General features: G+C 44.4%; 1 protein-coding gene across 3 annotated transcripts; it reads left to right on the plus strand.

Annotated features, from left to right (window-relative positions):
• The first annotated feature begins 1,155 nt into the window (after window positions 1–1,155).
• PIGG (phosphatidylinositol glycan anchor biosynthesis class G (EMM blood group)) lies at window positions 1,156–73,727 on the plus strand. Of its 3 annotated transcripts, XM_063129112.1 has the most exons (13): window positions 1,156–1,309; window positions 4,787–4,992; window positions 13,955–14,164; window positions 17,729–17,917; window positions 19,206–19,350; window positions 22,522–22,734; window positions 24,185–24,402; window positions 26,403–26,681; window positions 34,567–35,024; window positions 40,819–41,010; window positions 47,405–47,714; window positions 58,006–58,169; window positions 73,273–73,727. In XM_063129112.1, exons 1-13 carry the CDS (start codon window positions 1,156–1,158, stop codon window positions 73,496–73,498), a joined length of 2,964 nt encoding a protein of 987 aa, XP_062985182.1. In that variant the 3' UTR covers window positions 73,499–73,727. The 3 variants fall into 3 exon arrangements, with proteins under 3 accessions (XP_062985182.1, XP_062985181.1, XP_062985180.1); XM_063129110.1 differs by lacking the exons at window positions 1,156–1,309; window positions 4,787–4,992; window positions 13,955–14,164; window positions 17,729–17,917; window positions 19,206–19,350 and having other exon boundaries at window positions 22,682–22,738; XM_063129111.1 differs by lacking the exons at window positions 26,403–26,681; window positions 34,567–35,024; window positions 40,819–41,010; ... (1 more) ...; window positions 58,006–58,169; window positions 73,273–73,727 and having other exon boundaries at window positions 22,522–22,738; window positions 24,185–24,298.
• Window positions 73,728–144,179: the final 70,452 nt, after the last annotated feature.

The following is a 144,179-nucleotide window of genomic DNA, read 5'->3' on the forward strand; positions in this document are numbered from 1 at the left end:
TCCCGACATAAACCTACCCGTACACTGCGCTCAACATCTAAGGTCCTCCTCTGAGTGCCTACTCTGAGGGAAGCTCGGAGGATGGCAACAAGGGAGAGGGCCTTTTCGGTGGTGGCCCCCCAACTGTGGAATGATCTCCCCCGCTGAGGCTCGCCTGGCACCAACATTGTTATCTTTCAGGCGCCAGGTCAAGACTTTCCTCTTCTCCCAGGCATTGAACGCTAAGTTTGTTTTTTAATGGACCCCAGAACTGTTGTTTTAAATGGATGCTGCTGTTTTTATACTGTTGTTTTTATGACTCTGATGGTTTTTAAATTTTGTATATTTTTAATGTTTACTGTTTTTAGCTTTTGTGAACTGCCCAGATAGCTTCAGCTGTGGGTGGCGGTATATAAATGTAATTAAATAAATATTGTAGAAATCCTATGCATCTGGGGTAAGCTGACTTCGATCTTCCATGGTCGACAGAATTTTAAATTGACTCCCTCTGATGCCAAGTGTATAAAATATATACATTTTTTTATTATTGCATTTATATCCCGCCTTTTTTCCTGCAAGGAACCCAAGGCGGCATATATAATCCTCCTCCTCCTCTCCACTTTATCCTCACAACAACAACCTTGTGAGGTAGGCTGGGCTGAGAGTCTGTGACTGGCCCAAAGTCATCCAATGGGTTTCCATGGCTGAGTGGGAACTAGAACCCGGATCTCCGGACTCCCAAGTCCGACACTCTAGCCACTACACCACACTGGCAAGTGTGCATACTCCGGATTTAACAGGTAAGGCCTAAAAACGAAGTGATTCGTGTTAAAGTGATCTTGCTTAGGAACGTGACTCTTGCTTAAAGGAAGCCCCTGGCTTGGGCCAATGGTAAAGGCGCCGCCGCAAAGGCTTCCTGGGAAATGTAGTCCTTCCGCGGTTTTCTCTCCTCGGATTGGATGTACTCGCCTCCGAGGCGGGTGCCACAGCCCAGCTCCCGGGGATTGGTGCGCCGTCGGCCAATCGCCGCACAGGTTTGGCGGTTGGCGCCCATTAATTGGCTGGCCTTTTGTTCTCGCCTGCTTCCTCGCCGCTTTGGCCCGCCGGCGGCTGCGGCGGCTTCCGCGCAGGTGCGCCGTCCCTGCCTCGCTTACCTGCCGGCGCTGCAGCGGGAGGATGCGGCTGCGCTCGGGGGTCTTCGCCTCGTCCTGCCTGCTGGTGCAGGCGCTGGGCGTCGGGCTCTTCCTCCGGGGCTTCTTCCCGGTGCCGGTGAGGTCGCTGCCTCGCAATGGGGCCAGCGCGCATCCTCCGCCGGAGCCACCTCCCGCAGGTACAGGCAGCTCCTCCTCCTCCTCCCAGTGGAGGCTGGTGGCTTCGGGGTCAGCGGGGCTGTGAATCCGCGCTGGGTTCCAGCCAGAACTTTAAAGGAGCTCTCCAAGGTGCCGAACCCAGTTCGTGGATAGGGATCAGCACCTTGGAGAGCTCCTTTAGAGTTCGGGCTGAAACCCAGAGCGGATTCACTGCCCCGCTGACCCCGAAGCCACCAGCCTCCACTGCCGTCTCCTCCTTCCTGGTGCAGATCTGCCCAACTTGGGAAAGCGGCCAGGTGGGCCTGTTTCTTTCCAGCCTGTCTTGTTGATCTCTGCCAGGTGGGGTTTGTAGTTCCAAGGTTAAGCGGGGTCCTCAGCAAGATGTCTCTGCGGGTTCACTACCCTCTTCCTTTTGCATTTATATCCCGCCTTTTTTCCTCCAAGGAACCCAAGGCGGCGTACATAATCCTCCTCCTCTCCACTTTACCCTCACAACAACCACCCTGTGAGGTGGGTTGGGCTTAGAGTCTGTGACTGGCCCAAAGTCACCCAGTGGGTTTCCATGGCTGAGTGGGGACTAGAACCCAGATCTCCCGACTCCCAGTCTGACGCTTCTTTTCCCCCTCCAGTGAGCCCGATCCTCCCTACCATGTTGCACAGAGAGAGGGAGGGAGGGATGAAGTTGGCAGTTTGCATGTTCTCTCTCTCTCTCTGGGTTGTATTCAATGTTAGCCTAACTTAAGCCCCATTCAGTTCAATGTGTCTAATCTAAATAGGACTAACCTTGGAGATCTCTCTTTCTCTGGGAGGCATGGTGTGGCAAGGATTGGGCCCCATGATGCAGTTTAGGGAGAGGACTGCCATCTCTGCCTGCTTGCTTGGCCTCCCTTTTTTTGAGTGGGGCAGCAGGACTCAATCCTCACTACTCTGGAAGCAAGCAAGCAAGCAAACAAGCCCAGGTGTGTGATGAGCTGAGGTGGCTGCTTGTGCAAGGAGTGGCTCCCTATTTTGCCCACTGTCTGGTCACCACAGCAGCGGGGACTGGGCCTCGGGAGCCCAACCGTACCTGCTGTGTCACCCAGAGAGGAGAGGGCAAATGAGGAAGCAGTGGTGCTCGCTGCTTCACATAGCAGCTTGTCTCTTTGGGCGGTGTGGTGAAAGGTTTGGGGCCGGTGGGCTCACCCAGGATGCTTCCTATTATGTCCCTCCCTCGTTCATGGAATTTTACGGTGGGTCCAGACATTGTCTCCCACTTGGAACGCTCCTTGTATTTGCTGTCACCTCTTCCATTTTCTCACCTCAGAAAAGCTGTGAAGGAGAAAAAGGCAGAAGAGCTGCCCTGTGCCTTCTAGTTGGTAGCACTAGGGGCGGGGGGGGGGACGGACCTCCGTCTGGAGGCATTTACAGGATGAGTAAGCGAGCAAGTTGAGCCACGCAGCCACGGAGGAGGATGCAAGTGAGGGAGTGAAGAGGATGAGGCGGCTCTCCTTGCACAAGAGCCGCCTCTGCAGCTGTGCTCACTCCCTCTGGGCAGTGCAGTGGCGGGGATTGTGCACAGCTGGTCTGATCCATTGTGATGCCCAGCCCAAGGAGAGAGAAGAAGTGGGCCTGGGCCCCATCTCCTGCAACACCTGGAGAGTGGCTTCTTCTGCAAGGTCATCGCTGCATCTTGCTTGCATCCTTTCTTTGGGTACCCTTCCCTGCCTCCCAGAGAGAGGGGGCAAGTGCTCAGAGGCTGGATCAGCAGACGTCTCCTCTTCTTTACGGGCTCACCTGAACGTTCTCTCTGGCTGGTGGGGCAGGCACAGCCCTCCCTAGTCAGCAATTCTCAAACCAATTTACCCCACAGGGTTGTTGTGAGGATGAAATGGAGAGGAGAAGGACTATGCACGATGCCTTAGGTTCTTTAACGAGGGGGAAAGGTGGGATATAAATGTAATAATTTTAAAAAATAGTGCTGATGGGGGAGGAGTAATAATAATAATAAGTTATTTCTTACCTGCCTCCATTTTGATCGAGGCAGGGAACAACAGTAAATATAAAACACATAAAACTGAATTAAAACTGCCCAGTGCCTTCTAGTTGATAGCACTAGGGGGGACTAGAGTTGCACAATCCAGACCTCCCAGGGGCTGATGCCTCCTGGGTTGTGTACAGCTGCGTCTGAACCTGGACCTCTGGTTTGTCTCTTCCCTGACATGGTTGCTTGTTCCCAACAGCCCATTTTCTATGTATTTATTTATTATTGTATTTATATCCCGCCCATTTTCCTCCAAGGAACACAAGGCAGCGTACGTAATCCTCATTTTATCCTCACAGCAACAACCCTGTGAGGTGGGTTGGGCTGAGAGTCTGTGACTGGCCCAAAGTCACGCAGTGGATCTCCCGACTCCCAGTCCAACACTTTAGCCGCTACATCACTAAACTCACCTGGATTGCTGTGACATCTGAACTGGGCAGTGGATGAGCCTGCTATTTATTTATTTATTTATTTATTGTACATTTCTTTTCCTAGGTGTTACAATGTATGTTTTAAACTTTGTAAGGCCGCCTTGAGGCCCAGTATTGGGCAAAAGGTGGGATACTACTACTACTACTACTACTAATAATAATAAATACTCCATTATGCCTAGAAGACTTCAGGGTAGCAATTAAGTGAACTGGTTCTAAGTAATAGGGCTCTTCTGCATGTTTACTACCGTATTTCTTCAATTCTAAGACACACTTTTTTCTTAGAATCGTGGGTGTGTCTTAGGGTGTGTTTTTTTCCTGTTGGTGGTACTGAAATTAGTGTGCGTCTTACAATCGATGTCATTTTACAATCGAAGAAATATGGTACTTTGGGTTCATACTTTGTCAGTCACCAGTGCGCCCTTGTGCTGCTGATTTGCACCCTTGATGATGCTTTCTATCCATAAACTCCTCCTCCTGGTTGTGGGATCCATAAATTCTGGCTGTGCTTGGCAGACGACCACTATTTCTGGTAGCCTATAGAAGAGGTTAGAAATGCATTGAGAGCGTGCGCTTCCTTTTTCATTTTGAAAAAGAAACTGCAGCCTGGCTCCTCTCTGCACGCAAGTAAGGAGCAAGTGTTACAGGACGGCTAGGCTGGCTCTCCCACACATGTCTGAGTCCTATTAGAAGTTAAATGCCACCTGTAGGACCCTTGCTAGCATACTCTTTGCAATCATAGAACGCTAATCTTTCTTCCCACCCAAAATCCAATTCTGGTCTTCTCATAGTGTGCTTTAAACTTCTCAGTAGAGAAGATGGCTGTTGAACAACTAAAACAAATTTATGCTGGAGGCTAGAGCCCAAATCTTGAGCATCTGAATTAAATTCATAGTTGCCCTCATTATTATGGTGACTGCCTTTATTCTTACCTATTTCTAAAGGGGTTTGGAAGATGTAAGAGAACGTTGAGGTTAGTATTTTAGTTGAAAACCAACCATTGGCTTAGATTGATGCCTCTTACATTTCTTACATTATTTTTTTAGGATTCTCTTCCAACTGGACCAAGACACCATCTCCTCTCTTTAAAAAAGCTGTCATAGTGTTAATCGATGCCCTGAGGGATGACTTTGTGTTTGGTTTGAAAGGTAAACAGTTCATGCCGTATACAACGCAGATAGTGGAAAGAGGAACATCTCATAGCTTTATAGCAGAAGCAAAGCCACCTACAGTCACTATGCCTCGAATTAAAGTAAGTTCTGACATTTGGCAAATGTAATATGCTGTAACTGATGCTTTTTTTGACATCTTCATCTTCCAGGATGGGTGTATCTTCCTCAATTTCAGGACTTGAAAACCTGTGGCCTTCCAGTTGTTGGTGGACTCCAATTCCCATTAGCCCCAGCCAGTCTGACCAGTGGTGAGGGATGATGGGAGTTGTAGATCACCAACATCTGGAGGGCTACAGCTTCCTCAGCACTGCTCTTTCCTTGAGAGGGCTTTGAAGACCACCATCTCAAGACTGGGTATTTGTGTGCAGGAGAGAGTTTTGGTAGCTGTCTTCCCCTTCCTAGTTTCTGCTGCGGAAGAGACAGCCTGCTTTTGATCAGAAATGAGACTTGCCTCATCTTTAGCAACATTGATTGCTTAGAGGGAAACTAGCAAAGCTCTGTATATCTACATAGCTCTATCTTATGCATTAAAGTTCTTTTTTTTTGGATCCTGGCCATAGGTTTCAGTAATTGTTGACGCCTGTTTTCTAGGACAGGTAGTGAAAATACGTCTTCTGATCTTGCTGAAGCATATTTTATCATGATTTTTGAAAAAGAAATACATCTTGAATAGAGCTCCTGATACCAGCCTTCTGCTGAGTATATCTATGTTCAAGCTCTGGTTCTATGCATGCCCTTTGCCCTTGGAAATAAAATTTAGCAGCGCCTTTTTCTGAGTTTATACCTGCAATTGCCCTCACATTTAGAAACATCCATTTTCTAATTTTTTTTTTGCATCCATGAGGGCTGGAAACTTGTGTTTTCAAAAATCGGCAAAAATTGGAGTTTCTTCTGAAGCTGAATTCTGTGCTCTGGGATGGATCCAGCGGCTTTTCTGCTTTATAGTTCACTGTAGGTCAGCCTTCCCAACCTGATGCTGTCCAGAAATGTTGGCTTTTAGCTCCCATGGCTGTGCTGGCTGGGGATGATGGCAGGTGTAGTCCAATACCTCTGGATGGCACCAGGTTGGGGAAGGCTGCTGTAGATTTTAAGGTGTGTGCTGATCCATTTGGAGTGCTGATCCACTCCTTTTCTCATTAGGCAAATGAGCCTAATGAGAAAAGGAGTGCAGGATGGGTGGGAGTATTTAAAAAAGGAAATTTTAAAGGCACAGTTACAAACAATTCCAACAAGGAGAAAAGATAGAAGACAACAGAGGAAACCAATGTGGCTCCACAAAAAGCTTAGAGATGACCTGAAAACAAAAAGGGATACATATAGGAAGTGGAAGGAAGGCCAGGCTACAAAAGAAGAGTACAGACAAGTGGCGCAGAAGTGCCGAAATGGCGTCAGGAAGGCTAAAGCTCAGAATGAGCTGAGATTAGCCAGGGATGCTAAAAGCAATAAAAAGGCTTTCTTCAGATATGTGAGTAGTAAAAGACAGAGGAAAGAAATGGTGGTTCAACTGCTTAATGAGGATGGCAAATTGATAACAGATGACAAAGAAAAGGCTGAAGTGCTCAATTCCTACTTTGCCTCAGTCTTCTCCCAAAAGCGGGTCTATGACCCCCCTGGAAAAAGTGAAGCAGAAGTTGAGGGGGCAGGATTACAGTTTGAGATTGATAAACAAATGGTCAAAGAACACCTAATTTCCTTGAATGAGTTCAAATCTCCAGGGCCCGATGAACTGCATCCTAGAGTAATGAAGGAGCTAGCGGAAGAACTCTCAGAACCTTTGTCTATTATCTTTGCAAAATCATGGAAGACAGGTGAGGTGCCGGACGACTGGAGGAGGGCTAACGTTGTCCCTATCTTCAAAAAGGGCAAAAAGGAGGAACCTGGGAGCTACAGACCAGTCAGTCTGACATCCATCCCTGGGAAAATTCTGGAGCAGATTATAAAGAAGTCAATCTGTAAACACCTTGAAATCAATGCGGTGATCACTAGAAGCCAACATGGATTTGTCAAGAACAAGTCCTGTCAGACAAATTTGATCTCATTTTTTGATAAGGTAACCTCCCTTGTGGACTGTGGGAATGCTGTGGACGTCATATATCTTGACTTCAGCAAAGCTTTTGACAAAGTACCACATGACATTCTGATTAACGAACTAGCTAAAAGTGGGCTAGATGGAACAACTATTAGGTGGATTCACAGTTGGCTACCGGACTCAAAGAGTACTTATCAATGGAACCTTCTCAAACTGGGGAGAGGCAACGAGTGGGGTACCGCAGGGCTCAGTCCTGGGCCCAGTGCTCTTCAACATTTTTATTAATGATTTGGACGAGGAGGTGCAGGGAACGCTTATCAAATTTGCAGATGACACAAAATTTGGAGGGGGGGGATAGCTAATACCCTGAAAGACAGAAACAAACTTCAAAGTGATCTTGATAGGCTGGAGTGCTGGGCTGAAAACAACAGGATGAAATTTAATAGGGATAAATGCCAAGTTCTACATTTAGGAAATAGAAACCAAATGTACAGTTACAAGATGGGGGATACTTGGCTCAGCAATACTACAAATGAGAAGGATCTTGGAATTGTTGTAGACTGCAAGCTGAATATGAGCCAACAGTGCAATATGGCTGCAAGAAAGGCAAATTCTATTTTGGGCTGCATTAATAGAAGTATAGCTTCCAAATCACGTGAGGTACTGGTTCCTCTCTATTCAGCCCTGGTTAGGCCTCATCCAGAGCATTGCGTCCAGTTCTGGGCTCCACAATTCAAGAAGGACGCAGACAAGCTGGGTTGTTCAGAGGAGGGCAACCAGGATGATCAGGGGTCTGGAAACAAAGCCCTATGAAGAGAGACTGAAGGAACTGGGCATGTTTAGTCAGGAGAAGAGAAGATTGAGGGGAGACATGATAGCACTCTTCAAATACTTAAAAGGTTGTCACACAGAAGAGGGCCAGGATCTCTTCTCGATCCTCCCAGAGTGCAGGACACGGAATAACAGGCTCAAGTTAAAGGAAGCCAGGTTCCAGCTGGACATCAGGAAAAACTTCCTGACTGTTAGAGCAGTACGACAATGGAATCCGTTACCTAGGGAGGTTGTGGGCTCTCCCACACTAGAGGCCTTCAAGAGGCAGCTGGACAAGCATCTGTCAGGAATGCTTTAGGGTGGATTCCTGCACTGAGCAGGGGGTTGGACTCGATGGCCTTGTAGGCCCCTTCCAACTCTGCTATTCTATGATTCTATGATAAGATGCATCATGTTTAATAGCTATTGCAGAAAAATGTATGTTTGTTTGGGAACCACAGGTTCCTAGTAGGAAAGGTGATGGTGAGCCCTGCTTCTATGCTGGTACTGATTGCATATGGAAAGAGTAATGGCTCCATGAGCTTTCTAAGCTAATAAATAAATACTGCCCATATTAAGGATGGAGAATAGGCCTAAATACTGTAAACTATTGGATTAGTTCCATGCTCTAAAGCTGTACTTGCTGCGAGTTGTTGGCCATTTGCTTAAATGGGTCAAATCTTCAAATAATCTACATATATGATTGTGGGGTTCTGAGAGACAGCAGTGATGAAGATAAGATGCTGGATGTAGGTGTGTTTCTCATTCTTCCTTTTCCTACTTACCTGCCATCATTCATACCATTCAGTTTTAGATGTGAGATTGTGACCTATGCCCAAATACAGAAGAACATTTTTTGTCTAGGTGTAATGCAGTGCCATCTATGGTAATGGAGTTCACCTTTAAAGAATACTGCTCATGCAAAGACTTTGACTGGGTTCGGATGATGCAATAACCAATGGTGGGTTAAATAGTCAACGGTTGGTTTATTGTGTAGCCTGTTGGGATTTTTTCACACAATGGTTAGTTATTTGACTGAAACAACCAATGCAAATAACCAACACTGTGCAGAGTTGGTTATTTGAACAACCGTTGGTTATCGTATTGTGTGTCGGGCTGTATTGACTATTTTGTCACACATGGTTGGTTATTTTCGGCCACTACAGAGTCCCTTGGCAAAAGAGACCAAAGCAGTGGCTGTCACTATAGTCCGGCTGGCAGAACTCCCAGTGGCTGATGGGATACCAGCAGGAGGACTGGGGGAGAGAGAGGGTGGGGGATGTCTCAGTCAAACACACCGTGGACTAATAGTCAACTCAATGCTGGCCTTAATCCACACTATGGTTGAATATAAGCATGTTGCATGGGGAGTACCCCTTCGATAATCAACCATGGAGTTGACTATTAACCCACCATTGACTATTGTGCTGTCCGAATGCAGTCTTTGTAAATCAGGTGAAACTGAGTCTCTTATGCATATGCTTTTTTTATTGCAATTTTGATAAGCATGCAAGGGAAGATTTGCTATCTCCTTTAATGAGGACACTTCCTGGGAGATCAGACGGCCCCAACATTGTTATCTTTTTGGTGCCAAATTATTTAGAGAGCTTCGGCTATTGGGCGGTATAGAAATGTAATAAGTAAATAAATAAATAAATAAAACTGCCCTTCTCTATCAGGCATTTGGCAACGTATGTCGAGCATTAATCAGGTCCTGCATCGTCTTTGGCTGATTGTTTTAAAACCTGTTTTTAGATATATGTTGTCTGTTTGGGTGATACCTGTTTGTGGCCTACGGCCATACTACCTTGAACACGCCCGATCTCGTCTGATCTCGGAAGCTAAGCAGGATACCTGTTTGTTTTTATGTAACTGCTTTTTTGTACTTTGTATAATGTATTTTAATGGTTTTTAATTTTTGTGAACTGCCCAGAGAGCTTCAGCTATGGGATGGTATAGAAATATAATAAATGAAATGAATCACCTGCATTTTGTCTTGTCGGGACGAACTGGTCACAACTAGTTTATGTCCCATTTCAATGGATCTACTTCCAAGTATTACTAAATCTGGACTTAACCCATTGTTATTTTGTCATTCTTAAACATTGCTAGACCTTTAATGCTTGACAATTAGAATTGTTTTTTTGATACTGTATGCTCCATATTTTTGTCTGACGTCTCCCTAGTTTGGTACGGATAATGATTGCGTTTTAGATGCAAGAGTTAAGAGTTAATCCATCTACTGATCACTTTTGCTGGAGTGGGTCAGGTGTATGTATTACACTGGACACAGCCGTGTGCAGTGTGTTAAGGATGAAGTGTAGATTTTGCATTCCACCATGTTAAGGCTGTAATATGTATAATAAAGAGGACTGGACTGTGGAGGCTCATGGGAATATCTGAAATAATTGGAGCCATGGAATTTGGTACAAACATAGTACAAAACACCTGGCTACTCAACACACACTTCTTCCCAAAGCAGAGTACTAAAATTATATACCCACATAGTTAAGTTGTTCTCACACTAGCTAGGGAGCTAAAATGCAAATACCAAGACTAGTCTGTAGGAGTCTGTGCATTTGTTCCTTAAAAGGAGAGACTTAATATCCCCACTCAAAATAGCATATTTCCTGCCCCCACAAAAAGCTGAAATTTGGGAAATATTTAGTCCACACACTCTGGGTTGTATCTAAAGTAAGTCCTACTTAGAACAGAACCACTTAAGTTAGACTAGCATTGGATATGACCCATTGGATAACATTTGATACAACCTTCTGAGTATTAGAAACATCTAGAAATAGAATATTCTTATTCCTAACATTCAAAACAATTATTTCTATAAAAAATATGTTGCCTTTTAGCCCCAAAAAGGCCCCCAAGATGACATATAAATTAAAACATATAAAACAACGTCATAATGAACAAATATCAGGATAAACAAATTTAAAACAGGATAAGCATATTTAGAAATGGAGCAGAATTACAGATCATTCAAATACCAGGCAGAGCAAAAGGGTTTTAATGGGTCATCTAAAACTGCACTAAGAAAAGAACCTGTCTGTCCTCCCTGAGGAGGGCATTCAACAAGTGGGTTGCTGCTACAGATAAAGTCTTGTCTTGTCTTATCTCTTGTTGGTGTGACACATAACAAGGCCTCCAAAACAGGTCCTAAACTATGGACAGTTAAATGAAGGAGGAGACGGTCCTTCAGATATCCAAACCATTTTGGGCTTCTATGTAAGCACCAGCACTTAGATTGGTGCCTGGGCATGAAGTGGAAACCAATGCAGTTGGTGTAGGGCCGGTGTATTATGGTTGGCAAAGTGATGCAACACTCTTCACATAGAGCATGTTGCAGTAGTCTAGTGATTAAGGCATGGTTTGCTGTGGCCAGATCAACCTTTTCCAGAAAGTGGTGTGACTGGCACACCAGCCAAAGCTGAGCAAAGGCACTCCTGGCCACAGCAGTTACCTGACCCTCTAGAAGCCCTGCTGGGTCCAGAAGCACTCCCAAGTGGCTTCAGAGGGAAAGCAACACTGTCCAGAACAGGCAGTCCTGGATTAGCTTCTCGACTACACAACAGTACCTCTGCCTTTTCTGGATTGGGCCTCAGTTGAACTGTACTGGCTGCCTATTTGCTACCAGGCCAGGTTTAAGCTTCTTGTACTTGTACATTATTCCGACTCCAGAAGGATACCGTCGTCGATGGCATCAAATGCCACTGAAATTGGAGCCACCAGCCTCCTCTGGTTGGAGATCTAGGAGTTGTGTTCAGTTTGGATTTGCCACTGGCAGCTGGGAACATAGATCTATACTTGTGGAAGGAAAGTTTCAATTACCACTAAAGAAAACTGCATGAGAAAAGATCGTAACAGATGTAAATAGAAGGTTATTGTGGAGCACCGTTCCCCAACCTAGCACCCTCCAGATGTGATGGACTACAAGGCACATCAGCTTCCTGCTGGCTAGAGATGATGGCAGTTGTATTCCAACCCCTCTGGAGGGTGCCAGGTTGGGTAAGGCTGTTGTGGAGTAATTTAGAGGATGTCTGTTTAACCTGATGCAGTGCACAGCCACACCAGGCAAATTATGTTGGCAACCAATTCCACTGTCAAGACAGGCTTCAGAATTGTGGTTGCCATGACGTCAGACTTACTGGGCTGTGAAAAATTTAGAGATGAGAAAAAACACACCCTGCATAACTAAAATATGATCCATTCTAAAAACAAATAAATGCAACCCTTAGGAAGCCTGCAGTGAAGAATATGGAATGCCATTCACTCTTTAGTACTAATGTTAAATGAGTTTCTAATTAAGTACTCCAACATTGAGAAGTGTCTTATTTTAGCACATAATGAGCGGATGCAATTAATTTATCCTTATGCCCTTAAAAGTTACTGCGCACTTCCCAAAATAAGACGTCGCAATCGGCATCCCAAAATAGATGCTGGTGAGGACAGATTTTTATCTGCTTTAGGAAAAGACAGATAGGGCTGACAGACCTACGTATTGAGTTCTTTTATTTTGATGAATGGCTTCTGTAAGGGTTCTCCCAACGCAGTTGGAATTTTGGGGGAGTGTCCTAGGAGTTCTAACAGAATGACTGCCTGGGGAACGGGGAATGAAAATTTCTGCTATAGTCAGTCACAAAACAACCATTTTGCAGAAAGGCACAGTCTTTCCAGAGAAGAATCCACCCTAGGGCGTCAGATTGTTGCCGACACAGTTACAAAAAATTGGAAACCAGAAATCCTTGCCGATCTGTTTGAGAGCCCCCGAATGCTATCAATAGTTCCAGATCTTACTTTTACCCATCCCTGCCCTAAAAGTGAGTTCAGAACAGGCCATATGGTTTAATTAGGAGGAAGGAGGGCAGGCACCCTTTGGAGAGAACTATAGAGCAGGGGATAGTTGATTTAAATGGGGGGGGGTGAACATCTGTAACCCAACAAATAGGGCTGGGGAGCAAGTGCCCCCCATTCCTGCTGTTGCTCTCAGCAGACACAGTGGCTCCCTTCAGAAGACACCTTAAACCATGGCTTTAACCACAGTGGTTAAGCCAGAAAGCCGGGCTATGTTCAGAAGACACCTTAAACCATGGCTTTAACCACGGTGAATAAGACTTTCTGGCTTAACCACCATGGTTAAAGCCAAGGTTTAAGGTGTCTTCTGAACACAGCCCAGCTTTCTGGCTTAACCACCATGGTTAAAGCCGTGGTTTAAGGTGTCTTCTGAATGGGGCCAGTGTGTTATGAAAAAGGTAGATTTATAAAAGGGTATTTTCTTGATTTCATGGAATATTTGGCAGTATTTGACAATGGGCAAATGTTGATGTTATTTGATTTGTCTAGCCAGCAGGGTGATGGGAGTTGTAGCCCAACTTCTGGTTGGCCATAGGGTCCCCAGCCTTGATGTAGGGCTATGGGGGTAGATCAGTAATCACGACTTGCTTGTGCAGTTGTATTCTACAGGGAGCATACGACTTCCCTGTTAAAACAGCTTCACTGTTTCCGGGCACAATTCAAAGTGCTGGTTATCACCTATAAAGCCCTCTACGGCTCGGGTCCAGGTTATCTGAAAGACCGTATTCTCCCATATGAGCCTGCCCTGCTCTGAAATCTTCTGGGGAGGCCTTTCTCTCAGTCCCACCAACATCCCAGGCACGCCTGATGGGTACGCGGGAGAGGGCCTTCTCGGTGGCTGCTCCAAGGCTCTGGAACTCCCTTCCCAGGGAGGCTAGGCTGGCTCCCTCTGTGCAACAGTTCCGAAGGCAGGCAAAAACTTTTTTGTTTCAGCAGGCTTTTGGAACTATACCACACCTGTGTTAATATATTGGATCCCCCCTTTTAACCTGTAAAAGTTTTTTTAATTTTTTAACATGTTTTTAATTTTACTGTAGGTTTAATTCTGTTTTAACTTTTGTAATTTATATTTATATGTTTTAATTGTACATGTTTTAATCTTGTAAACTGCCTTGAGTCCCAGTACTGGGAAAAAGGCGGGATATGAATAATAATAATAATAATAATAATAATAATAATAATAATAGAATCTGTTTCATTAGCATGTCATAGAATGACACATCATCCATGTGCAAATCCATGCCTGCCTGCCTATGTCCTTGTTCCAAGGCAGGCTTCTCCTCCTTTCAAACCTTATGAGACATTTTCCCCCCTCTGCTTTTGGGACACCTATTTTGCAGGCACTGACAACTGGCAGCATCCCAGGCTTCATTGATATCATCATGAACCTCAATTCTCCAGCCTTGCTGGAAGACAACTTGATCTGGCAGGCCAAACAAGCCGGGAAAAGGATCATCTTCTATGGGGATGACACTTGGGTTAGACTCTTTCCCAAACAGTTTGTAGAATATGACGGAACAACGTCTTTTTTTGTCTCGGACTACACTGAGGTGAGACGTTGCTTGTGAGAAGGTGTGTAGTTGGATCAGTGTGCGAATAATTATTGGCATGGAAGTGTACTTTCGTATGTGTCTTGAAAATCAACCTATTGGCTGTTAGTCGAAAGCTGGATTGATCAGCTGCGTTCCTAAGCAATGTCTTCGTCACCACGTCTTTCTAAACCTGGTAATTACACTTTCCTTTTTCATGTCTCGGTTGAGGGTCTTTTGCCATTTCTTTGGCAGTTGGAGGCAGCAATTAATTAGCACCCTGCCATGGTGAACTTCTGAATGTTCCATATGCGATTTTTACAAAACCACAAGCCAATTGAGCCTTACTTCAGGCTGGGCAAAACTCCCCACGGCTTTGGAATGACCATAGAAGAAGCTCCGTTGGTCTCCGTCTGTTCTGACTGGCAGTGATTCCCCGGGGATTCAGGCCGAGGCCTTTCCCAGCCCGCTAATTATTTGTTTACCGCATTTATATGCCATCTTCTTCTGCCAAAGCACTCGAGATGGCTGGGTTCTCCGGAGGGAAAATAAGCGAGTCCAGGTAGCCTCTCTTTCATCTTGTTCCATAATGACCAGGTGGAGAGGTCACTGCAGGAGATTCCCCTGGGAGGGAAGGATCCACGTAGCCCTTAGTCTCCTTGCTTCCTCCCTTGCTGCAGCCAGATGGAAATGGTTTTTAGCTGGAGATGCCAAGGATATAAAACATTTATGGTCCAAAGCATATGCTGTACCAATGGTCACTGGCCCCTTTCCAAGTTTGCAGACTGGACAGTGTGTGGGGTGTGTGAGCGTGCTTTGTCGGGTTTTGTCTGTGGGTCTGTTTTTTAGGCTCCTAATTTTTAACGTTGTTCTAAATGTGGTTTTAAATGTATGTGTATATTGTATGTTTTTGTGTTATTTAATTTTTGTAGATTGTTTTTAAGTGTCTTAATAGTCTGTAAACCGCCCAGTATGCAAATGCAGTATGCAAATACAATAAATAATAATACTTCCAAGCTCCCACTGCTGTTTTGGCACGCAGCAGTATGGAAGTCAGCCCCCTGAGCATACACCGATTGTAATTAGTTGTGCTCCGATTTGGAGAACCTAATTGCTCACGAAATGTGGTGTCTAAATAATACTAATAATAATACTAATAATACAAAATGTATTTCTTACCTGCCTCTCCATTTTGATCGAGGCAGGGAACAACAGTAAATATAAAATACATTCAACTGAATTAAAACATAATATACATTGTTAAAACATCCTAAAAACATCCTAGAGGAGAGATGGAAAACATGTAGCCCTCCAGATATTTCAGCCTGCATCCCCCATCAGCCTTACCTAGCATAGCCTATGGTAATTGTTGGCCAAAACATCTGGAGGGCCATTAGTTGCCCACCCCTGGTCTAGAGGCTTAAACGTACCATTAAGTCCATGTGGCATGTTTATTTCCTTGTGGCTATCCGGTAAAGGATCAGTTTATGCAACCAGCAAAACTATGATTATTTATTCAGGTGGCAGAGTTTTCCCTAGTCTGTGTTACTTATTTCTTATTTATTCATTCATTCATTTATTTACAATATTTTTATACTGCTCCATATCTAAAATAGATTCCAGAGCAGTGCACATAGGAATAAAACAGTAAAAAGAAAGACGATTAAAAACAGAAAATTAGAATTGTTCAATTTAAAACAAAGGAGCAATAAAAAGAGTGGCTTCTCAGTTGAGGAAGGCTTCCTGGAATAGAGTTGTTTTCAGGAGGCACTGGAAGCAGTCTAGTGTTGGTGTTGTGGTGTTTCTCAGAAAACTTTTGCTTTTGATGGGAGGCAAATGACAAGGCTTGTTAAGTAATTGACAAAGCTTTTATTAAGCAACAAGCGTCTCTTCTACTTGAAGAGAGTCTAATCTCTTGGAAACTTCCCCCTAGGCAAAATTATGCAAACTAAGCAAGACAATTGTCTGCTCAACAAGAATAGGAAGCTTCTTCCCAGATGGCCGGTGCGGAGGCAGGTTCTGGTGCAATCCTAGTCAGACTGCCTTTCTCACACCTTCCTTCTGCTCCATGCGTTTGAGCTTCTGGCGGACCCTAGCATCAGCTAGCTTGGCGGGACGCTCTCCTCCGGAAGAAAGCCCACCTCCCACTGTGTGTGTAGGATTTGGCCTTAAGGAGATAAGCTCTGGAGAGGGCTGACTCTCAGCTGGGGAATCTCCCATGAGAGCTTCCTCCCCCACTGGTACAGGCTGGCTGGTGTCTGGCGCCGCCTCCTCTATTTCCGAATCTGATTCTGATTGATTACCTGAAACACCTCCTCCCAAAACAGGGGCAGTAGGGTTAGACATGACAAGTGTCTGCCTGACCTCCAGAGACAGGGAGTTCCAAAGAGAAGGGGCCACCACACTAAAGAGCTTCGGCTATTGGGCGGTATAAAAATGAAATAAATAAATAAATAAATAAATAAATAAATAAATAAATAAAGGCTCTTCTCCTGGTGGACTCCGGTTGGGCCAAAGGTCCATGTGGAAGCACCAAGAGCATGCCCTCCAAAGACCTCAGTGACCGGTCAGGTTGGTAAAGGAGAAAGCTCTCTTTCCGGTATCCTGGTCCCAAGTTCTTTATGGCTTTGTACACTAGTACCAAAACCTTAAACCTGGCCTGGTAGCCAAGAGGTAGCAAGTGCAATTCCCTCAGCAAAGGAGTTACATGTTGAAAAGAGGCAGCTCCTGACAAGAGCTGAGCTGCTGTGTTCTGCATGAGCTCCGGCTTCTGGAGCAGCCTTAAGGGCAGCCCCACAGAGAGCGCATTGCAGTAATCCAATACTTCAGACTGCATTGAGGGGCAGCATATTTGAAAGCTTGGTTGTCCCTGTATGTAGAAAGTTAGCAAGTCTGAGAGACATGTCTGGTCTAGCCTTGTCCCTTAACATATTAGTTTCCTTTTGTATAGGAAGCAATAGTTTCCATAAGGAGCCATTCTGGTGGGTTTTTTAAAATAATGTTTAATTAATTAATTAATTTGATTTCATTTAAATTCCATTCAATACAATTCAACTTAGGGCATTCCCGGGACTAACTCTCCACCTATGTTTTCCATATTTCTAAGTATGCCGGTGGGGGTGTAATCCCACCTTCTTCTTTATTCACATAATTAATAAATTTCCACCCTACCCCCTCAAATTTATCTTCACTTTGTTGTCCTGTTACTTTCCTCATTTGTTGCGCCAGCTTTTCTAAGAGGGAAATCTGCCAAACCCTTTGAAACCAGTTTTCAACCGTAAGCCCTCTGCCGTCCTTCCATTGTTCAGCTATCAACCATCTAGCCGCCAATAATAGATGGTTTATTAATTCCTTATTTAAGAGCGTAATATCTGGTCCCCTATATAAATTTAACGGAGCTAAATGAGGAGATGGGTGGACCCATTGTCCAGTTATCGACCTGATCTCCTGGAACACTTTTTTCCAATAAACACTCGCCAGGAACCCTTCTGTTGAAAAAGCTTTTACTGCTTGATTCTGCGGATTGTGTAAACAGGAAGCTTGGATTGTGTAGGTCAGTACCTTTGCTTTTCCTTTCTCCCTAAGGTGGATGATAATGTCACGCGACACTTGGATAATGTGCTAAAAAGAGAAGACTGGGATTTGCTTATCCTTCACTACTTAGGGCTGGACCACATCGGTCACCTGAGTGGACCAAACAGTCCTTTAGTTGGGCCAAAGCTTTCTGAAATGGATAACATCATCAAGAAGATCCATACTTCTCTCCTGTCCAAGGTGACCTGCTTATTTTCAGACGCGAATCTAACGAAATGGGGGAACTGGAATTGTGTGGGATGTATTGGGCTCCAATCCTTACAGCTGGGGTGTTGAACCTCTTTTAGCCCGAGGGCTGAATTCCCTTTCTCTCGGGGGCTGCATTCCAGCGCTGGGTGGGCCTGAAGGCGAAAGGGGGGTGGGGCCAAACTACCCGAAATACCAGCATGCTTAGTTAAAAACTGTGACTACCAGCAACTAAGCCTTAGGAGAGACACGTCAACCTTTTAGAACGGGAAAAAAATCACAACAGCTGGGAAACCACCAAATGGTCAGGGGGAAGGAAGTGGGGGTCAGGGGGAAGGGGGCATAGTCTCTAGTGAACCTCAGAAGGCCAGATTTTGCCCCCAGGACGACCTGAGGGTCTGTACCCCTGCCTTACAGCCTGACCCAATCCATGTTTACTTGGAAGCAAGCCACACTGTGCTCTGTGAGGATTTTTGCCTGCTAAATGAGATAGGATTGCAGCCGTAGTGAAGTGAGTTGACACTGCCTTTGGGTTTTGGGGAAGCTAGACGGATGCCGTTGAATGAGTTCACCAAGATGTTAAGAATACTTGTCTTTTAGTGTGCATAGCGCATCAGGGCGGAGGGGAACTCAGGTTTGCCACCATGTATACACTCCGCATAGAGCTGCTTCCACTCGTGGCCCTCTTCTGAGTGGGCCTGTATGTCGTGCACGTGCCACTTTTTCCAGTAAAACTGCAATGCGTTGCGTGACCACCGGAGTTCCGTAAGCAAGGTGGACCATGCTGCTGTGTCAAGGAGCCTGCAATGTAAATTTTGAATGGGAGAACTAAAGGGAGACAAGATTAACAAGAGACAAATCAGATCCATGTATATTTGGGTTCCTAGAAAAAAAGCTGAATGCATATCTAAATGTAGAAAGGTAGCATGCTTGAGACATGCATTCTGCCGAGCTTTCTCCCTTGACACGTTACATCAGTCTTCACCAACTTGGAGCCCTCTAGATGTGTTGGACCACAACTCCCATAATTCCCAGTCCAGCACATCTGGGGGCACTGTGATGGGGAAGTCTGCACATGAGGCCCTGTACGTGCATTATGTCAGACTAGTTTGGGTTTGTTGCTGCTCTGGTGTCTTTTGTCAGGTAATTGACTTGGGTGGGTGACAACCGTTCCTGAAAACCTTTGACTTCCAATCTCAAATCTGTGAGGTAAGGGAACAAAATGGCTGACGGAGTGTGTCAAGAGATCCTCCTGAACCCTTGGAACTTTCCTTCCCTTCAGGAAGAGGGAGAACTGGCTTCGTCCCCTTTACTTGTTGTGTGCGGCGACCATGGGATGTCTGAAACGGGGAGTCATGGAGGGTCCTCGGAGGGTGAAGTGCACACGCCCCTCCTTTTGATCAGCTCTGCTTTTGACAGGATGAGTGGTAAGAACTGAATTTCTCTGGCTGGTAATATTCGTTCAGTAAAGAGGTGAAGGGCTTTTTTTTTTTTTTGGTCATGTCTGAACAACTCCTAGCATCCCCCCAGTTAGCAGAACCGTAGGCCTTTTTTCTGCCTAAACATGCATAGGATTACACCCTAAGTTGCTTTGTTAAAGATTGTGATGGAGCCTGGGCTGCACGAATTCAAAATGCATGTGAGGGCTCACATGAGTAAGTGCTCATCAGTAACCCCTCCCCTCAAATTCTTCTCTATGTAGAAATAATAATAATAATAATAATAATAATAATAATAATAATAATTATCATCATCTCTTTCTCGCTCATGTTGGTTTTTCTAGACGGACATGACAGGCATCGCCAAGTCATGCTGTCTTTTACAGATTCAGGAATTTCCTGACTATTATTATTATTATTATTATTATTAATCATCTCTTTCTTGCTCATGGCGGTTTTTCTAGACGGACCTGATGGGCATTGCCAAGTCATGCTGTCTTTTACAGATTCAGGAATTTCCTGACTATTATTATTATTATTATTAATAATAATAATAATATTATCTCTTTCTTGCTCATGGCGATTTTTCTAGACGGACATGATGGGCATTGCCAAGTCATGCTGTCTTTTACAGATTCAGGAATTTCCTGACTATTATTATTATTATTATTATTATTATTATTATTATTATTATTTGTTACATTTATATACCACCCCATAGCTGAAGCTTTCTGGGTGGTTTACAAAGATTAAAAGACTGAACATTAAAAATCAATATACAAAACGTAAAAACATAAAAACAACTAACATTTAAAACAATTTTAAAACTCTCAGCCAGGACAAAGACAGTTTTGGAGACAGTTAAAACTCAACATATGCTGTTAAATGCCTGGGAGAAAAGAAAAGTTTTGACCTGGCACCGAAAAGATAACAATGTTGGCGCCAGGCGAGCCTCATTGGGGAGACCATTCCATAATTGGGGGGCACCTTCTGTAATTGTCAGGGAGAAAGCCAGGTTAGCACCCGTCTCCCCCTGACTTCTAGCTTTCTGTGTGGGGATTTTGTTTTTTTTTAATCATGTGAGTCCCCACCTGCAGTTAAAAGTGGTACAGCCCAGGTATGGGCTTACCACCGCAGTGAGAGTTGTTTTATTTAGAAAAATAAGTCTTAGCCTAATTCCAATGGCCATGTGAGGGTAATGCCTTTATTAAACCAAGTCAAAGGTCACCAAAAATGTGCAAGTTTTCAATGGGCAGTATCCCATTGGGGCCTTCACCATGCACAATGTTACAAAAAGCTGCTTTGGTGGGTGGTGCAGGGGGATAGAATAAGGGAGGGCAGGAAAGGCTGATTTGATATTGAAGTCATGAAGTCCCCGCAGTCACAACCTTCAGATGAAATGGGCAAGGAAGAGGTTGCAGACGTTCAAATTACACTCTACCAGGTGATGTAATGGTTGTAGTTTGCAGCTGGGATTGCCCCTAGGACTGCTTGGGAGAAGAATCAAACAAGCAATAGTTGATTTCCCCCCTTTCCTTTTGAAAATCTAAAATCCAGCTATTCCTCAGAATGATTTCCATCCTTAGGTAGAACACACAGGGCATGTCTAGACGTACAGTGTGTAGAGGGAGGGGAGGGGGTAGGATTTCACCATATGGTGATCACGAGATGTTCCCCTCTGACTACACGTGGTGCGCTACGTCCAGGGAGGAAGAGGATGTTGCGCTCGAATTTTTTTTTTATCGGAAAAGAGCGCATGAGCACTCTTGCGCAAAGGTAGGTTTTTTTAAAATAAAAAAATCTTCCTGCTCCCCCCCACCCCACCCCTGATGGGCACGGAGCTCCTGAGGAGCTCCACACCCCATGCCCGGCTCCTCGCAGTTACTTGCGAGGAGCCGGGACAACCCGCGACGGTTGGCCACACGTCCGTTGTCTCAGGACGAGCCCGAGACCGCAGGAAAAACCATGATTAAAGGGCCTGTTGATATCCCGGGGAAAAGGAGGGATCATTCCTCCCTGCTCCCGGGATCCCTTGTGCGTCATGTGGATGCACAGGGATGATCCCGGGGCGTTCCCTGGGATATCAGCAGGTCTAGACATGCCCACAGATTCCTTGGTAGGTGGGACAGTGGAGTAGCGAGAATCTAGACAGATTTTATATTAACAAAGCTGGAGAGAGGCCCGATGTATCTGATGAAGTAGGCTCTTAACTACAAAACCTTTGCCACAATAGGTGCTAGATTCTTCAGCTGTGCAGGGCTTTGTTTCGACACGTGGAGGCAGAAAGCGATGCTCAGCGAATGGCACCGCATGCCGTGACACTGCAGAACCGAAGCAAGCCCGCTCCTGAATGGGAGGCTGTGCTGAGCTCCCCAAAGGCGTGTAGGACAGAAATATAAACTGGCGCCTTAAAAATGACAACTGCCCAACCAGGTGGGCTTGTGTTTCCCCAACAGCCTCATGCCATGCTTGTGAAATTGAGACAACTTTGGCCCTTTCTACACCTAAGGATTATCCTAGGAAAATGGAGGTGTATGATTCGTCCATGCCTGCTCTTGGGATCCCCTGTGTGTCATTTGCATGCACACAAATGCAAATGATCCCAGGGAAAAAGGCAGGTGTAGAAATGGCCTTTAAGATGGTCATCTTTTTCAAGGAGTCAGATATCTCCCAAGCCATGGCATAATGGCATATTATTATTATTATTATTATTATTATTATTATTATTATTATTATTATTATTATATCCCGCCTTTTTTCCTCCAAGGAACCCAAGGCAGCGTACATAATCCTCCTCCTCTCCATTTTATCCTCACAACAACAACCCTGTGAGGTAGGTTGGGCTGAGAGGCTGTGACTGGCCAAAAGTCACCCAGTGAGCTTCCATGGCCGAGTGGGGACTAGAACCCGGATCTCCCGACTCCCAGTGCAACTCTCTAGCCAGTACACTACACGGGCTCCTTTGATGCCTAAAGTTCTTCATTGTGAACAACTGTAGCCCTTTCCTTCTTTAAAAAAGCAGTAGTGGAGGGCAACTTGAGCTGTTTCACTGAACTGCAGCCCTGAAAGGGGGAAAACAGTTGTGTAACAGATCTCTCTTCGGTAGATCACATTTTTGGGAAGGTGAACGAATCTTTAACACTTACTTCCTCTTCTTAGGTCCCCTGAAGCCTCCAGAACTTGTTCAGCAGACCGACTTGGCCGTCACGTTGGCTCTAGGTCTGGGCTTGCCTATTTCTAGGAACAGCGTTGGGAAGCTTTTGCTGCCTGTTGTACAACAGAAGACGATGAGAGAACAGCTCCGGTACTTGCACTTAAACGGCTTCCAGCTCAGCAGGCTTCTCCAGGAGAACATGGCTACCTATGAAAAAGGCAAGTAAGTGAATGATTGCACTGGTAACCAGCAGACATTCTCAACGCATTTTTTTTTAATAGTAAAAAAACACACTTAATATTTGGATCATTAAGGAATTGAAATAGACTGTTTACAACAGGAACGGAGGGAGACGGAACCAAAACTATGTATTTATTTATTTATTTATTACACTTATATACCACTCCCATAGCCAGGGCTCTCTGGGCGGTTTACAGAAACTAATGATTGGTGTGATAGTATATTAGATTTGGATGTCAAATCTGAATGGAGCAAGATAAACTTTGGGTTATGTTTCTAGCGCAGCGTGCAAGAAAGCTCATTAGAAGTGTGAAGGCATCTCAGTTCATTTCAGATGGTGCAGAACCTACTTAGAGTCTGTGAATGTCAATTTCTGGCTCAGGGCAGATCTAACTCTGACTCACTGCAAATTGGGATCCAACCTTGAGGGTGAATTTCCCTCCCTTCCCTTGTTAGTGTTAACCGTGGCTTGGAGGTGTCTCTACAGACTCGTATCTTGGTTTCTTTGTAAACCAGGCATGGCCCTTTTTTTGGTGACCCCTATTACTGGATTCTCAGTGATTCTGCTGGGGAAAAAGGAGAGTTCTCCCCCGCCCTTTTCCCCCAAGCCAATAGCTGAAATACCACTTTTCTGGTAGCACAGCTGCTTACGGGGGATGGGTGTGGCCTGTGGTGGGTTCAGAAGGGGGTGCAATGTGGCCCTCCCCTGATTGCCCATCCCTGGTTTAAACTGTTTATGTATGTATTTATTTATTTATTTATTTTAGTACATTTATATGCCGCCCCATAGCCGAAGCTCTCTGAGCGGTTTACAACAGTTAAAAACAGTGAACATTAAAAACAGATATACAAAATTTAAAACCACCAAAAGTATAAAAAAAACCAATATCCATTTAAAACAGCTATGACCCTGTTCAGACATGCTTAGCCATGGTGGTTAAGCATTTTGAGCTAAACGTTATGGTTTGGTATGTTGTGTGATCCATTCCTAACCATGGTGCCTATATAACCACGGTTTAAACACGCCCACTAATCGTTTCTGCAAAAGGGTTGGCGGCCTAACCATGGCTCAGTGTGTTGTCTGAACAGGCCCAAATGTGTCAAATTCTGGCTTCCAAATGTGGGTCGGAACCCATAGTTACAAGGGAAACATTACAATTCTACATTGGGCCTGTTCAGAAGACATCTTCAACCCTGCTGGGGAAGGCTTTTGGTTAAGCAGCAGGGTAAGTGGTTCTAACCGTGGCTTAAAGTGTTGCGTGCGACAGCACTGCTTGTGGTTAGTGCTAACCCCAAAGAACCACAGTTTCACTAACCACAGAGCCTGAAGTGTCGTCTGAACAGGCCCATTAAGAAAAAGAAGAAGAATTCTTTCTACAGAAGGCCTTGGATAACTTTCTGATCTGCATTAATGTCTCTTTTTACTAGATCCTGGTTTCGAACTGTTTAAGGTGGCAGAAAAATCTCATGGAAACTGGATCAAGCTTTATTTGGAGGGGAATACCTCGGAGGTTCTCGTAAACCTCGGCAAGAAAGTCCTGAAGCAATATCTGGAGGCTCTCAAGATCCTGAGCGCCTCCTTAAGCAAGCAAGTGGCCCAGTATGACATGTATTCGATGATAGTAGGAACGGTGATTGTTCTGGAGGTAGGGATGGGTATATTGAAGTCATTGTGTGTGTGTGTGTTAGCTCAATTTAATCATGCACTGCATTAGCCCTGCTGCTCTATTTGCATGCACTCTGTTCATGCTCTGAAACTAGCCTACGTAACATCAGGCTTTTGGGTCAGATATAGGTCAGCTCAGAGCACAACATCCAAGCTGCTTTGGGTGGACCTAGAGGCACCGGCGTGCCCCGTGAGACTTTTGATTCCACCCCCCCCCCCATCTTCACCTGGACAACAGATGCTGGATTGCAAACCCTGTCCACAGTTTCAAAGGCTGTTTGCCATGTGGTATTGCATGGAGATGGGGTGGGGTGAGGGTGGAGGTTCTCTTTGAGAAGCACAAGTCCAGAATTCTTGGGGAGAGGTGGAAATACTTGTGCTATTTTTTGGGGGGTCCTGCTCTGTCATGTAGAATCTGGAGCTGAAAATAATGTAAAAAGACAAGCGGTCTTTGCTCTTCAGAAGTTAGCAATAGTTATAATAACAATAGTTGTTGTTGTTACTATTAACTTCTGAGGAGCAAACCCTGCCTGTCCTTTCACATTATTTTCAGCTCCAGATTCTATAAGACCAGAATCCAAAAGAGCAAAGACCTGTACATTAGGGGTGTGCACTCCGCCCCGGAATTATCTGGTAACCATGACCATCCACAGAGCATTCGATCTTCCAGAGTAAAGATTGGGCACTTCCAAACCCATCACTTAATATCAGAGCAGAGACGTGCCCAGCCAGAGCTTCTAAAGTCTACGGAATTATCCTGCTGTGTTTGTGAGTGTCTAAATTGAATATCTCCATGTTTGGAAGACAGAGTGGGGTGAGGGGTAGCTTTGATATTGACAGCTGTGGCTAACCAATTAGGAATAGCCACAGCGCTGTCCTTGACCATGTTCTCCTCCAATCGTAGTGTTTGGGGGAGTGGGAAACACTAACTGACTCCTGATTCTGGCCATGGGGGTGGGGATGGGGGAAGGAGAGACGGAGCATGTTTCTGCTCAGACTCATAGAAGTCAATCATCCACATTTCCACAGTGTGAAAGTGCTGCTGGGCTTGCTGGCTGGCATGGTGAGTGAGAAAGCTTCTGCACCTGAGTCAGGCACAGGCAGGCTATTTCAGTGGCTGGGTGCAGGCGGTGAGGGTGCTTCGCCCAGTAGACCTGGAGGGTATCAGGTTGGAGAAGGCTGGATTGGGGATTTTTTTTAAAAAAAAATCCTTAAAAAATCAAGGCATGAATGGATCTGATTCAAACTTCGCATGGCTAAAGCCCTCCTTAAGAGCTATCACATTGCCACGTTTCATCTCTATCTATACAAATTACGCAGATTTAAGCATTTTTGTTAATTTTCCATTTAAAAATTCCTAGAAAATCAAAGTATGAACTCATCTGATTCAAATCTGATGGGGCTAAAGCCCTTCTTAAGAACTATCATTGTGCCAAGTTTTATCTCTGTCTTTAAAAATGAGGGAACTGGAAGCATTTCTGTTAATACCGGTTACCCGAATACTGAACCGTTTTTCGACGGGTAATTCGATGAGGGGGAGAGAGGGGTGGGGGGCTCTGAAATCCAGGCGGAGAATCACCTCTACGGAGCTCCAGATCGAATTTCGAGGCAGAGAAGACTCACTCTGCACACCCCTACTGTACATGATTACTACTATTTTGTGAACCGCCAAGAGAGCTTCGGCTATTGGGCGATATAAAAATGTAATAAATAAATAATATTACTGCTACTGTTACTACAACAACAGTAGCAGTAATAGTAGTGATAACATACAGCAGCAGTAAATTCAGAAGCATCGCTATTGTACAGCTTTGCTCACCACACTGAATCATCAGAAAACTGACTGACCTGATTTGTGCCGTGTATTATTGCACTCGCCGTGAGATAATGCAAATTCCTAGTGCTCCCTCCTTGCCTGGTTTTGATTCATTGCCGCTCCGTTGTCTCTCTTCCTGTCCCCTCATCTTCTCCTCCCCATAGGTGCTCCTCCTCCTCCTATTGAGCATCCCCAAAGCGCTGAGCGGCAGGGCGGAATTTGAAGTGCCTCTCTCTCCTGTGTGCTCTCTGCTCTTCTACCTGATGTGCCTGACGCTCTGCGCTGTGCACGTCGTGGTGTGCACCTCCACCGAGAGCTTATGCTACTTCTGCAGCATTTCGTGGCCCACGGCAGTTGGAGTGATCATGATGATTTCTGGGCTCCTGTGTGTCCTTCTGTCTGCCGTAGAAAAAGTATTTGTGAATCCAAAGCATCCAGCAAAGGTAAGATGTGCAAGAAATATGACTGACGCTCTTCCTCACCTGTTGTACTATGGTTCGGTTTTGTTTGAAAGCTTGAGCTACACATTAACTCTTTCCTCTTGGGTCCCTCTTGGTCTGAAAAGCGCCACTTTTTCCTCTTGCTGATTTAACCTTTGCAGGGGAAAAGTTACAGGAAACGGTTTCCCTTATGGGGATAAAAGTAGCTGGGTGTGTGTGAGATGTTGAAAAGAAACTGGGGAAAAGTTCCTTCTCTCCCTCCAGACCAGTCTTGTGCTTCAGATTAAATTTGTTGTGGTTATAGTTCCATTGATTTCAGTGGGTCTCCTCTGATGAAGCCTGGATCCAACCCAGTATCTCTGGCCCACCAGTGAACATGTTCAACCAGTTACTGGAGATTGGAAATGCGTGTTGGCGGGAGAGAAGAGAAATTGAAGATATAATATTTATTATGCTTGAACTCAAACAGTTAATCTTTGTTTTATTTAACTAGGGTGACCATATGAAAAGGAGGACAGGGCTCCTGTATCTTTAACAGTTGCATAGAAAAGGGAATTTCAGCAGGTGTCATTTGTATATATGGGGAACCTGGTGAATTTCCCTCTTCATCACAACAGTTAAAGCTGCAAGAGCTATACTAGAGTGACCAGATTTAAAAGAGGGCAGGGCTCCTGCAGCTTTAACTGGTGTGATGAAGAGGGAATTTCCCCAGGTTCTCCATATATACAAATGACAACTGCTGAAATTCCCTTTTCAATACAACTGTTAAAGGTACAGGAGCCCTGTTCTCCTTTTCATATCGTCACCCTAATTTAACAATTTCCGCTACAAATTAAAAGTGCCTCTGGGAGTGGTCAGTCTACCTTGGAGGAGATAAGGTGAAATGGTTTTTGGAGACGTTGGTGTTCAATTAACACTGATTGATACTAAGATTGTGTCATGTCAATTTGTTGATGTGAGGCTCTGAGTGTGCTTGTGCCTAAGCACTTAATGGTACCTAAGTAAAAATTCTCCTGCTCCTGGAGTTCACTTACCTGCCGGTGTTTTGAGTTCTGAAGCACAAACATAACGTGACGTCTTGCATTCCAGTCATTTTTTCTCTTGCTCTCGTCCCAACCTGTTTTGTTTGCTGTATTGGCAACTTGGTGGGCTCTAGTGGTTAGTGAACCAGGAGCCCTCCAGGTCATAATTTGCAGAGCTAAGCAGAGGCATGATGGATCAAACCATGGGGTCATCTACACCAAGCAGGATATTCCACAATGAAAGTGGTATATAACAGGCAGGAGCCACACTACTGCTTTATAGCGGTATTGAAGTGCACTGGAGGATCTACGCTACTGCTTTATAGTGGTACTGTGCACTGACAATTGTTGGGGCCCATGACACATCTACACCAAGCAGGATATAACACTATGGAAGTGGTATGAAAGCAGTACATGGTATATGTCGTGGACCCCACCCCAACAGTTATCAGTGCACTTCAATACCACTATAAAGCAGTAGTGTAGCTCCTGCCTTTTATATACCACTTTCATACCACTTTCATAGTGCAATATCCTGCATGGTGTAGATGAGCCCCAAGTATCTATTCACTGTGGGAAGCAGGAATTGAGTGTCTCCAGGAAGCCCCAAAGCAATAGCCCTTACAACATTGTCTGTCTGTCTTTCACTGCTTCTGAACATGGAGTTTCCATTCAGCCATCATGGCTAATAATAGTTGATACTTATCTTCCACAAATTCATTTAATCCCCTCTTAAAACTATTGAAAGCCGTGGCCGTCACCACATCGTGCCGCTGTGAACTCTGTAAATCGATGATTTGTTCTGTGAAGAAGTCATTTCTTTGGTCTCCTGCCCATCAATTGAACTGAATTGCTACCAACATGCAAACCCAGGTGTGGCAGATTTCAATAAAGGGTTATGTTTCCATTCTTCTCCTATGCAATCGGAGCCCAACTGGAGTAGGCATGACGGCGTCCGTAGGGTTGCCGCTGAACATGGCAGGTCCGTGTCCCTTCTGCCTCTTCTCCTTGTGACCGGTAATTAAGGAAGCATGAGGTGTTGTCATGTTGTGAACTTCCTTGCCCCCATTCTGCATTATTGGCTGCTCCTGGAAGAAGTGGCAGAAGTGGGGACGTATAGGTTGTGACCACAGGCACTTCCTTAATTACGCATTTAGGTTTGGGCACATGCATGCCTTCATCTCCAGCTCTGGCCCCAGTTATGAGGTTGTGTAAGCCTCTGTGATGTTCAGCTGCCTTACATGCTATCAATGTAAACATATATACAAAGTTATTGTTTATATTGTGTATAAGGTTCAGGAAATAAGTAGGCCTCAAAGTGAATGCCTGCGTGTTGATTGGATGGTTGAGGGGTAGTGCAGATTGGCTGACTAAGAGTGGGAGGAGCTGGAGAAATGTATCTCTATATATAGTTGTGAGTGAGATGGTATGAGATGGTATGCGAAGAGAGTGAGAAAGACACTACGTAGGTTAGAATTATGTGAAGTAGAGAGAAGTTGATAATTTTAGGACTCTATAGTAGAACCTTGCAATAAAGAAGTGATGGAAACCAGTACGCTTAGAACCTTGTAACCATACGCATTTACACTGAAGGAACCATTAAGCTTGTACACACATTTACTTAATAAATTCAAATTATATTTACAAACAACTGGCGTGGTCTGTGGAGGAGTGTCTGAGGAGAAAACAATTAATGGTGGCAGTGGAATGGGAAACTGAGGGCTAGGTTGCTGGGCTGTGGAGCTGTGGGGCCTGAAGAATAAAGGCGAGGCAGGAGCAGCAGCAGTAGGCCTAAACCCTCACATGCGTCATTAGCAGGGGGTGGGGGGATTGAAGTAGTCCTGGGTGCTAGTGGCATGGATAGTCCTGTCAGGTAGCTTGTGGGTATCTCAGGTGAAGTTGAGATGGCATAGGGGGACAGGACACATCATAGCCTCTGTGTAGCATCCTGTATGCCAGTAGAGCAAGAGCTTGTGACTGGGGTGGCTGGGTTTCCCCCTCTCCACACCTCTGCACCAAAGCTGTATTTGGACATTAAAAGGCTCCTATTGCGTTGGTTATGCATTTACCTGTCTATATTAAAAAGCAGCCACTACACAAAGCATGTTAGGTTGGTTTGGTTTTGCACCCTGATGCTGTTAGAGATCTGAGCGTGCCAAATTCTGAACATTGATTTTTTACGGTGAGGGTATCGCTGCCTAAAAGGTAAGATGTACTCAGTTATAATGACTAAATTATCAGAGCCTAAGAGCATAGTTCAGGGAGATTAGTGGCAGGGATGCTGCTGGCTGGACCGCTCTGCCAAGCTTCGATAGGCGTCACTCAGTCTTTCAAAAATCCCTGCATGAAAAGCGCTTCTTCCAGTAATCCACATTATCCACTTTTTATAATTTCATAATGGAGCAATAATAGAAATCCCAGTTTTGAAGTGGCATTTACAGATTCAGTTTAACTGGATGAAATGTGCTGCTTTAGCAGGCAAGTTTATTGCACATTGCTTTCAGAATAGTTTCATATGCAGGTGGTATCGGGGGATTTTTGGTTGTTGTTTTTAACTGGAATATAATAAGGGGAAGGAAGAAAAGAAATAAACCTCTTAGCTTAAATTGAATCTGATTTTATCTGTGTAGGCAGAGATATGAAAACGAGCTAGCAGCAACTGTTAACTGGTAGATGAATTAGTCAGGGCCAAAATCAGTGTTTCGGTGAGTTAAGAGCAAATTATTTAAGGCTATTTTGGTTCTGGTGTGTTACTGTATTAGAGAATGAAAAGAAAGCTAATTTTTTTTTTTTGCTCCTAGCAATGTTTGGTAGCTTTTCTTGATTTGTGAGATACCCTTACACTTTCTTCAGTGCCTGATACTGAGCTTTTGATAATACGGACAGTGAAATGACAGCTAAGGAGTTGTCAAAAATTTAACAGGCTGCTTTGTCCTAATGAAAATCTAAACTCCAGGTAGCCTCTCCTGGGTTTCTTCAGGCTTCTTTAGAAATGGCAACCAGGAAACAGGAGCAATTCATGTTTCCTCACCCATCACTCCTCGCTCTTGTGCAAAGGGGAGATGCATGCTCTTCTGATGTGCAGATGGGATGCTTATGAGACATGAAGTGGCAGCAAGGGAAACATGAAACACTCTTGCTTCTGTGTTGCCACTGCTTTGTAATGTCTGCAATTCCCTCTGTCTTATATCATGTCCCCAGTGTTCTGTGCATGAACAAACCCACATTGGGCCCATTCAGAAGACACCTTAAACCATGGCTTTAACCACGGTGGTTAAGCCCGAAAGCCAGGCCGTGTTCAGAAGACACCTTAAACCACAGCTTTAACCACGGTGAATAAGGCCTTTTACCACCATGGTTAAAGCTGTGGTTTAAGGTGTCTTCTGAACACAACCTGGCTTTCTGGCTTAACCACCGTGGTTAAAGCCATGGTTTAAGGTGTCTTCTGAACGGGGCCAACGATGCTATGGAACTAGGACATATGATATTCTGGAGAACTGTACAGAATACACACACACACAAAAATAAATAAATAAATAAATAAATAAATAAATAAAATACAGTTTGTATACACTATTTAGTGTGTGTATGAGTATATCATGTGTGCATGTTTTATTTTTAGGCCTCCAACAATAGTAAATTCCCTCTCCCACCCCCTCACCCCCAACATCTTTCTTTTGAATGTTGTATCCCAGTAAATCCTGCTGCCTAGTAACTGCTTGATTCTAGGGAAACTTAGAAGCTGGGTGTTATAGTGAAAGAGAAATAAAACCCACAAAAGGACATCAGTTCTCCTTTGGGGTCCCAAACTGGCTTTTAAAGGTTAAGACCAGCACTCTGAATTGTACTCAGAAATGGACCGAGTGAAGCTGTTTGAAGAAAGGGCATCAAACGTTCTGTCTGACAAGTGCTTTGCGCCTGTATCTTGTTCTGTATGCTTGCAACCTTTCAGAAGTGATGTAAACATTCAGTATCTGCCGATTTTTTTTGGAGACCCAGAGAAGCTGGAGACTTGCAAAATTATATTTGTTTATCCAACCCCTGTCATAACACAATTGCACAAAATCTCAAATGGCTAGCAGAATAATAATTTATAACTATGTAAGAGTGACTTGAGCTTATTGCCCACGGTGAACAAGATTTTTATATAGAAGCTACACAATTAATTCAAAGATGATCTCATAAAGCTGTCTTGTCTAGTGCTGAGACATTATATAATACAAGTGAGAACAATTTACTCTTCCCAAGATTAAGGTATTTAGCTGCAGTGTAAAAATGATTGTGTTTAATGTTAATTTAATTATGAGCTTTAAGTAAGAGAGAGATATCCAAAAGGGCAGAGTGAAGAATAAAATAGTTCTTACCAACTAGGAAAGACCCGCACTTCCAGACCTTTGTTTGCTGTTTCCCAGGAGGTTTTGAACAGTAACTATCCGATGCAAGCAAGCCCTCTCCCTTTACACAATGGTAGAAGCTGTACAGTTCTCAGAAAGGATATTGCACAGTCTGATTGTTGAAATTCAATGAAGCGTGTGTCAATATTCTTATATTCTGCTTGGGCAGAAAGAGATCTTGGGGTTGTGGTGGACAGCTCGATGAAAATGTCAGGCCAGCGTGCGGCAGCTGTACAGAAGGCAAACTCCATGTTAGGCATTATGAGAAAAGGAATTGAGAATAAAATGGCCAGTATCATACTGCCTTTATACAAATCTATGGTGAGACCACAGAATGCTGTGTACAGTTCTGGTCACTACACCTAAAAAGTTATCCATGTTGTGGAGAATGTGGATAGGGAGACATTTTTTCTCCTTCTCTCAAAATACTAGAACCCGGGGTTATCCCATAAAGCTGATTGGTTGGAGATTCAGGACAAATAAAAGGAAATACTTCTTCACACAGCGCATAGTTAAATTATGGAATTCACTACCACAAGATGGCCACCAATTTGGATGGCTTTAAAAGGGGGTTGGATAAATTCCTGGAGGAGAAGGCTATCAATGGCTGCTAGCCCTGATGGTTATGTGCTACCTCCAGTATCCGAGCCAGTAAGCCTATATGCACCAGTTTCTGGGGATCATGGATGGGAGGGTGCTGCTGCACCATGTCCTGCTTTGTTGGTCCCTGGTCGACAGCTGGTTGGCCACTTTGTGAACAGAGTGCTGGACCAGATGGACCCTCAGTCTGATCCAGCATCAGGGCTCTTCTTATGTTCTTATGTCATACCCACAAAGAATAATGTACGTTGCAGTGTGTTACAAAAAGTCCTTTTCTCTACCGTGTTTCCCCGAAAATAAGACAGTGTCTTATATTAATTTTTGCTCCCAAAGATGCGCTAGGTCTTATTTTCAGGGGATGTCTTATTTTTCCATGAAGAAGAATACGGTACACATTTATTGTTGAACAGAAAAAAAAGGTCTTGTTTTCGGGGGGATGCCTTATATTACAGCGAGAGGCAGAACTGGAAGTAGGTCTTATTTTCAGGGGATGTCTTACTTTCGGGGAAACAGGGTAGCTAGTGCTTTGTATTTGTATACTGGATTTTGAAAGATTTAATTTGTAAGTTCTAGGACAGGGGCTACAGTGTTAACATGGGAAATGGGACTGGACTGGGAATGGCCTCCTTGTTTCCCTCATTCAAAGTATGGGATTGTGCAAAGAGATCAAGTATAGCCTTTGTGTGCCTAGGAACAAAGATTGGAAGTGGAGGGGCAAACAGTCTCCTTGAGTTATTTCCCCTCTTGTCTTAAGACAGGCTAAATATATAATGCCGGAAGCTCAACCGTTCTTTTCAGTATACATCAAGGTCCTTTCAAGCACTGTCAATGCCAGAGGTAGGCAATTTGAGGCCCTCCAGATGGGTTTTGACTACAACCCCAGATCATTGGTCTTTCTGGTTGGAGCCTCTGGGAATTGTAGTCCTAAATATTTGGAGGGCATCAAGTTGCTTCCTCTGGTTTATACTCTTTCTCAGTCTTCATGAAATGGTCTGGTGGGTCTTCAATTGGGTGATGCAGCCTATGATATTTGGATGACTGAACTGCCATTTGTGAATCTTTTGCAGCTGCTTATCCCTCCGCGTCCTATAGTATTATTATGCAGATGTAAACCATGTATCTTTCTTGCTTGTGTTTCCCCCCCGAGTTGCCACATTTTTGTGTGTGTAGCTAAGTATACAACAATTTATTGAAAATGGCATATCAAGGATTTTTGTAGGGTTTCGCTTTCTTTAAATCGGTCAACTCTAGTGCTGTTAGCATATACAATATCTATTTCTGCGGTAACCTTGCACGATGACAACTTATGAAATAAATGCCTCATTTCAGAATGTGCAACATAATAACCAGCAGATCAATATTCTGCTTACGATGGCTCTTAAGCTGAATGAATGAATTGCTGAATGAATAAATGAATGTAGATTATTTTTTTCTTGCATTACAGCATGCTGGAAAGTGGATAGACTGAAGAAGATGAGAAAGTAGCTCTCTCCTTATCCTCTTTTGAATTTTCCAGTTGCGAAAGGATTTCTAATTTTAGTTCCACACAAGCCGCTGCCTACTCTGTCGCAAGCTTAGAGACAATATGAACTTTAAATGTTACACTGGTTATTCAGAGAGAAGCGGCGTGCAGTCCTTGAAGGAGAATGTGCCGCCGTTTCAATGGCACAATTAACGGAGTGTTGACAGTAACTCTGAATTACGCTGAAATTAACCTTGTTTCAGACTAGGAATATAGCAGAATTACATAAAATGCCACCAAAATACAGTTGTCATTGAGGCAGCAACTGTAGGCAATTTTATATGCCGACGATTCTAATGATATGTTGGATTCTTCCAAATTATATCACCAACCCGTTTTTCTCTTTACAGAATCCAGCTGCCTCCACTTCCAGCTGGTCTGAATTAGATGCTCTCATCCTAGCGGGCACCATTGGCCATGTGTCAAGTCTGGCTGCTAGCAGCTTCATTGAAGAAGAGCACCAGACGTGGTACTTCCTCATCAATACCCTTTGCCTTGCCCTGGGCCAGGAGATCTGCAGGCACCATTTCTTGGCCAAAGAGTGCGATCTTCAGCTCCTCTCTGCAGTCAGACGAGGTTCGGGAGAAAGCAAGGGAATTCCTTGCCACCGCGAGGACGACGTTGACGTCTTGCAGGGTGATATGAAAACGGGCAAGTTCACCTCCTCTGCAAACGCAACCGGATCTGAGAAGTGGATGGCCTTAGCGACTCCATGGGTCATCCTTATTTGCTGCCGGTTCCTTCGTTCGCTGAATCAGACTGGAGTCCAGTGGGCTCATAGGCCGGATTTGGGACACTGGTTGACAAGGTGAATATTTGACTTGTTCTGTAATTAGAACACGTGTGGTTTGTAAATAGCTAGTCGCCTGTAGTGAAGTGTAGAGACTTCCAGGTGACCAGGCAGGGAAACATAACAAAAGGTGTTTCTTTGGGGCCTCCTCATTGAAATTGGTGTGTATGGGCAGGAGAACTAGTAACTCTTTCTGGAACTATTTGCACGTATGTCTAATACGTAGTGTTTGAATACTCCTTTGGAATGTTGTTCCATGTTTTCTTAGTTACCCCCAAAACAATTTAAAGTCGGTCAGTTTCATTTATTTATTCAGTCTTTTATTCTGCTTCATCCCTAAAGTCCTGAGCAGGTTACAATTATTATTATTATTATTATTATTATTATTATTATTATTATTATTATTAATCATTAGGTTGTTCTTTTTTTCTGTTCCTTTCCCATCCCTCCATCTGTTGTTTTGGGGGTTACTGGGAACATGAAGAGGGAAGAAATGTTGATGTAAGATGACAATCTCCCCCTGACTGGTGGCTAAGGCTGGAGGAACGTCCTCCAACCTGGTGTCTTCCAGATGTTTTATTTATTTTATTTATTTATTACATTTTTATACCACCCAGTAGCTGAAGCTCTCTGGGCGGTTCACAAAAATTAGACTAAACTCCCATCCTTCCTGACCACTGGCCATGCTACCTGGGGCTTGGGACTGATGGGAGTTGTAGTCTGAAACATGGGGATGGCACCATGCTGGGGAAGGCTGCTCTAGCATTTTTTGGGGAATAATAATATTAATTATTATTATTATTACTTCTTACCCGCCTCTCCATTTTAATTGAGGCGGGGGACAACAGTAAGTATAAAATACATAAAATACTGTTTAAAAACATGGTATACTTTGTTAAAACATCCTTAAAAACATCCTAAAAGCATCCTTTTTTTAATTATTTTTATTTTTTTAATATTTTTTATTTTCTACATTAATTAAACATACATTACAATAATAAAAAAAGAGAAAACATCAAACAACTACTACATACATATTGAATAAATGTTGAGTACATATATGTTGAACAGATATTACCTAAAAATTATCATTGTACAGCATAATCATTCTTAACCTAACAGTGCACCCCCCACCTCGGGATCTATTCCTGATTCCAAAATCTTGTCGTTTCTTCTACTGGCGGTTTCCCACTTCCCTTAGTAAACACAAATGTTAGGAACTGTTTCCAGATTCCTTCAAACTCATTTATTTTAGTTACGCCTTTTCTCCACTTAATATTACAAGTCAGTTTATCATTAATAGCTATATCCCATACTTCTTTATACCATTCTTCAATGAAATATCCCCCTTGAATCTTCCAGTTCCTAGCTACCATTAATCGTGCTGCAATCAGCAAACTCGATATCAACTCTTTAGTTTCTTTTCCACATTTTAAATCTTCAAATAGTGACAGTAATGCAACCTTAGGTGTATGTTCTATTTTCATTCCCACTATTTCTTCAATTTCTATAAGCACCATCTTCCATAATCTTTGTACATATTTGCATTCCCACCACATATGTAAATACGTTCCTTTTCCCCCACAACCTCTCCAACAATTTGCTGAGTGCTGATCATTTATCTTGTTCAATCTTATCGGGGTTAGGTACCACCTCCACAAAATTTTAAAGTAATTCTCCTTTATTCTCACTGAAATACTTCTCAACACTCTTTGTTTCCATAGTCCCTCCCAACTCTGTCGCCCTATTTGTACCTTCAAGTCTGTCTCCCATACCATTTTCTCTGAGTTATCCCTTGTCTCCTTTTCTAACAGTATTTTATATATTTCGCTCATTAACCCTTTTAAAACTTTACTACCTCCTTTACCTTTTTCCTTATTTACTGTTAATTCTTCAAACTTCGTCATCTTTCTGCAAACTCTATTGTCTTTAGGCTCTCAGTAGCTATTATTATTGTTGTTGTTGTTATATTTATTTGTATCCCGCCTTTAGCCCAATGCTGGGCCTCAAGGTGGCGTTACAAAATTAAAAAATAGACCATTAAAACCTATGAATAGAAATATACAAAAGATAAAAATATATTAAATACGTTCCAATATTAAAACATTTAAACATTTTAAATACACGACAGTTTTAAAAGTCCTTAGCGTAGATGGAGGTCCAGATTATTCGCCAAAGGCCTGCTGGAACAAAAAACTTTTTGCCTGCTCCCAAAAGCCCATCAAGGAGGGAGCCAGTCTAGCCTCCCTGGGAAGAGCGTTCCAGAGCACTGGAGCAGTGGAGCAGCCGCCGAGAAGGCCCTGTCCTGCGTTCGCACCAGGCGTGCCTGTGATGGTGGCGGGGCTGTGGGTCTTCTGCCCAGTGGTTGAACCCCTTTGCTGTTCTTATGATCTCCATTTTATCAGTGGGTTAAAGAGAGGCACAGAGAGGCAGTGTCTTACCCAGGGCTAAGTTCATGGGAGAGAGCAGAGTTGAACTTCACTGCAATGCTATTTCAGTACACTAGCTCTAGATTAGGGGTGAGGAAACTTCAGGCCCAAGGGCAGAATCTGGCCTTCCTGGGGCTTCCCAGAGAGCTATGCCCTAACCCCCCTCCCCGTCCTCCAGTCCTTTAGTGGATTCCTAGCTTTTCTGCACCTCCCCCCCATTCTAAAAGGTTGAAATGCCTCCCCTAAGTCTTAGAACTAGCTGTTAAGAGCTCTAAGCTAAAATACTCTAGTATTTTTGGCCCTGCTTCCGTCTTGCCTTTGGTCTCACCGATCACTGGAACTTTGTTGCAGTAACATCGAGTCATCAGGCTGAAAGGGGCTCTAGATCTATGAAAGCTTTTCCCTGGAAGTTGGATCAATCTGAAACTTTTTGAAGATGTGGGTCATCAGCCTCTGCACTTGTTCCTTCAGTTTCCCCTTCCCACCTAGCAAGGCGTTACCCGCCTCGAGCAGCTGAGCAGTCTGTTGTGACGCAGCGTGGCGATTCCGGAAGCGCAGTGTTTCGGCAACAAACCTGTTCGGCTTGCAAAACGGGCTTTCAAGACCGTGCCTGTGCCATTTGTGATCCCCACTGCAAGGAGTGTGCTGTGTGCCAGCTGTGTCTGGCAGCCCACCAAAGGCTTAACGTAACTGCTGTGTGACTTGGCTGCCTGGGATTGCAAAAACAGTGTGTGTTTGTGTGTGTGTGTGTGCACGTGCGTGACAGGCATCCAGCAAAGCATGGTACTCCGAGCTGGGTGTGCTCCGTGCTAAAAATAACCCGAAAACGAAGCACCAAGGCAACCCAAGGGTCTGTGATGCAAAAAGCTCAATTCTGCCGCTTGTACAAATGGTGTAAGCTGTCGAGATCTCTCTTGCCTTGCGTAATTTTATAACTCCGCAGCTTGATGCTATTTTTGTATTGTTTGCTAGTTGCGAGGAGGGAGGCGTTGACGCCCTGAGATTTCGCCAGGTACTAGCTGTGCACTTGCAAGCATGTCTTTGCAACCGGAACGGCTAGAAAGTTGCTCGTCTTGAAAGAAAGAAAGAAAGTTTGGAGATCCTTGGGAAGCTGAGGGAATGCCACTTTTGCAGCTCTTCTGAGCTCCTGATGAACTATGGCAAACACGGAGGCCTGATAAATGCTGGACTGTTCGCTAGGGCGACCATATGAAAAGGAGGACAGGGCTCTTGTATCTTTAACAGTTGTATGGAAAAGGGAATTTCAGCAGGTGTCATTTGTATGCAGGCAGCACCTGGTGAAATTCCCTCTTCATCACAACAGTTAAAGCTGCAGGAGCCCCGCACTCTTTTGAATCTGCTTACTCTAATATAGCTCCTGCAGCTTTAACTGTTGTGATGAAGAGGGAATTTCACCAGGTTCTCCATATATACAAATGACACCTGCTGAAATTCCCTTTTCAATGCAACTGTTAAAGATACAGGAGCCCGGTCCTCCTTTTCATATGGTCACCCTAACACTGTTTGCTGGCTTGCTGGGGCTGGCCTGGTTTAGAGAGTGATTGACTTGTCACGATCAGCTTCTCAGCGGGGAGACGTCTCATTCTTCCAGAGGAAGGACATTGCTGTTGAGGCAGTTGGGTGTATAATGGTAGCTCCTGAATTTCACTAGAGTAAGAGGTGCAAGTTGATTGCAAACAGGATTCTGTGTGTCGGGGTGGGAGACTGATTTCAGCTTCACCAGAAAGGAGGAAAATCCCCTTTCATCCCATTAGCTGTTGATCAAAACTGTTTGGGGGAATGGTTTGCGTGATGCTCTTATGGGATAACATTGTGGCAATCCTATATTGCAAGGGTGCAGAACCTCAGGCCCACGGGCCAAATCTGGCCTCCTGGGATTCTCTGGATGGCCACGCCCCCTTTCACTGGCCACGCCCCTTTCCCTCCAACTGCTGATCATTTGGTGTTTTTTCTTGGCTTTTCCATGTCCCCTCTCCCCTTCTAAAATGTTGAAATGCCCCTCCTAAGGTTTAGTTACTGGTAGTAAGAGCTTTAAGGTAAAATATGTTGATCTTTTTGGTGGGTTTTTCTGCATTTTGGTTCCACCCTTTTCTTCTTCTGCCCCACCCACCACTGGAATGTGGCCCCTGAGCATGGAATTCGGCCCTCGGGTTGAAAGAACTTCAACACTCAAGTGATAATGCAGTGGTGGTGGTGGTGTGTGTGTGTGTGTTCCTCCCTTGCAAGATTATCAGCAACTCCTCAATGAGATCAAGAACGGCAGAGAAGCTTCCCTGAAAGACAGCTTGGCCACTACCACCAACCTTTCCCCGCCACATGGAACTGCAGGGATGTCTTGAAATATGTTCTAAGGGCACTTTCAAGTTATAGTGGATGATGGTAAAGCTCAACAGGCCTGGCCATTGTGCATCCCAGAATATCCCCCAGAATCCTCTGCAACATGCAAGGGTTACATGGTATTTATTTATGTTAAGTCTTCTATACCATTCTTCAATTTAAAAAAACCAGAGATTTTACAAGAGGGTGGATAATAAATAAGGAAACACCATAAACTATAAAATAATACAACTAAAGGCAGCAATAAAACCATCCATCAATGGTTCGGAAGCTCGAATAAATATTTATCTGGCGCCTAAAAGATAGAGATGGAGATGCCAGGTGAATCTTTCTGGAGAGAAACCTCCACATGTGGGCCACCATAACTGAGAGAGCTCTCTCTGGTTGCCCACTTCTTCACCTTTGGTGGGGGAACCTGGAGGAAGGCCTCCAAAGCCCATTGCTGTGCCTGGGCAAGTTGATGCGGGACAAGATGTTCCCTCAGGGTTCTCAAGTCCCATGTCTTGTACAGCATGAAAGGTGAGCGCCAGCCCTTTATAAATTGGTAGGCCTTTGGGGGTTTCCTGACAGACAAGCCATGTGGGAGGTGCTCACCGAAGTTAGGGAGTGTTGAAAGACCCTGCAGTAACGTATTATGTGAGACATGAGATGTTTAAGAAAACGTTTCTTGAAGCAAATACATGCATCCTTTGGGGATTACTTGCAAGGTGGAGATATCATTGCACCATAAAATGAATTTGTTTTTAGTCGTGAAGGTTCTAGAATGGTGGCAGAGACAATGGTTTGGTGGCTTCTTGTGTACAGTGGAAATGATACATTATGAATAGTAATGTACAACTTAAGAGCCTTTAGGAAAGCAGAAACGATGGGTTTGAGGATTGTTCGTTTTCTGGAACTCTTCTTCCTGTTCCTCATTAACCTGCCTTAGAGGTCTTAGCAGGCCATAACTGCAACAAATGAATGGACTTGTGTAGCGGAATCTTGTACAATGGAATTAATTGAAATTATTATTTTGTGTTTTACAGTTCTGAACATAAAGCCGAACTTTCTCTTCTGGCATCTGTGTCCCTAGTTCTGATCTTTATTCTCGTTCAGCGGAGATGTTCTCTGGTTTCGAAAATAGCCATGGCACTGGGACTCTTGGGAGTGTACAGTTACCGGGCAGCCATTGGAAACGTGGAATTTCCATGGCAACAAGAAAGCAAAGATATTTCAAAGTAAGTTCATTAGCAGCTATGTAAATGCACTTAACACTGTGAGATCTAAAAGAAATGCTGTGAGCTAAAAGGCTGTGTTAGTTTAGGCATGTGCTTTCAAGCAGTGGTGGGCATCTACTTTGTGCTTGCAGGATCCACTTAGATTTTTACTAGAACCCCGAGATCTGCTGTTCAGAGCCTGGTGCAAAAGACAGACACTTAGAATGAGAGAACATCTGAATCCACAGATTTGTTCTGAATACCCGAACTGAATGCAATTTGAAGTCTTTCCACACACGTCCACTTCTGGTTACCCCCACGCTTCCTTCATTTCAGGAATATAATTAAGGTGAGGCGGGCAAGTCATTGGGCCGTTCAGACCACACATTAAGCCATGGTTAGGCCGCTACCCCTTTTTGCAGCAAATGGTTAGTGTTTAAACTGTGGCACATTCTTTCTTCCTTCTAGCCAGTGGCAATAGCTTGAAGCCTAGGAGGAAAAGAGAGAGAGAGAGAGAGAGAGAGAGAGGGACATTTCCATAATGTGCAGCATTGCACCCTGTGGCAGTGAAGGTGCACCTAATCACTTGGAGGCCTTTGTTTTTCGTCACAGGCGACCAGCCGAGTGTTAAATGACAATGCTGTGTATAGTTAGGAATCAATTTGGGAACAGGATTCCAGAAATCTCTCAATTTTCCGGTTAACGGCTAACTGCTCCATGACAAACCATTTTGGGGGAACCTCTAAGCTTGAAGTATAATGTGCTGAATTTTCACAGCCATGATTCAGAGTGTGGCTCTTCCTCCCTTGGAACTACTGGCTTAATATTGTCATTACGGTGCGAAGAGCAGTTCACGGATGCAGGCGATTTAGGGCTTCCAAAGTACAGCTTGACAAGGCTCCTTCTGTAAGTCCGTCAGAGCATTCATTTTGATAGCCTGGTTCTGGGACCATTTGTGGCTGCGAGGTAAAAGTCTGTATGCCGCATGACACTTGGTTTATGATGCCAGTTGGGTAAATTTCGGCTCAGACTGGGAGGACCATGTTCCAAAAGAAGGGATGAAATTCAAAGAGCAAATCTAGCTCTTCCTCAACCCCAGTTAAGTAATTTTTCACAACCAGCTGTTGTGATTCCAAGCCCTCCCACTGAGATGTGAGACAATAAAGAGGTCTGCCGTGCAATCTACAAAGCCTTAGGCCCTTGCTAGACGATGGGGTAGCCCAGTGTGAGCCCCGGCCCGACCCCTGTGCTGGCCCCTGTGCGTCCAGATGACGCACAGGGGATCCCGGGCTCAGGCAGGGGTAACCCTCCCTTGGCCCGGGATAACCGGCACCGTTTGTGGCCTGGTATTTCCCACGTTCTCAGGCTAAGCCAGAGACCGTGGGAGTGTAGGCCATTCCACAACTTTTCCCGGATACCACATTTACTCGCGAGTAGCTGGGGAAAGTGGTGCCATCAGGGCAGGGTGAGGAGATGGGTGGGAAAACGGAGCCAGGGGGGATGGGGGGAAACGGAGATCATGGGCGGGCGGGGGGATTGAGATCGCGGGCGGGTGGGGGAGGGATTGGAGATTGCGGGCGGGCGGGGGGGGGAGTCGCGGCCGGGGGGGGGAAATCCGGGGGAGCGGGGAACCCTTTTTTTTAACCTACCTTCATCGTTGGTGTGTTCCTGCGCACTTGGCCCTTTAAGATCCCAAACAAAATGGCCGACGCGATGGGGCTTTCCTTTACCCCGTCGCGTTGACGTGTGGATAGGAGTGACAGCCCGCGCCCCTCCACACGCCAGGATTTTAAGGTAGGTCTAGCAAGGCCCTCTTTCAGTAAATACACGTCTCTTCACACTTGAAGGGAGTATGAATGCTAGGAGCTATCCTCTAAACTTAATTAGCCTAACAAAGCAAGGTGGTTGCTTATCAAGTGACTTGGCAGTTTCCTACAGTGCCCAACAGGCTTTCTTCTGAATCCCTCTTTCAGGGAGGGTCCTTAAGATGAAGCCTCTGCTGAGTGGCCAACCTAGTGGAGCACCTCCCATCTCCTCTCAACTCCACCTACTTGACCCTGCAGCGGATTCCTGGGCCTGTCAACACTGATGTTCCCTCTCCCTCCGACAGAGACTGAGTTCCTGGGAGGAGTGGGAGGGTGACCTAGGTCTCCTGTCTGATAAGCTCCTGGGAAGATTCCTCCTTGACTCCTGAAGAGTCTTTGAGAACTTCCTTCCCCACTTCCTGTCTAGACTAGTGTACGTCTGCTTCTTCCTCTTCAGCCCCTGAGTCCGATTCAGTTTCCGAAACCCAGTCCCCCACACTAGGGAAAACAGGCCTGATCCTGACACTAGCCAATGTATAGCATTCCTGTATACTTCTCTGTTCCCTTTTCCCTTTTTTTTTTTTTTTTGGCATGGCTTTGTGTGTTTCGTTAAGCCAGCATAGTTTTGCTCAGGCAGTTGTGGGCCAGACAGGGCCGGGATAAGAACAACATTAGATTTGCAGTGTATTTGTATAATAGACTTATTCAGCAGTACTGATCATAGAAAGTACAACTCGTTTTCCTGTTTGTAATTTTTTAAATTGATAACTTTTTGTGAACCGCCCAGGGACCTTCGGCTATTGGGTGGTATAAAAAGGCAATCAATAAATAAAATAAATAAATAAATCATCTTCTGCTAGCAGGGGTGGGGGGAGAATTATTTTGGCTTGACACTTCTGGAAATACTATGCTTTGAACAGGGCTGGTTCAGCGGGCATGAGCCGATGAGAAGCCCCCTGGAAATTAACCATTTGGACAGCTGCATACTAAAATATATAGCAACTACATAAACCTGCCTCTGATGGTTCAAATTCAACCAGCGCATGAATTCCAATTAGTCCAGATTTCCCTAACCTGGAGCTTTCCAGAAGTCTTTCTTTCTTTCTTTCTTTCTTTCTTTCTTTCTTTCTTGAACTGCTACAACTCCCAGCATTCCTGACTATTGATATGCTAGCTGGGGCTGATGGGAGTTGAAGTCCAAAACATTTTGAGGGCACCAGGAAGACTGGTGTTGGCTAAAATACACGGCCTTCAAACCATCTCATCTCCCCCTTCTGCAAATAGTGATTCACTTAAATGGCTAGCCTTTGATTATTCCAGGGGTGGGCAACCTGGTGCTCTATAGATAGTTTGGACTGCTACACCCCATAAGCCCCATCCAGCATGCCCAATTCTGGGAGTTATAGTCCAAACATCTGGATGGCACCAGATAACCTTGCTTTGGATATGCAGTGGTTTTCAAGACCTCTTCTGGAAAAGCTGGAGACTTTTGTGATCAACTGGAGTTGGAAGAGCCTTTAAATATAACGTATTTCTTAATACTGGGCAAGATTTGGTGGGTCTAATACTAAAATAGAGCTACAGATGTGAACCCCTGAAAGCGTTGAATTACTCCATCAGCTTCTATGACTCTTTCTGGCAGTTCTTTGACCTCATATACACTAGTTTGTGTTTACCTACAAAATTGAACGTTTTTGTTTATGTTTGAAATGGAAATACTTTAGCAGTTTTCATCCTATATTAATTTATCATTTGTAGTTGGGAATCCACTTTTTTACTGCTAGTCTCGGTTATGCTATATACTATAATCTGGGACACCTGGGCACCCTGAGTGGAGCAACATGGAGACCTATCAGGCCTGGTCATATATAGAGTGTGAGGCGTAGGACATGCTGACACACAGGATCGGGTGTGTGTGGAGTGAGGAGTCGTTCCCACAACAGATTTTCAGACTTCCTGGGATGTTGTGGAAAGGTTTTTTTTTCCTTAAGGTAAAAAGCTTGAAAGCCTTAAGTGTAGCTCTTTAAAGTTCCAGCTCCTGCCATCTTTTCTTGTTCAAATAAACTCTTAGAAAGTGCGATTCATCAAGTCATAGTGTGTTACAGACGAACTGGTCTTTGATTCATCCTTGTTGTATGCGAAGTTCCATTTCCTGCTGGTGCTCAAAAGGCCGGTGAATAGTGGAAATCAGTCCCATCAATATGGTCCCCTTATTTTTAGTCCTCTCATCGCTCTTGAGGTACTTGAAGGAGTTTGGCAGGGGTCTGATTGCCTTTAAATGCCACATCTTCCTTGAAAGTGGTTTCTACAGAGAAGGAGTGAGATGGCCATTGAATAACCTTGACTCTCCTCCTCGGTTCTTTATTAGGAAGGCAGTGCTGGGTATGTCCTCAAATGAAAGGCACCTCTGAAGGTCCTTAGATGTAGGTATGGGATTTGACCTTACGTGCCATAGGGTCAAATATTTTTGCATCTCTTTGAAATTGAAATATTTTGGCATTTATCATTTGTTGTTGGGGATACTCATTCTCCCCCACCCCGGTCTCTTACCCGACATGCGGTACTCTGGGTTTACTTATAGAAGAATTAAGGAGGGAAGGACAACATGGCTCACGGGCTGCAAGACACTTTGGCACAGCTCGTGGTGTCTTGCTAAAATCCTGAGAATACCGTTATTATTAAGAAGAAAAAGGTATGTTTCTAGACCTTCTGGACAGAGATGTGAGGACAGTCTACTAAACCAAATAAGGGAGGAAACATGCCCCAAACGATGACTTGAAACATTTGTGCACTCCAAAATCTTAAAAGCTCAGTCCTAAGTGTTCACTTGGAAATTATTTCTGCTGCACGCAATAGAAATTGTGTTGCAGCGGGAGCAACTTCCCCTTCACAGCTGATGGCCTCAGCTTTCTGTAACTGAATAACCAAGGCAACAACCATCATGAATGTGAACCGCCCAGAGAACTTCGGCTATTGGGTGGTATAAAAATGTAATAATAAATAAATAAATGAAACGGAAAGCCTTGTGTCAGTTAGTATAGGGGTAGTGGCTAAGAATCTGAGCTATGGATCAGGAAGCCCCCAATTCACTTCTGACCGTAGGCAATGCGGGTTTGCCTCCTCTCGACTCACGCTGGGTTTCTTTTATATAATGCAGCCAATGAGTATTTGGGGGGCATATGATGCCTTGCTTACATTGTCTTAAAAGAGTCTTATGTTTTGCTCTTAAAAGCATTTGAATAATTTAGTTATCCTTCTCTCCCAATTTTCCTCAGAGAAACTCAGCGTGAGCTTCCAGACACTGACTAGGCCGAGGCCTATGTCATAGTAATTAGTGTAACAGTACCACATGCCCTTAGACTAGAACATCCAAGGCCCAAAATAGAAATTACTTTAAATCTTTGTGTAGCAGTTTTTTTTTTCATTTTTACTCTAGTGTAGGGGCAGGGGCCACAATCTTATAAGCTCCTTCTAACATCCGTCCTTCCCCATGCTAAGGGTTGTATCCAAATTGGCCCCTGCAGCCACCGTAGATAAAAATGACAAAAGAATGTAGCTGCAAGACACAAATTCAAAGTAATGTCTGTTTTTGGTCCTAGATGCTTTGCCTCTTCCTGTCTCAGGCCCTGCGGCCTTCAGGGAGGATTCAGATTCAGATTGGGAGACTGATTTAGAACCTGCTCATGCTTTGGAATGTAGTGAGGGTGACTGTCCGGCTCTGACTGCCATCTCAGAGGGGAGCAGGCAGGACGGCGATTCTGAATGTGTATCAAGAGAAGTGTGCGGGACTGGACAGAAGGGTACGGGGCACAGGATTTTTTTTTTAATACCTCCTCTGAGATGCACACCAGCGCAGACACGTAGCAGCACAGGCGGGGATAGGTATTTTGTTGAAGATGCTCTCCTGCGCATTGATATGTTTGTGTTTAAATATATATATATATACACACACATGGTCGGTGCCAAAACATGCCAATAACCAGACGTCCACTCCCGCAGACCTCTGAAACTGCAGGACATGGCCTTGGCAGCAGGTTGGCTGTTCTCTGAGCCGGGAGCTCGCACTGAACAGCAACAGCTTCGGGAAGGGGGGACACACCAGCTGCGGACTTCGGGATTGTAGCGAGAGAAACGGAAAAGTTGCTACAAATCCAGTCAGCGATACTCCAGGAAAACTGAGTGGTCACCCCAAGATCACCATGGGAGTAGGGACGACTTTGATATAATCCCTCAATAAACGCCTGTGTAGACATGGCCTAGGTTTTCCATGTAATCTTATGCATGTTAACTCAGAAGGGATTCCCACTGAGTTCAGTGGGATTAACTTTAAAACATTCTACTGCCAGGGGTGGCCCACCTAGTTCTAATGTATTTCAATCATGGCATGATAGTTCTTGATAGAACGCACCTCATGAGTCAACTCTGGCATCAGTAATGGCACCGCTTGCTTTGTGGTAATGCCTTCTCTGGGCTCCTTCTCAGTCCCTTTAGCAATATACATATTCCAGTTGCAAACAAAAGCAAATCTGTCAGATGCTGAATTCATCACATCCTCTCTCTCTCTCTCTCTCTCTCTCTCTCTCTCTCTCTCTCTCCCTCCCTCTCTCCAGGGGCATAATTGAAGGCCGTTTTGTCTATGTCTTCGTTCTTGGCATCATCTTCACTGGCACCAAAGACTTGCTCAAATCTCAGGTTCTCTCAACAGACACCAAGATAAAGTTCAAAGGTTTGTGGGAGATCTACAGTGGGCTGGTCTTGCTGGCAGCACTCCTCCTTAGGCCTCACAACTTGCCGGTTTTGGTCTTCTGTCTGCTCATCCAAGCCATGATGACAAAGTACGTCTGGAAGCCACTGGAGTTTGATGCAGCTCAAGTGACTATCATGCATTACTGGTTTGGTCAAGCCTTCTTCTTTTTTCAGGTAAGCTAAGAACGTGTGTTTAGAAGGAACATGCAGCGAGTTTTTCCTCGTTTCTGGCCTCCATTCAAAGTGCAGATGCTTACTCTTAAGACAGGGGTGGGCAATTTATAGCCCTCCAGATGTTTTGGCTCACCGTCAGCCCAATGGTGAGGCATGATGGGAGTTGTAGGCCAAAAGAGCTGGAGAGGCACAAGTTGCCCAACTTTTCCCTAAGTTTTGGTTAGCAACTAGTGTTGCCAGAGGGCTCCTTTGAGAAGGGTGTCAGGGCAGGGGTTTACAGGTTCTTCATCGTGGTCTCTATGCATCACACATATGGGCTTTGCGCCTGCGCAGAGACCAGACCGGAATCTCCAATAGCTTAGGGAAACGTTTTTTTGGGCGGGAACCCCTCCCCCGCGCTACCGCGCATGACCACGGGGTTCCCGCCCTTCCCTCAGTTCTTCGTCGTCCGCATTGTGCACAGACCTAGAAACCGTATTCTCTCCAGTTATCTTTAAACTTACCACTAAATTTTCCGCGTATTCTTCTTTCCACGTATCCTTCTTCAATTCTTTTTTCCTACTTTGCCTAAAAAAAAAAAAAAAAAAAATCCCAATTATTCTTCTGTTTTCCTTTTCTTTTTCTAGCGATCCTTCGATCGCGTTGGCGCCTCAGGCGCATGGCCGTTAGGGCCCCATTTCGTAAGTGCGTAAAATGTGGCTCTAAATTGCCACCAAAGGACGGTCACTCGCTCTGTGTGCTTTGCCTGGGTGAGGGACACAAGGTTCAGCAGTGCCATCATTGTATGGCGTTCACCAAACAAACGCGGAAGAACAGAGCGGATAGACTTCGGTCTATACTTTGGGAAAAAGCTCTACGAGCTACTGAGCCTACGCCTCAAAAGCGTAAGGAAAAATCCTCCGCAAGGGCAATGGAAGAGACCCATAGCCCTGAAGTTCAATCGATTGTTATCGATGAGGAGATGAGGGCGGATAACAGGGCCATACCCCTGACGCCAGGCCGATCTTTAGCGGTGTCTGCGGCAAGAAAGATTTCAAAGAAAGCCCGGACCCCTAAGTCGGCAGAACACTTAAAAAAGAAGAAGAAAAAGAGGAAGGACGCTGATAAACGTTCCTCTCCTAGGGTCGATACCGTACCCACGGTGCCCGCTAAGCCTAGTTTGCCAGCGGCGACCTCGATACCGACGCAATCGTCGATGCCGACTCCGTTACCAACTGCAAGGAGTTCGATGTCGGAGGGCGAGATTCGTGACTCCACATCGGCTATCTCCGCACCGTACCCTTCGGTACCGTGCGCTACTGCTCCACAAGAACCAACTGGTCTCGCTGTGTCTGCCTCTTATCGACAATTGCATTCTCCTAGACCTGACTTTGACCGCATTTCGCAGTACTCCGGTTTTCAAAGAGACTATTCTTATGACTGGGAATACTATCGTCCCCAAGAATTTTACCCAGCAGAACGGAGGCATTACGATCATTATGCTCATCCTCCTCCAAATGCAAGGGTCATTCAAATCCCTCCTGCTCTTCAATCTCACACTCCTCGCAGTCAGCACAGCAGAGTCGACCCTGCTGAACAGCGTTCTATACCGAGGCTGACAACACAGGTCTCTTCACCTCACCAAACCCAGACCTTGCAGCCAGTGCGTCAAACACTGCAACCACAGGACTCTCCTGATGAGGACTATAGATCTGATTCAGATTCTGTGGTGTCGGTAGCCCCATCTATGCCTTCCCCCGATGACGTTGTAAACACACAAGAGCCCGTTTCCACATCGGAGGACATGGGAAACTTTACCGACCATGTAAGGCGGATGGCATGAACGTTGGGTCTCGATGTCGACCAACCGACAGAGGTCGATGATGACCCAATATATGATGTTATGCAAACGGAAGCTACTTCTACTATCGCTATCCCGTTCCCTCCTACCTTGCGGAGGACAGCACAATCCTCGTGGAAAACTCCTTGTGCAACTCAACCAACGTCTAAAAGACTTGAGTCGATGTACAAAATTAAAGAATCTGATGCAGACTTTCTATTCCAACACCCTAAACCTAATTCAATCGTTGTTGAATCTGCCCAAGGAAGATCCCAAAGAGTACATTCAGCCCCTACTGATAGACAGGGCAGAAAATTGGACTATTTAGGCAGAAGGGTTTATGCGTCTTCTTCTCTAGGGATAAGGACTGCAGCGTATGAGGCTACGATGGCCAGATACCAGATATTCTTATTAGACAAGTTAAATTCCCTCTGCGACCATCTACCCGAGGAGAAAAAGGAGTTGGCAAAAATTTTCCAGACCGAAGCTACATCAATAGCTCGTCTCCAATTGAATTCAGCAAAACACCAGACGGATTCACATTCAAAATCAATGATGGACTCCATAGCCCTACGTCGTCATGCTTGGTTAAGATCAGCCAACCTGACAAACGAAACAAAAACTAGAATTGAAAGTCTTCCATTTGATGGAGAAGGACTATTTAACAATAAAACTGACGAGTCCTTAGATTCAATATATAAGGCTCGCACAACAGCCAAGAAGATGGGCTTCTCGCAACCACAACCGCAATTTAAACAAAGGCGCTGGACTAGACAACCGTACCAACAGATGCAGCAGCGCCCTCAATACGACAAACAACCTGCAAAGCAGCAACAACTTCAAAGAAAGAGGCCGTATCAGGCCCGATACCAGCAAAGCAGACACCAGCCTGATTTCTCTAAAAGACAGCGGCTTTGACTTCTCCGTCCCAGGCCTACTACCATTTACCAACCGTCTAGCACCCAAGTACCATCAATGGGAGTCCATAACATCCGACTCCTGGGTGCTCACTATCATCAAGACGGGATACGCCATCGAATTCGATGCCCTTCCTTTTTCTTCGGGAGTGAAGATAACAGCGCCATCCCCTCCTCTACTGCTCGAGGTACAGACCTTGTTATCGAAGGGAGCCATCTCTCCCGTACCTGCGGAGGAACTCAACCAGGGATTTTTCTCCCGTTACTTCACGGTCCCGAAGAAAGATGGAGGTCTTCGTCCGATTATGGACTTAAGACAACTGAACAGATACATCACTCCAAAGAAGTTTCGTATGATAACAGTTACTTCAATCCTCCAACTGTTGCATACAGGGGTCTGGTTCGCGGTAGTAGACCTGAAGGATGCGTATTTCCACATCTCCATCAGGGAATCGCATCGAACTTACCTACGGTTCGCCATCGGCGTCGAACAGTTCCAATTCAACGTCCTCCCTTTCGGCCTCGCGACGGCGCCGAGGGTCTTCACGAAGGTGATGGCTGTTGTGTGTGCCCACCTGCGAAAAAAGGAAATACATGTTTATCCATACATAGACGACTGGCTCCTGGTAGCGGAGGACAGTCACACGCTCCAGGAGAATATAGCCACGACTCTAGAACTTTTAGAATCCCTTGGTCTGTGGGTCAACCAGGAAAAATCTATACTGACTCCTCAGCGGACGATAGACTTCATAGGAGTGACTCTGTCGTCTCGAGATGGAAGAGTTTACCTCCCGTTAGCGAGGGCAAGGACACTTCGGGATCTAATTCTCGATGTCGAAACCCAAGCAAGACCTTCGGCATGGACAATCCAACGGTTGCTGGGTTTGATGGCGGCGACTACCGCTGTCATCAGATTCGCCAGACTGCGAATGAGGATTCTTCAAGGGTGGTTCTTGAAGACCTTCGATCTTCGACGCAACGCTCGCAGGACTTACCTTTCGATACCGAGTCAGGTTCGGGCGTCGTTGAAATGGTGGCTTTCGATGGAAAACCTCCTGGAAGGGATTCCTTTTCAGCAAGGAGCACCATCGCTTACCATCACGACAGATGCTTCTCTCGATGGATGGGGAGCTCACTGCAATTCGCTTACCGTCCAAGGTCGATGGTCCCCTCGGCAGAAAGGGGATCATATCAATCATCTGGAACTCTTGGCTGTGGAAAATGCTTTGAAAGCGTTTGCCCAGATCATCGAGGGCAAGGACGTTCTGATTGCAACAGACAATACCACTGTTGTCTGCTACATAAACAGGCAAGGGGGAACGAGGTCATACCCCTTAACCCGTTCTGCACTCAGGATCTGGAACTGGTGCATAAAGAGACAGACTTACCTGACTGCGATCCACGTAGCGGGGAAGGAGAACATCGTAGCGGACTCCCTAAGCAGGTCCTTCCATGTCAACCACGAATGGGAGCTCGATACCGAAGTAAGAAACAACCTCTTTCGGTATTGGGGCGATCCGGCCGTCGATGTCTTTGCCACTGCAGAAAACGCAGTCTGTACCAACTTCTGCAGCAGAGCAGGAAGCGGAAGGAACTCGCTAGGAGACGCTTTCGCAAGAACTTGGACGGGGGGACTATTATACATCTTCCCACCTTTCCCACTCCTAACAAAAGTCGTGGCCAAGATAAGAACAGACGGCACAAACTGTATTCTGATCGCGCCGTGGTGGCCTCGACAACCATGGTTCCCCCATGTTCTTCGACTGTCGAGAAGGGACTACATCGAGCTACCATCGATACCGAGCCTTCTGTCTCGACACCAAGGCAGAGTTCGACACCCAGACCTCTTGACACTCAAGATGACGGCATGGAGAATAGTACCATAACCTCCGGTATCGAACAATTGACGGTACACAGTATTTTGACTGCGTCGAGGAAACCTTCGACAAGGAAATCGTATGCTGCTAAATGGCAGAGGTTTTCTAAGTTTGCACTGCAAATGAATCACATCGCTGAGACTTGTCCCGTCTCTGTGATTCTAGAATACCTACTCTCACTGTTCAAAGGAGGCTTAGGACTTTCGTCCATCAGGGTTCATTTAGCTGCCATCACTGCCTTTCATGAGGGTGTAGAAGGGTTCTCCCCCTTCTCCCATCCTACATCCAAGGAATTTTTAAGGGGTTTGAGAAACACCATACCAATCTCTAGAAATATCGTACCATCATGGAGCTTGTCGGTTGTGCTCCATGCATTGACAAGAAAACCCTTTGAGCCTATGGCTACAACGAACTTAAGACTTTTAACTCTCAAGACTGTGTTCTTGGTGGCCATAACTTCAGCAAGGCGTGCAGGTGAGCTTAAAGCTCTAAGGATAGATGCTCCTTATACAATTTTTCACAATGACAAGGTTGTGTTGCGTACAGACCCATCTTTTTTACCAAAGGTTGTGACGCCTTTTCACTTGGCTCAGGACATTATTTTGCCAGCCTTTTTTCCAAACCCCACAACGCCTGCAGACACTGCTCTCCACATGTTGGACGTTAGAAGAGCTCTCTCTTTTTATAGAGCTAGAACTGAAGGATTTAGAAAATCCAAACAATTGTTTGTATGTTATGGTGAGCCTTATAAGGGACTCCCGGTGTCATGCCAGCGATTGTCACGCTGGATAGTAGAGACAATTGAACTTGCCTACTCTATCTCTAAACTAGAGATACATCGACCTGTGACAGCTCATTCAACCAGAGCGATGTCGACGTCGGTGGCCTTCAGCAGGGGTGTTCCACTTCAGGACGTTTGTAAGGCTGCGACTTGGTCCACCCCTTCTACATTTGTCAAGCATTATAGCTTGGACACTCGATCCAGACATGACTGTTCGTTTGGAAGGGCGGTGCTCTCGGAAGTGTTGAAATAGTACACCAACCCACCTCCAAAGGTTTGTGAGCTTGTTACTCGCCCATATGTGTGATGCATAGAGACCACGATGAAGAAATGCAGGTTGCTTACCTGTAACTGTAGTTCTTCGAGTGGTCATCTATGCATTCACACAACCCACCCACCATCCCCTCTTGGTGGTGTGATATTTAATAATGACATTAGTGACTAGGGATTATATTTTATCTTATTTATTGAATTACACTCATGTTTATGGGGGCACAATGCGGACTCCTGTAAACTGAGGGAAGGGCGGGAACCCCGTGGTCATGCGCGGTACCGCGGGGGAGGGGTTCCCGCCCAAAAAAACGTTTCCCTAAGCTATTGGAGATTCCGGTCTGGTCTCTGCGCAGGCGCAAAGCCCATATGTGTGAATGCATAGATGACCACTCGAAGAACTACAGTTACAGGTAAGCAACCTGCATTTCTGTTGCTACAGCTGTCATTACCTCCACACACCTCTCTTGCCTTGATATTCAGGAGGCAGCATTGTAGAAACTGGATATAGCCCAAACACTTCCAGTTGCTGATTTCTGTCCTTGACTGATCTGTAGCCAGGATACCTCAAGGACAGCTTGTTCCCCATCTGTGATCCAGTACATCTGAAGTTGGGGGTAGGGGTCCAAGGTCCTTGATGTTACGAGATTTGCTTGAGGGTGATACAAAGCAGAGCCTTCCTGTGGAACTCTAGCCTATTTGGGCGTCCCCTGGTGCACGAGTGGGGAGAGTGGGAATGTGCAGGTTACTCCCACCCACCCCACGTACTCCCTTTGCTGTGGCCCAACTATCTCCCATGCTTTGTGGCTGAACTTCTGCAGTGGGGAGAGCCTGTGGGACTTGTGTAACCTCCCCGCACAATTTAAAACCTGCACAGTCCATGAAAGTTTAGGGCTTTCTAGGTAAGGATCAGCATCTTAAATTGGGCTTGGAAACCAATTAGAAGCCAGTATGGTTAGTAGAATACCATTGTTATCTGCCATGTGCTTTATAGACCATACAACAGCCTGTTTTGCCCCAGCTGTAGTTTCTGAACAGTCTTCAAGGGCAGCCCCGAAGAGAGTACATCGCAGTAATCTTGAGAGGTGCTTGATCACTGTGGCCGTATCCACCTTCTCCGTGAAGGAGCACAGCTAGTGCACCAGCCAAAGCCATGCAAAGGCGCTACAGGGCACAGCCATAGCAACCACCTGACTCTCCTGGAGCAATGCTGGGTCTAGCAGTATCCCCAAGCTGCAAACCAGATCCAGCGCCATCCAGCACAGGCTGTACCTCCCAATCCCAGCTTGGCTTTGAAAGAAAGTCATGTGGCTGCCAGTTTTCAGGCTTTTCGTCAGGCATTTAAAACCTCCCTCTGTTTCAAAAGGCTTTTCACTGGTTAGATTAAGTGTTTTGCATTACTCTTAGCTACTACCAGATGGTTCCGTGTTTATATGTTTGCCAGGGCCTTGCTATTTATTTTATTTATTTCTTTATTTATTTATTACATTTTTATACCGCCCAATAGCCGAAGCTAGACCTGGTGGAAAATCCAGGGGAGAGGAGGGGAGACCTTGCGTTATAAATAACGCGAGATCTCGCCCTTATTCACACGCGAGCCGCGATGAGCTCTGGAGGAGAGCTGTCACGGCCACCATTTTTTTTATTTTTAAAGCAGCAGCAGCAGCGCAGAAGTCAGGAAAGGTAAGTAGGGGTGTTTTTTTAAAAAAATTCTCCTTCCTCCCCATCTGCGATCTCCCCCCTGGCCCCATTCTCCTTACCCCCGCCCACCCACCCCGGCCCTGTTCTCCTTCCCCCGTCTGCCCCCCGCCCGCGATGTCCGATCCCCCTCCCACCCCCCAGCCCCGTTCTCCTTCCCCCGCCCGATGCCCCCCCTCCCGCGATGTCCGATCTCCCACCCGCACCCCCTGGCCCTGTTCTCCTTTCCCCGCCCAATGTCCCCCCCGCCTCGCGATGTCTGATTCCCCCGCCCGCCCCCCCAGCCCCGTTCTCCTTTCCCCGCCCGATGTCCCCCCAGCTCGCGATGTCCAATCCCCGCCTGCAATTCCCCCCCCCCCCCGATGTCCCCTGGGCCATGATTCCCCCCGATCTCCCTGGCCTCCCTTTCCTGCCCCTCCCCATTTCCCCACCGTGGCCCTGATGGCCCCTCCACTGCTTTTCCCAGCTACTCAGGAGTAAATCTGGTTGCCGGGAAAAGCGGCGGACCTGGCTACACTCCTGTGGTCTCAGGCTGAGCCCGAGACCGCAGGAAATATCGGGCCTCAACGGTGCCAGTTACCCTGGGCCTGGGGAGGGTTCACTCCTGCCTGAGCCCAGAATACCCTGTGCATCATCTGGATGCACAGGGGTGAGCCCGGGGCTCGCACCAGGCTAAAGCCCCATCTAGGAAGGCCCCCAGTTGTATTGATCTGGACTTAACTTTGGTTTTGGTTTTAAACTGGAATTTTCTAGGCCAGAAGGCAACCCATAGAAATATTTCTTTCAATGGTTGATGTAGCGTCATGGGAACCCTGAGCACTTTTCGGGCAAGCTTTATTTTTAGTTAAAGCATGACCCATCACACCCAAAGACTCTTAAAATCTCTTAGATTTCAGCAATGGCAACAGTGGCTAAATCGTACAAGCTTGATTCAATTTACAGAAATTTGGATGGCGTCCTTTTCAAAGCTTAATTGTAGTACTGCTATGAAACCTCCTTATATGCAAGGGAGAGAAGTGGCATAAAGCATTTCTGGTAATTGTACCTTTTGTATTAGGGAAATACATGCTTGTGGAGACTGGTCATTTCTTTTGAGGAACAGAAAAAACCCAAATGCAGAGAATTCCTTTTGTAGTGGAGAACACCCTGATATCTCTGCAGCTTATGAGGAAACACTCTGTGGTGAATTTCCTGCCTGTAATTTTACTGTTTACATTTCTTAAAATAAATTAGAAACTTGTATTCCATACTCATGAAGGCACATGGCACGCCTTCCAAGAAAGCACACATTCAGGCTGGTTTTATAGCATCTGCTACAGTATTAGCAATTCTCACAAGGGAAAAGGAACCTCTTGAGGTTTTATGCTTGCTACTTCTAGTTTAAAACCTGTCAGGGTTCCCATGCGGGTAGGTGTAAAAATCCAAAATCCACAACCGAAATGTCAGAAAAGAGTGTGCAAGCCCCAGAACTGAACATCAGGCTAGAAGATGGTACCAAAAATACACATAGTGTGAGCAGGGACAGAACCAGAAAAATGTCCAAAAATTAGGCCAGGTGTTGGGACAATGAAATCTGCCATTTAGACTTGCTCTCAAGGTGGAGTCTGAATGAATTAGTCACAGGGGGGTATTGCAGGTGTCAGATTACACCTAGCAATGCATTCTGGGACAAAGAAGCAATGACTGACCCAAATTTCTGAAAACATGAAGGCCGGCTGAAACTGACTTTCTCTGGGTGAAACGTACAGGTCTCTGGGAAGGCAGAGAGCAGAAGCAAAGGGAAAACATGACAGTCATTACATTTCACAAAACTGGAGGTTTAATTTTAGGCAGCGGACTAGGCTAAAACAATCAACAAATCACACAGTCTTTGGAATTATTCTTACGTAGTTTTGCCTAGTAGTTGGAGGTACCGGAACCCTCAAAATGCCAAATCCCTCTTCAGATGGTAGAAAATCATCTTAATCGGGTGGCATATTCCCGCCTGAATGGCTAAATACTTCTCGAAGGCACTGGTAGGCATAAGCTCTCTTGGTATTACTTCACTATTAATAGAAATGCATTCCCCAGCCCACCCCCATGGAAGTAATTAAGCTTTCTTCCCTTGTGTTTGCATTAAAAGAAGCTTGACGGATTAACAGTCAATCTGTTTTAGAAAGATACTTCATGTGATCCATCCTGTAGCAGAAATTTGAAACTTTTAAAAAGCCTTGGGAATACTACATTTGGAGTACTATTAAATTAAACTTCTCTCGGTGCTCTTGTATTGAACTGTTAGGAATTGAACAGTGTTGACATGTAAGCAGATCGTCTCTTAACAAATGATGGAATCCTCTCTCTTGCATTAGGCTATCTAGATAGGTTTTGGCTCGTACTTTGGGTTTAACTGAATTCTCCATTACTGACTGTCCCAACGTCCCTGTAGACATTTTGGCTAGTGACCCTGAAAGTTTGGGGTAGCAGGTAAGGATAGCTTTAAAGCGGACAATTAAAATATGTGAACCGCCCAGAGAACTTCAGCTATGGGACAGTATATAAATGCAATAAATAAAATAAATAAATAAATATTCCTTTTTATTTTCCCTTCAAGGCAAATATGTAGCAGTGGTAGTTTTGGACTGGGAAAACCGTAACAAAGGATTCACCCTCAACTCCTACATTGTTGTGGTGCTAACCAGAGTCCTCTTTTCTCCCCCTGCCCTCTTTAGCTTTTAACAAAATGTTATCTGATCTCCTCTCAAGGACTGTTCTTGCTGCTCAGGGTTAAAGAGCCCTTTGCTTGTGCTTCCCCTTAAAATAGTGACTGGGGTGCATAATAACAGAGGTTTCCTTGGGACTGCAGTCTGAATGAGTCCCCAGGTTGTGAGTTGCCTGTATGGTTGTCCAGTTCTCTGTATCTCTTTTATTCAATGTTTCCCATTACTTCCAGGGTAATTCAAACAGCATTGCCTCTGTGGACGTTTCAGCTGGCTTTGTTGGGCTAGACAACTACGTAGAAATCCCGGCCGTCTTCCTGACTGGATTTGCAACGTACTCTGGACCATTGCTGTGGGCCATTCATTTGCTGTGCTATTTGAGTTCTGAAGTTCACAGGTAACCTCCTTTACACTTATCATCGCTTATAATAACCTAAAGCAGCCTTCCTCAACCTGGGGCGCTCCAGATGTGTTGGACTACAACTCCCAGAATGCCCCAGCCAGCTGGCTGGGGCATTCTGGGAGGTGCAGTCCAACACATCTGGAGCGCCCCAGGTTGAGGAAGGCTGACCTAAAGGTTTAATTTCATTCTCCCTGTGTCCTGAATCCCATGTCCTAGCAAGCTAGATGTAGGAATGTGCACATCAGCAAAACATTACTTTCCTTTCTGCCTGAAAATCTGTGCACATTTTTCCAAATTGTGTGCATCTTTGAAATGTACACATTTTCCTCTCTCGTTGATTAAGGCATGCTTGTGCACATTTTTCAAAAGTACACATTTTTCAAATCTACACATGTCATCGAATGCTTTTTTTTTTGTCCACGATTCTCATTGCAAGCTCGGAAATGTGGTTCTGATTGTGAGCCACCTTGAGTGCTGTTTTTCTTGGTAGAATGACAGGGCTACAAATAAATAAATATACGGACATCAACCATCAATTGCATTGAAGTCCGTTTTCGGTCCAGGAGGTGTGAACTGGGTAAATCCTGATCAAAAACCAACTGAAAACAAATTTCTCATACATCCCCGCCTAGATGACGTGTTGGCAAATAAATGGTCTCAAGCTTATTTTGGCAGAGATAATAGCCCTTTGGATGAAAAGGGTATCCATGTTGAAAGAGGCAGTGGGGCTATTTTCCTCCTATGTTCTGTTTAAGGTCTAATATTAACACATGTCCCATTCCTGCTCTGATGTTACTCCCTTTTACCCTTGATTTTTATGTCTTAAAATGTATTATTAATGATATGTTTTATATGCTTAGGTTATCTTATTGACCTTTTGCTTGGAATGACTGTACCTTTCTTTTTCTGGTGTATTGACTGTAAATAAAGGATTGATTGATTAGCCCTGCCCCCAAAGTTATGCCATTCCTTCTGCCCATCCCGCTGGTGTCATGTTCTCCATAACTTTTGCAATGGGTCTGTTTGTATGTAATGCCAGCAAATTGTAGGTTAATTAACCCACAATTGCCATAGCATGTGCTGGATGTGTTCCAAGCCTTTTTGAATATTCAACCCTTGATCAGGGGTTGCTATGTGACATCCAAACTTGGACACTATAGTTTAATTGTGGGTTAAACAATCCACAGTTACCTAACTACTTGTTTAACCCACAATTAACCTATAGTGTCCAGGTTTAGACATCATAATCAAATTGGCTGCGGAATGTGCCTGGCACTCACTGCGGCAAATTCTGAGTTAATTAATTAGCCCACAATTGGCCACTGTTTTGTATGAACCAGATCAATATATGCAGGGACTTCTGGTTCACATGGAGGCTCCCAGACGATTTAGAATCTTGCATAATCAGTGCCCAACCAGCCACACTATTGACCCACCATTCCCTCTGGAAAGACTGGGGTGGGGGTGGGGGAGGGGACTTGCCCAGAGAGGGAGAGGGTTGGCAAGTTCAACTTTTGGCTTGCAGACACAGAGACACATATAAGTGTGTGTGTGTGTCTTTAATTAATTTTAAATTATTTTAGGCCATCATATGTACACAGCAGACACACACACACCTGTGTATGTATATGTACATATGTGTTTACATCTATGCCAGTACATATATTGGCTTTTAGACCTATATCCAGAGCTACAGCATAGCAGCACACACGCTTTCTCTCTGTAACGTTCAGCAGCAAGCCATATACCGTATATATTGATGACTAACTTCAAAGCTTTTACGCTGAGATCTTTTGCCTTAAGCTGTTTTTTTTTAATCAATTCAGCACGGACAAATTCAAAGTACTGGAAATGAAAACTGAAAAGTGTGAATCCAAATTGAGAGATGATTGGCTAACCTGTAGCTCCACAAAGGAGGAAACAAGGGATTATAATAAATGAGTGTGAATGAGTTAGTGTGTTTGTTCAGTAAAGAAGGGCTTCCTTCATTGGACAGTATACAGGAAGCAAGGGTAGGGATTTAACTGACAGGTGCTACCTTTTCTCTGAAGGCATGCAGTGCTACTTGTGCATAAGCGCACTCTTTTTCATTATGTGCTTTGAGTATTTGAGATGAGGAGGAACACTCTTTAAAAGGATGTCAGTGCATGCTGTTACTCTACTTGTACATACAGTGGTGAGAAAACGTTTGTGAGCCCCTTAGGTTTGTCTCATATTTCCAACCTGAAATGTTATTCGATCGTAATTTAACCCCATCATCCTAGATAAAGGAAATAGATAACCTGATTAAACAAATGACACACAACCATGATGCTTTTTCAACATTTATTTATCCACAACTGATTCAATGTCCAATATCCATGTGTGAAGAAGTAGGTGAACCTTTAGATTCAGTACCTGGTGGCCTTTCCACCCTTCTTGAGCAGTGATGACTTCAAATAAGCATTTCCTGTAAGTGTTGGTCAGACTCTCACATCGGTGTTGAGGGCTCTCCCACACTAGAGGCATTCAAGAGGCAGCTGGACAACCATCTGTCAGGGATGCTTTAGGGTGGATTCCTGCATTGAGCAGGGGGTTGGACTCGATGGCCTTGTAGGCCCCTTCCAACTCTGCTATTCTATGATTCTATGATTCTATGAATTTGGGCCCATTCCTCCTTACAGAACTGCTTCAACTCCATGACATTTGAGGGCTTCTTGCATGATAGCTGTCGTGTTTCTCAGAACACTCCTGCTTTCGATGGGAGGCAAATGACGAGGCTTGCTAAGTAATCTACAAAGCTTTTATTAATCAACAAACATCTCTTCTACCTGAATAGAGTCTAACCTTTTGGAAACATCCCCCTAGGCAAAACTTTGCAAACTAAGCAAGACAATTGTCCGTTCAAGAATAGGAAGCCACTTCTCAGACGCCTGTAACTTCAGAGTGCCTGGTGAGGAGGCAGGTTCTGAGAACTGACTTTCTCATGCCTTCCTTCCGCTCCGTGCATTTCAGCTTCTGGTGGACCCTAGCATCAGCTAGCTTGTCAGGACGCTCACCTCCAGAAGAAACCTCACTTCCCACTGAGTGTGTAGGATTTGGCCTTGAGGAGATAAGCTCTGGAGAGGGCTGACTCCCAGCTGGGGAATCACCCGTGAGAGCTTCCTCCCCCACTGGTACAGGCTGGCTGGTGTCTGGCGCTGCGTCTTCTAGTTCTGAATCTGATTCTCATTGATTACTTGAAACATCTTCTCCCAAAACAGGGACAGTAGGGTTAGACATGACAATAGCTCACTTCAGGTCCTGCCACAACTTTTCAGTGGGGTTAGGTTTGGACTTTGACTGGGCCATTCTAAAACACAGAATTTCTTCTTCTGCAGCCATTCTTTTGTAGATTGCTTGTAGATTACAACTGGGGAAGGCAATGGAAAACCACCCCGCTACAAAGTCTGCCAAGAAAACGTCCGCGAAAGCGGGTGTCCCTCTAGGAGTCAGCAATGACTCAAGTGCTTGCACGAGAGGTTCCTTTCCTTTTTTCCTTGTATGTTTAGGATCATTGTCTTGTGGCATGACCACTTTCGGTTCAGCTTAGGGTCAGATGGCTTGAGCTCATGACAAATGGCCTGGCATTCACTTCTAAAAACTTCTGAGACACTGCAGAATTCATGGTTGTGGCAATGATGGCAAGCCAGCCAGCAAAGCAGGCCAAAATCATTGCATTCCCATCACCATGCTTGATGGTTGGATTGAGGTTCTTCTGTTCGAACTCAGCGTTTGTTTTTCATTAAACATAATGTTTCTCATTGAGGTCCAAAAGTTCTACCATTGACTCGTTTGCCTGGAGAATGTTTGTTCCAGAAGTCTTGGGGATCATTATGTAATCTTTAGCAAATGTCAGACAGACAGCAGTGTTCTTTTTAGAGAGCAGTGGTTTCCTCCTGGCTATCCTCTCATGAACACCATTCTTGTTCAGTCTGTTTCTGGTTGTTGAGCCATGAACACTGACATTAGCCAAGGCGAAAGTGGCCTGCAGATCCTGTGATGTTAGTCTGGGGTTCTTTTTGAATTTCTGGATGATGCACCAGTTTGTTCTTGTAGAGATTTTGGTAGGACGACTGCTCCTCAGCCTGACAATAGATTGGTGGAGCCCCAAATCCTTAGAAATGGTTTTGTAATTCTTTCTAGACTAATGAGCAAAATTAGCTGCTTTTGTGATGTCCTCAGAGATGCCTTTTGATCGTGGCATGACATGTTTCACACAGCCGTATGGTGAAGACCAAGCTCACAAAGTTTATCACCCTTTCATAGGGTAGGGCCTCTCAAATGCACCTCTGGAGATCTACCTAATTACTTAAATGTCTGATTCTAATTATTCCCTTTAATTGAGCCGATGCAACCCAGGGGTTCACTTACTTTTGCGCATGCCCTGACTCTGAAGTACTCATTGTTTGCTTAATTTATGCATCATTTAATTTCACAAGACTCAGAACTGGTTAATATATACTCCCTTGGAAATTTAGAAAAGGACTGGTTTTGATTCATGAAGGCTATTATGGTAAAACTATGGGCATAGTTCCCCCTTTTGCATTTTCAAATACGTTTATTCCTTTAAAATAAATAAAGGCACATCGCTATGTATCTGTATAAAATATGTGTATGCGCACATCTCTCCTTTAATAAAGACTCGGACGCGATTCATGGTACAAATCTCAAATAAATACAGTAAACTCTAAAATAAAAGCAAAAAGACAATAAAAATAACAATAAAAACAATAGTAAACAGGGCAAAATGACAATATCCAAAAGCAGTCGCATAAAACCTGACAATACTCCTTAGTCATCTCTAAATGCCCAGTGGAATTTTTATAATGATACTGTTAATATCTGATTACAATCTATTATAAAGCCATTTACAGGGCCTTGCTAATAGAGGTTGGGAGTAAAATGGCCCAGACTGTGGAATGGCCTGCCGGAGGAGACACGTCAACTTAACAGTCTATTAGCATTTAAGAAAGCAATTAAGACTGATCTCTTCCGGCAGGCCTATCCAGGGGAATTTTAGGATGCTTTTAGGATGTTTTTAGCATTTTACCAATGTATATTATGTTTTAATTCAGTTTTATGTATTTTATTTTTGCTGTTGTTCCCCGCCTCAAACGGAATGGAGAGGCGGGTAAGAATTATTATTATTATTATTATTATTATTATTATTTGCTAGTTCAAAGTCCTGCTGGCTCATGCCAGCCTGTGAAAAAGGAGGATGGACTTAACTTGCCTTTCCCCCATGTAGTTGGTGGCGGATCTTAAAACAAACAAACATTAAAAAAAACCCAGTGGGTGGAAATTAACTGTGCCACGTCCAGGTGGACATAGCCAAGGGGCCTGATCCTGGAACCTCTTAGAGGAATGGAGGGGCTTTGGATACAAAGGCATCATCAGAACGCCCCATTTAGGATGGTACAACCAGTAGGAACACACTGTTAGTAGATCCATGGCTCACATCCACATAGCTAGCCCCAGGCATAACTTGGGCGTCCAGGATGGACATGCCCTAGCCCTCTCAAGATTTCTGAGAATTAGGATTGTTCTGCCCGTGTAATAACTAAAGTGTCACTGAACGAAAATGCGAGAAACTTACGTACTTGCAGTATTTTAAATTTAGTTTGAATTCTTTTTAAATCTTCAGGTATCAATTCTTGAAGAAAAGTTTGGGTCAGCCCAGATGGGATGAAAGTGTTTTAATTTGAATTTTAAATCTGTGTGTGTTAAATACAGACGCTTCCTATTACAAACTCAAGGCACAGAATAGCCACCCAAAAATACAGCGAGAAGATTAATTGCATTACACGAGAGTGTCAAAGTTCCTGCCTGGACTGCTTGATTAAACCTCCTAGTTCCAATAAGCTGCAAATATTCCAGTTCTTAAAATAGGTTTTCAATTTAATTGTGTAAGTGTTCCCTCTTTCTTCTTGAAACCTCACCAAATGGGGTGAATTTTACCATAGGTAGTGTAATTCAGAACCTTTTCCCCCCCCACAAAACAAATCTCCAGTGCTCTCTTGAAAGCCTCTCTGCAGTTTTCCACTGACTAGCAAATTCAGTTCTTGCAGTGACAATCAGATGAACACCAATTACTTAATGTCTTTCATTCTATAACCTTTAAATGGATAACTAGAAAAATGGCCAGAGATAGGGAGGGAAGAGGAGAATGGTGTGTTTGCCTGGTTCACATGGAACGATAACCCAGAGTATGGGTTAAGTATGGGTTGTCATTGAATTGTGGGTTGCTGTTGAATTGTGGGGTTGTCAGCCTGTCCCCACACAAATACAGTTAAGGGGGTAGGAGTTCACTTGAGCCTCAAATGATAAAGCTGAGCCTAATTTGTGTGCTATCTCCAGTATTCGAGGCAGTGGGCCTGTGTGCACCAGTTGCTGGGGAACATGGGTGGGAGGGTGCTGTTGCACCATGTCCTGCTTGTTCATCTCTGGCCGATGGCTGGTTGGCCACTGTGTGAACAGAGTGCTGGACTAGATGGACCCTTGGTCTGATCCAGCATGGCATGTTATGTTCTTAATAGCACCCCCAGAGTGTGCATCTGATCTTTTAGGTAGGGAGAGTGTTGTTCCCTCCAGAATCAGTTAAACACCATCTATCTGGGCAGACAAACCACCCACCAACAGTATCTCACTCTCGTCACGACTGTGTTTCAGTTTGTTGCCTCTCATCCAGTCCATCAGCACTGCCTATGACTCAAATGGAAAAGATGGGGCTGGGTGCCATCAGCCTACTGATGACACCCAATGCCAGATCCTCTGATGAACTCATTCAGTGGCTTCACGTAAATGTGGGACAAGATGGAGGACAGAATGGATTCCTGATGGGACCAGTAACAAGTGACACATGGCTGAAGGAATGTCCCCCAATGCCATCTTCTGGAATTGGCCCTCCAAGTAGGACCTAGGCTTCCAATCTCCAATCCAGAAAGCCTATCAGAAGGATACAAAGGTCTTGAACACCATAGAGTCACAGTAGAATCAACAGAGTTGTGCACCCCCTTTCTCTTTCCCGGTACAGGTCATGCCCTTAGGGCAGGTGTAGGCAAAGTGTGGCCCTCCAGATGTTTTGGCCTACGACTCCCATCAGCCCTAGCCAGCATAGCCAGTGGCCAGGGCTGATGGGAGTTGTGGGCCAGAACATCTGGAGGGCCACAAGTAACCCAGGTCTGCATTAAGGCAACCAGGGCAGTTTCAGTTCCAAATCTGGGCTGGAATCCAAACTGAAATTGATCCAGATGGAATCCAGACTAAAATTGATCCAGGTGGTTTCAGTGATCCTTACAATGTGTTAGGCGGACTGCAGGGTGGGTAGCTCAAGTGAGATGGAAATCGAACTGGGGACTTCCTAGTTCACAGTTCAGTTGGAAGGAAGCTGGGTATAACTACTTGTACTCTCCATTTTTAAGGGAATAAAATCTGGCTTTGAGTGACTGCAGATTACACTGACTCTTTTACTTCATAACAGCCGATCGAAAAGGAGAGCCAGGCTCTTCCGTTCCTTACCTGATACAGACATCTATTTTTAGGCCTACAGCAACCTTTCCTCTGTTTGTACACCTCCCATTAAATGCGATGGCTCTTATGTTCAGTGGTGCATTGCTTAGTTTACCAAACCCTTTGGTATTTCATCGCTACAGAACTATCGGGCCCCTACGGTACATCAGAGAGATTGCCTGTGCGTGTGTGTAAAGCTGTTTTGCATTACAAAACCTGCAGCTCATTCCCCCCCCCCCCCGCCCCCCAAACCTCTCCAATCCTTTATTAAACTTAATAAGCTGGTTTCTGTGCAGTACACAATCCCAGCTTTGGCTGCAGAGCCTGCATAAATATGTTCTCCCAGGATGCAGAGGGTGAGTTGTCGCGAGTCCCAGAGCGGCAGCCACCGAATTGCAAGATCTTATTCGCCGCAGTGTTAATGCTCCTCACGCAGACTCGCACGTGGAAGGAGCTGATCAACTGACTTTGGTTCAATAGGTTAATGGGGAAAGGGGGAAAACCCAGTAAAGCACAGCATTTGAGAGGCCTTGTTTCAGTTCATAAATTGCAATCTTTCCTCCCCCACACCCCCAAAAAACAGGAGTAGGGATCTTTGCAAGGAGCATGCCTGCCCATTGTTGCGAGAGTTGATTGGGAAAATATATTTTGTAAGGTGTACATTTTAAGTTTCTCTGCAATCCATGGCTGAAAAGTGGCTAATATCTGTTTTAAATAAATTAAATGTGTAACAGTAATGCGTGCCTCTGATTTTTAATCCAGAACAAAACCTTTCCCGGAGCTAACAAAGCTGAAGAGGTCTAATGTGCAGTTGGGGAGCAATTGAGTGGATGGATTTAGTGTCCCTGTACAGCCATGCTCTGATGTGTGCACTAGTTTATCTTGTCTAGTTCCTGATGCCTGCTTCCGTTCAGAGGCCTTTATGATGTGCGGAATTCGCCTTGATTATCGTGTGGCTCAAGCAGGTCCCCCTGACGTGTCTTCCAGCTGATAATTCGTGATGAATTATTCTAGAGCTGTGCATAGAACCAAAGTTATGGCGTCACTGTGCCTTTAAAACTATCGTCTTGTGTGGATTGTCACGCTGAGCAAAACGAGAGAAGTGCGTATTTTCTCTCAGCCTTTGAAGAGCAAATTGGCAAAAGACCAATGGCTAGCAGACAGCCAAATGGCTCAAGCCTGAAAATGACAGGCCTTCTGCCAGCTTAGGTGGCTATGATCTAAACTGTTTAGCCTTTATTAATGACGTTGGATTGGTCTGCCACCTTTTGGCACTTAAACTCGGGTTCTTCCATAAAATGTAGTGTGCTCTTGAGTCTGTTCCAACAACCACCACCAATACTATATTTCTTTGGTTTCTTCCTATTTGCCCTTGAGTATCAAATTGAAAATCTTGTCCAATAACCTTGTATGAAATCTCTCTGGGCCCTGGCAATCCATTTGGAACATCGTCACTACAAGATGTCATGAAGGTGCAACACTTTGGATGGCTTTAAAAGGGGATTGGATAAATTCCTGGAGAAGAAGGCTATCAGGGGCTTCTAGTCCTGATGGCTACATGCTGCCTCCAGTATCAGAGGCAGTATGTCAATTGTGCACCAGTTGCTGGGGAATATGGGCAGGAGGATGCTGTTGCACTCATGCACTATTAGATTGTAAGCCTATGCGGCAGGGTCTTGCTATTTACTGTGTTATCTGTACAGCACCATGTACAACGATGGTGCTATATAAATAAATAATAATAATAATAATAATAATAATAATAATCATGTCCTGTTTGCGGCTTTCTTATGGGCAGGTGGTTGTCCACTATGTGAATGGAATAATGGACTAGATGGACCCTTGGTCCGATCCAATATGGCTCTTCTTACATTCTTATGGTAGTGTTAGGCTTAGCCTGGAAAGTTCCAAGCTGAAATCCCCTCCCAGTCAAGAAGCTCACCTGGGTAGATGCACAGTTTTACATGGACCATAGCGTGTTCCAAATTCTGTATGGACAGACACACATTGCCTGCATTTTTTTTTAAAAAAAAAACACCACTTTGTGTTTTATTTTTTCATATCCCACCATTCTGCCGAAATTGTTATTCAAGGGGACCAACAGTAATAAAAATACTGATTAAAACAGAATCTTAAAGCAGATCAAATAAAAACACAACGATCAAATAAACAGTAGCCAACTGGGTAAAAAAAAAAACCTTCAGCATGAACTGTCTTACATGCTATAGGCCTGCCTGAATAAAAACCTACTTGCCTACCAGAGGAAGACCGACAGAGATGTAGCCAACTAAAGATGTCAGAAAAATCCGCAATGGAACCAAATGAGTTTGAATTTTTATGTATCTGACCCACAGATTCCACAGCGGACCAACTTTTCCCCTATTGGGCAGATTCTGTGGACTTGAGGACTGTTTTACTAAACTTCAGGGAATTTTGCACACATTTTGTCATAGAAAAATACACATTTTTTTTTTTTTAAAAAAAAATTGGCTGAAAATGTTCATTCCTCCCATAGGATAAAGCATGAAAATGCACATTTTGGTGGTGGTGGTGGATTTGTGCATTTTGCATATGTGCATGTGCAAACTCCGAAACTAAAGACTATTTTGATTCAGTTGATGGGTGGACAACGGAATTAAAGGCACCTGACAATCTGCGGAACACAGACGGAAGGCATTTTACACAATCCATACGTCCCTACAGTCAACTTTGGCTTCCTTGGCCAAAGGAAGTTTCAGAACCTGGGATGGGTTGTTTGCAAGTATCATGGTGTTTGTGACCCTGTTCAGATGACACGCTAAGCCACAGTAGTTAAGCATTTTGAGCTAAACAGTATTTATTCATTTATTTAATTTATTTCTTACATTTTTATACTGCCCAATAGCTGAGGCTCTCTGGGTAGTTTACAGTTATGACTTAGCAAGTCATGTAAACCATTCCTAACCATGGTGGCTACATAACCACGGTTTAATCACTCACTAACCATTTGCTTCAGAAGGAGGAAGAACATGGATACGAATGTGGTCAATTCCATTACCTTGTTGCTTTCAGCGTCCATTTCGTAACAAAGTTCTAGTGTTTTGTGTCTATGCGTTTCCATGAATTTGGCATTTGGGTTATTAGAAGGAATGTAGGTGGTAGAAATGAGTTCAGGGAGTAAAATTTGTTTTAGTTCATTTTTGATCAGGATTTTACCCATTTGGCACCTTCTGGATGCAATCTCCGGTGGACATCCATGCATTTTCCAAGCTTGCAATATGATTCGCAGACCCCGCATCCCAAAAATGCATTCGCGTGCATTTCGAAATGAGTACGTTTCAGAAACGTGTATTATTATTATTACAATTTACGTGTACATTTGGAAAAATACGCACAGGTTTTCATGTGAAAAGAAAACAAGATCAAAATCTGATATGGACTCAAGTTGGAATAAGTTTAGAGATGGAATTTGGAGAACTTCAGAAAGTTCCAGTTTGGGTGATTCATACATCCTTATGGTTACCACCTTTTAAGATACTATCTACTACCTGTAGTTGTTATACACCTGTAGTAGAACAGTACATGGACCACAGCATGTGGATAAATCATTGTATGTATGTACGTATTTTATTTATTTATTAAAACATTTGTATCCTGCCCTGTATCATTGGGATCTCAGGGTGGTATACAAATAAAATCAAACAGTATAAAACAATAAATAATGTACACAGCCCAAAACGTGTTAAACCATTAACAAGTTAAAACCAGTAGAAAATTTAAAAGCAATAAAAGCAATTAAAACCATGTGCGGCTTTAGCCCTCAACGGCTTTGACAAGATGCCACATTTTAACTTGGTGCCGAAACAAAGCCAGGGTCGGTGCCCGTTGGGTCTCCAACCGGGGTGCCATAACAGAGAAAGCTCCCTGCATTGTCTTGTCTGCTGAGGAACCTTGGCTGGTTTGCCATTGCATTGCAGAGGATCGTGGGGTGCATTCAACACTTGAGTTTACACAGAGCCCTCTCCAGCCCTGTTGCAACTTCCTTGTGATCGCTGACACTATATCCAAGAAACGTGTCAAATTTGGCATGGTCCTGGGTGGCCTGCTGCCATTGGAGGAATCCTCTTCAGAGGCAGAACTCCTGGAGGCAAATCACAGTGAGGAGCAGCCCACGCCAGGAGAGTGGGGGGTAGACCAAGAGGAGTCTGGGTACTTAGGGGAGGTACCTGTGGCTCCATAGAAGGAGGGGTCCTCATTTGAGATTGGGGCTGAGCCGTTACCTATTCCCTGAAAGTGGCAGTGACTCAAGAGAGAAGCCAGAGCCATTTCTGTGAGTAGGGCCCTCCTTATGTGGAGCGTTTCTTCCGGAAGCCTCTGATGTGCTCCAACTGAACCTGGGTGTGGGCTGAGAGGCTTGAGTATATAAGCCTTCAGTTGAGCCACACTAGGGCCTCAGCTAGACGAGGGCGTAAAAGAGCGACACTCTTGCGATTTTATGATTGTGAGATTGTCGCCCTCGTTCACACGTGGTGCGCGACATCGCAGACGCCATTTTGTTTTTGTTTTTATCGGAGAGGCAGCACTCATGCGCAAAAGGTGAGGTGTTTTTTTTTTTTTTAAAAAAAAAGATTAATTTCCCCGCCCCCCCACCCCTGATGGGTACAGAGCTCTTGAGGAGCTCTGTGCCCCATGCCCAGCTCCTCGGAGTTACTCGCAAGGAGCCAGGACAAACCGCGACAGCAGACCACACTTTGGGATCATCCCGAGACCGTGGAAAAACCACAAAAAAAGGGTAGGGTGATATCCCGGGGAAAGGGAGGGATCATCTCTCCCTGCTCCCGGGATCCCCTGTGCGTCATGTGGACGCACAGAGATGATCCCCGGGATATCACCCTGCCTAGGTGGGTGGAACAGTATCTTTAGTTCAACTGCCAGTACCTTGAAAACTTGCTTCTCATTGGACTGATCTTCTGTGCTGCTGACCTCTGGGCTCCTGAGAAGACCCTGCTTTTCGGCTGCCCTTTTGTCTGGGCCGGGAGTACTGTGCTTTTGGCCTTCTGCTCGCGTACTGACTTGGCTAAACAGATTGGCTCCAGAGCTGCACCTCCCCGAGCCATAGCAGGGACAATACTTTCCCATGGCCGCATGTTGCCAGGTAATAGCAGCCACGCTGGGCTATGCAGGAAGCTTGTCTGCCATTATTGACTCCCTGAATGAGGATCCCTTGGCATTCTTTCAAAGAAACGACGGTTTTCCTGGAACGTGCTTGGAGAATCACTGCTGTGAAATGTTGCTGCAGCTTAACAGCAGCTCTCGTTGGACAGGTTGTATTTTGGTCCTTTCCCAGTTCACCGTTCAACGAGAGCTGTTTGCATGCATGTATGAACAGGCTGTTCGTTGTTCCTTTTATTTCCTGACTTGTCCTTCTCGTCATGACGGGGGTTTACAAAGGGTTCTGTGTATATCTCCTCAATGATAGATGTACAGCTTTGAGAGCACCAGCGTGTCGCGTTTGGGGGTGGTGTGTGTTGCAGTGGTGGTAATGCTTCTGTCACTGCCATATGTTGACTGCCAAATGGTTTCTCAAACCGTTAAGTAGACATCTGGATATTTGTTTGGCATGTGGTTGGTCCCCATCACTCTTGTCAGTTTCTTGAGCCTGCTGTGACACTTAGCGGCGTCAACATATCCATCAGAAGCCCTGATGAAGAGAAGAACCGTGCAGCCTGCCAAAGGCCAGAATTCGCTAGATGAAACATGGAGAGATTTCGTAGCTCTTGATCAGTGTAAATGCTTAAGAAATCATTTATTTTTCCACTTAGGGTGACCCTATGAAAAGGAGGACAGGGCTCCTACAGCTTTAACTGTTGTGGCGAAGAGGGAATTTCACCAGGTTCTTCATATATACCAATGACACCTGCTGAAATTCCCTTTTCAATACTACTGTTAAAGACACAGGAGCCCTGTCCTCCTTTTCATAGGGTCACCCTATTTCCACTAGCAAATGGACCCTGCTTCGCCTGGGTTGAAATATCCCTTAGTTTGATACAGCGAAGTGTTCAAACAAGCTGACGCAGAGTTGGACGCATTGTGCCTGCCCCCCTCTGAGTGAAGCCATGCCTGCTGGCAATCCTAGGCATGACCCTTGCCAGGGTGCACCCCTATAGCCCCTGCAGGAGAGGTCTATCCACTCCATTCCCCTGTGGGGGAACTGCCCCAAAGCAGGGGGCAGGCATGTAATTCTGCCCCTCGGCCCAGTAATCTCACCTCAGGTCAAACTGTATGGACTGCAAAGCTATGAGCTGGTGAGAGAAGTCTGTCTCTAGTAGCAGAAGATGTTACTGCAGGTTTCAACCGCATGGACACATTAAAGTTAATGCATTTTAAGAGCAAAATAATGCCCCTAGGCTCCCCTTGGTATGCATGCCAAGTTTCAAGTGTCTAGGTTTCCTAGCCTTTGCGCGATGATTGTGACAGATGGACAGATAGACACACATCCTCATTTATTATTATGGATTTATACGATTCCATATGCTAACAGTGAATTCATTATTCAGCTACAGATTCTTATATAGCCAAAATGATGCCATCCACACACACGAAGGGGAGGCTTCAGCAGGCCTGGGGAGGAACCCCATGGTTTCCAGAAATGCAAATAATATTTAGACCACCAAAAGAGAACTGAGCTCATTTTCGGTGGCTACTGCGGCTGTCCACAAAATGCTGGCTGGAGGGGGGAAACCAGTGAGGATGTGAACGGAATGGAGTGTCCTAAAGGAAGATATGGCTGGCTGCAGTGCTGAACAAGAGCTCTCCATACTACAACATTTTGTTGCAGGATCCACCTACTGTCTAATGATGGGTCTGGGATAAATTGGTGCACCTATGTGTTGTAGGGACCTCCATGGGGCCTGGACATATTTCTCTGCACACTGACACCTACCCCCAATCCCTTTGTGGGGACCAGGGTGCCTTTCCAGATGACAGGTTGTGTTCCCACCGCCATAGAATCCCCAAGTGCCATTCACTGTTGAGGGTGAAAAGGATGGAGAGGTAGCCATCCTGATAAGTAAGAATAATAATGGTTAACACTTTGGAATGCTCCATTATTATTATTTTAACATACATTTGTGATCCTTACAACAACCCTGTAGGGTAGATCAGAGGATTAGACTTCGCTCGTTGTTTTTTGTTATGCAAGAGTAGGATGGAACGTCTATGTTTTCTAAATTTATTTATTTATTTTATTGCATTTATGTACCGCCCCATAGCCGAAGCTCTCTGGGCGGTTTACAGAAGTTTAAAACAGTAAACATTAAAACAAATATACAAAGTTTTAAAACATAAAAAGCATAAACACACAGTCTCCTTATGAAAAACAGCTACTCTGTGGTCCGTTAAAAACAAACAAACTCAGCATATGTTGTTGAGTGCCGTTAAATGCGCTTCATCTTTCATTTATCACCGAGGTTGTTTTTTTCATACTGGCACACTTCTAAACAGATGTGAAGAACATTACACGATGGGGTGTTAACACAGGCACAAACTGAACAGATTGCATTTTTTGTCATTTTGTACTTCTTCTCAGGAATTCTGCAGCGATGGGGCACGGCTGTTTCTGCTATGCACTGCTACGTTCCATCCCAGTTGCGGTGTACGTCATCTTGGTCACGGGTCTGCGCTACCACCTCTTCATCTGGAGCGTCTTTTCGCCGAAGCTTCTCTACGAGGGCGTGCACGTCTTCATCACGGCCGCGGTGTGCACCTTCTTCACGGCAATGGATCAGAACCACTTGCGTAAAGTCCAGGACTGAAAGCAACTCTCCGGCAGAACCTTACACAAATTCGACCAGCTGACTGAATTCTTACCGTGGAATGTGGATTCTTGCCTCTAGATTACCCAGTGAACTTTAAAGACCAGCCTATTTTTAGCCGAACAATGTTTTATATATCAGCTATGTTGCAAAGAGTCCATCCTGAAGTGCTGTGGTGTAGATCATGGGAGTGATCTCTTAAACTGCAAATAAATGGTTGCGAATGGATCGTGAGAAGTCACGGGCCTTGTCCCCTTCCGTTGCCCATTCTCATGGCCCACATCAGCATAGATGCCAACTATGATGGCTCTCTACTTAATTAGGATTCTTAACTAGAGTTTGAAGCTGCTTAAGCATGGCTTCAGTTGGCACTTGGCTAGCGATGTGGTTAATATGCATGCTGTCCGCTTCACAGTGGTTATGACGGGTAGTGGGAATTGGGCTGGAAGAGGGAGGAATCACAGCTCACTCGTAGCCTCTTGACTGCAGTTGAGCAATTGCCCCTGCTGCGTTCACACCAAGTTTGGGGCATCAGGACAGGAGCCGCCCTAAGGAGTTCTTCCTCATTTCCATCCCTTCCTATTGGAATTGTTCTTCCGTAGCAGATGAAACTCTACCAGGCTTTAATCGATTGGGGTGGTGGTGGGGCAGTGAGGCTTCTGTCTGCCTCCAGGGTTTATATATTGACGTTTTAGTTCATGCTCTTCCTTGTTTCGCGTTTGCTAAATGCGAACCATCTCTTCGGAAAGTGAACTTGAATGTCCTCCCCCCAATTCTGTGGACAGCTGGCTGGTGGCCCTTATGCAAGGGGTTTTAAACTGCGAAAAACAGCATCCCTCGGTCGCTCTTTGGTTTGGGCTACGTGTTGGTGAGCTGTGTGTGTGTGTGTGTGTGTGTGTGAAAGACGCAACACTAAATCCACATAATGGGTATTAAAATCCAAGTCCTCTGAACTTGAGAGAGAACAGTATTTCCATATAATGGGGTTTGATCCTGATTTAAGCTGGATCAGCTGTGCTGGCAGAAATGGACTACGACTTACCCTCCCTCCACCCATCCCATAGCAGCTCCTACACTTCCTGAAAATGCTACACAGAGAGTCTGGAGACCCTACTGAATTGAGGCAGCTGTGGTGTGGGGGTGACCCCCCCCCCAACAAAAATTGGGCATGGGGACCGTTTGCGAGGCGGCAAATCCTGGATCCCAGCAGCTCTTTTTGAATTTATTAATATATGTGAGCTCACATATATTATGTGAGGGGGGATGCTATTTTTGTCTTGCCCGTGCTTGGCAGCACTGCTTCCCAACTCATCCACATCTATGCCACGCCATGTCGTCATGCCCTCCCCATCACCCAGAATCTAGTTGGGGAAAGGGGCTCGGCTGAAAGGAATACGCTTCACTCTCCCAGACCCAGGAGCTGAATTCACTGGAGGGAGGCAACCCATCCCAAAGCTGGCTCCTGGGTTGGGGATGGAGGAGAACAAATCAGAAAGACATTTCTTCCCCTTCCAGTCACAAACACCAGGCCCCAGATTTGGGGTGGGGCACGCGCAATGCCTCTTTAAAACGCTGCCCACCCCCCTGCAAGCCAATCACCTGAATTCTGTTTCTTTCAATATACTCTGAACATGATTGCACACAATGTGACAAGACGTTGTAAACTGGAGATTATATATAATATATATATTATACACACACTGGTTGTATGAACATAGATTACAGAGTTTCCTGTAGTTTGCTTTGATTATGTTGTTTCTGCAAATAGTAGTCAAAGAGTACGAAAGGGCTCTGGCAGGCTTAAACAGCTGTCATATTAGAAAATGTGTATGAAATTTCTTATGAGCATTAATGGACTGTTTTCTAGGTAAAAGTTACTAATTCATTATTTTTGATAGCTGAATTTTGGCATGGAAATGTTACATATTACATATGTAATTATATAAATTGCCTACCTATCAAAGCTTGCCAGTACGCTTGCAACTGATTGCAAGCTTTGTATAAAATGAGTAATGCACAGTCTATGTTTTTAAAAAGGAGTTATATTGATATGATGTTCATGGTAACTTTTATTCTCTTGAGTCCAGACCTTATCCTTCACGGGCCTGATCAGATGCTACTTTATTTCCGAGAGCTTCATCAGAGAGATCAGAGTGGAACGCAGTCTTGAACACATAATGTTTAAGGAAGGGTAGACTGCATTTATCTGAGCCTACTCTATGACCTGTTCTCAGATTGCAGGGAATAAGCTACGGAGGTAGGAAAACCCCACTTATACCTAGATCCCATTTGGTGGCGTTAGGGAAATTTCCCCAAACCCAGTAGGGAAAGGAACGACTCCAAAACCGGTCCAGATGCAGAGGCTTTATTTTACTACATACGTAGGAGAACAGCTCACCTCCAGCAAGCCGAAGGCTGAACTCTCTACCCATCATCCACGTCAGCATACTTTTATAACATTCCAGGTCCCTCCAATGAAATCATAAGATTCCCTCTTCCCATCCCTTATTGATTACAAGTTTTTCTACATGTTCCATAAATGAAACCATTCTACTTAAAACAATGCCCTATATTGTGACAACTATGTCCAGTGTATGTAACCCTTTGTACTTTGATAAGAACCCCCTCCTGAGGTCAATAGGAAAGTGTCTCCAGCCAGCAGCGAGCCACTTCCAATGCCCGGTGAGGGGGGCTTAGGTGATAAACAAATGTGAGATGCGCCTCCATGTCTGTGTGAATATGGTGAAATGGGACTTAGTTCCGGGCCTGAAGGCTTCTTCAAATATGTTTCTGGAAAAGTAACCTTTTCACTGTGTCAGATTAGCGGGACAATGAGTGGGTGAAGAGTGTTGGTAGCCTTGAGCAGATGGCCAGGAGATTCTTCTGTGTCTCTGTTTGCAGGCATGAAGGAGGGGCCGAGGAGGAAAAGGGTCAGGAGTGTATTCTAGGTATGCTTGTGCATTTTATTAACATCAAATTGAGGGATTTCAACGGGGTGCTTTCAGATTTCCTTATCAATAGTCTATATTGCTCTGTGCTGACATTGGTGGAGCAGAGGGGTGGGGGTGCAGGAGAGAACAAGAATACTGAACACCTTGATAGTGCTCCCAAGTAATGTCCAAGCATACCCCAAATAATTTGGGGTTCAACTATAGTGTGCCAGAACGAAATGCCTTAGTAGGATACATGTTGCTTCTCCTGTGCAGAGGGAAGTAAGTGCCATGAGCCCTAGTCATTTGCAAGGCCTTTTTTGTTGTATCTCTACAGAGATACAAATGAGGACTACAGAAGGGCTAACAATGGATTTTCTCTAGCATCCCTGCATTTGCAGCTGTGGATCTCATTGTTTTAAGCCACGCAAGTCTGAAAGCGCTTGATTATTTACATCTCATTGAAAGCTGTTGGAATGGTAAGCAGCGGCAGAGCAAGTAACCCTGCTCTGGCGAAACTGGAGCGGCAGTAAATATTTTCCTTATTTAGAATCATAGAATAGTAGAGTTGGAAGGGGCCTATAAAGCCATCGAGTCCAACCCCCTGCTCAATGCAGGAATCCACCCTAAAGCATCCCTGACAGATGGTTGTCCAGCTGCCTCTTGAATGCTTTTAGTGTGGGAGAGCCCACAACCTCCCTAGGTAACTGGTTCCATTGTCATTCTGCTCTAACAGTCAGGAAGTTTTTCCTGATGTCCAGCCGGAATCTGGCTTCCTGTAACTTGAGCCCGTTATTCCGTGTCCTGTGCTCTGGGAGGATCGAGAAGAGATTCTGGCCCTCCTCTGTTATCCCTCTCGTTATCTTTCTAGGACAGTGTTTTTCCAAATGAAACCATCTGCCTGGAAAGGATGCCCCTCCTCACCTTAGCTCAGGGGTTTCCCAACATTTTGGGTCATCGGGCACCTTGGGAATTTTGAGCATGTCACAGGCGCTCCCCTAAAATGGAGATCATGGTGGCACCTTGCCCATTCATAAAGGGGCTGCCACAGTGGGTGTGGCTGACAAAACACCCATTCCCCAGACGGAAATGGGTGATACTAAGGAAAAGTAACTTGTCCAAGAACTTAAATACATGGCGGAGGTCAGGGTCTTGAGCTCCAAAACACAAAGCCACTCTTTTCAACCCAAATAAAGGTGGCGCTGGAGGGCAGCACTCTGCTTTGCAGCAAGCCAGCCTCCCAGTTTTTTAAAAAATTAAAATTCCTTAATCAAATTAATGAGAGCCAGTGTGGTGTAGTGGCTAAAGTGTTGGACTGGGAGTCAGGAGATCCGGGTTCTAGTTCCCACTCGGCCATGGAAACCCATAGGGTGACTTTGGGCCAGTCACAGACTGTCAGCCCAACCTACCTCACAGGGTTGTTGTGAGGATAACATGGAGAGGAGGAGGAGGATTATGTACGCCGCCTTGGGTTCCTTGGAGGAAAAAAGGTGGGATATAAATGCAATAAATAAAATAAAATAACAATTAAAATAAGGAGGGGCAGAGAGCTGGCAAGGGGCAAGAAGGGTGTCTGTGGAAGGAAGCAAACCCAGAGCAATAGCTCACGCAGAAATGCAAAGAGCAGCCTTCTCTGAGGGCAAGTGGTTCTGCTGTGCACTGGGGAGGGGCTGAATGAATGACCCAAACACAGTCGATGCAGCGGTGTGACCAAACAATGCACTCAAGGCCCGAGCAGCGAGTTGGGACCTTCCTGCATCCTTGGGCCCGGTCTCATCGAGTGGTAGAAGCAGCAATGGGGAAATTGCAGGACTGGCCCAGATCGCTTTGCTGCCTGAGGCAAATGACAACATGGCACCCCTCTCTTCCCAGCTATGGAAGTTGACCAACCTGGCAGCTGAATCTTACTTCAACTCTGACGACAGGACAGCTCACCTGAAAGCAGGAGGTGACCTTAGGGGACACAGGGCAGGTGGTGTGGCACACCCAGCTCTGTCCACTGCTGCTCGCTGCCCCCGGCACCTGTTGTTTGAGGCAACTGCATGAGTCAGCCTCATGGTAGGGCCGGCCCTGGGAGGCTGCCATTTTGAAGTGCTCTGTCAGGACATTGAGGGTTGGTGCAATGATGGGACGCTCACAACCACTCCCTGCAGATGCTGTCGAGAAGCTCGGGGGCTTTATTGGGGGGTGGGGGGGCTTACATTTGGACCCAAGCCTGCATGTAGAGGAGGAGAATGGCAGGTAGGTACATAGGACCCATAGGAGCCTTTAATTTGTTTTTGATTTTTAATCATGAATCTATTCATTGCAGCATGTTATTTATTGCAACACGTCATTTGGGAAATTGCCGCTCAAGGATAAATGGCCATTTCAATCTTTTTTCTAATAAGAAAATAGATTATGAGAAACATTTAATCCTATCATGTGTAAATAGCTTTTGGGTTTATCTAGCTAATTGTTCTGGCTTTTATATATGTCAATATTTTAAACGCCTTGTTCTTGAGTTCTTCATGCAGAGTGTTTTTCACAGGGTAAATAAAAAGCTTCCTTCTTTGTTTTTATTTCAATTATGTTAAGAGTCTCTTAGAGCCAAACTAGATTAGATGCAGGAGAACCTATGGCAGACTTTTCACTGTTTTTCCATTCCCCCCTCGTTGCAGCAATACAGGCCTCTGTGTCTGTATTATGCCAGTGGGAAAGGAGAGCAAATTCAAATCCTTTCCCTCTGAACCATTTCCCCACCACAAACTGTAGCTGCGAATGTTGGAACCTGGCATATCATTGCTTTGCTTCGCTACCACTTCCCTTTCACTTCACTTTGTATACTTGTGAGCTAGGCTCTGACTGCATTGCTGGGATGCAATGCAGAACATTTGAAGTGCATACCAGAGAAAAATAGATAGATTTGTGGCTTTGGCTGGCTGGCATATCTCTTAGAGACAGAGTTAGACTGAAGACACAACTCAGAGATGGCTGTAGCTGAGCCCTGAAAGGCTGCTGTACCACACAGAGCCTTTTTAAGAGCCCTGAGAGACTGCTGTACCACACAGAGCCTTTTTAAGAGCCCTGAGAGACTGCTGTACCACACAGAGCCTTTTTAAGAGTTTTGGTGCAGGCAGAGGCGGCTGGCGGTGGAGTTTTTTTTAAAAAAATGAGTCACCAGATGCAACCAAGCTATAAGCTGTTTCCCTACCCCCAGCCACAGGGTACAAGTGCACAGCCTGGCTGGACCGTTGGGAGACTTTGGCAGAGAGAGAGAGGGGGGTGGGGGATTATTTGAGGCTGGAAATGTTGGCAGGCTGGCATAAGGCAGAGAGAGGCTGAAGGCAACCCAGATGCACCTGTAGCTTGGCCCTCAGGCTGGCTTGCCACGCAGAGTGTTTTAAGAGTGCGTCAAAGTTGTGCAGGAGGAGGTGGAGGCGGCTGGTGGCAGAGGTTTTTAAAGTATTGGGCAAAAGGCGAGATAATAATGATGATGATGATGATGATGATGATGATGATGTAAGAGTCACCAGACATAACCAAGCAATAACCTGCAATAAGCAGTATCCCAAGCCACAAGTGTGCAGCCTAGCTGGACCATTGGGAGACTTGGGGGGGGGGGGGAGAGAGAGAGAGATTGTTTGAGGCTGGAGGCTTTGGTTTGTCTGCAGTGACTTAGAGTGAGAGACAACAGAGGCTGCACAGACAACCCAGAGACATCTATTGTAACTTAGCCCCATGGTGCTGGCATGAAACGCAGGGCATTAGGAAGAGGGTCTCAGAGTTGCATGTTTGTGCAGGAAGTAGACAGGAGTTCAAAGTCTGGATGTGTGAAGTGGTGAAGCCTTGAGAAGCTAATGAGAAGTGGTGGATGTGTGAAGCCTTGAGAAGCTAATGTATATAAGTGAGAAGTGTGAATGGGCAAAGTAGTGTTCACTGCCACAACACCCACCCTAATGTTAGAGTAGAGAAACTTGTGACAATTATACACAAGCTTTTTTAAAAAATTGAAATTTAAAAAAGCCAGCCATCTGGCTGGCCAGCAACTAACACTGTTAACAACAACAGCAGCTTGCAATGAGTGAAGATACAGTCAGAAAAGATATTTGAGGGAAGGGGAGAATGTAACACACAGAGTATAGCAAAAGCTTCCAAGTACAGCAAAACCTACAAAAGTAGGAGTGAGTGAAGTTAAAGTCAGATACATTGAATCTCTCACTTGTTCTTTATTTCAGTGATTTTAAAATTAAGATGTTATGTAGAACAGATTTGTCTTAAATGTGTGCTGTAAATTCAGACATGTGACCAAGGCTATGTTCGGGTGGGCACGTCCCCTTATTTATTTATTTATTTATTATTTATTACATTTCTATACCGCCCAATAGCCGAAGCTCTCTGGGCGGTTCACAAAAATTAAAATCATAGTAAGACAATCAACAGGTTAAAAGCACAAATACACAATACAATATAAAAAGCACAACCAGAATAAAAACCACTCAGCAAAATTGATATAAAATTAAAATACAGAGTTAAAACAGTATAATTTAAATTTAAGTTAAAATTAAGTGTTAAAATACTGGGAGAATAAAAAGGTCTTCAGCTGGCGACAAAAGGAGTACAGTGTAGGGGTCAGGCGGACCTCTCTGGGGAGCTCATTCCACAACCGGAGTGCCACAGCGGAGAAAGCCCTCCTCCTAGTAGCCACCTGCCTCACTTCCTTCGGCAGGGGCTCACGGAGAAGGGCCCCTGAAGATGATCTTAAGGTCTGGGCAGGTACATATGGGAGGAGGCGTTCCTTCAAATAACCTGGCCCCAAACAGTTTAGGGTTTTGAATGTCAATACCAGCACTTTGAATCAGGCCCGGACCTGGACTGGCAGCCAATGAAGTTGTAAAAGGACTGGCGTAATATGATCTTGCCGGCCAGGCCCTGTTAGTAAACGGGCTGCCCTCTTTTGTACCAGCTGAAGCTTCCGGACCGTTTTCAAAGGCAGCCTCACGTATAACGCATTGCAGTAATCCAGACCAGACATTATCAGAGCATGGATAACTGTAGCTAGGCTATCTTTGTCCAGATAAGGGTGTAGTTGGTATATCAACCTAAGCTGATAAAAGCTGTCCCTTGGTGCTGGACACGCCCCCTTGGGGGCCGACCATGTTGTCCTCCTTTTTGGTTTCCAAAATATGGTCACCCTAGTTAATCCCATCTTCCCTGTGTTACAGTCCAGTCCAATTCTTGGGCTTTGTTGCAAATCTTTCACATCATGCATAGTTTGGACCATGTCCTGGTTGAAAATGAAACCAATATAATAGCATCTTTTAAATCTACCTTAATAATTTCATTTAACACTTGAATCATGACCATCTATTAAATACTATAACTCAGTTCAGATGCCACAGACCCCATCCAATGTTCTTAGAAAAACTGTGGTTTGAACTTTTCCTACAAACCAGGATTCATCCATAGTTTGCAATCCTGATTTATAGGGAAGGCTGAAACCACAGTTTCCCAGTTTGGTTGTCATGGCAAATGCTGGTTTAGCAAACCAGGAACTCTTGCATTAAGCCGGGCACACAACGGGTGGAGGAGGAGGTGTATTAGCACACATGGTGCATTGCCATTCCAATAAACCATGGTTTATTGGGCTAGGGATATGATATTTCAACTGGGCCAATGAGTTAAAGCCCCATTCACTATGTGAAGGAATGAAACAGGGGCAAAAAATATCTGACTTCTGAGGTAAGGCATTATAAATATAGCACAAAAATTTATATATTATAGTATTATGCAAATTGTGAATATTTAGTAGTCATTCCAAGAGTACTATGATTTTCATCTTCATGGAGAATTCTTACCCAGTAATTATGTAAGCCCTTGCTTCTGAAACTTTTGAGCACTTAGTCTTCAAGTATGCAACCTAATCTTGTATAGCACCCTTACATACACACAGAGAGAGCCAAATAGAAATCCTCATTCTCCCAATTGCACTTCTATAAACGTGTGTTAAGGTCTGGGCTGCATGATCCTAGGTAGTATAAAAGCACTATTTGCTTAGAAATCATTATGTTTAATTGTTACAATAGCCAATTAGTATGCATTCTTGTTCAGGAAATATAGGAATTAGAAGCTTGGTTTTAAATCAGTGTTTCTGGAATTGGTCTTTTTTCCCCCTTGATCACTTTTAAATTATTTGGATTAAAAACGGTCTACGTCTGGTTTTTGGAAGTACTGGGCTTTTGGAATTGCCTAGTGCCTTGATATTTTACCAGGATTTGTTTACGCTAAGGATACAAATCTATGGTGCGACCACACTTTGAGTACTGTGTACAGTTCTGGTCACCACACCTGAAAAAGGATATCATAGAGCTGGGAAAAGTACAGAAAAGGGCAACTAAAGTGATTAAGGGGCTGAAGCATTTTCCCTGTGAGGGAAGGTTACAACAACTGGGATTGTTTAGCTTGGAAAAAAGGAGGCTAAGGGGAGACATGATAGAGGTGTACAAAATTATGGAGAATGTGGGTAGGGAGACATTTTTCTCCTCTCTCAAAATACTAGAACCCAGTGGGGTCATCCCATGAAGCTGATTGGTGGGAGATCCAGGACAAATAAAAGGAAGTACAACTTCACACAGCGCATAGTTAAATTATGGAACGCACTAGCACCAGATGTGGTGATGGCCACCAATTTGGATGGCTTTAAAAGGGGGTTGGATAAATTCCTGGAGGAGAAGGCTATCAATGGCTACTAGCCCTGATGGTTGTGTGCTGTCTCCAGTATTCTAGGCAGTAAGCCTGTGTGCACCAGTTGCTGGGGAACATGGGTGGGAGGGTGCTGTTGCACCATGTCCTGCTTGTTCATCCCTGGCCGATAGCTGGTTGGCCACTGTGTGAACAGTACTGGACTAGATGGACCCTTGGTCTGATCCAGTGTTATAAATATTGTGGAATACGAACCAATTGAGCCAAATAAAAAAACATCCGGATGCAGGTTTTCAAAAGGAAAGTTTACTTCCACCTCAGGTACCAAAAACCTCTTTGTACAAAGGTCCCTCTCCCTTGCTCAATGTAAGGGAAAAGGCCCGGAACAGAAGTTTACGTTTCATTTTATACAGGGGGGAAACATTGTATGCAAATAATTGGTTGCTTGCTCAGATCGTCACAGCTGATCCTCCTCCCTGGTTTCTGGACATGCCCAGATGGGTGAGAGACCCCGTTGACCTTGCAAACTCCATTATCACATGAATCCCTCAGTGATGAATCCTGGGACCTTCCTGTCACGTATTCCATTGTCTTTAACTAATCCCTGTCCACCACTCCCTCCCTGGTTCCCCCCTCCCCGCTCGCAATGTCTCCTGGGACATTCCTGTCTCACCTTGCCTACGTGGCAGAAATCTTCCTGCTTTACCTTCCCATGGCGCCTGAATGGGCGACCTTCCCACCTCTTATTTCTCTCCCTGGTTTCCCACTGAGCTTTGGAAGGAAAGGAAATAAGAGGTGCGGGGGGGGGTGTGTGTGTCAAGCGCCTGGTGATTTAACCAGCGGCTGGGGCTCATCCTTACCCCTGAGTAAGCGACCTTACCCAAATAGGTAAATGGGACTTTTCTCTCCTTCCTGGGAGTAGGGGTCTATTCTACTCATCTAAATCACTTAGAAATCACCCAAGGGTGGCATTTTGGGAAAGGGAGAAGGGAGTAGTGGGAAATCAGTTATTTTTCCATAACACCAGCATGGCACGTCTTATGTTCTTCTTATCTTGCAAAAGCCTGACACATTTTGGCCTCTTATTTTTAGGCCTTTTTCAGGGGACTGTAAAAGTACATATAAAACAGGACTGAGACAATGCAGAACTTAAAACCTTTTACAATTATAAGAGCACACTGCAAGCATAGCCTGTGCAGCCATGTAAACAACATAATTACAGTAAAACATATAAAAGGTATTTTAGGGCACATTGCAGAAATTATTAACAAATTGTGATGGCAACTAGATAGGATGTACTGAAGGCAATGTATTAGACAAGTTTTTCTTTCAGTTTCTTACAGGTGTTATAACAGGGCAATTCCATCAAGGTCTTGTCCTATCTGGACAGTTCTGGACAGAACCGTGGAGACAGTGTGAAAAAAGAAATGGAGTGGACTCTGAAACTAAAGACACTGTCTCCACAGGGGCTAAATGAGGAGCTGGAATTCCGATAATTACCCCATAGTTTTAATACGTTTCCTGGTGCTTACAGCTTTGACTAGATTAGGGTGACCATATGAAAAGGAGGACAGGGCTTCTGTATCTTTAACAGTTGCCTAGAAAAGGGAATTTCATCAGATGTCATTTGTATATATGGAAATCCTGGTGAAATTCTCTCTTCATCACAACAGTTAAAGCTGCAGGAGCTATACTAGAGTGACCAGATTTAAAAGAGGGCAGGGCACCTGCAGCTTTAACTGTTGTGATGAAGAGGGAATTTCACCATGTTCTCCGTATGTACAAATGACACCTGCTGAAATTCCATTTTCAATACAACTGTTAAAGATACAGGAGCCCTGTCCTCCTTTTCATATGGTCAGCCTAGACTAGATAGAAGACCTTGATAGAATTGCCCTGTTATGTGGGTGAACTAGCTGTTGACCAGGATCCCCCCCCCCACAAGCAGGACACAAGTCCAATAACACCTTACCACCCATGTTCCCCAGCTACTGGTGTACATAGGTTTACTGCCTCTGATACTGGAGGTAGCACATAGCTATCAGGACTAATAGCCATTGTTAGCCTTCTCCAGGAATTTCTCCAACCCCCTTTTAAAGCTATCCAAACTGGTGGCCATCACTACATCTTAGGGTAGCGAATTCCATAGTTCAACTGTGCACTGTGTTAATAGGAATACATCCTTCAAATTGTCCTGAATCTCCCACCATATGACCTCAGGTTCTGATATTTTGAGAGAGGGAGAAACATGTTTCCCTATCCACATTCTCCCCACCACACATAATTTGGTACATATCCATCACGTCTCCCCTTATTGCATATTAAAGGCCTCTTTTGCACATTAGATTGTCCAATCTCATTCAGATTGTGGCTTCTTTTGATCATGCAAATCGGTCTGCTGTGAAACCCACCCACACCAAACAACTGATTATTTTGGTGTCCAAGCAATTGGGCACAGCACAGGCACAATGTTCTTCCATGGCTAGCGCTCGGCATGGTTTTTGTGGGGTTTTGTTCTGATGAATACCAACAGCTGCTTGTCCCATTGCAAAGCAGGGAGGTTGGCGGGACAAGGAAACTGTATTTATCATGAGTGGTTTTCATAGATTCATAGAATAGTAGGAATACAAGGGGCCTATAAGGCCATCGAGTCCAAACCCCTGCTCAGTGCAGGAATCCACCTTAAAGCATCCCTGACAGACAGTTGTCCAGCTGCCTCTTGAATGCCTTCAGTGTGGGAATGCCCACGACCTCCCTAGGTAACTGGTTCCATTGTCATACTGCTCTGACAGTGAGGAAGTTTTTCCTGATGTCCAGCCGGAATCTGGCTTCCTGTAACTTGAGCCCATTATTCTGTGTCCTGCGCCCTGGGGTGATTGAGAAGAGATCCTGGCCCTCCTCTGTGTGACAACCTTTGAAGTCTTTGAAGAGTGCTATCATGTCTCCCCTCAATCTTCTCTTCTCCAGGCTAAACATGCCCAGTTGTTTCAGTCTCTCTTCATAGGGCTTTGTTTCCAGACCCCTGATCATCCTCGTTGCCCTCCTCTGAAGACGCTGCAGCTTGTCTGCATCCTCCTTGAAGTGTGGTGCCCAGAACTGGATGCAATACTCAAGATGAGGCCTAACCAGGGCCGAATAGAGGGGAACCAGTACTTCATGCGATTTGGAAACTATAGTTCTGTTAATGCATCCCAAAATAGCATTTGCGTAGATGAAGTGCTTTAGGGGTTGTTTACAAATTCCATGGCAAGCCAAGATTACCTGCCCTGGATTCCAGGTTTTGAAGGGCCCTTGGGAAAGGCACCCTCAATGGATCCCCTCCCTCAATGAGTCTACTGTCTTACCGCCATTGTCATCAGCTGCTGTTATCCCTCTTCCTTCTCATCCTTGCTCCCACTTGCTTCCTTGACAGGCAGAGAGCCAGGGAGCAAGGAGACAGTGGCATCCATTGCTCCTTCTCACCGCCACCGTTGCCTGGGCCAGAGAAAGAGGCAGGTGAACCAGGAGGGTGCAATTAGGGTTGCCATATTCTGAATCCACAAAACCAGTACAATTTTTTTTGGGGGGGGGAGGGGGCTAGGATCTTTTTAAAAACTGAGCAATATGTAAAGGTCTAGGGAAAGCCCAATTTTTGCAAAGCCCATTTTTTCAATTAAAACATCAACTTCTGTAAAACCAGACATCTTAAATCCACTGCAACTTACTTCCAAGATTTGAGGCTTGCAACCCAAATCCAGATTTGAGGCTTGCAACCCAAATACAAGGAGGTGGATTTTTGAAGGGCAATTTTTGGGAGAGTGACTTTCCTTTCCTTTCTCCCCTCTCCTCTCCTTCACCCCCTCGTCTCCCACTCACTCACTCACTCCTGTCCCCCACAAAACTCTTTCTTCCCCCACAAATAACCCAGCAGCTCCACCCCACGCTTACCCTAAAGGTCTGACCAAAACCAGCCAAGCTCACCAAACTCTATTGCATTGCATGGGACTCAGGTAGCCTGAGGAGAGCACGTGCGCCTTTCCTCGCTGTAGTTCCTCTTTTACGCCGCTGCAGGCGCAATAAGGTGAGTCAAAGTGAGTGACTCAGATGAACCTGTGGAGGAGCGGTGATGCTCTGGAAAAAGCACCAGATTGATGCGTCTTTTTCTCTGCTGCTGCCGCTTCGCTGAGCAGGCTCAAGGCACCATTTTGGAGGTCAGAATTTCTCCAGCCAGCTGGACCAGGAATCCGGGATTCTTGCCCAGCCGGTCGGGACATTTCAGAACCTCCTGGAAATCGGGACATTCCTGGTTTTCCGGGACGTATGGCAACCCTGAGTCAATGGTGAAGAGCAACTCCAGGGGGCTGTTGTCAGTGGGGCCCTGCTGAGGTTTGGACCTTTGGCATGCGCCCAACCATGACACCAGCCTTGTATTCAGATGTAACGCTTAACCATAGTTAAGGAATTCAAACCATAAAAATGTCTGCCCAGAATGTAGAATTCAGTGATCTTCTTCAGATAACCTTAGCTGGAGCTTTCGCAGATGTATCATCCATGGCTTTTTTTTTTTATCTCTGGGCTTTGCTTTTGCATCTCGAGCAGATATTAGAATACAATGTCACGCTCTTTACATCCCTGCTGTATGGACTTTGCTTTAGAACGAACGTAAGAAAATCCGCTTCTCCGATGACTGAGGTGTTGTTTGACTAGCTATGTGGCATGAGGCCTGCTGCTCCCAAGAGGTTTGTAACGCAAACTTGTAGAACGTTTTCCCCTTCTTTTTCTTAAAAAGGGAATTCCTCTGGGAAGCAGAAAACAGCAATGCTGCCTCTTTGAATTTGCTGAGAGGAGCAGACGGGCATGATTATTGTGCACAACAGTATCGACTGCAGGAACTCTAAATTGTTTGCAAGACAGTCTCTTCTCCTTCTTTTGACATTCAGGCGACTCGCTGCGTGATGCATTCTTCAGGTCATGGCACAGGATCCCACGCAAACGTTGAAGCTCAGGCCTGCTTTCGGAATGGACTTTGTCTGCGTTTCTCTTTGTTTCATTAGGTGTAGCTCAAAATCTCCACTGGTTTGGGAAGAAAGAATCCATTTCAGCGGGAAGTTCTGCTTATCTGAGAAATGAGATGTGTCCTATTGATTTAGGTCAGCTTACACATTCAGTAGGAGGTTTCCTGACTGAGGCACTTCAAGGTACAATTGTTTGAAATTGTGTGTTGGGAGGACTTTGTGGGTTTATCCAGGGCTGGTGCAAGGCAATTTTGCACCATAGGCAAGGTGAGCTGCTTTCACCCCCCCCCCACCGTACCCACCCCCACCCCAAGTAGGCGGAGACAGGTGGGGATGGAGGCCGCGTTACCCAAAGTCAGAACGTGGGTCCTGGCTTGGCTTAGGCTGGGCAGGACCCTGCAGTGGGGTAGGCGAGTGGCTCCACATTCTGATGTCTGTCGTGCCCAGACACCAGAACATGGAGCCATCCATTGCCCCCCCCCCCGTGTCCCAGCTTGGCTTTGGCTGGGCGGGACGCTGGGGTGGGGTGGCGCGGTCGGACGGCTCCACATTCTGACTTCTGGCACGTGCCACACGTCAAAACGTGGAGCCCTCCAACCGTGCCCACCCACCCCCAGCATCCCGGCTTGGCTTTGGCTGGGTGGGCGCCCAGCCGAAGCCAAGCTGGGACGCTGGGGGGGGTTTGCGGTTGGAGGGCTCCATGTTTTGACGTGTGGTACGTGCCAGAAGTCAGAACGTGGAGCTGCCCACCCGTCCCATCCCACCCTATTGTCCCGGCTTGGCTTCAGCTGGGCGGGTGACCATCCGAAGTCAAGCCAGGGACGCTGGGGTGGTGGGCGGAAGGGTGGCTTTGGAACAGCATGCCCGGAAGCTGCCCTTGCTCGGGCAGAGTGGCTCTGGGAGTGGGAGGGCGACTTCCAGGCGCGGCGTTCAGCGCCCCCATTACCTTGTCACTCTAGGCAGCTTCTGACTGGCTTCTATGGCAATGCCAGCCCTGGGTTTATCCAATCCTGACCAGTGGAACAGAAACTGCTGGCATTGCCCTCAGCTAGACCTAGTGGTCTAGCGGGATGGAAGGGTGAAGATCTCATGATATTTTTATCGTGAGATCTCTCCCTCTGTTTACACGCTGTGTGCGATGACGTTGGAAGGCGAAGACGTAGCAGCCGCCATTTTAATTTTTTTCTTAAAGAAGAAGAACACTTGTGCACAGGAAGGTAGGGTTTTTAAAAAATTTAAACTTAATTTCACTGCTTCCCACCCCCCGATGGGCGCAGAGCTCCTGTGGTTCCCTGGTTGACAGTTGGGACTAGATGGACCCTGGGTGTGATCCATCCTGGCTCTTCTTATGTTCTTAGCCCTATCATCCACTGATTTGTTGAATACCTTCTTGAAGTGGAAACACAAGGACTCCATCTCAAATTAGATATATACGGGGAACAAAAATAATACCAAGCTGTAAAAATAACAACCACAAATATAATATAATTGGGGGGGGGGGAAACAGACTTCAATGGCAATCTGTAACACAGTTAACATTTACAGAAGACAGACAAAAAATATTGAAAATACCAGTACCCAAATATGCATGCAGCACAGGATTAGAAATAACATCCGCTGTCCAATGTAGGTATAAAGTTGCTCATAAAAACCTCAGTGCAGTTGGGATTTTTAATATTCTGAGTAAATCCTGATAAATGGCTGGACCATTGATCCATTTTTCATGAATCTTATTCATAAGAAAGATAGTGCCATTAAAAAAATGTGCCATGTATAGTGGGCATTAGCAGTTTCTTGCATTGTATTTCTCAGGACTTCTAAGAGCAGTGCATTCAATATATAAAAGCTACATTTTCTCTTCCATGAATGCCTGTGATTGTATACTAAGTTCATAGATGGACTCTGGCAATTATAGATTTTTTCCCCCAAGTTGAATCTTGTGCACAGGATTCTACTTGGAGGGGAAATCTATAATTGCCAGAATCTACCTATGACCTTAGTAGATTGTGAGGAAGCGAATTTCTTCCAGTGGAAAGGTGATCCATTGATTTTAAATGAGTTGTTCATAGTGATCTTAGTGGACTCCTGCCATTCATTAAAAGAAATACCTGAGAAATAGCCATCCATTAGAGCGGAAGGCAGGCAGTTAAACCTAGCCCTGTAAAAAAAATAATCAAACGGTATTTGGGGACAGTTATGTATGTTCTCCAGTTAATTAGCATGACCCTTTGGAAGGTCGAAAAACAAGCTTACATGGAGTGGTGAACAAGGGCTCTGGGCTGTGGACGTAGAGTACTATTTATCCATATACATAATCCGTCATTTAACAATAGATTTTTGCCTGATTATTGGAGGAAAGATGAGCCTTTCACTTGAGATGGGCACGTTATTGCCGACAAGGCTAGAGAAAACTGATCTCATAATGAACACAACCGTATTCCTTTATGTCTGACAAACCTGAATAATATAGCCATTCCAAGCTTCCAGGTACATCATTTGATTCTTCACTCCCTGCTGAGTTTCACTGGCATGTCTGAACAATACTTGGAAGACACTGAATGGGAGGTGGTGTCTGGTGGTGGTGTGAACATGCCATCCCTGGTTATTAGATTGCTGATGGGTCATTCATGCAAGCAACTTGCCACTTGAAGATGTGCCAGTTGTCAGGTAGTAAAAGCTTCATTTCACGTACCTGCTTCCCTCGGATTATCCCCGTAGCGCTAAGCTTTCGTGGTTGTGGTTGTTGTTTTTGCTACCGGGCGACAGCGATCCTTTGCATACCAGGAAGTGAGTTTAAGGGGGGAAATGTAAAAAAAAAATCATTAAAAAATCAACGGATGACCCAATTCAATTCAAATTTGGTATGCTTAAAGCTCTCCCTAATATCTATTACTGTGCCAATTTTGGTGTCTTTATCTTTAAAGCTTATGCAGATGTAAGCATTTCTTTAAAATCCTGCTCCTGCGCCCCAGCGGCGGCTCGGAAGATACACTAAAAAATGTAGGCGCTAAATATGGCAAATCTTTTTGCTTTATTGCAGAATTAAGGCAGGATGCATGGGAGTACTTCACAATCAAAACAGATTATAAGCTGGAAAACTTCTGAGTCCTTTGCATGCAATTCGCAGTGATTGCACGGTATAACGCTGGCGTGATGAAGCTCGATACCTTGACTGGGGAGGCCAAGCCTTTCGGATGGGATCACCCCAGTCAAGTTTGACTACTTGGCAACTCACACATCTTCAAGTGGCAACTGCTAGCGGAAGCACGTGCATTCAAGCAGAGAGCAGACCAGCACAGAACCAGAGCAAGAAACATCAGAGCTAGAAACCTGGCTCTTTTCTAAGGGGGAAACCAGGAAAACATCTGGATTCTCAGCACAGCAAACTCTTCATTTTTTCTGCCTTGGTGTGGTACTAGAAGCAGCTTTGTATTTTGTGCCCTTACTGATGGGCTAAAGCATAGATCAGCCTTTCCCAACCTGATGAATGGCCATACTGGTTGAGGATTATGGGAGTTCTAATCCAGCACATCTGGAGGGCCCCACATTTGGGAAGGCTCGTACGGAAGCATTTCCCTTGCCTACTCAATGCCAAGGTAGACCTCAGGACCCCCATGTTAATTTTAGCTTGCTAATAATGGCTCCATCTCACCTTGCTGATTGTGATTGTTAGACTGAGGCTGAATCATTAGGGTCTCTTGAGCGTTTCAGAAAAGGCATGTTTTACCGTCTTAATGAATGCCATGAACCGATATGGAAATTGCCAAATTGCTCTTAATGAAACCTCCTCTAACTTCGCACTGTAATGTAATTGCTTTTAATTGCTAATTTTCTTCAGTGCCTTGTGCAATCAGGAAGCCTTTGTGTGCCTGTGTTTTCCTGGCCTCCTCTGGCAGCTGTAAAAAGGGGGGAAATTAAATGTGCTTGTTTGGGAGCGTTCAGAATATACAGAGACCTGGTCTTTCACCCGCATTTCATTTCTTCTGCCTCTGCTGGAGAAGCGGCTGTGGACGCGCTTTGTCCTAGGCTGGGCTCAAATGCTTCTAAGTGCCTGTGGGTGAGTGATCCCTCTCTAATCCAGCCAGAGAAGCTGAAACCCAGAATGTTAACATCTGCCTCATACAGCAATATCTGTCTTCAGCTGGGTTATCTATAAATATTTTTCTTCAGGCCTCTTCAGCTGCTAATCCTCTCTCCCCCTCCCCCCACACCTCTTCCTACCCGTAGCATTTCATTTAAGGACGAGCTCAGGAATGGATCTTGTTCTTGGAGTCATCAGCCAGGATCCAAACCAGGCTAGAGGTCCTAACAGTAAACCACTGGTGAGTGGAAGAAGAAAGCGGGCGGTCTTGTGGATTCCTGCAAGACCGCAAGGAATCCACAATGGGGGTTGGACTCGATGGCCTTGTAGGTCCCTTCCAACTCTGCTGTTCTATGATTCTACCCTGGCAGCATCCCATTGATTCCCTAGATCGGGGCTGGACAGACTTCAGGCTTTCAGGATCCCCCTTTCCCCCCTTTTTACTAGAGCCCAACCCAAGCCTGGTGCAAAAACCTGTATGCATAGAATGAAAGAATTCTGAGCTTAGAAATGAGTTCTGAGTACCAGAAGAGAACAGAACTCATAGCCCTTCCACACAAAAATCCACAGCTGGTTACCCTAAGCTTTCTTCATTTCAGCAGTATCATTTGGGTGGGGTGGGGGGTATTATTTATTTATTTGTTGCTGATATTGTTAAACAACTGGGAGCCAGGAATTCTTGCCAATCTACTGCAAATCATCCAGAGATCTTCCAGTAGTTTCGGATTTACCTTCTGTTCAGCCCTGCCCAAGTGCAGGAGCAGGTAGGAGGTAGCTCTTTTGGCCTTCAACTCCCAGCATTCCTGACTTTTGGTAGATGTTTTGGCCTTCAACTCCCAGCATTCCTGACTCTTGGCCATGCTGGCAGGGACTTATGGGAGCTGAAGTCGAAACAGCTGGAGTTCTTACCTTTTGCTCCGGATTTTCCTGAGCAGCAGCCACCCTCTGGCCTCCCTGCCCATGTTCCCTCCATCTCCCTTTCCCAACCGCCAGCTTCCCCATCCATCTCCCTGTCCCTCTGCCTGTATTCCAGCTGCACTTTGGCTAGACTTCTCGATTTAGAGTCTAAACTTTGACTCTGCAATTGACAGAGAGCTCCATGACACCAGGCTAATAGTGTGCTTTCACAGCGAATTTCATGCAAAAGACTCCCATGACGTTCACCTTTTAGTCTATCGTGGAGAAGGACTCGGATGATGTCGACTATGTCCTGCTGTGATTGCGGTTCTTCCCCCCCTCTTGGCAATGTACTTGAACTCCGAGCGGCTACTGGTGGCGCAGAAGGATGAGGAGGAGCAGGGCCTCCTCCCTCGGCAGCCCCCAAGCAAGCGCCGCAGAGCCCGGAGGAGGCCCAGCCCTCCTGGGGTGTGTGCCAGAGCAGGGCGGAGGCTGGTGTGATGGAGTTCAACAACAACAACAGCTTTCATACACTATGGGATAATTCGAAGGAAAACCAGGACAAATGGGTAGGTGTGGTGGAGCTTTCAGTGTCTGCAATTGACTCTGCAGTTGACTCAGTTACTGGGAGGGGATCTACACTAGTATATGAAATGTTGTTTTTACAAGTCATTGAACGTTTTGTTTTTAAACAATTTAAAATGTAGCAGTTTTTAAAATGTTTACTTACTTTTCTCTTTCCGTGGGAATACATTCCTTTTGGCCACACTAAGGAAAGAAATCCGTTTGTTCTCCCCCACCCCCGCCAATTTCCCCTCCCACTTCCTCTTCTCTCCAAGAATCCTCCACTTAACAGCCTCCCAAAAGTGAAACTAAAAGTGTCTGCAAAAAAGAGGCCTGAAAGAAAAAAACGGCTCCAACTTTGGGCACGGAAATTACATAAACATGCCCCCCAGGAATACGATTGGCTAATTAAGAATACAGGAAACCCATTTAATACGATGAAATTGGCCACATCATACCAAATAGAATGACTTATTTCAGAGAAGTTCAAAATAAAAACCGGAGAACAGACAACAATAAAATGTCACAAACTGAACGTCATGTGGCGAAATACTACCAAATGCACACTTAAAAATGGTAAGACACGTTCTAACTTGACTACTGTAGATCCCCTCTGGGTTTGCACAACACACCAACCAAAGATGGCTTGTTTTCTGGAACAAACCATCATTGCTTAGCATGTTTCCCCCCCGTACCATTCACACTTGTAGAATTGTCCAGCCAAGACTTCATTGCAAGGGTGAACAACTTATAGCTCGCTAGATGTTTTAGCCTATAATGCCTAACAACCCTAGCCAGCATAGTCAAGAGTGAGGGGTGCTGGGAGTTGTGGGCTAAAACTTCTGGTGGGCCACAAGTTGTTGTTGTTATTATTATTGTTATTAACATTTATACACTACCCCATAGCCGAAGGTCTCTGGGCAGTTTACAAAGATTAAAAAGATTAGATTAAAAAGACTGATCACTAAAAATCAATATACATTTTTTAAAAACAATAAGTTGCCCACCCCTGCTTACTGCCAGAGAAACAACACGGAGCACATAAGCGAAGATGGTTCTTCACAGATGACCCTGCACCCCTAAGGTGGGGAAGTGGGGCGCTGCACTTGAGGACACCACTGAAGTGTGGATAAAGCCTGCATCTCGCCCTTGATGCCAACTGATGTGGCCATCAGCAAATGTGACTGCAGTGGCCGTGCGGAGGCCTTACCTGAGGGCTTCCTGCAACACCTGGCTTCTCCCTCCAGACATGCTCCACGTGTCTTAACGACGGAGACTTGACCAGTAAGATTGAGGGGAGACATGACAGCACTCTTCAAATACTTCAAAGGTTGTCACACAGAGGAGGGCCAGGATCTCTTCTCGATCCTCCCAGAGTGCAGGACATGGAATAACGGGCTCAAGTTAAAGGAAGCCAGATTCCAATTGGACATCAGGAAAAACTTCCTGACTGTTAGAGCAGTACGACAATGGAATCAGTTGCCTAGGGAGGTTGTGGGCTCTCCCACACTAGAGGCCTTCAAGAGGCAGCTGGACAAGCATCTGTCAGGGATGCTTTAGGGTGGATTCCTGCATTGAGCAGGGGGTTGGACTCAATGGCCTTGTAGGCCCCTTCCAACTCTGCTATTCTATGATTCTACGATTCTAAGAAACAAAACGTCATTAATGCTGGAAGCGGCGGCTGTTAACAGGCTTTCAGGTACTGGTCTATCATTAGTGTAGGAAGTGTTGCCATCTTTAATGTATGAAGATCTAATGTATGATTGATAAAAAAAAAAAGGTGGAGAGTTAGCTCAGCTACTTCGCCACTGAAAAGACGAAGGCTCGGTGTGCCGTGAATGAACAAACGGCTGTGCACAGGATGGGGGAAGGGAAGACAGGATTGCAAGAGGAGGAGAATAAAGAGGGGGCATGAATAGAGAGTTGAATGAAGCCGGAAGGGAACGAGAGCCGTGCAAGAGGTGCTGATTGAGATGGAGCTCCGTTCCCGCTGCAGCCCTGGCCGTTCTGTGCCAACTGCCAATTGCTTCCTCTGAGTCAGCGCTTAGTCACCCGTCCATTAGGGAACCCATGCTGGGTTTTAGCTTTCTGGAGCAGCTTTCTCATAAGTGATGGTTCTGTTGGCCGGCCCTTGCTGATGCTAGCCTTGCCACACCTGGACAGAAAAAAACGAGTGAATGCTTGTTTTCTCTCTCCCCCCCCCCCCCCGCCGCCCTTACCTTTCTGTCCTTGTGCAACCTGGATAAGCTGGCCGGCTTGGAGAACAGATTAAAATATCAGTGGTTGAACCTTGGGCACATAGAAGGCTTTTAAGCTACTTTCAAGGGAGCCCTCAGGAGCCAAACCATATTGGTGAGGGGAAAACAATCTTTATTTTTATTGCAGTTCTTTTTATTCCACTCCTCAGCCGAAAAGGCTGCAGGAGCCGTTCGAATGCAATTGGTTAAAATAAGTCGGACCCTGCCGACAGGCTTACAGTTTAAAATGGATGGGTAACACATGGCGCTCCTGAGACCCAATGCGCCTCCCACTACAAATTGACCCAAATTTGCTTTTTTTAAAAAAAGTCTGTAATGGCTATAAAACACCAAAAGAGTCAAATTAAGCTGATTTGCAAGCTACTTTAGACTCTTGTAGTATTCTGTAGCAACTATAGAGCACCAAAAATGTCAAACCTAGCTTGCAAACAAGATAATTTTGAGTTCTGGCCCTTTTGCTACTTTGTAGCTATAATAGGTGTTTCAATAATAATAATAATAATAATAATAATAATAATAATAATAATAATAATAATAATAATTTCTTACCCACCTCTCCCTCTGGATCGAGGCAGGGAACAACTTTAATGACAAAATACCATAAAATGCATAAAACTAATTAAAAACATATAAAACTGATACAATATTAAAATAACAATCGGACATCTTAATATATACTGTACACAGTTCCCCTTGACTTGCCTCAGAAGCTGTTTTTGAGGCTCCAAAATGGCCCCGATTAAATTCAGGGCACCTCGGGGCTTGCCTGCCTTGCTTTGGCAGGGAAACCGAAATGAGATTCCCCCCCCCCCCCACACACACACGCCTCAATGCCAAAGTGTTTTGGGCTTTGTAGGGCTCCTGGGTGCCAGCCGCAGGGCAGGCAACCCAGGGAAGCTGGGGGCAAGGCCAACAGGGAGCCCATTGGACTCCTGGCCCCCTCCCCGCCCCCTCCAAACCAGAACCACTGCCTTAGCTGGGAGTTACCTTCACATGCAACCTCTTCCCTGAGAGCAGAGCCGTGTTTTAAAGGTAATATTGTGTGTGTCGGTGTGTGTGTGTTTTAAAGCTCTATGGCTGCAATCTAAGGGAAATGGCCCTTTTCGGCTGTTGTTTACAGCCACAGAGGTATTAAATAAAAAATCAGCCCCCATCATGTTACCTTTAAACTGCAGCTTGGCTCTCAGGAAAGAGGATGCATTGGAAGGTAAGTCCCAGCGGCAGGAGCGTGAGGTGATCATGGAGGGAGAGGGAAGTGAGTCCGGTGAGTCCAACGGACTCACCTGGACCCAGGGCCTGCCTTGCACCAGCTTCCCTGGGGTGGGTAGGTGTGGATCGAGGGGGGGGAGGGAGGAGGGAATTAGCCTGAGGTGCCCTGAGGTCTAGGGGCTCCTTGGGCTGACCTGGTACCACCTTGGATCAGGCCAAGGAGGGCTGAATCAGCCTGCCTCAGCTCAGATTTAGGGATTCAGGCTGAGGCAGTGCACAGCCCTCTCGTGTGTGTGTGTGTGTAAGTTTTGGGTTGCCTGTGCAGGTGTAGCCCATGGAGGGGGGCAAAAATGCCCCTGGACCTCCCTGATCTTAAAGGACGCAACATACAAAGAAGAAGAAATAGGAAAGAACAAGGAAAACATAGGGTGACCATATGAAAAGGAGGACAGGGCTCCTGTATCTTTAACAGTTGCATAGAAAAGGGAATTTCAGCAGGTGTCATTTCTATATATGGGGAACCTGGTGAAATTCCCTCTTCATCACACCAGTTAAAGCTGCAGGAGCTATACTAGAGTGACCAGATTTAAAAGAGGGAAGGGCACCTGCAGCTTTCACTGGTGTGATGAAGAGGGAATTTCACCAGGTTCTCCATATATACAAAGGACACCTGCAGAAATTTCCTTTTCAACACAACTGTTAAAGATACAGTTGTCCTCCTTTTCATATGGTTACCCTAGGAAAAAATGAAGGAGTCTTTTAGCTGGGCTGGAAAAATATGCTTCCTATTTTATCTCCCTTTGTACAGCCTGCTGGAATGACTGCTGGAATTGTTTTTTGGGTTTGTGGGTGTGTTTTTAGCTGCAATACAGGTATGCTTTCACATGTACCCACAAGAGTGTGCAGAGACACCTCCCTGTGTTGTGATTCCTTGCTGCTCTGAGTGCATGTATTGGAAAGAACCACAGAGGTGTGGCCAGTGAGACGGCTGCTTCTCCCAGTGAGGCACACTGTTGGGCCATCCAGCCTAATCTTGGCTAATCTGGCTATAGGACATGTGAAAGTGAGCAGGAACGGGTAGCAAATATTTTGCCCATGTTCCTGCTAAGCTTAGGGTACTAGTAGAAAATTATGGGAGTTCTGGTAATAAAACTGCACGTTCACTTTTGTTACTGCTGTCAGGCAGAGTCCTTTTTCAGCACTGCTGCCTCGTTTAATGAAAATGTCAGAGACTGAACCTTGGTTCATGATATATGCACAGCATGTGCTCTACCACTGAACTAGGAGCTACTTTGCTCCTAGGCAAACCAAATTCTGCACCAAAAAAGAAAAGAAAAACACTCAGGAAAGCTGGGCGCAAGGCTGATTGGGAGCCCATGGGACTCCCGACACCCCACTTGCAGCCCCTTTGCTCCCCTTCCTCCTTCCCCCACCCCCCAACTCAGAACCAGTGCCACCGAGACTTATCTGTGTAAATCATGTCCTCCTCCCAGAGAGCCAATCTGTGATTTAAAGTTAAGATCATGGTTGCTCTCTCTTTTTACTATATCTATGGCTACAAACTACAGTGGCCATAAAGCGGAATGGCCCTTTATGGCTGCTGTAGTTTATGGCCATAGATAATATAAAGACAGAAAGCTGCTGTGATCGTATCTTTAAATCGTGGATCGGCTCTCAGGGAGGAGGATGCGATTTACAGGTAAGTCCTGATAGGAGGTGACCGGGGAGGGAGAGGAGGCAAGGGAGGGAGAGGGAGGTGAGTCTGATGAGTCTAATGGATTCACAGCTGGCCTTGCGCCAGCTTTCTCTGGTTGACGGGAGAGCGGGCACGTGGACAGGAGAGCAGGAGTGGCCCAGCACTGCTTCAAATCAGTCCAAGGTGCCCTGAGGCTTCAGTATCAATCTGCGTCTGCCTCAGGGTGTTTCAGGCCAACTTGGTACCACCTTGGATCCCAGCCAAGGCAGACCAGATTGGTCCACCTCAGTTTGGATTCGGAGATTCGGCCCAAAGTGGTGCCCATCCCTAATATTTTTGTATTTTATAGTCTTGTTCTGTGAACCACCTAGAGAGCTTCAGCTATTGGGCAGTATAGAATTGCAATAAAAACAAACAAATAAAAACCCACTACCCTAATAAAATCAATCTGTGCGCTCAAGAAATCCAGATTCTGTGCTACCACATTACATTACCACATTTTAACATCTTTCTTTGCCCCCTTGAAGTACGGTGTGGGAATTGAGGTGGTGTTCATACCTGATACATAGAATTGTGTTCTGAACATGCATGCCTAGTATCATTTTGAATTTTCAGCATTAAATGGAGCTTTCACGTTACAAACATAGATGTAATGCCAAACTCACAAGGCAGTTCTTGGAAAGAAAGAAAAATATTTGTGTCATGTTTAATATATTGACTTTGCATAAAAAAAACATTGCATAAACTGCCAATTAGGAGGATCCATTTATGTAAGTTTTGACGGATGTGAGTCCTTAACATGCCTGTACAAAAGATTGTCATCATCTTACAAGACATAATTAACTATTTCAGACAGAAAAGGAGTGGGGTGTATCAGAATTACTATTTTGTGGCATGAAATAAAGAGAGGTTGATCACTGTGCTTTTATTTAACTAATAGCTAAATATGCTTGATCAAAGCACACTAATGGCAATAAGATGCTTGCTTAATGGCTTTTGTCGGCTTTATAGACTATTGAAGCATGAATCCTAGTTTTTGTGAGAAAGTGGCTAAGAAGTCAATTAGGTATTCTATTTTAAAACAATTCCCCCAAAGGCAAAGTGAGTTTCCATCACAACAGTGATCTCTTCTAAAGAGATCCGGAGAGTTAGTAAAAATGACTAATTCTTTTAGGGACTCTGGTTAAGCTATCTGCGTTTATTGCGGGCATTTATTTTTAAGCTATTACTTTATATGTTCAGGCTTTTAAAAGGAGGAGTAGAACTTACAGAGTTGGGGACGAACTCCAAATCACATGAGGTACTGGTTCCTCTCTATTCGGCCCTGGTTAGGCCTCATCTAGAGTACTGCGTCCAGTTCTGGGCTCCACAATTCAAGAAGGACGCAGACAAGCTGGAGAGTGTTCAGAGGAGGGCAACCAGGATGATCAGGGGTCTGGAAACAAAGCCCTTTGAAGAGAGACTGAAAGAACTGGGCCTGTTTAGCCTGGAGAAGAGAAGATTGAGGGGAGACATGAGAGCACTCTTCAAATACTTGAAAGGTTGTCACACAGAGGAGGGCCAGGATCTCTTCTCGATCCTCCCGGAGTGCAGGACATGGAATAACGGGCTCAAGTTAAAGGAAGCCAGATTCCAGCTGGACCTCAGGAAAAACTTCCAGACAGTTAGAGCAGTATGACAATGGAACCAGTTACCTAGGGAGGTGGTGGGCTCTTCCACACTAGAGGCCTTCAAGAGGCAGCTGCACAACCATCTGTCAGGGGTGCTTTAGGGTGGATTCCTGCATTGAGCAGGGGGTTGGGCTCGATAGCCTTGTGGGTCCCTTCCAACTCTGCTATTCTATGATTCTATGAACTGGGCATGTTTAGCTTGGAGAAGAGAAGATTGAGGGGAGACATGATAGCACTCTTCAAATACTTGAAAGGTTGTCACACAGAGGAGGGCCAGGATCTCTTCTTGATCCTCCCAGAGTGCAGGACACGGAATAACGGGCTCAAGTTAAAGGAAGCCAGATTCCAGCTGGACATCAGGAAAAACTTCCTGACTGTTAGAGCAGTACGACAATGGAATCAGTTACCTAGGGAGGTTGTGGGCTCTCCGACACTAGAGGCCTTCAAGAGGCAGCTGGACAAGCATCTGTCAGGGATGCTTTAGGGTGGATTCCTGCATTGAGCAGAGGGTTGGACTTGATGGCCTTATAGGCCCCTTCCAACTCTGCTATTCTATGATTCTATGAAATGAATGAGATATTTGAATTGGCCATAGATTGTACTATTCATTTCATTCAAATGAAATGAATGATTTTTGGTATAATTTTTTTCAGGTCAGGATCTTGGGCCTTAGAAATAAAGAAATTCATTCCTTTTTTGAATTGTGTTCTTATTAAAAAATGCTTCATTTTAAAAAGAGGATGGTTAGATGTTCTAACTAAAATAGTTCCCTCCAGACATCATGTTGGATCTAGTCTATGCAAATTGAACTTTACAAGATAATAGTGACTTAACTTTTACTTATTTCAATGGGAAACTAAATTCAACTAACTTAGTTTGTATCCAACCCATTGGAAATATTTATATGGGTTATATCTAACGTCTCACTAGGCAGAGTCCACGTGCATCATGGGGTTTTCTTCTACTGCGCCACCTGAAAATCTGTCCTGGAAGATTTTCCAGCCCTCAGAGCAGATTCCATCTGTCTGGGCACCTGTGTGCTCCCTCCTACTCAGATAGTATATGTGTAAATGAACAGATATTAGAAAAGCACAATAAATCTCTGGTCAGAAGGACACTTCTCCAGTAACATGCTGAGCCTCTGAGAAGCTGCCCCAGAATCTTCCTGTGGATCGGCAGTGGGAAATATGAAATGACACTAACTATTGGGTCTGTGACCCAATTAGTTGATTAATCATGTGTAATCATGTGGATTTATTAAACTGCTTAAGTCCACATGTGCAAAAAAACAAAAAAAAACAAAACAAAACCATTTTGAAGGACAAGGCATATTCCTCTTTATTTTGGCAGCACCTTAGAAGAGGCATTCCCTCCTGCTATGTGTGAGAGGAGGGAGAAGGCCTCTTCTAAGATGGCACCTAGTACCTATAGTTTCTATAAGTACTTATATTGAAAACAATTCAACTCTTTTGTAAGGTGATGCTGATACTGCCTAGTTCTTCAGCGTTGTTTTTAGTGTTGTCACACGGAGGAGGGCCAGGATCTCTTCTTGATCATCCCAGAGTGCAGGACACAGAATAACGGGCTCAAGTTACAGGAAGTCAGATTTCGGCTGGACATCAGGAAAAACTTCCTGACTGTTAGAGCAGTACGACAATGGAACCAGTTACCTAAGGGGTGGGTGGGCTCTCCCACACTAGAGGCAACCACTTTATAATAGGATATTATCAGGAGAGAAGATACCTGAATCATGGGAACATTCAGTGATAATTCTGATCCCAAAACCAGATAAAGATTTGACTAATCCCGATTCTTATAGACCTATTTCTTTAATAAATCAGGATGCTAAAATTTTTACATCTATTATGGCCAAACGGCTAAATAAATTTTTGGCAGAATATATAGGAGCAGATCAATGTGGGTTTGTGGTAGGAAGGCATATGCATAATTTAGTGGGTAGAGTTTTAAATGTAATAAATGTAATTAAAAAAGCAAATATTAAGGCAGGTATTATGGCATTAGATATTTTTAAAGCTTTTGATTGTGTGAGCTGGCAGGCACTAAAGAGTATTATAGATAAATTGGGATTTGGAAATAAATTTAAAAATGTAATAGAACAGCTATATTCCCAAAATACGGCGGTAGTGGTGGTAAATGACGGACTTACTGAAAAGATACGACTAGCCAGAGGAACAAGACAAGGATGTCCGCTCTCGCCGGTCCTGTTTGTAATGGTTATGGAAGTTTTGGCGAAGGCACTAAGGGAGGATGAAGAGTTAGAAGGAATTGGAGAGGTAAGGGAAATTAAGTTAAACATGTTTGCGGATGACACTTTATTGACCATTAAGAATCCATTAAGAAAGTTAGAAAGAATTAAATATCAGTTGAGGGAATTTGAGGAAATTACAGGGTTAAAAATAAATTGGTCTAAATCAGAGATGATGCTGTTTAACTATACCAAGAAGGAAGAAAAGGATTGGGAATTTAAGGGAATGGAATTGAAAGTTAAGAATGAGATTAAATATTTGGGAATTAAAATTACAAAAAATTTAGAGAATCTTGAAAAGGAAAATTTAACGAGGTTAAAGAAAGAGGTATTAGAGAAATTGGAGAAATATAAAAGATTAAATTTATCTTGGTTCGGAAGAATAGCCTTAATAAAAATGAAGATATTAGCTAAAATTAATTTTGTATTTAGAATGTTACCTATAAAAATATCAGAAACCGAGATAAAAAGTTGGCAAAATATTATTAATAAATATTGTAATGGAGAAAAGAGAGCAAGAGTGAATAAAAATAATTGGTACCTAAGCCAAAAAAAGGGGGGAATGGGTCTCCCAAACATAAAATTATACTACGTAGCAAATAGATTAAGACATGTTGTAGAAGCAATTATGGGAGTAGGAGATTTATGTTGGATGGAAGAAAAAACCATAAATAAGGTAGAGATGAATTTGGAGAATGTTTTTTTTAAAGACGGAGGAAGAAAGTGGGTTGGAAGTATAGATAATCCACTCCTGAGGACTCAATGGGAAATTTGGAGTAAATTTAAAGGGAAGCTGCTTCCGAGCAACTCTCCCTTAGCACCGATAATAATGTTAAAGAATTTCCCAGAGGATCTAAAGGGTAGATTATGTAAAATATTAAAAGAGAAAAATAAAATAAGATTAAAGGATTGGGTAAGAGATATTAAAACAAGAGAGGATATGGAAAATTTGTTAAAGGAGAAGAAGCTATCTTGGCTAGAATATGGTCAATTAGAGCAATGGAATAAAAAGTGGATTAAAGATAATAGAATGTGCAGAAAGATGACGAGGTTTGAAGAATTAGTAGTAAGTAAGGAGGAAGGGAAAGGAGGGAGTATAGTTTCAAAAGGATTAATGAGTGAAATATATAAAATATTGTTAGAGAAGGAGTTTAGAGAGAATACAGAGAAAATGGTTTGGGAATCAGATTTGAAGATACAAATAGGGCGACAGAGCTGGGAGGGACTATGGAAACAAAGAGTGTTGAGAAGTTTATCAGTAAGAATAAAGGAGAATTATTTTAAAATCCTATGGAGGTGGTACCTAACCCCGGTTAGATTGAATAAGATAAGTGATCAACATTCAGCAAATTGTTGGAGAGGTTGTGGGGAAAAAGGAACGTATTTACATATGTGGTGGCAATGCAAATATGTACAAAGATTATGGAAGATGGTGTTCTCAGAAATTGAAGAAATAGTGGGAATGAAAATAGAACAAACACCAAAAATAGCATTGCTGTCACTATTTGAAGACATAAAGTGTGGAAAAGGAACTATAGAGCTGATATCGAATTTGTTGGTTGCAGCACGACTGATGGTAGCTAGGAACTGGAAGGTCCAAGGGGAATATACTATTGAGGAATGGTACAAAGAAGTATGGGACATAGCCATTAATGATAAACTGACATGTAATATTAAGTGGAGAAAAGGCGTAACTAAAATAAATGAGTTCGAAGGAATTTGGAAACAGTTCCTAGTGTTTGTGTTTACTAAGGGAAGTGGGAAACCACCAGCAGAAGAAACGATTAGATTTTGGACTCAAGAATGATCCCGAGGTGGGGGGTGCACTTTTATGTTAAGAACGAAGATGTTGTAGTATGATAAGGTATATGTAATAGTTTTTGATATTTGTACTCAACAATCATTCAATATGTATGCAGCAGATATTTGATGTTTTTCTTTTTCTTATTGTGTTTTGTTTCAGTTATATTTTGGTAATGTTTATCTATGTTTATATAGTGTTGAAAATGAATAAAAATTTAAAAAAAAAAAAAAGAGGCAACCATCTGTCGGGTATCCTTTGAGGTCCTGCACTGAGTAGGAGATTGGACTTGATGGCCTTATAGGCCCCTTCCAACTCTACTATTCTATGATTCTAGTGCATTAGATCTTTACTAACACTGGAAGGTGCTTTGTATTGGTCCATCTAGCTCATTATTGTCTACTCTGCGCTAACCGGCAATGGCTCTCCACAATTTCAGGTGATGCTCTTTCCTAGCACTACCTAGAAATTCCAAGGATTGTGCCTGGGGCTTTCTGCATGCATCCATTGTTACTATTTTAAAAAAGTTGATTGATCAACTAAATGTTGCTGCACCACTCAATATATAATGGCCATTTAAATTGAAGATCGCTAATACCTGCCTAAAGTTGCCTCCACTCAGGTCCCAATCTGGCCCTTCAGGGTTCCCCAGATGTCCACACCCCTTTCACCTGGTCCCACCCCCTTTTCCCTGACCACCAATCGTTTGGTAGCTCCTTGGCCTTTGCATAGGTTTTCCCCGTTCTAATAGGTTGAAATGCCTCTCCTAAGGCTCAGTTACTGGCAGCCAGTGCTTTAAACTGAAAATATGCCATTATCGTGTTTCCCAAAACCTCCCGCCTTACTGGGAAACAATAAAGAGGCCTGTCATGTCATCCACAAAGCTTTATTCAGGCAATAAACAACATCCCTTCCCACCTGAAGAGAGTCCAACCTCTATGAACTTTAATCTAGGCAAAACTATGCAAAATAAGTAAGACAATTGTCCTTTCAAGAAGAACGGAAAGCCCCTTTCCCAGAACACTTTAACTTCAGGGAAATTGGTTCTGAAGAAGCCTTTGGCGAGAAGCTAGCCAGGCCGACCTTCTCTAGCCTTCCTTTAGCTCCGCCTGTTTTAGTCTGCGGTGTACTCTAGGATCAGCTCGCCTTTCAGTGTCCCCACCCCTCGGAAGAATACTGATTTCCCACAGACTGTGTTTTGGTTACACCTTTGGAGATAACGTCTGGAGAAAGTTCATTCCCAGCTGGTGAAGAGCCCATGTGAGTCACCTTCTCCACTCCTCATATAGGCTGGAATGTTTCTGTTGCTGTCTCTTTTACTTCAGAATGTGATTCTGATTGATCGCCTGGAACTCCTTCCCCCAGCATAAGGGGAGCAGGCCTAGTCACGACACCCACTATTTTAGCCCTGCCCCTTTGGCACCACCTACTCCTGGAAAGCAGCCCCTGAGAGCTTCTCCAATACAGAATCCAGCTCTTCAGCTGAAAGGGGTTCACCATCCCTGGCCTAAAAGAAAAAGTGACTGGCTCCCCCATCTGTTCCCACCAAGATCAGAAAAAATATATCCAGTTTTAATGTAGCCAGCAAAAGAGAAACACCTTAGAGGAGAAAAAGAAGAATCTGTATTCCTAGTGGGTGCTGGAAGAGGACCCAAAGTTGGAGTCTTTCTGAGTTGGTCAAAGGTCCTGAAGTATTCATAGCGATTTAACCTAAAGGAAGAAGTTTAATCAGGAACCAGCGTACAAGTTCCTGGAAATGGAGGACAAGTCCAAAGAGATGCTTAAAGTACTTTTCCCATTCTAGTGAGAGCAGGGGTGAAAAGGCATAGAGGCATAATATTAAACCAATAAAACAATAGGCAGGTCAGGTCAGAAAACTTAAATTCTGTATTTGACTTCTGCTACTGTGGGAGCACAGAAGGGAACACTCATTGATGTTTTTCAAGCTGTTAAAGTAGAAAATTGGTTGGGAAATCGAGGCCTTCAGCTCCCTGCCTTGCCCAAACAGTCTCATAGAAACCCGATATACGAGAAAGTTGACTGTACCCAAAAGACACAAGCAATGCAAGTAGCTACTGGGGAAGGCAAACTTCTTAGGGCCACCAAAACATCACCACATAAGCCCAGACTTGGAATTTCACAGAGATCTCAAGTCCAACTTTAGGGTTGTGTGGGGAGAGAAACTCACACAACAATTTGCGAGTTGGTCACCAGCATTGCAAAAGATTTTCAGGTGGGCCTCTCAGATTGTGAGTTGGTGGACTCAGCCATGTCGTTTATATGCATGCAGCACCTGGTGAAATTCCCTCTTCATCACAACAGTTAAAGCTGCAGGAGCTATACTAGAGTGACCAGATTTAAAAGAGGGCAGGGCACCTGCAGGTTTAACTGTGGTGATGAAGAGGAAATTTCACCAGGTTCCCCATATATACAAATGACACCTGCTGAAATTCCCTTTTCAACACAACTGTTAAAGATACAGGAGCCCTGTCCTCCTTTTTGTATGGTCACCCTAGCTTAAGTTCTGGTTCCTGGAATATCTTTCCATGTGCCTCACCCTCAATCTATCCAGCGATAACTTTTGCACTGATGCTTCAAGTCTCTGGCATACCAGCTGAGTTTCTGTGCCCTTTCTTGTTCCTTCCAATTGCCTGCTTGGAAGGTTGCCTAGTAATATAGCATGCCAAATTTCCCTCCAAACTTGGCTTACTGCAGAAAACACTGATCGAGGCCGAAATGCTGTTATTAAGGACAAGGGCTCCTGTATCTTTAACAGTTGTATTGAAAGGGGAATTTCAGCAGGTTTCATTTGTATGACCGCAGCACCTGGAGAAATTCCCTCTTCATCGCAACAGTTAAAGCTGCAGGAGCTACATTAGAGTGACCAGATATAAAAGAGAGGGAAGGGCTCCTACAGCTTTGTGATAAAGAGAAAATTTCACCAGGTGCTACATGCATACAAATGACACCTGCTGAAATTCCGCTTTTAATACAAATGTTAAAGATCTAGGAACCCTGTCCTCCTTTTCATATGGTCACTCTTATGTAGCTTACCTCATAAACGAGGTACTAAATGTCTGAACACACCATTCATCCCAAGGTCAGCAAGTTGTTCCTTCCTTCTCAACAATTTAATGGGACTACCACTAGACCTCTTCGACTTAAACTGGGTTAATAAGGCTACAGTTTTTCAGGGTTGAAAATAAATGGATGTTTTGGGGCTGGATCCAGATTTTGGGGTGTGTGACTGGGCTGGTGGAAGCAGGCTTTTCTGCTCCCACCTATCCACAGCAGGGCCTCCAACCCCTGAAAGTAAAACACAGAGGGGACCCTGCTGAATGGGGGTGAGCTGTGGGGAGTGAGTGGGTGAGTGGAGAGGGATCCCCCCAAACTGGGCAGAGGCACTTTCTGTGAGCAGAGCTCTTCCACCAGTTAAAGGCAGATCCTGGATCAACCCCATGGGTTTTATGGTTATGGTAAGGTGACCATATGGAAAGGAGGACAGGGCTCATGTATCTTTAACAGTTGCATAGAAAAGGGAACTTCAGCAGGTGTGATTTGTATGCATGCAGCACCTGGTGAAATTCCTTCTTCATCACAACTATTAAAGCTGCAGGAACATTGCCCTATTGACCAGATACAAAAGAGGGCAGGCGCCTGTAGCTTTAACTGTTGTGACGAAGAGGGAATTTCACTAGGTTCTTCGTGCATACAAATGACAGCTACTGAAATTCCCTTTTCTATGTAACTGTTAGATACAGGAGCCCTGTCCTTGTTTTCATATGGTCACCCCAGATTATGGGATATAAAGCTTTAGCATCACAAAATATTCCTCATCCAGCAGGAATAAGTCTTCTTGTGTTGTGCTTTTACAGTCGGTCAGAAATCCACTTGGCAGGATGATAAAAGCAAAACATGTGCACTGTGGTAACTCCGTTAGAAGCCCTAGTGAGAGAAATGCAGTACCTATTTTGTAAACACACACACACACACACACACAAATAAACTGATCATCTGATGACTGGCTGTATTCCCCATATTTCCTTGTTCCATGGACAGCAAGCATTGTCACGTATCAAGCATTTGTTAACTCGTTAGTATTGTGATACAGCTATGAAGTAGTCTGAGGATTTTTCTCCCCTTAAAAAAAGAAAGAAAAAGTTTAGTTACTGGCAGTAAGATCTTGATGCTACAATATGCTGGTATTGTTTTTTTTTAGGGTGACTCTATGGAAAGGAGGACGGGGCTCCTGTATCTTTAACAGTTCTATTGAAAAGGGAATTTCAGCAACTGTCATTTATATGCATGCAACACCTGGTGAAATTCCCTCTTCACAACAGTTAAAGCTGCAGGAGCTCTGCCCTCTTTTGTATCTTGTCACTCTAGTATAGCTCCTTCAGCTTTAACTGTTGTGATGAAGAGGGAATTTCACCAGGTGCTACCTGCATATAAATGACAGTTGCTGAAATTCCTGTTTTCTATACGACTGTTAAAGATACAGGAGCCCTGTCTTCCTTTCCATAGGGTCACCCTAGGTTCCCCCCACCCCATATTTTGGTCCTGCCCCTTTGCCTTTGGTTCCATCTGACTTTGTCTTGCCACTTGAATGTGGCCCTCGAGTGCTTCTCTGAAATTGAATTCAGCCTTCGGGCTGAAGAGGTTCAACAGCCCTGGTATAGAACCTGTGAATTCACCAACAATATAGTGGTTTTGGGAAACAATGACGTGTAGCCTGCATAATGGGGGCAAGACCTAAACTGACTCTTGCTAAATCAGTGGCGCTTTGAGGTTTAATACAGTTTCATTTGCCCATTAATTCTACATGTAGCTGCTCTTTCTAATGACTGTTGCCTTTTCTGCCCTGACTCTTATGGCTCTCTCTCATTATTATATTATGCAACAGTCACTATTTTTACATCTGCTTCCAATGTACCCTTTTGTGTGTGGTGAGCTCCATTCTACATTACTTATTTATAACGGACCCATATCAAACATTCATGGGTTTCTTGAAGCTTCCTTTCAAGAACATGCTATTCTATATTTTAGACAGGCTGTCTTTTAGACCACACTTAATGTCTCGGTTCACATATAACGGCTAAATATAGGTTTGTTGTGGTCAAGTGGCTGTGAGTGAGGCTGCTGCCTTCTTCATGCTTCTGCTCTCAATAAACAAGCCAGGAATGCCTCATTCCTGGGTTGTTATTGTGACGTCCAAACCCAGAAGTCTGGGCTGTTTAGGGATTAACAACCCAGAGTTAACCAAACAATTGCCCATGGTTTGTTGTTGGGTTAACTCTGGATTGTTCAACCCCCAAACAACCCAGAGTTCTGGGTTCAGCTGTCACAATAATTTCTGGGTTGTTAATTGAAAGTGGAAGCTATGAGCATGTGGGAGGCATCACACTTGCTCACTGCTGCTCAGGCCCAACCGTTTTTGGATTAAACAACATTATCAGTAAGCAATCCCTTGTCATGTTACATTTTGTGGTTTGTGTGCCACTGCAACCATGTGTTGTATTTTTTTTGTGGGGGGGAGGGGGAAGGAGGGGGTTACATGAAAGTCCAAAAATCATCTTTGTCGTGTTGATAATGGGGTTAGGGAAGGAATGGGATGAAGGTGGCAGGGAGATTTGGCTGTAAATTCTGATATCCAGTGTTGTGTACTTTTGGGAATAACTGTTATGTACTTTTTGAGAATCAATTAAATGTTAACATAAACTACTACTCATTGGAAATCCGAGACAATCCCACAGGGGCTCTTCCACTGTTACCTTTACCAGTGCAAGAACCACAGCAGTGCGTATTTTTCAAATCTTCGCGAAGTATAGTTTTATCCTGTACCCTTGAAGGGTAATGCGTTGTCAAACAGTTGCTGAAATGTCTTGGTTTTAGCAGGAATGCGAATGATCCCTTTGGGAACCTGGCGAGTCGTCTGTAAATTGAAATGTAACAACATGTAATCTTTCAGTTTTACTGCAAAAGCATCATGGTTGACGCTTATGACATGTATGTTTTCCCTGTTGCAATGTCTTTTTTCTACAGTGGCCTTCCCCAACCTGGTGCCCTCCACAAGTGGTGGACTAAAACTCCCATCATTCCCATTCAGCATCGATAATGCTGGGGTAATGGGAGTTGTGGTCCAACAGATTTGGAAGGCTGCACCCTATGGATTTGAGTACTTTGTTCTTCTCTAAGAATTCCATAGGATGGTCCCATGCCCCCCAAAAGGGAGAGAGGACTTCTTGCATAGAAAAGAAGTTTACAGCAAGAAGGATAATTCCTTCCTCCCTAGATTTGAGGAGAGAATTCTCTGAATCAGTTCTAGTTATTCTACAGCTGGCAGAAATATATTACTTTAAGCTGGAGAGACTCGGTATGAGTTATCAAGAAAATTTGAAGGCACATCAAATGACAGGAGTTGCATTGTTGCAAGCATCCTTTTCATGTGCAGAATTATTTTCTCTGGAGACTCGGATAGTTTTCTAGTTGGAGATGATCATTCAAGGCCTTGATGGTTGGGGAATAGGTGTGGTTCTAGCTAATGCACATGCACCCCACTGGGGTGAAAATTCTGCAGCTGGCTGGCAAGAAGGAGCCTTAAGGGATCCAAGAGATAATAACAACAACAACAACAACAATAATAATTTATTTCTAACCTGCCTCTCCATCCCAGGCCAGGTTTAAGGTTCTTGTACTTGTGTACAAAGCCCTAAAGAATTTGGAAACAGGATACCTGAGAGAGCCCCTTCTCCCCTACAAACCTGCCCGGTCACTGAGGTCATCCAAGGGTCTGCTCCTGGTGGTCCCACATAGACCCATCCTCTGATTGGAGTCCACCAGGGGAAGAGCCTTCAGCGTGGTGGCCCCCCTCCTATGGAATTCCCTCCTCTGGAGGTCAGGAAGGCGCCAACTTTGTGCTCTTTTCAGCACCTCCTGAAAACATCATTATTCCAGGAAGCCTTTCCTTAATGACCAGCCACAGTTCACTGTACATTTTGCTTCTTTTAAAATCTATTTTAAAGTCTTTTATTCTGTTTTTGTTTTATTTTAGGGTACTTCTCCAAAATTTTCGATGGGGAGCGGTACATAAATATTGTAAATAAATAAATACCATCTACTTTTGAAGGACCCGATGCTATTTTGAAGGCCAACCCTGTCTGCGTGCTTGCTCCAACCCACCTCATTCTAAATGTGTGTATTTGGGGTTTTTAAATAATTTTTTTATTATTAGTGTTAACAAAATAAAACAAAAACAAAAAAAATGCAAGGGTAACTACATACATGAAAGGCCTCTAGTTTCCAATATTACAACATGCTACTACACATAAACTACACATAAACTGCAGTGAAGGCATGCAAAATATCCAAATAAAACTGGCACCTATATATACCACTTGTAAACAAACACGTATTACAGAAATACTTTCCAGGAGTTTTTTCTCACAAAGAAACTTAACCTGGACTTCCAACTGTGGTGTAGTGGCTAGAGTGTTGGACTGGGAGTCGGGAGATCCGGGTTCTAGTCCCCACTCGGCCATGGAAACCCACTGGGTGACTTTGGGCCAGTCACAGACTCTCAGCCCAACCCACCTCACAGGGTTGTTGCTGTGAGGATAAAATGGGGAGGAAGAGGATTATGTATGATGCCTTGGGTTCCTTGGAGGGAAAATGGTGGGATATGAATGCAATAATAAATAAATAAATAAATAAATAAATAAATAAATAAATAAATAGGGGGGATAAGGGGGTTGAAAATATATCAAGCTCCAGTGCAATAGCTTCTAGCATTCAACAAATGTTTGGGATCCATCATGTGGATGTTAAAGTAGATCATTCTAGATCTAGAGTAAAATTGTTTGAACTTCACTGCAACTAAAGCAAACTGGATTGCAGTCTCCTCTTAGGTTGTAGACCTTGTCTAATTTTTCAGCCTGGGGGCCGGCAATCCTAGCCAGCATACCCAATGGTGAGGGCTACAAGTTGCCCTGCCTTGTATTAAGGAGCACCTCGAAGCCCACCGTTTTCGCCCTGCTTAGATTCTGAAGTCCCTGTTCAGGGCTGTTGCAGTGCAGTGGCTGAGAATGTGAACTACAAGCTGGAAAGTGCCTAGTTCAAATCTCAGCTCCATCACAAGCTCAGCCTTAGACAAGGCAGCATTTATCAGACTGCCTGGTCCCACATCTGCAGTATGGGACTGCTGGCCTATTTTGCATGTTCTTTGCAAGTAGTGGCTACGGAGAGCTGAAAGGGTCAAATTTATCATGAGAGCAATTCAGATGTAGCCCTTTTAGCCAGTGGAGACTGGTGGCTTTGATTTCAGTGGGGCTGTGAATCCATTCTGGGTTTCAATCAGAACTACCCAGGAAGAGGACCTTTCTTGCTGAGGCACCTCCACTGTGGAATGAACTCCCTCGAGAAGTTCTCCTGGTGCCTATATTGCACTCCTTTTTATTAGGGATGTGCTCTGGTTCTCCTCGAACTGGAGAAGCAGGAGTGGAGCAGGGGGCTTCGCCTACCCTTAAGGCAGAGGTGAAGAGGATTGGGGGGCCGGCGGAGCATGGCGAAGAGGATCGAGGTGAAGGCGGATCCTTCGCCTCGATCCGGAGCTCCGCCAGAAAGGTAAGTAGGGTTTACCGGGCCCTGCTGCTGTCGCTGTCGCCCATGCGGCGACAGCAGCAGGGCCCGGTAACCCCCCTCCCTCCTCTCCCTTACCTGCGTCCGTCCGCGGTCCCTCAGCTTCTTCAATTGAGCCCGCGGCTCAACCAGGAAGTCTAGGCCACACGGCCCAGACTTCCTGGTTGAGCCACGGGCTCAATTGAAGAAGCCGAGGGACCGCGGATGGATGCAGGCAAGGCCCCCTCCCCCTTGGTCCCTTACCTGGCTCTCCCTCTATCGCCGCATGAGCGGCGGTGGCGGGAAGGCCAGGTAAACTGCTCTCCCTTACCTGCGTCCATCCGCGGTCCCTCAGCTTCTTCAATTGAGCCCGTGGCTCAACCAGGAAGTCTAGGCCGCACTTGCGGCCCAGACTTCCTGGTTGAGCCACAGGCTCAATTGACGAAGCCGAGGGACCGTGGACGGACACAGGTAATGCCCCCCTCCCCCTTGGTCTCTGCAGGTAAGGGAGAGGAGGGAGGGGGGCCTTACCTGGCGCCACTCCCCTCCACTGCAGAGCTCCGATTCGGAGCCGGAGCTCCGCGGCGAAGGGGAGCGGAGTATGGGCGGAGCGGCATGGAGCGGATCGGGCCGATCCGAAATTTTCGGATTGGCCCACGGGGTGGAGCGGGGGGTCTGTGCACACCCCTACTTTTTATTTCCTCAGCAGTTCAGCATTTTAGCATTCTCATCTTTTAGCTCTGCTGTTTTAAATATGTATTTTAGATATCTTCATTGCCGCTAGGATTTATTCAGGTTGTTACTTTTATATTGTAGTTCTAAGATTTTATATTTTATATGGTTTCATGCTGTACCTTTATGGTTTTAATTCCTGTGAACTGCCCAGACAGCTTTGGCTATTGGGGTGGTATAGAAGTGTAATAACTACATAAATAAAACCAATAAATAAACTGTAAAGGAGCTATCGAAGATGCTGTACCTATTTGGGGGTTAGGGTTCAGCACCTTGGATAGCTCCTTGGAGTGCAGAGCCATGAGCTTCCACTGCTTTTAGCTTTTGGTTTGCCACTGTGTAGTGCTCCGTGCAGTGCAGTGCATGGGGAGATGGAAAGATGGTCCCCAAACCCTCCAGAGTTGCTCAGCCCTGGCTACTGAGACCATGCACGTGACACACAGAGGAAAAGGGCTATGTAAATGCTAGGGAATGTTCTTATGGTTGTTTAGGACTGTTATTCGTTATTGGTGCTTATACAGAGAGGCAACATAGCCATCTATCATAGAATCATAGAATAGTAGAGTTGGAAGGGGCCTACAAGGCCATCGAGTCCATCCCCCTGCTCAATGCAGGAATCCACCTGAAAGCATCCCTGACAGAGGGTTGTCCATCAAACTTTCAACACCAGCTTTCTGCTACCAGCTCTGTCAGGGATATAAATTCACTTTATCACTGCACAAGGCAACTTTTCTCCTGTCACAGCAGACCCCAACAGTTTGTGAAAACAGAGGGAGTGTAGCAGCTGTTGGGTTTTTATAGCAGGCGGTGGCATGTGATTGGCTCTCCAAGGTCACCTGAGCGCCCGGAGAATTTTGGTCTGAGGCTTGAGGTGCTTGCAGTTCCTGTACCATCCAGTAGTCTCATTGGTGCAGGGTGTACCATATGGGAACTGGCCTATAGGAAGTGGCCCCGATTCAGACATTTACAACAGGGGTGTTGAATCTCTTTCAGCCCGAGGACTGAATCCGTTTTGGAGAAGATTTCAGGTGCTTCCCTCAGAGCTCTCCAATGGTGGGTGGAGCCAAAGGCAAAATGGATGACTCTCAAGATACTTGTATGTTTTAGCTGAAAGCTCTTCCTGCCAGGAATTAAATGTACAAAGAACTGGGAAAACCGCAGACATCTGGCAATTGGGGAAAGGAAAGGAAAGGAACCTCTTGTGCAAGCACTGAGTCATTACTTACTCCTAGAGGGACGCCTGCTTTCGCTGACGTTTTCTTGGCAGACTTTGTAGCGGGGTGGTTTGCCAGTACCTTCCCCAGTCATGGTTACCTTTTCCCCAGCTAACTGGGTACTCATTTTACTGACCTCGAGAGGATGGAAGGCTGAGTCAACTCGAGCCGGCTGCCTGAAACCAGCTTCCACTGGGATTGAACTCAGGTCATGAGGAGAGTTTCGGCTGCAGAAACTGCTGCTTTACTGATCTGCACCACATGAGGCTCAATTGGGGGAAAGGGAAGAAATCTGGGAAACTTTGGAAGGTTGGATTGGGACCCCAAGTGGGCCAGTTTTGGTACCCCTGCCCGCCACTATAATGAATTACTCCTATAGTGAGATACTCTGAGGCCCCATTCATAAGACACCTTAAACCATGGCTTTAACCATAGTGAATAAGGCTTTTTGCTTTATTCACCGGGGTTAAAGCCATGGTTTAGGGTGTCTTCTGAACACAGCCCAGCTTTCTGGATTAACCACCGGGGTTAAAGCCAGGGTTTAGGGTGTCTTATGAACACAGCCCAGCTTTCTGGATTAACCACCGTGGTTAAAGCCAGGGTTTAAGGTGTCTTCTGAATGGGCCCTTCATTGCTGAAATCTAGAAGCCCTCCTGAATCCAGCATAGTTTAGAAATTTCAGACTGGAAACTGGGACTATGAAAAATGCAGACAATTTGTGGGCATGAGTACAGAGCTCCCTAAGCTATTAACGCTACATTTCTCCAGTTCCCTTGTGTCAGGCTTATGCACTCCAATATGTTTAAGGTACAATAGAAAACAATATTTTTTAATAGGTTCTTTTTTCTTCTCCTCCCTGGCCCTCCAAGGGTTGAGGAATTATGTTCCATTCTTTTTTCCCTTTTTTTTCTTTCAGTGCTTTACCTGTTGGCCCTTGTATCCTCTGTGGACTCTGTTGTTTTTTTTCCTGATGGCTCTGCTTCTAAGCACACACCTCTGGAAGCATGTAATGAGCAGCCAGCCAGGGGCTGGAGCAAAGTCAATTCTCAGTGCCAGCTCATATTGATTTCATAGGAAGCATGGCAAAAAAAAAAAAAAAGAGGGGGGGAATAGGTGTTCTCCTCTGCCTTTTACTCCTGGGAGAGTGCATGGGGTTTGCTGTATAGCGGAATCAAAGGGAGTCGGTTTCTTCCAAAACCGTATGAAGAACTGAAATCAATACATCTGCAGTTCTTTCGATATGAGGTTTTCTTCTTTGGGAACATGTTTTCATACCTTCTCCCCTCCCCTCCCTGTCACTTTTACGTTTCTATCTTAAGATGAGAATCTTTGTACCTTGTATTAAATTACTACACCTTTTTCTGGCAAGTTCAAGTCTGGAAACTACTGAATAAGAAGCATTGAAATTCTAAGGCAGAGGATTTCACATTGTGTTCCAGGAAATTAAACTGGGCCTCCTCGGGCCCTTATCAGGGGTTCTTCAATGAGAAGATCAATAGTGTTTGCACAAGCTTCCCTACCATAAAGCACTGTCCCACCTACCCTCACCCCCACCCCACATCTTCCTCTGCAATCCACTGGCCAGTGACATGGGTAGGCATGATTGGGGACCTGCTGATGGCCTTCTGCCAGAGTGCCTCTTCCAAATCTGCACTGGCTGAATCACCTGCCTCTCACCATGACCCAGGGAATGTTGGTGGTGAGAAGGAGCCTCAGTAGATGCCACTGCCTCCTTGCTCAGGAGGTATTGGCTAAACATGTCTACTTGGAAGTAACTCATTCTCCTCCATTGCACTTCATTGAGCATTTGAGTGGGTGTCGGAGAAATGTGTGAATGGGCTATTTTATCTGTGCCCACCCTGTTTTGGTGTAAGCCCCTTCTATTAAGTTCTATAGCAATTTGATCCAAACTGTAACTGAAAATATATTGAGTAACACTTGCTCAACCAACAAGAAGTGTTGACACATTAGTCAAAGTGTGAGCCTCCCGGGGAGGACAGGAAGAGTAGTAACCACAAAGGAACAAATGTTCCAGGATTGCAATACCCATCTACATATTGTTCTTCTAGTCTTAGAATTATCTGCACTCTGCACATGCATAAATCCCTTGTCTATCATTTGTTACTGTATTGCAAAACTGTATTATGATTGGTTTATTATATGAGGAAGTTCTGTTGTTGTTTCTGAGGATGTTACCCTATAAGTATCTTAGCTTTGCCTGCAACTAGTGGGCAGTCCTTCAGATCCTCTAGGGTTTGCCACCTTGCAGCACTGCAGGCTGCTCGTAATAAAACTTTTCCAAGATGAGAGAAATTGTGTCTTGAGAGTCTTTGACCACCACTCAGCGAACCAAGAGAACTTGCCCTTTCGGGTTCCTCAACAGTGAGGAGAGCATGGGGTGGTGCAAACCTGTTGGTTGTTGAGTGTGTGTTTTTTTTTTAAAAAAACTCTGCTCTTACAGAAGAGGGAAAGTTCGATGGTCTGTAACTATTTTAAAAGCTATTTATTTATTTATTATTGCATTTATATCCCACCTTTTCCCCTCCAAGGAACCCAAGGCGGCGTACATAATCCTCCTCCTCTCCATGTTATCCTCACAACAACAACCCTGTGAGGTAGGTTGGGCTGAGAGTCTGTGGCTGGCCCAAAGTCACCCAGTGGCTTTCCATGGCCGAGTGGGGACTAGAACCCGGATCTCCCGACTCCCAGTCCAACACTCTAGCCACTATACCACACTAATTGCTCCCAAATAATCCTTATTTCTGCCAAGAAAGAGTGAACATGAGGACAGTCTGGTTAAACACGTCTACTCAGAAGTAACTCAATGTCTTACATTGAACTTCAGTGAGCACGGGAGCAAGGAGAAGAGTGGGGAGCAAGCCTCCGCTCATTCACTGCTCTGGATATACACAGTTGATGATGTTCAGTTCTATTTGCGAGATTATGGCAACCAGCTTGATTGATAACTGGCAAATAGAGGGAGAAAACGTGGAGGCAGTGACAGACTTTGTATTTCTGGGCGCAAAGATTACTGCAGACGCTGACTGCAGCCAGGAAATCAGAAGACGTTTACTTCTTGGGAGGAGAGCAATGACAAATCTTGATAAAATAGTTAAGAGCAGAGACACCACACTGACAACAAAGGTCCGCATAGTTAAAGCAATGGTATTCCCCGTAGTAACTTACGGCTGCGAGAGCTGGACCATAAGGAAAGCTGAGCGAAGGAAGATAGATGCTTTTGAACGGTGGTGTTGGAGGAAAATTCTGCGAGTGCCTTGGACTGCAAGAAGATCAAACCAGTCCATACTCCAGGAAATAAAGCCAGACTGCTCACTTGAGGGAATGGTATTAAAGGCAAAACTGAAGTACTTTGGCCACATAATGAGAAGACAGGATACCCTGGAGAAGAGGCTGATGCTAGGGAAAGTGGATGGCAAAAGGAAGAGGGGCCGACCAAGGGCAAGATGGATGGATGATATTCTGGAGGTGACAGACTTGATCTTGGGGGAGTTAGGGGTGGCGACGGCCGACAGAAAGCTCTGGCGTGGGCTGGTCCATGAAGTCACGAAGAGTCGGAAGCGACTGAACGAATAAACAACAACAAAACCCCAACTAATGTGGTTGCAGGTGCCATTTGCCCAGTGTTAGTGAAGTTCTCTTTCTTTCTGTGTTAATATATACACTGCTTTACTGGCTGCATTTGCCCTGGGAGGAGCAAACCTAATTTCATGAAAATCTGGATTTAAACAGAATCGCCTCAGAAATCATCTCCGTGTAGATGAGCCCCAGGTGTTAACTGTCGATGTGCAACTTCAAGGCCCCTGAACTCCCTTCTTAGGGCTCTTTAGCTTTAACTGGATTTGGAGTGGACTTGGACAGCCCTTAAGAAAGAAGGCCATCCTTGGACAGCTCTTCAAATAGAGGACTGTCCTATGTAATGTAGGACACATGGCCATCCTACTTATATGTTTACCATACTCATGGCTGCTTAGCTCTTGAAATCAGAGGTATCAGTTTTGCTCAATGTACTTGGCTCTACAGTGTACATCTCAAACAATCTGTCATGTGTAAAGTAGCCTTAAACTTTCTATTTATTGTGGATAGAGCTCTCGAAATATGAACAAGCCACAGAAATTACGAATGGGTGGCCAGCCTACTTGTGGAACATCCTTCTTTGAGATGGGGAAGGAAGAAGCCGAAAAAAACGTGATGAAGCATAAATCACACAATATTCCTGGTACTGGTCTCTTACTTTCCAGTAATTCATTTCTTACAGTGTATCCATTAAGAGGATTGATGAGACATACATTTGTTATGAAAAATGAATGGAAAAGATAATCATGAGCGTTACCCAAGCTGTGCTGTGATAGTGCTAAGCATAAGGGGTGCAACATTTGTTTTCAAGGATAGAGTGGATTTAAACAGCTTGATTATTTTAAAGTTTTTCCCATATGCTCATGATGCTTCTTTGGGGGGGGGGAGAAATAGAATATATGGAGAGAGAGAGAGAGAGAGAGAGAGAGCTCTTAATCAAGGAGCCCTGGAATAAGAGGTTTTTCTCCCTCTTTCTGATGCCAGCAAATGGTTGCACTTAAAATGTTTATGAGCCTTAATTGCTAGTATTGATTTGGTGAGGGAGGAAATCAAGGCACAGTTATAAAACAAGCTCAGAAGAGAATATTTAGCTTCAAATATAAGAGGCCTATCTGTTCCCACAGTGACCAACCAGATGCCCATGGAAAGCCCACAAGCAGGACATGAATGTTCCACAGCAAATGTTCTTGATTCTGCCTCTGATACTAGAGGTGCTATACAGCCATCATGACTTGTAGCCATCGATAGCATTCTCTTCCATGAAAACCAGATGCTGGGAAGGACATTTCCACTGTGTGTGGCCAGTTCCAGAGGGTGGTGAGGGCTGGCACTTGCCAGGGCCTTGAGGTCGGCAGATGGCTTCATCCCACCAGCCTTGTCACTATTCCCACTTTACATGCGGTACTGTTACAAGGTAGCTTCTGTGAGCAGTACTGACTCCATTTTGAAACAACCCAAAACCCCACTGAGGTTTTGTGACTGAGAGCATTCACAAAAGGCCTGGGTCAAGTAACCATTTCCTGATAGACGGCTTCAAATGCACTCCCCAGAGACAAAGGTAGGGGTGAAACTAAGCAGAATATGAATGCTGGATGGCAAGAGTCATACCTGGTCATACACATGCTAACGCAGCCCTGTTGCTGAACTCCAGGCTGCATCAAGTACAGCCATCATCCCATAGCAAGTAGATCTTTAGATAAGATCATACAAAAACCCTCAAGTTTGGGGGAAGAAGGAGGCTAGCTCTCTCTTTTGAACCAGAAACACAGAGCATACTACACATTCCAGCTTGCAAGAGCAAGCTGCCATGGGTGAGTGCTTTGCCTCGCTGTATTCTTTTCCTCTTCACCTAAGACCAAGAGTATTATTATTATTATTATTATTATTATTATTATTATTTATTTATTTATTTATTTATTTATTTATATAGCACCATCAATGTACATGGTGCTGTACAGAGTAAAACAATAAAATATCAAAACCCTGCCGCATAGGCTTACATTCTAATAAAATCATAATAAAATAATAAGAAGGGGAAGAGAATGCACCAAACAGGCACAGGGTAGAGTAAAACTCCCCAGTTCTGCTCTACAAGAAAGAGCTGCAGCCCAAGGAAAGGTATATTGCCTTTAAAGATTCCCTCTACTCTTTCCCCTGCTGTCTCTGTGTGTGTGCTCTTAAGTCTCAAAAAGTCTATTTTTCAGTCTTGAAACTGCTTCTAAGCCTCTATTTGCTCAGCTAATTTCCCCAAAACTAGCTTGTGCCTTTGTATTTGTTTCAACCTCAATAAATGTGCTGTTGTGGCGTTATCCCCTTCAGTGCTGTAAGTTTCTTGAGTAAGAATCGCCTTACTTAGCCACAGACGCTCTATTGCCAATGTCAAAAGATTCCTTATAAGCGGGTGTAAGTCTCATTAGAACATGTGCAAGTTGTACACGGGTCTAATGAGAGCACATCACGTAACGGTACCCTAAAAGTCTGTAACAATGTGAGAGAATTCTCAGTTTGTGTATCCCTCCTTGTTAAGGGAGCCCACTGAGGATGTTTGTTGACAGCTTCCAAAATCCTAGAGCCAAAAGTATCAAATGTATATGAAAATCTGTTCAGTTCCATGGGTTCAGGGAGTGGGGGGCTGAACCCAAGTTCTTGAGGTCTAGTTCTCACTGAGGTGGTAAGCCTGTCTCTTAGCTGTGCTGCGTCACAGTGCAGATGGGGACTTGCATGATGGAATGTGAAAATCCCCTCCTCTCTTGAAAATTTGCTGCAAGGGAGAAGGGCCCTCTTACCTTACCCTTTCTACCTGAAGAGTTTAGGTTTGTTTTTGTACATTCAACCATGTGAGCAGCCGTGGCACAGCTGAAGTGGCAGAGCTGTAACTTTACCAGCTCAGGAAGAACTAGTTCTTGGAAAGAAAGAAAAAAAATGAATTTGGACTTTTAAAAAACTTCATGGCCCAACCTGCTGCCCTCCAGATGTTTTGGACTTCAATCACCATCAGCTCCAGCCAGCAAAGCTAATGGTCAGGAATGCTGGGGGCTGTAGCCCAAAACATCTGGATGGCTCCAAGTTGGGGACGAGAAGGACCTGCAGAAAGCCACATCCTATATGCTCACCACAGCTAAGGAGATCACTGGGCGGGGCCTTGCTTTCCATCAACCCAGAAGTTAGGAGACTCAAGATCCTGAATGAAGCCTTTACAGCCATAACCCTAAGGTTATTCCCCAAGGAAACCTGACAATTGATGTCTCCCCTGACTTTTTGGCACAGTAATAATTTGTTGTTGTTTATTCGTTCAGTCGTTTCCGACTCTTCGTGACTTCATGGACCAGCCCATGCCAGAGCTTTCTGTCGGCCGTTGCCACCCCTAGCTCCCCCAAGGTCAAGTCTGTCACCTCCAGAATATCATCCATTCATCTTGCCCTTGGTCGGCCCCTCTTCCTTTTGCCTTCCACTTTCCCTAGCATCAGCCTCTTCTCCAGGGTATCCTGTCTTCTCATTATGTGGCCAAAGTACTTCAGTTTTGCCTTTAATACCTTCAGGATTTCTAAGCTGTTGTGTTTATTTGCTAGTACATGGGGGTATGGATTATTGGATTATTATTATTTTTTACACAGTTGCTCTATTATCTATCACCTCCATCACACTAGCAATTTAGTACATCTCCCCATAGTGTGGAAGACTGTGACCAGGTGTCCTGTGCACCTTCTTGTTCATTCTGCTATTCAGGTGCTGTTGATGGGCAACTTCAAAGCCCAGCTCTTCCTTCTGATGGTTCTTTATACCAGATTTGGACCGGATGGCCATTCAAATAGAGGATGGTCTTCTGTAAAAGAGGATGTGTAGCCACCCTGGGACATGTGAACAAGAAAGATGGAGTTCCACCCCTAAAGGCGAAACAGCACCTGACCTGCAACATGGTTTTATCTGGCCTCTACAAGTTTAAGCTGAGTGCATGTATATGTGGACTTCTCTTGAACTGTCAGAGGAGAGAAAGAAATAAGGGATAGGTTTAGCCACGCGAGATGAGAACTGAAGGGCTTGGTTTTCATCTTCCATTTTGGTACACGTTGCCCTCTTTTCTGAGGCTTGAAATGACTTCCTTGCTAAAAACACTCCAGTTCCTCAGGTACTATTGCACTCCTGACCTACTAGCATATCTCATACAGAATGTGAACAGAATGTGGAACCAGATGGACTCTGAGTCAGCCTGATTCTTCTTATGTCCTTAGCTTACCCATGGATTTTGTCCACAGGCTTAGGAATTTGTCCATTTACAGAGAGTTCCTAATGTAGATTTCCATGGATAGCATGTGATATAACTCTGTCAAAAAGAATTCCAAATGTGATTATCTAAAAAGTTCAAGGAAAGATGTGTGTGAGATGCTGGGGCCGGGGGGCATTGAAGGCATCACCTAAGAACCTAAAGGCAAAACTGTGTTGGGAAGTAACTGGACCATGGTCATGTGCAAAACTTGAAATGATTGTGAATTTTAGGCCCAATCCAGACAGAGGTAAGCATGTTTTAATTCAGTGGAAGAACTTTAAGCAAGGGCTTAACTCTTGATATCAATAGGGTTTAAAGGTGAGTCACCTTGCCTGAATTGCACCCTTTGTTTTCAACAAGCTGAAACACTCGTAATTTAAAGGCTTTTTAAAATCATCTTGCAACCTTGCCAAAATTTAATATATAATAAAGATATTTCTTATGTAATACAAGGTATAACACACACACACACACACACACACACACACTCTGTTTTAGAATCAGTGTGTGTAGAATTACAAATTTGCTTTGTATATTATTGGGAACAAGCATTGAAGAAAAAATTGGGATAGTTAATTGGAGAGAATTATCTCAATCTGACATTTTCAAACTCATTTAAATGTCCTGGTATCTCATTGTGGATGTTTTTAGTAGTCTGTTCTGCTGTTAGACAATGTAACATCTGCATTGCAAATAAATAACTAGAAGCGGAAATAACAAAGCGGTCTCCTGCATGAAATCGGCAAATATGCTCAACTGTGTTAAAAAAAATTCAGCCCTAAATGCATGAGACCAGCTTAAGTTGAACCTTTTAATAAAATTCTTTCTATTTTTCATTGGACATTTGAGTCCAGTGGAGTTATGTTTTGGTTGGAATCTTGGTTATTTTCCCTTTCATTTATTTGTGGTGGAGGAAATAAATCAGAAATTGATAAAGAAATAAATATATGTGTTCTGCTGTTTTCCTTTTCCTTTTAGCCTATATCCCTACCCCCACTCCCAGAGGAAACTATATTTGAAAATACAGGTGTAAACAGAAGTGGTGGTGAGTTCAGAGTGCTTTGAGATGGAGAGTTCTTAGTACTTGTGCCTATGTTTCATCTTTTCCCCCTTAATAGATTCTCTGTGATAAGAAAAAAAGACGGACGAAGCTTTGGGAAACCCTGTGGAAGAGGCAGGGTGAAGGCGTAATAAAAGCCTCATCCAGAAGCAACCCATGGATAGTGCTACTCTGGCTATTTCACACAGGCCTAGGGCCAGGCAAAGCTGGTCATAGGCCCAGGGCCAGATGAAAAATGTAGGCCCCATTTCAAACTGCTCATTAATAGGGTGACCATATGAAAAGGAGGACAGGGCTCCTGTATCTTTAACAGTTGTATTGAAAAGGGAATTTCAGCAGGTGTCATTTGGATATATGGGGAACCTGGTGAAATTTCCTCTTCATCACAACACTTAAAGCTGCAGGTGCCCTGCCCTCTTTTAAATCTGGTCACTCTAGTATAGCTCCTGCACCTTTAACTGTTGTGATAAAGACAGAATTTCATCATGTTCTCCATATATACAAAGGACACCTGCTGAAATTCCCTTTTCTATGCAACTGTTAAAGATACAGGAGCCCTGTCCTCCTTTTCATATAGTCACCCTACTCATTAAGTATTTTTTAATCAGTTCTAAATACATATGAAATAGAACGATTTATAAAAAAAGGTAACGGCAAGCACTTTTATTCAAGATTTATTTATTTACTTATTACATTTATATACCGCCCCGTAGCCGAAGCTCTCTGTATATAAGACATCACTTCTTCACATTCAGAAATGCTTTACATGCTTTTCTTTGGGCAAATTCATCATCATCAACATCAGAAAAATCAAGCAACTTTGCCGTGTCAATGTTAATCTTCAAAACTGCTAATCCATTCAAACATTCTTCCACCACTGCGGATCGAAAGTATGACTTGATTCGTTTTAGGACACTGAAGCGCCTCTCATTAGAGGCCACTGTTGCTGGCAATGACAGAAGAATGCGCAACACGATGAGGACACTTGGGAAAATATTGCCCAATCTCAAGTTCAATATTTGACCATAAATTTCCTTCGGTGAAACAGAATCGAGTTTGAAATTCACACCCATTTTTTTTTTTTTTAAGAAGAAGCACTTCACTCTGAACGTCAGTTGAAATATCACTTGGGTACCGCAGCTGAAACTGATTAGCTTTTTGTGACAACTCATTCTCATCTAACTGCTTAAAGTGCCACAAAAAAATCAAAAAGTCCACAAATGTCCCCAATTGCAGAAAAGCGACGTGAAAGGCCATCGATAACAAAGTCAATTATGTTGAAGAGGAGAGCTACTTTGTAACACATCTTTACCAAAGGATCCCCCTTTGCCTCTACCAGGGGGACTCAAAGTAGGCCCCCTCAAAATCGTAGGCCCAACTGGCCAGCCCTGCAAAGGCTGGCCAGTGTTTAAAGTGTTCAGAAGACACTTTAAACCATGGCTTTAACCACAGTGGTTAAGTCAGAAAGCCAGGCTGTGTTCAGAAGACACCTTAGACCACAGCTTTAACCATGGTGAATAAAGCAATAAGCATTATTCACCATGGTTTAAGGTGTCTTCTGAACACACCCTTGCTTTCTGGCTTAATCACCATGGTTAAAGCCATGGTTTAAGGTGTCTTCTGAATGGGCCGACACTCAGGCAGAGGCAAACCCATGGCGTCACCAACTGCACACTCAACAGGGAGCGTCCCCAGCATATCACCTCTGCCTGGCAAATAGACCTGTATGATACATGGGTTTGAAAACATGTTTGTGGCTCTTTTCAGTGGGTCTCTGCTGAGGTGTGGGTCCTCAGCAGGGGCCCAACCAGGCCTAGCCTTGATGCCAGCCCCAGGAATGAAACAGAACAGCCTCCACTGTGGATAGCTATCCACAGCTCCTCTGGAGAGCTTCACGGAAGCCTTTATTTATTTAAGGGTGCAATCCTATGCATATCTAGACAGAAAAATGCTCCACTACTTCCACCATGCCCCAGTCAGGATAGTTTAGGCAAGGCATGCTGAAGTTGTAGGATGTTTTTCCCTATCTAAGCATGCCTAGAATTGTATCCTTAATATATTTCTTTCTTCCAACTCACCGTTTGAGAGTTACTGCCATGTTCTAAGGATTCAAATGCCGAGAGCTACATGGCACTTATTCCTGGGGCAACCCCGAGGTCTGTAGCAGTCTTTCTTTAATTGTGGCAGGCATGGAGGCACTGCTTCTGCTCGTGGGTAAGGAAGGGTGTTCTTTGACCTTGAACCTGTGTGTGTCCGCCAGTCATGGTGGTGGGGAAAGGAAAAGGCTAACACCATTGGATGTTTCCCATCTGTTCCTCAGTGTGACTTGGGCTGAGCAGAGTGAGGACAGCTCCCAGCCACAAGGTGAATGAATCGCTCTGCAGGGCTTTTCCACCCCTCTAATTGTGCAGCTATCTAGTGGAATTCTACATTCTCAGTCTAGGGGAGATGACTGGCTCCATCTCATTCCATTTGCTTCTAAATTGATCTAGCTTGCTCTGTGGTAAGAGGGTCACTCTGAGAAAATGGAAAAAAGGCTGACCTGCCTGCCTCCTGGGGACTCACTTTCGAAAATGGCTGGTGCTTTCTTGATGGAAAAGTTCTGGCTGGCAGGAGAAAAAAAATCCATTCCCACCTCCCGCACCCCCCCCACCCCCAAATATATATATTTAAAATCATTCCAGTGAAACAATGCAGTTTTTCGATGACAAGCTAATTACAGGCATCAAATGTCCTCGTCTTTTATTGGAGGTCTCCTTAGGATTGACAGATCAAGGTTCTGACCTGCAAGAAAACTGGCTGGCTTCATGTCAACATTTTACCTTGTATTCTCAAATTGAAAATAATCTCTCTCTCTCTCTCTCTCTCTCTCTCTCTCTCTCTCTCTCTCTCTCTCTCCTCTGTTGAGGGCCACATTCCCTTGGGAATGACCTGTCATGGCTGCATGCCAGGGGTGCATAGTGCTGAAGCCAGCCAGCAGTGAGCAAGGCTAGACGAAAATGGGTGTGGCCATCCTTGTTTCCCTCTTTTCTCTCCCCCCTTTTCATTCACTCCTCCTCTTCCTCCCTACCCAGCAGGTTGCCAAGGGAGGGTTGTTGTTGCCAGAAGTCTCAACTGATCATTTGCAGGGGCCTTTGAAAGCCGACCCGTGATTTAAGGCATTCCTGTCAAATCAGTCCTTGACAGTGGTACATTTGGAAGTGCTGGTGGTCAGCACGACAGTCTCTTGTACCCATGACCCCAAGGAAAGCCCAAAAGGTCAGGCAGCTGCATTGACCCAATATCAAAAAACAAGTTCCAGCAGTTTTCATCCTCATCAGGAGTGGGTCTTTTATCAAACCATTGGATCTTAATTGCCCGTTCAAACCCAAGCCACCTCAAAATATTTTGCATTATGTCAGGGGTAACTAACAACAATGTATGGTTCCTTGGAAAACCCCTCTCTGGTGAGGATTGCAGCTAAGCTCAGAGGGAACAGGGAAGCCTCAAGGGGGTGAGGGTGGCAGATGACATCAGTCGCCCTGCTAATAAAGAAGTCCTGGGGCTGCATCCCTGTGCGCTCTGGACCTGCCCCACCACGGCTGCTTGGGTCACACCATCTCCTATCAGCTTCAGCAAGGAGGGAATGGCCCTCAAGATCCACGTTGCCAAACATCTGTCATTTAATTTAAGAACAAAGGCGCTCTATATGGGTTACATTTTGAAGAGGGAACAGGGTTGGCTGTTACTAATTGGGTACTTAATTTAAATTTGCAAAAAAAATTAATTGGTAATTAAACAAGTGCTTGGATAATTACTTGGAAGAGGCAATGGTTTCATGATTTGCTGACTATATAAATGTATTTGCCAGTGGAAAGAAGTATTAATGCCACTAAGAACCAGGCTACTATAATGGCCAAGAGATCTATTTATGAACCAGGAATTCCTTGGTTAAAATCTTGCTTGTACCATGAATTCATTTACTCAACCAGCTGTTCTCTTGACCTCAGACACACCCATATATATATATATATATATATATATATATATATATATATGCTGATTTGCTTTACTCAGCTTGGAACACTCTAAAACTGCAATCCTGTGCACACTTACTTTAGAGTAAGCTCTATTGAATTCAGTAGGACTTCCAATTAAGCATTTGTAGGATGAGGCTATGCAGCACTGGGTAAATGCTAATTAATATGAATACATACTGAAGTCTGAATGTGGGATAATCTCTTCACCATTTTGTTTACATTACTATATGTGCATGGGACCCCAATCTGGATAGGGACCACCTCAAGGGGGTAAGGAGGTTTAAACCTTCCACCCAGCCATTTCCCCTAAGGGGGATTTTAAAAAGAGGAAACCCTCACCCACTGGAGTTTTGGAGAACTGATACTTACAGCACAATGCTATACACATCTACTCAGAAGTAGTTCAACGAGGCTTACTTCCACGCAAATGGGTATAAGATTGCAGTCTTATGGAATGCAACCCGGCATTTCTATTGGTTTTAATTTGTTAACAATTTAATACTATTTAGCTGTGTATATTATTTATGTTTACATTGTTTGGATTTTTATCTGTACACCACCCTGAGATCCCAGTGATATAGGGTGTTTTAATAAATAAATAAAAATTCAGGATACCCAATGAAATTCATGGACAGCTGTTCCAAGACAAACTGCATTACAGTGTTAATTGTGTCTAGGTAAAACAAGGGAGAGGAGGAGTAATGGGTGAGCTCATGGAAAGAAAATCTAGACCAAGGAAAGAATGGACTCACTGGTTACTTACAGAGTTAGAAACATACATCTGTGGTCACAGTGTTCTTCAATCTCTAATTGCTGTGAGCTGTGGTTGAATGAGAGCAGTTGAGTCATTCTAATTGCTCTGTGAACCATTCCAGCTTCAAGAAACATCAGGCAGAAGGAACCAGTAAGAAAGTTATCTTCCAAAACCAATCTAATCTAAACGTAGCCCTTTGCAGTTTTTAAGGGTGCTTCCAGACAAGGGTTTTATAATGAAATCTCCCTGCCACATTCATGAAATTTTCTGGGAGGTGGGTGGGAAGGTTCTGGTGAGCATCATTTTGTAACCCTACTGTTTCCCCACTACTTCAGCCCTTTTTCTTTCTACAAGAAATCCATTAAAGGCACAATCCTGTGCAGAAAAAAAAGCCCAGGGTGGGGAGAGAGAAAAATGGCTAGGAGAGTGTAGGCTTTCTTCTTTGGGCAGGTGTGTGTATGTTGTATAAGCATGTATAGGATTGCACCTTAAAAATACAGAATAACTGCACAACGTCTTTTGATTGATAGCACTAGGAACCCTCTGGTTGGAAGCACCAAAGTAATTTTATTCTTACATTTGTGCTAGCTTTATAGAAATCCAGAAGGATCTACCACATTCCTGGTTTGCCAGGAACTAGGCTGTTGTATTCCTGTAGTTAATATTACGCTGTTGAGGGCTCAGGTATGTTTTATGCTCGAGAGGATAAATGCTTGCTTCAGTGATGGGTTGTGATGCCTGTTTCCACAGGGCAATAAAACTGCTAAGATGACTGAAGGAATTAATTTTTTTTTAAAAAAAACAACGCTCAGGGAGCAATGTGCCTATCTGGTGTTGCTGTTGTTACTCTTCTTAGCATGAATAATGGTTGCTAATTTTGTGCCGTATACCATTAAGCTGGAATATTATTATACAGTTCTATCAGGAAACAAAATGCTGATCCCTTATTTCCCTTTACATAACATTTTCTTTTTTCTTGCTGGAATTTTTGTCAGGGACTCAGGGGAACCACAGGAGGGGTTTGGGGGGGGAAGGAAAAGATTTTGGGGCATGGGGGCAAGATTCACAACATGATTCAAAGGCCGGTACTTGAATATATTCAAGATTAAGTTGCCAGGAACAATACTTTACGAGCATTTATTGTGTATTTTAATGCCATATAGTAACCAGAGCTTTAGGCACTCCTGAAGAATACTTCTGTGTTCTGAAACACTAGAAGGGGGTCAGCGGAGGAGAGGAATGCAACTGCAATGTTATGCCGTTTAAAACATAATCCAAAAGTGTAAAATGGTAATATGACAAAACCGATAATTTTCAAAGACCTAATCTGTTGTCATTCTTTTTGAGCATAAGGACTCTTCTTCAGGTAGAACTTACACATTGACCTGGCTTGCACGTAACAACAACCCCAAATACAAGTTGAGTATGGGTTGTTGTTGAAGAATTCATTGGTTATTGTTGAATCATGGATTGTCGTTATATGTGAATCCTGCACTATGGTTTAACTCTGGGTTGTTAACCATGAACAGCCCCGAGTTCACAACCCAACAACAAACCATGGGTTCTCTTCCTGGGTTTGTTCATGGTTAACAACCCACAATTAACAACAACCCATACTCTGGCCATAGCCCGTGTAGCAAATATTGGGCTTCCAAATTCCATGTTTGTCTTATAATGCTAATGTGACAAGCATTTGTAGAGGGGAATCAGTGAGTGGGAAGGAGTGCTTAACTCTTCTGCTTGCTAATTTTCTGCTGCAAGTCCTTTCCCTCCAGTGGTTTTCTCATTTCCCCCCAATAAGTGTGAAGGCCAGAAATAATCCCAGGTGGGGGTGGGGAAGGCCTATGGGAAGGATTCGTGAGGGAAACTGGGATATGGGAAGTGTCAGTCCTCCCCAATGCCTGTCAGTTCTTCCCTACTATTTAAATGCCATCTCCCCTCACTGCCATTTTGGCATTATGAGGTAAACTTGGACCTGGGTTTGCCTTGTAATCTCTAATTCAACCACCAGTAGAGATAGCTTTATCTTCCATAAATTTGTCTAGTCCCATTTTACAGCCATCCAAATTAGTGGCCATCACTATATCTTGTGAAAGTAAATTCCATAGTTTATGCGCTGTGTGAAGGAGTAATTCTTTTATCTGTCCTGAATCTCCCACCAATCAGCTTCATCGGATGACTTTGGGTTTTTTGTACACATCAATCATATATCTCTTTACCTCTTTTCTAAATTAAACAATCCCAGATGTTGTAAACTTTGCTCATAGGGGAGTGTACCAGCCCCTTGATAATTTTACTTGCTTTTTTCTGCACTTTTCCCAATGCTACAATATCCTTTTTTTAAGTGTAGTAACCAGAAGTGTACACATTATCCCAAGTGTCGTCGCACCATAGAGTTGTATAAGAGAAGTACGATATTGACAGTTTTATTTTCAATTCCTTTCCTAATTATGCCTAACATGGAATTTGCCTTTTTCACAGCACCCATACACTGGGTTGACATTTCCATCGAGATTGTCCACCATAACTCCAAGATCTCTTTCTTCATCAGTCACTGCTAGCTCAGATCCCATCAGCATATACTTAAAAGTTGGGATTTTTTGCTCCAACATGCATCACTTTACACTTGTTTACACTGAATCACATTTGCCATTTTGGTGCCCATCCTCCCACTTCGGAGAGATCCTTTTGGTGCTCCTTGCAATCCCTTTTTATGTTAACCACCCTAAATAATTTGGTATCATCAGCAAATGTGGACAATTCACTGCTCACTTCTAATTCCAGGTCATTTAAGAAGAAGTTGGAAATCACTGGTCCCAATACAGATCGCTGTGAGACTCCAGTGTTTACATACCTCCATTGGGAGAATTTACATTTATTCCTATTCTCTGCTTTCTGTTCTTTAACCAGTTACTGATCTGTAAGAGGACCTCCCCAATTATTCCATGACTGCTAGGTTTGCTCAGTCATTGGTGAGAGACTTTGTCAAAAGCCTTTTGGAAGTACAAGTGAAAAATGTCTACCAGATCACCCCACATTTATTGACATTCTCAAAGAATGCTAAAAGGTTAGTGAGACATGTTGATTCTTTTTTTAAGCAGGCTTGTCCTTCTATATATTTAATAATAATTTTATCTTTAATAATGCTTCCAACTAACTTAGCCAAAACAAACATTAAGCTATCTGGCCTGTAATTCCCCAGATCCCCCGGATCTCCCTTTTTAAAAATGGGTGATATTGAATCATCCCTAGGGATGATTCAACCACCCAAACTGGATGCTTCCCAGCTCATGTTGGTTTCTCCCCAGGGTTCAGTTTAAAAGCTGTTCTGCCACCTTTTTGATGTTACATGCCAGCAGTCTGTTTACATTTTGGTTCAAGGGCAGCCCATCTTGTCCCAAATGTTCCTCAGTGCCTAACATATCGGAACCCCTTCTCTCTACATCAATGCCTCATCCATACATTGAGATTCCTTAGCTTTGCCTGCCTAGCTGGCCCTGCACGTGGAACAGGTAGTATTTCAGAGAAAGCCACCTTGGTGATCCTGGATTTGAACTTCTACCTAGAAACCTAAGTTTGGCTTCCAAGACCTCATGACTACATTTCCTCACATCGTTGGTACCAACATGGACCACAACCACTATCTACGAAGCTATATCGACAGTGCATGGCATCTGCAACCTATGCATCAGGCAGGCAATTTCCCATGCAGTATACATCTATCACAACCCCAGCTGTTTATGTGTATAATGATCAAATCTCCAAGTACCACAAGCCACACACACACACACACACACCTGCCTGGAAACACATGCTTGGCACCAGAGGATTATAGCAGGCTTCCCCAACCTGGTGCCCTCCAGAAGTGTTGGACTACAACTCCTATCATTCCCAACCAGCACTGGCAATGCCTGGATGGTGGGCCTTGTAGTCCAATGCAACTGGAAGGCACCAGGGCAGGATCTACACTATTCATTACACCGTTGTTTAAGTGCATTGTTGCGTCCTCCCTTGCTACGTTACAAAATGCAACTTGAGCCCAGTCAATCGAAATACCTTTTCTTCTATCGTTTTACCCGGGCACACTCTTCTTTAGAACGTTCTTCATTAGCTCTGAAGTAAACCTCCTTCTTCCCGTGACTCTGAGCTAGACCTGCCGGGATAAGCCGGCAGGGAGGCGGGGCGATGCGTAGGGACGAGGGAAGCCCTGCAGTGTCTTAAAGGGGCCACGTGCGCCCCGAAAGATAAGCGGTTTTTTTACAAAATTAAGCCTCTGTCCCCTCTTTCACCGCCCTCCCTCCCTCTCCCCCTCCCCCTTGTCGCGTTGTGCCAGCTCTCCCTCCCCTAGAAAAGCCCTCACGTCCTAATCAGGAAGCAAAGACCATGGTCACGAGACATGACTTTGAAAGACGGCATTGAATACAACGAAAGGTTGGGGCACATTGTTAGTTTTAAAACGATTTTAACAGAAAGTGGAACGGTTTTAAAAGTCAGAAGAAACGTAACAACAACAGCATCACGTGACTGCTGACGTCATCTCTGCCAACTTGTTACGTTTCATCTAGACAAGTGTAGACGGGCTCCAGGTTGGGAAAGGCTAGATCAAAGGTCACTCATTGTAATCCTCGGGAGAGCAAACCAAATTCATTTCTTTGGAGGGGATCACACGCTCCTTTCTTGGGGCGCTCTCTCATTTGTTTATTTTTCCTACAAGCAAGTTTGATTAAAAAGTGTATATACATAACAGATGTGATACACATATTCTCTCAGTGCTGTGCTAACTGGTATTCTCTGTGCTCGTCGTCATGAGGTTATACATTTTAATCAGGAACAATTGATGACTGAAAACATTTCAAGGGCGGAACAGACTGTATGAAGTCTCCCTCTGCCACCAGTGAGGCCAGCTGCCTGAGGAAAGATTTTACCCATGAACCCTCCAAAGTGGACTCCTGCAGTTGTAGCCAATAGCAAAATATTTGTATCGCTCATGCTTCTATGAGAAATATGTCTACGATGGTTACAGTAGAAACTGAGAGCTCTTCGCAGGACCAGGTCAATAGAATAATAATATTTTAGAGAGCAACCTTATGGCCACTAGACAGGGTCTGGAGGAGGGGCATAGGATTATTCTTTTTCCTGGCTACAAGGCTGAAGCCCTGGCTCCGACCTCTTAGCCAAGAAACACACTCCCCTCCTCCTCCCCCTCATAGCTGGTGCGGAGGAAACTGTGAGGTGATTGATGCAGGTTGTCACCTCCAGGGCCTTACAAATTCTTCCCCCACCCCTGACCAGCAAAATTCTCATGGCATGCCAGCCTCAAGGTCAAACTTTCAGAAAAGGAACACAATGATTCCACATTATGTGGAACTGCTTTTGCACAGCTCGTAACATGTGTAGGACATGAAGGAAAAGAGGCAAACAATATGCCAGGCTAGCCTTGGTAAAGGATGGGGCAACCGCAGTGGGGGGTGATAACATTTCTGGAGTGGGCCTATTTTTCGATGGGTTCCGGAAATAAACAGAGGAATGGAAAGTAGCTTTGAGTCCTCCTCCCTTTCTCAGGCCTACCTTGCATGCCTTTGACCTCCACCATAGAAAGGAATGGTAAAAGCACCACCCCTCTAGGATGAAGGTCACAGGCTATTTTTGGACATGCTGCAGCTCCACATCCCATGCATAAAGGAGCTGTTAAGAATCCAGGGTGGCCAAGTGGCCTTTTTTTTTTTTTTTTTTACAGAGGTCAGTCCTCTCTTTGAAGGGCAGCCAGAGGAACATGTGCCTGCCTGCCTGAAGGCATCCTCTGTTTGTAGGCCTGTCTTGCCCAATTCTGTTTTAAACACTGTAGGATCTATTGCCTATCAATAGTTAGCACCTGAACAAACTTGAACAGGCAGGCATATAGGTCACCTGAACTAGAAAAGAGAGACATATAAATTAGCATACACAAATGTTCTACAAGCACAGTCCTCTTTTCTGGGTGATGCATTTCCTCTTTTTTGGCAATTAGTAAGTGGCTACACTACATCAGGAACTTTTGGTGTGTGACATGGGGATCTAGCACAGTTTGAGGACTTCATAGCCTGTGCTACACCTCTGCCATATAACCCAGCAGCCCTCACTCATAGCTAGGGGATTTATTTATTTTTTAAAATACCCTTTGTTATATAGGAGACTTTCCGACATGTGCAAAGAGGCAGATGCACTACATTTTGGAAAGGCAGCTACAATGTTGGAACATAATACGTTACTTCTTGAGAATACTTTCAGTGCTTTATTCTCTGACAGCCCTTGCACAAATGATTTTTCAAGGTATGAATATCATGGAACAAGATATCACTTGCTGCTCAGCACTCACCTTTCACAACTTCTGTTATTCAACGGTGAGAAGGCGCAGAGTGGTAGGTCATCTGAGGCCATTCATCCCAATAGAGTTTGAGAAACGCCAGTGACAGGAATCTAGCTGTGAAAACTCAGCCCTGCCAAAACTAGAAACCATGAACTGATTGACACAATGTTATCTCAATCTGTGTATTTTTGTGTGATCAGAGCCAAATCTGATTTTGCTACTTAATGCTGTGACATCATCATGTTCACTGCATGAACCCTGATTAACTATGATCGTTCAGTAAAGAAGCCTTCTCAAGGTAAAAAAGATGCTGAAGTGTGACAAACCCCTACAGTCTGATGTAGCTCAACAGTGCGCCCTAGAGTATCTGGTAAGTTAGCAACCTGCTGAGAACCCGGAATAGGCCAAATCTCACCTTTTCATTCCTAGTATGCATCTCTTGCCCAAAGGTTTATTCAGTTAGAACTGACCAGCTCTTTTATAATTCAAATGTAGGGTCATTTAAGGTCATGCTAAATAGTTTTCTGATTTGCTGGCTAAAGCACTGATATCAGAACACAGGCGTGCACAAGGGGTGTGTGGAGTATGCCCAAGCACACCCTAATGTCTCAAGCAAAAAGTGCTGAATTGAGGGGGCATTTAGTAGGAATCCAGAGGGAGATTTGGACACAGTGGGAATGGTCCTCCACCTACCTTCTCTTGGGTGTAACAAATTACATTTACATACAGCAGAATTCCTATACCACAAATGGAATAAACTCCTTGTTGGGTTCGTATATTTTTTTGATCTGCAAAAGAGGTTGTGTTCTTGTTCTATGTCCTTACATAACATGTAATTTGTTATGCTTATGATATATAACCTTGAGTGTTAAGATAACTGGCTATTCTGCTTTAAGCACTTTCTGCTTTAAACACTTTTGCAACTTGTCCTTAAGAATTCGTATTGGGTGTAATAATATATATGTGTAGGAGCGTATACAGACATCTCATGGTCTTTTCTTAGGTGTTTAACTGTACTTAGTGTATGCAATTGGGTTCTCTTTGGGCTCCGTTCATTTTCGAGACTCAAGAACTGCCACTCTTTCATTAACAAAACTGCTTGTCACACCACAATTGCCACAATATAACGAGCATGGGGCCGCTTTTCAAGACTGCATCTTGATCAGTATTTAGACAACTTTGAGAGCTACACTGTACTTATGTATGACCAGAACACTGAATGGACACCAATGAATGAAGATAAAGGTTATTTTCACCAGGTAGATCAACCTGAGTAGATGCCTTGCAACAGCACACCATGCATACCATCTACCATGTCCTGTGGAGACAATCACTAGTAATCAAATAGATACTTTCCTTTCCATTGACCAGAATCAGGATAACAGAGTGGAACCACATTGTATTCGTCTTGCCATCAACTGATTCACGGTGGATGTAAGATGGACTGTTCTGGACATTGTTCCTACTGAAAGACTAAAATGGAATGCACACATCTGGATATGTGTCAATGGAACTGATAGAATTATGATGTGCATTGCACTTACAAAAGCCCCCACCACCACCAAAAATGCAGTATTAGTGCTGTTAAAGCTGATGTTGCCTTAGAACTACTCATTATATTGTTAACTTTCATTCTAGCAATTTCCATTAAAATTATATTCAAAATCCATCTAAAAACCAAACCACCATTTTGAAAAATGATCACCACTGACAAAAAAAAGCCAATTTCTTGTTAGTCCTATATCCTATTTTGGTCAGCTTGAAAAACCAGGCATATGAACCCAATTATATGGTTTTACTACAGTATGAGCAAATCTGTCAAATACAAGCTTGCATGTTGCACTGATCAGATTTTTTACACCATGATGTTTTAACAGCAGAACAATCTGAGTTTTCAGTACTACTATGATTTTTGCCATTATCTGTTATTTATAAATACACACTGTGAAGAATATTAGTCATTTGTAATTGATGCCTTCTGAGATGTGACAACTAATTACAAAATACATAATAGCATCTATATTAAAGTTTACATTTATTATCCCCTGGTAGATTGTACGAACCTTTATTAAGGACTACTGAATACTTGCAAGTGACTTTGTAGTCCTATGGAGTTTTAGCCTCAAAGCCTTTTGCATGAATGGAACCCACTGATGCGAACAGATCAGTTTAACAACCAGAGGCAAGTTGATTTTTCTCAAAATCAGGAACTTCAAAACTCAGCGTTTGAAATGGCACAGTATGATCAAGAGATCACTTAGGTCACATATTCAACATCCCTTAATTCAGATGAGTTACTTATTGACAGTCACATTTTGGTAGACACAATGAAGGTGACATGTTTTTTTATTTGTGTGGTCATGTAAAAAGTAAATGTGTGAGAGGAAGGTATGGTAGGTAAGAGTCAAGTGCATCTCCCCTCAGCCGCATTCTCCATTTGACATAAATTTTAGGCCCTGCTCCTTTGGATTATGTGAAGGGCTGACAGATGAACAAACATGACTGCTACTTTTGACCCTGTGAGTCGTGAAAAGGCTTGAAAAGTCCATGTTTTCAATGCCAGTGTATGAGTGGTTCTAGCAATTTTGACTACAAAACAAGATTGTGGAAGTTTTTCCAGATTTCAGTTTTTAAAACATGCTACTCGCACTTCAGCAGTAAAATATACGCTTAATTGCTGCTGTGATCCTAAGCACACTTACTAGCAAAGCCCGTTGAAATTCATAGGCTTCACTCCAAAAGGAGTGTATTTTACACAGAAGATATCATCACCTGTGCTTCGAAAAAAACACTTTTGATCTTAAATTTCATTATGCTTAAAACTAGACTGACTTCTAATACATATTTTTAAAATCAAAGCCAGCTGTGGATAATTGGGTAGGCAAGACTGTGATATCAAAGGTATTAAATAAAAGTGTAAGACACTGCAGATATGGTTCTTTCTCAGGCAGATGCAGTGCCTACATATGGAAGAATCTGTGGAGGGCATAACAGAGGCCTGTTTCCTTCCAGGCTCTTCACTAGGCTTTTATGTGAAATAGGGTGTCTATTCCTGCCTCTCATATCGCCCCTTCTATGCACTGAGGGGAAATGGTTGGGGCTGTTTTGTCCTACCGTGATTCTTCAGCACACAGTTGCTGTGCCGGTACATGGAAGAATCATACTAGGGATGTGCTCCGCTTCAAATCGGACTGGCGAATTAGAAGCGGAGCACTTCGCCTCCCCTTAAGGAGGAGGCAAAGAGGATTGGGGGGCCGGCGGAGCGTGGCAAAGAGGATCGAGGTGAAGGCAGATCCTTCGCCTCGATCCGGAGCTCCGCCGGAAAGGTAAGTGGGGTTTACCGGGCCGGGCCGCTGTCGCCCATGCGGCGACAGCGGCAGGGCCCGGTAAACCCCCCTCCTCTCCCTTACCTGCCTCCATCCGCGGTCCCTCGGCTTCTTCAATTGAGCCCACGGTTCAACCAGGAAGTCTAGGCCGCACTTGTGGCCCAGACTTCCTGGCTGAACCGTGGGCTCAATTGAAGAAGCCGACGGACCGCGGACAGAGGCAGGTAAGGCCCCCCTCCCCCTTGGTCCCTTACCGGGCTCTGCTGCCGTCGCCGTCCGTGTGGCGACGGCGGCAGGGCCCGGTAACCCCCCCCCCCGCCCTCCTCTCCTGGCCTTATCTGGCACCACTCCCCTCCACTGCGGAGCTCTGATTTGGAGCCGGAGCTCCGCGGCAAAGAGGAGCAGAGTATGGGCGGAGCGGGGGGTCCATGCACACCCCTAAATCGTACCAAAGTGGTTTGCCAATTTAACTCCAAAATCCAGATAAAAATCAAGAAAAGAAAATCTGAGGTAAATATAGTTAGCACTGTTTGAAAACTCTTTAGTGTTTTGATACAAGCAAATGTATATGAGAGCCCTGAGGAAATTTGTTTTAAAACACACACACACACACACACACACACACGAAAAACGGCCTTGGGGGAACGTGGTTTTCAGTGGGAAAAGTAGTGTGGAGGTCTCCTTAATGGAGAAGGGGGTGATGGCCATTCATTTTCCCATCTCAAAATCCCACACACCATACTGCTTTGTCTTAAAGGTCCAAGATGTATGTTTATAAGGGAAAACATTAATATGGAACCCCACAGGAAGAAAATTGGGAGGGAGGGGAGTCCTGAATGGGGGAAAAAGAACAAGCAGTCCTAACATTAAAATCTCTCTAAATTTGATTTTTTAAAATTCCCAGCTGGGTACGTGGATTTTGCTCCTAAGTAGATTAAAACTAGCTTTCTTTTAAAAAGGTACCTGTCATGTCTAGCCCTGCTCCCCCTGGGTTGGAAGAAAGTATTTCAAGTGATCAATCAGAATCAGACTCTGAAGTAGAGGAGTCGGCACCAGAAACAGGCCAGCCTGTACCATTGGGGGGGAAAGCTCTCACAGGCTCTTTACCAGCTGGTGGCAAACTCTCTCCAGAGCTTATCTCGTCAAGGGCAAATAATAGACAGTCAGTGGAAAGCCAACATTCTTCTGAAGGAGAGAGCACGGACAGGTTAGCTGATCCTAGCGTACGCTGCAGGCTAAAATGGGTGGAGCGAAAGGAAGGCGAGAGAAAGTTGGCCCAGCTCACATTGCATCAGAAGCCGCCTCAGATCTAGTCTCTCTGACATTAACGCACCTTAGGAAGAAGCTTTCCATTCTTCTTGAAAGGACGATTATCTCGCTTAGTTTGCATAATTTTGCCTAGAAGAAAGTTCCACGAGAGTAGACTCTCTTCAGGTGGGAAGAGATGTTTATTGCTTAAATAAAGCTTTGTGGATTACTTAGCAGGCCTCGTCATTGTCTCCCAAGAAGGCAAGAGGTTTTTGAAAAACACGACAATACCATTGCTTCAGTTGCTGAGATATTTGAATATTTCGAAGGGCCAAACTGTACATTCAGCTAATTGTATGTGTGTAGCCAAGACTGATATTTTTCTTTATTCCATTATAACTGTGCATGGTCCTGGTCCAAATCAGGACCAGCATGCTCCGAGAAGAATTAAACCTACGGTGACCATATGAAAAGGAGGACAGGGCTCCTGTATTAACAGTTGCATAGAAAAGGGAATTTCAGCACGTGCCATTTGTATGCATGCAGCACCTGGAGAAATTCCCTCTTCATCAGCACAGTTAAAGCTGCAGGAGCCCTGCCCTCTTGACCAGATACTGTATGCATGAGAGAACGTAGCATGAATGGGATTAACAAGCAGTGTGAATGAGTGGGGGGGGGGTGCATTTGAGAGAATAATATGTGAAAGATGTGCGGTTAGTGTGAATAAGGTGTGTGTGTGAGAGAGAGCGAATGAGTATGAATGAATAAGGAACACAATGAAGGTAATGGAAAATGAAGAAATAAACCAAGCCTGCAAATTTTCATATGTCTCCACACAAATAGAAGTGGAACCTCCCTTTGCACATGTAACATACCTCTGAATATCAGATGGTGGAGAGAAAAGGTGGCCATCACTATCATGCATTGCTTGTGAGCTTTCCTTGAAACATTTGGCTAGTTTTTGCTTAAAACAGAATGGTGGAGTAGATGGACCTTGGTCTGATCCAGCACAGCAACATCTCAATATGCCTTAACAATTCAGCCTAACATTTTTTTCAGTTTATTTAGGCACCTTTGTTTGAATTCACTGCAGAGTTTTACAGTGTTGGTGGAGGTTTATCCTTAAAGCAAATGTTGAAATAAAACTGACACAACACAGTTTGCAATGCAGAAGACAACTCAGTGTTACAGTCCCTAAAAAAACCGAATTACCCACAGTTTCCAAAAGGAGCAGTAAAGATATAACGAAGAGCACCAAGCTGTTTTGTAGGATAATGCTATGCTTTAAAATGTTTTATTGATCCTAAAATTACAATATTGATGAATGGCATTTTGGAGGATCGATCTCCCAATTAAATGGCAAAAACAAAGAAAAGATTTTCATATATATATGTGTGTTAAGTTCAACTGCAGAAAGGTTCTCTTTATCACATTAACTTTTTTTTTTTTTAAGGAAACATTTCCTGGGTTTAAATACAGATGCTGGAATACAAAGAGCCTCCAGCATGCACCCAAACACTTCCACATGTACATTATTTGCCCCCTCATTTCTAAGTTTGATTTTATCTTTTCACAGATGTTACTCCAGAAGATCTCCTGAGTTGCAAGAAATGTAATAGCATAAGGGGCACACAAGGAAGTTCCAGAATGGTTCTTTTGACCCCTGCATTTGAAGCCTAGCTATTAGGCTAGCCACTAAAGTATATTTTAGTGACTTGGAGAAGTCCTAGGATGCAATAAAACTTAAGAGTAATAACTTTTACTAATTTAATAGATTTTGTCCCGCATCCCATGAGCTTTTAAAAAAAGGGTTGTATGAAGCTTTAAAAATAAAATGCAAAACAGACGTAACTGCATTAAGCCAAAGATGTTGGAGTGTGTGAAAATCTGAATTGCTAATAGGCTGGTGGCATTTTCCACGAAATTATTTTAATCCTAATTCTGCTTCTTGTTGATTTCAGTGGGATTTATGTCCAGCCGAGGTCATAAATCCAGCACCAGAACTTCTACTCTCTATTATCTCAGCTTCTTTTCAACTTCATGTAAAGATAGTAACAAATCAGGAATAAAAGGCTACCAGATAGAAAGGCGTTGTTGTTTTACACACCCCGCATCAAATCCAGTTTTCATAGATACGATGAAATGTACAACTGTGCCACGGGATGTGATCATGGATTTCATGGCAGCGTATGTGCACTAGGTCCTTGCCTTGCTTGATTATGTTTATGGCTAAGTCTGAAAGACAGGGCAGTGTGTACTCTGCACTTAAAACTTAAATCAAGGTAATGCAGATTCTGCGAATTGTGCAAATTATGCCAATTCAGCAAACTAGCTGTATCTCCTTAGGTTGCATAATTTATTCTGCATCTGCTGGTCATTCGGACAGGCAGTGAACTGTGCAGGGGACTGAATCCTCACCACTGTACTAAGCTTTACTGTGGCTCTGGAGCTTTCAACCAGGCGCTGTGCACACACTTTAAAGTGTGGGTAACCCTGCAATGGATTGGAGGGCCAGTTTCCTTGCTGCAATACTTTATTTTATTAAAAAGCATCAGTTTCATCTGGAATCAGCATAACAACATCAATTTGAGTGAAGCATGGTAGGGTGGCTGGGGGGGGGGGGTCACATTGGGAGCCCTGTAAAAGGCCTGATGAGGCTCCCAGGCCTAATACGTGACACACTTGCCTTAAAAGTTTATCGCAGCAATCATAAGGGATAGCAAATGCGGAAGCTGAGAATCCTCAGGATGATGGCCTAAGCAAAACTCTGTGGCTTTTCTGCACTTGAGTGAAATCACAGAATATACACAGCCCTGAGCATAGAATAAATGTGCATATCAATAATGCGAGCTTTTACACAATGACTGAAGAATTAGCAACATAATTATTACGGCTGCAACTTTTTGCCAATTAACTTACTAGGCTGATTAAAAGAATACTCTTAATTAACCAGGCAGCAGATGGCATTTCTTTTAAAAAAGCAAGTACTTACAATAACGTGGGAAGCTGGCCCCATTTTAGAAGGACCATGACCACATCTGCCTCTTTCCCCTCAATATACACACACATGTGCAAAGACTAACTCTTCTAAGATGGTACCTGCTGTGACACACATCATCCAAAACTAAAGGAAGATCGCTTTTTCCCTTCAAAACTATTTCTCTCTCTCTACATATGTAAACTTCTGCAGATTAAAACTTATAAAATTAATCAATCAAGATTTCTTAAGCAGATTAAAGCAATGGTGATTATAATTAAAAGATCTGGTTAATGACACCTTTAATTTTGTTGTAAGACACCTTTGGTCTTTTTAAAGAGAATAATAACAATAATAATAATGGGTGACCATATGAAAAGGAGGACCGGGCTCCTGTATCTTTAACAGTTGCATAGAAAAGGGCATTTCAGCAGGTGTCATCTGTATATATGGAGAACCTGGTGAAATTCCCTCTTCATCACAGCAGTTAAAGGTGCAGGAGCTATACTAGAGTGACCAGATTTAAAAGAGGGCAGGGCACCTGCAGCTTTAACTGTTGTGATGAAGAGGAAATTTCCCCAGGTGCTGCATGCGTACAAATGACACCTGCTGAAATTTCCTTTTCAATACAACTGTTAAAGATACAGGAGCCCTGTCCTCCTTTTCATAAGGTCACCCTAAATAATAATAATAACAATGACTTAAAAATCTTACCAATCTGTCTAGAAACCCACAAAGGCTCAATGTCTCCACATGATTTTTAAAGCCATTTTATACAACTGACTTAAGATATGGAAATTACAAGTGACATACTTATATCACCTGATGAGCTCCTTGCTATTACAGTGATATCGTAAGAAACTCGGATAACTTTCGCAGATCAACAGTTTCACACAACAGTTCTCCAGTAAACTCAAATTATGTGAGTCAATTGTGAAAAGCACATTAAAGCTACTGTCCTATGCTCACTTACCTGAGAGTAAGTCCCACTGAACACAGTGCAGCTGAGTAGACACAGATAGGATTCCACCATAAGACTGCAATCCTTCGCATATTTACTTGGAAGAAATTTGCATTGAGATCAATTTTACTTCCAAGTAAACTTGCTCAAGCTTAAGATTCTGGAGTGCTTGTCCCCATAATATTTTATCTCTACCTCATTTCCTCTAGGAGAGTCCGACAGCCTATTTTCAATCTAACCACAGAAAGTTTTTCACGTATACTCTAACATTATTGCTTAATGAATAACAGTGATTTTCAAAAGGCTGCTAAAAATGACTAACTGATGATTTAATGATATTTGAGAACCTTCTTTTTTGTACTCATAAATTTCTCACTGAGAAATTATTAAATACACTTGCTTCACCACAAATAGTCATCATCTAAACATTTGTGCCTTAAAAAGAAAAATAACAACATGGTTTGTTCAGCTAATTTGCCTGCCTAATATTTCATTTCTAAAATTACATGTGCGCTTGAGAGGCATG

Source organism: Elgaria multicarinata, chromosome 6 (assembly GCF_023053635.1).
Source record: "Elgaria multicarinata webbii isolate HBS135686 ecotype San Diego chromosome 6, rElgMul1.1.pri, whole genome shotgun sequence".
In the NCBI taxonomy this organism is placed as follows: domain Eukaryota; kingdom Metazoa; phylum Chordata; class Lepidosauria; order Squamata; family Anguidae; genus Elgaria; species Elgaria multicarinata.

Excerpts from the sequence above, each read along its gene's own strand:
- PIGG (XM_063129112.1), top strand. The coding sequence starts at position 1,156 with ATGCGGCTGCGCTCGGGGGTCTTCGCCTCGTCCTGCCTGCTGGTGCAG. Across the intron at positions 19,351-22,521 it reads TGCTTTTGACAGGATGAGTG|GTCCCCTGAAGCCTCCAGAA; the intron begins GTAAGAACTGAA and ends TCCTCTTCTTAG. Across the intron at positions 26,682-34,566 it reads ATCCAAAGCATCCAGCAAAG|AATCCAGCTGCCTCCACTTC; the intron begins GTAAGATGTGCA and ends TTCTCTTTACAG.